Source organism: Anopheles coustani, chromosome 2 (genome assembly GCF_943734705.1).
Source record: "Anopheles coustani chromosome 2, idAnoCousDA_361_x.2, whole genome shotgun sequence".
In the NCBI taxonomy this organism is placed as follows: Eukaryota; Metazoa; Arthropoda; class Insecta; order Diptera; family Culicidae; genus Anopheles; species Anopheles coustani.
Genome location: NC_071289.1, coordinates 89,556,736 through 89,697,027, shown reverse-complemented (window position 1 = coordinate 89,697,027; position 140,292 = coordinate 89,556,736). Strand labels below are relative to the sequence as shown.

Below are 140,292 nucleotides of genomic sequence, written 5' to 3'. Positions count from 1 at the left end.
ACCGGAATGGGCGTTTCAAGAGTCGTTGGCCATAAAGCACGGATTGGTGTGTGTGCTTGTATTTTACTTCCTTTCATCGATTCGATGATGTTGAGTTTTGCGATTACAACTTCAACAATCGAGTAGGCTATAGTCATGTAGTAGACTATGATGAATGTGAAGCAAGATATTATTCTGTGTCTGTCTGTTAGTCTCGTCGGATGTAATCTGTGATTCTGTTCAGTACGTGTAATAAAAGAAGAGTAGAGCAGTGGAAGCGAATCAAATAACCAACAGGTTATGGGCCCAGAATCTTGAGCGTGAAAATGGTGGATACGAATTTCTCGATACAAAAGTTGAACGATTTCAATTATGAAATCTGGCGTTTTCGGCTGGAGTTGTTGCTGACCAAGGAAGGATTGATCGACGTAGTGAAAAATGAGAAGCCTGATACGCCTGATACTACCTGGATTGTTAAAGATGGTAGGGCTAGAGCTTTCATTGGTTTGTCCATCGACGACAACCAAGCGTGTCACGTCATCCGTTCCGCAACTGCAAGAGAAATGTGGGAAGCTCTGCGGAAACATCATGCACGAGCCACGCTATCCTCCAAAATCCATGTTCTGAGGAAACTGGTTCGTCTACAATTGCCCGAAAATGGCAACATGGCAGAACATCTTGCTGAAATAACGCAATTGTCGAACCGACTCGCAAGTATGGGAGATGCTCTGAAAGAATATTGGCTAGTTGCTATTATTTTATCCAGCCTGCATGCATCGTATGATACTTTGATAAGCGCCCTAGAAAGCCGACCAGAAGAAGATTTGAATTTACAATTCGTGAAAGGAAAGCTTCTAGATGAATGGCGGAAAAGAGTCGAGCGTGATGGCCATGGAAATGGAGAGCATTCTTGCAAGGTTGTAAAAACAAAGCAACCTATGCAGAAGAAAAGGCTCTGCCATTATTGTAATAAAGAAGGGCATATTAGGCGCTACTGCAGGAAGCTAGAACAGGATCGATTACTGAAAAAGACGGAGGACCAAGCTGTGAACAGATCGTTTAAACAGAAGGCGCATTTGGTGGATGGAAATGCAGAAGTAGAAGTGTGTTTGGGAGCTAGATCTGAAAAGGAGAATTGCTCTGCGTCATGGATCTTCGATTCAGGAGCAACTTCTCATATGACTAGCAACGCATCGCTACTAGATGATATACGTGCGAACACCACAAATGTGAGCTTGGCTGATGGAAGGGAAACATCTGCAGCAGGGTTTGGATCTGCTAAGTTTCGATCTATTAATGGAAATGAAAAGGACATCCTTGTGAGGCTGAAACATGTGTATCATGTGCCGTCACTGTCAGGAAGTCTGCTGTCTGTAAGCAAGTTGTGTGATGAAAACTGCACAGTAAACTTTTCCAAAAATGGCTGCGTTGTGAAGAAAGACGGCAAAGTGTTGATGAAAGGACAACGCAATGGAAATCTTTATCAGCTCAATACCGATGTACAGCGTACGTTGTTGGCAACGGCCGGACATAATGCTAACTGCATTGACATGTGGCATCGTCGCCTGGGTCACAGAGACCATAGTACTGTGAAAATCATCATGTAGAAGAAATTAGGAGTTGTGTGAAAACGGAATGTTGCAACTCACTTATTGTCCCACAGAACACATGGTGGCTGTCATCTTTACCAAGCCACTAGGAACAACAAAGTTCAAGAAGTTATCTAGGTTGTTAGGTTTGACCTAAGGGAATTGTTGAAGCGGTTGTAATTGAGGAGGAGTGTTGAGTTTTGCGATTACAACTTCAACAATCGAGTAGGCTATAGTCATGTAGTAGACTATGATGAATGTGAAGCAAGATATTATTCTGTGTCTGTCTGTTAGTCTCGTCGGATGTAATCTGTGATTCTGTTCAGTACGTGTAATAAAAGAAGAGTAGCGCAGTGGAAGCGAATCAAATAACCAACAGATGAGGCTTTATTGTGTCACGATGGGTAAGAGCAAATAAAGTTTAACAAATTTCGAGCGCTGTTCAAAAATTGTTGCAATCCACTCGGCAAAAAATTGTTCAACCACGAAGAGTAGCATCCTGAAGCTGAAGGTGAGGTATTTTTCGCTGGTAAAAAAATGTGGTATTCAAGCGCTTAAAAAGGCCACGACCTTCTTTGTTGGAAAAGGGGCAATAACGACGGAAACTGATCATAGTTATGATGGAAAATAATAATTTGTCGTTCCAGATTGCACGAGCAACTTTGCTTGATAATAAGGGTGGTAGATTACTTGACACTTTTTCTGTTGCGTTTTTCTTTGCTATCGTTCTACTTGCATCACATCAACTATCATACTCTGACTGCAGCTGATACGGTTGTACAGCAAACAGTGGAAGCCACTTTAAAGTATATTTTCGACTCGTCAAAACTATTTTCAGAGCATCAAAAAGTATGCCAACGTAAACTCGTGCCCAGAAAAAGGGGAATGAACAAAAATGTTCATCCCGAGCTGAATGATGACACCTGTGGGAAATACATTTATGCGTCGCTGTAGTGACGTTGGAGCATAAATTAAAATCGTTCCATCACCAGTTTCGCCAATCTTTCTCCGCTCCGCTCGCCAACGCGCTGTCCATCATGGTTGCGAGCGTGAAATTGAATTCACAACATCCAGCATGGAAATGCATTCGCTTGGTGTGCTACTCTGTCCTGGGATCGTGGAAAGTGGTTGAAAAACAAATCGAGACTCGAAAGCGATCGAATGGCGGAAGGAGGTATTAGGGGGCGGGATGGTTGGTTGCTCGATGACGGATGTGGTGACATTCCCCTAGATACGGAACGTTGGCTACATAAATGATAGGATGGTGACATCGTCGTTCATCGGACTAACCCCCATGGGTAGTGGTGGCGTTTTCGAAATCACTATTATGGAAAACGGTTTGCCTGGGTTTTGAACTATTAGCTTTTTTCCTGCCAAGATCCTCGAAGCCTTGCCTACACTGACGGGATGTGTGCATGGACTTCTCTAGTTGGCAAGTTGATTTGGAAAGTTAATTCCTAACATCTGATTAATGGAATTTAAAATACCAAACTAAAATTTCTTAAAATCACGAATCGTGTAAACTATCTTCAAAACTGTCGCAAAAAAAAACTTCAGAACTGTTACACAGTGTGAAAACTAATTTAATAAAAGAAACAAGCATTATACTTTTTAAACAGGGATTTAGGGATGTTTCCGTAAAAGGAATAAAACGAGTGTATCATCATCTAGGAGCGTTTTAGTGATATTTTGAATGCTTTCTGGTGCGATAGATCAATAAAATCAATCAATCGTTCATAGAGTAAGTTCAGTTATGTATAAAAGGGTTATTTGGTGATGGCTATGACAACGGGGAAATGATGCTTCCCACAACGAACAATAAGCGAACACCGGAAAACGATATAAAGGACGTTAATGTCCTTTTTACAGAATGGATTCTACCAATCATCCACCATTGAGACGAACACTCTAGGATCTTTAAAAGAAGGATACTCCCAAGGAAGAGACGAAATGTATCACCACTAAACCTTTCTATTTCATCGTCATCCGTTTCTTGCTGCGTAACTTTGAGAGTGGCGAAGAACGCTTATCAGAGATTGAATCGCGCACCATCGTCGTGTGTGCTTTTAACACGACGATGAAATTAGTGTGACGGTTATGCTCCTATTTCAACACCATCTCGGGTCCGTATCGGAAGGACCGAATGCTACCCTTATAAATTCCAATTATAATGGCTTGGAATGGGTAGTATACGTAGGGCGAGTAGGAAAATTAAAATAACATCCAGCCGATCCGATGCGAGGTAAAAGAACAAAACCCTGCCATAGGCATAGGGGGTATGAAGATTTCCCTTCGCCGGAGCAAGCAATGGAAATTGGGGTAAGATTTACGTAGTGTAAAGGCTACTTCTTTCGGGTGCGCCGGCATCCCAACATATGAGGATTGTACGGCCACTAATGATATCTTTGCTAAGGGTCTACGGGCACGTGATAAACGAAGCCCGCTTAAGGATGCGCCTAAGGACAGCTACTTTGCGTCGTAAATTGGGTCACTTACCTTTTCACCTCCTTTCAACCCAAAAAACAAGAAAAAACGAAAGCTTGTAAACTACCACCTGTCCCACCGGGACGAGTCTATTTTAGAGAAGTAGACCTTTCCACGACACGGGACACCATAGCACGGGATGGTAACGATATTGGCTTACATGGGATGCTCAGTCTCTTCGAAGCGGGACGCAAAGAAAAACTTCTATCCCAAACCAAATGCATATCAAATTTATGCCTCACCCAAAACTTCGGATGGAACATAAAACTTTTTTTTCCGAGAGGGCCTATCGTCGGTGCGTGATCAAAGCGAAACGGGCTGGAATTCGTTATCGAAGTATTACTGAAGAATTGAGTTTTCGACAAATCCGCTTTCCACGAAAAAATGTACGTAACCGGAGTAGGAAGTTTCTGAATTGGAGCTGAACGAGTCTGAAGGATTTCGTTGCGAAATAATCATTTCCACGGAAGTTTACTTATGCTTCTAATGGTTGACAGAGGAAATATTTGACTGAGACAATCCTATCCTTACGAAGCCGAAAGACTACTCCTCCATAGGAGAAAAAGAAAATTGTTCCGTGTGTCGGTAGAATCAAGAACCATATGTTATTGAATGTTTCACCAATTCGGTAAGGTTTTGCAATGTAAATACATGGTATCAACTTATTTGATTGAGTTTCCGTGTTAGCCATTTTGCAAATTTAAATTACATCTTTCACGAACTAATTTTAAAGCCAAGTAAACAACCAAATACACATCCATTGAGCGAGTTGCCAACCGACCGAAGAAAATCTTCCGAATCATCATCTGGATTGTACAGTGTGTCCTTTTCCTCTTTTTGCCTCGTTCACCCAATACCGAACCCAATCTTCCCATTTTTCCACATTTTTAATTATTCGGAGAGCTGCAGGTTAATATTTCTGTTTGGCAAACACACTAGAATTCGCATTTAATACCGTCAGTCAGTCCGACTGTCTGCTGCCGCTCTGCCAACGTCGGTGACATTCCGTGTACGTGCTGTGTACCCGCACGTCACCCTTCCCCTGATACCGGTGACACATCCAGTACCGTCGTTGTATGGGTAATTTTCATCATGAAACCATTTTGCCTGCAGTCAATGTTTAATTTACGATCACCCAAAATACTTCCTCCTCCATTCCAGTGGAAATCGTAAATCCGAAAGCGGTGGAACGCTGTTGCAAGTAATGGTGTGGGGTGGGAAAGGCAAGACAGCCTGGGACAGGGGTGAGGAATCGGTTCGGTGTAATTTTCCGTTTGCTGTTTACAGTTGAATTTCGAAAGTTTATTAAATCGCATGACAAAGTCGTACGGCGTCGCTCCTTGTCCGTAGAAGTGCTTACGTTTCTCTTAAGCATTTTATTGAGCTTTTAACCTTCACCATCTCGGCGAGCGTCGGGGTTCGTTAAAATAAAAAAAGAACAGCTCCTCATTTGCTCCGGTGTGGCTAGTTCATTTACGATCCTTCTTCAAAGAATAATAAATTGAATGAAACACTGCGTGGAGTGATCACACTTTCCGCTTTTCTTCCGGCAGGCACACCCCTATTCTATTCGTTGGACACAACAGCACATTCATAGCTCTGGGAAAAAGCACCGTTGGGAAAACTCGAGGACATAGCACCGTTAAATAGACTTAACAAGCTTGCTCGCTGGATTAACTCCGGGGAGGTACACCCTCCTTTTTCCCACCGTGCACATACAGCGGGTTCCTTGTTTTCCCGGCGTCGACGACGTGAAAAAAGGGGTGATCATTCTTGGCACCTACATCTTCGCGGAATGTGCGACGGCTCTCGGTGCTCCCCGATAAGCAGGGAGACTCGAGTAGGGAAAGCTTTTCTGCAGTTGGAAAAAAAAAATAAAAGGTAGGATGGGAGAGTTTTTCTTTCCACTAATTCCTGCAAATTTCACCCGTGAACTAACGATGGGGGGACACTTACCAGTGGGGTCGCCCGCTAAGGAGGGTTAATAGCGTAAACTTTGTAGTTTTCCCGGAGTAAGTATTTTCCCCCCTGCTTGTGTTTTTTTCTTCATAGCTTTACCGCTTTTCTCCCACCCAATGTTCGTTTCAGATTTTTTCCCCCCGCTTGCTGGGGACGTGTTTGTATGGAGCAAACAGTTTAAACCCGTTCGTTGCGAGCGCGTAAACAACACCCCTATCCAGCCGGTTCCAGCACTTTCCCGCAGCAGCATCTGTCACACGCGTTTTTAGATCAACTTTCCAACCGGCTTATATAGGGGGCGAAACACTTGAACAATGGGCCGCGAAGTTTGCACTTCCCTTTGCGTTTTCCCTGCCGTATCCTTTATTAATTTCTCACACGGTGCTCGCTTTTGTTGTGCAAGACAAGCAACAAACAAGGGGCAAAAGCTTTTTCGTAATCAAACGGACCGGAAGTTCACGGGGATACACCGTCGTCGCGTTGAGTAACAGGAAGAGTTTTTCTTCGTCGCTTCTAACGATGTTTGAATAAAGTCTCCTTAAAATACACACACACGAAGGCTACAAGCGGATTTATTTGCATCTTGTGGAAAGGCCATGTATTTCAGTTTTCTTATAACTAAAGAGTGCGTTGGGCAGTTTTTTTGTTTACAATGTATTGTGATTTCTTCTTTTCGTTAGTGTCTAAATTTGTCGTGATCGTTGTCCTTTGACGATAAGATGTATTTTATTCTACTTTTCATTGTTGTCCCAAAGCGTTCATTCGTCTGTTAAAAACTGCTAAAACTAAAATACTTCTGCACGAGCTGAATCCACCCGGGAATGTCGAACCCGTGCCGCTGGAGTCTCCAGAGCAGTATCCGTAGCTGTTGCGATGACTGAAGCGGCGGACAAATGGGGACCAGAAATGGGAAGAAAAATATGAACAAAAAAAAGAAGAAATACAATAAAACGGTATCAACCATTTACCACCAATTCCGATTATCCGGATCGGCGGGTAGAAAAAAAAGGAAGGTAGCTGTTGAACGAAAACTTTTCCGGGAATCAATTTCGTAACCGAATTCGGGCACAAATTGCGTGCCTTTTGGGGCTTTGCGTGGAAAGGAAAACTATCGCCTCTGGAGTGGAAGGAATAAATTTCGTTGATTGAATGGGAAATGTTGCTCCCACACACACCCACACACCTCGGCTGGTGTTACGAAGGATACATACCTGCAGCATGTTGAGCACATTCTCGAACTCGCCGCTACCGATCTGCTCGAAGAAGAAGGAGAAATCGTTGCTCGTTTCCAGCTTGTCGAAGAAAAGAAGGATTATTTCGTCCTGCGGCAGCAGCGCCAATATGTCATCGACTAATCCGCTCAATCCTCTGGTGGTGAGATTTACTGCAATCGATGCGGCAAGCGGAAACGACGAAAAAAAAGAAGGGAAACACACAACACGGTTCTCATGAGACGTCGCAAATGACTTCTTCCACAGGGGAACACGATAAAACGGACGCTCTCTCAGCCTCCGGTATTTTTGATTTTTACTGCAACTTGCCTCCAACCTGCGGTTCACCTTCGGGCTCGTTTATCGATATCGATACGGAAGGACCTCTCGTTACCGGTGCGGGCAAAAAGCCACCCCACCCGGCCCTCAACCCACTCTAGAGCAAACAGTAATTGATTAATAATTTAATTTGCTACATTCGTATCTGCCCTGACGTACTCTCCCGGGTTGACCAATTCGTTAGAGCCTCCCCCGAAACATTGGCTATGAACGACCGATTTGACAAACGTACGGATTACGTACGGCGACTTACTGGATCAACTTCGGCGCCCGCTTTCATGGGAGAGAAGTTGATGGGAAAAGCTTCATTAGCTTTTGCCTCCCCGGGGGGGGCTTTGCGGGACTAAAGTCCCGGCATTTCACCGTACGCCAACCCTGGGATCCTGTTTTTCTCCGCTTCCCATCCACGCGCAAAATGCAATCGTCACAACTTTCATCAGCGTCGCCAAATACAATCAACCAAATTGTCAGTGCTGGCCGGAGGATGGCGGTGCCGCTCTGTGTGTGGCCAGGTGGATCGTTTGCGGTTTTATGCTTATGACAATCAACTGCACCGAGCAACGGTCCGAGGCTCCGGCGTGTGGCCTGGTCTCGTGAGAGTAGCAACGATTTTGCTTAGCTCAAAGAGGATTGTGTTTCAATGTTACCTACAATATGTTTATATGAAACCAATCGTAGAAATGGGTTAACTTATTATTTGTAGCACATCCCAACACAATGTGCAGATTATTTGGAGCTGGAGCAACATATGCCACGACGAATGGAAGCACATTTTAGGCAAATGTCGTGTGCATGACTGTCCGCAGATGACGTTATCGTGTGATGCAGCAATGGGTTTCCAGGGGCAACGCGGCCCGATTGTGCTCAAGAACGCACCGACCGCTGCCGGCCAGAACTGCTGAATTGGAAAGATGCGAACGTATTGCGGTTTTGCGGTGCAGCCCTCAACGCTCAACAGCTACGGCCATTACATGCACACGGTGCGTCAGGGCGGGATGCAATCACATGCAAGTGCCGGATTAAATCGTAAATAATTTAATTGAATATTATTCCATCTCGCACGAAGGTTCCGACGCCAGGTTCCGAGGCCTCGACTTTGACCATTTCCGGTCCCTTTGATTCGATTTCCTCCGGACCCCCTTTCGGCTAGCAATCAGCCCGACTTCGGACGGAAGTGACAAATGAAGACGCCTTTGGCAGGGCGGCTTTTGATCGAATCGACCGAAGATGTGTGTGTGTGGGTATTACAGCCGTCTTCGCGCTCAACACTTTACGCCGATACCAAATCGGATTAGCACTGGAGCAAGGGCGCGTTAGGCTGGTCGCTGCTTGGCGATGCAATTTTGTATGCACTTCCGGTCGGGCGCTGGGTAGTTCGTGGGGCTGGGAGGAGGAACTGGCCGCGGAGACAAATTCCAATTTGAATTGAAATCCTGCCCGGCCTGCCCGGTGAAATGCCACCGGCGGCACCAAATGGCACTTTCACGGGTGATTGAATAATGAAGTTACTTCCGCTGACTGGTACACAATCGGTCAAAACATGACCATCGGACGAACCGATGTCCGAACGACAAGCGTTGGACGAGCGAAGAAAGTTGTTCGCTTTCGAAAGCTTTTTCAGTTTCTACGGTCTTTTCCGTGTGGAGGAAATAAACGGTTGATTTAATAAAATTCTTCGGCTCTAGTTTCAACACAAGATATAAGGAGAGTAGATTGAATTATTTGTATTGAACAATAAATAAGCTTTGAATATGTTCCCTTTGAGGCAAGACTGATTCACTAAATGACGTTACTATGTAACAGGTTGAGCTATCCTGTGACGTTGAGATTAGGGAGGACAAAACTGTAATTTGTTCATATACCTAATTTATTATCCTCATTCCTTAGAAGCTTCCATAACTTAGTAAACTCTGCAGGTCTATTATACTATTGAGTGCATAATTGTTCTGATAACGTCATGGATTAAAATCATATTTTTGTTTGATTTTAGAGACTTTGACCTTCTTGGTCATTCGTCTCTAAATTGAAATCATTTTCCTTTTCAAATAGAAGCTAAAGTTAACGAGTTTAAAGTACATTTAAATTCAAAACGTATGTTTTGTATAAAAAAAAAGGAAGCTTTGATGCAATCAGTTCAATTTCGGGAGTTTAAATCAGCTTTTTCTCTATTATTGTTTGGTCGGGCTAAAATATTGAGTGCAGATTAGTTCTGATATCGTCAAGGATTGAAATCATTTTCCTTTCAAAATAGAAGTTAGAGTTAAACAGTTTAAGCTACATTTAAATTCAAAACGTATGTTTTGTATTTAAAAAGAAAGCTTTGATGCTATTAGTTCTATTTCGGGAGTTTAAATTAGCTTTTTCTCTGTTATTGTTTGATCGGGTTAAAAATATTGAGTGAGTGTTTGCAATAAAAATAACTTATTAAGTGATACACACTTAGAATATTGCCACACATTTAACACTTACACATACGCAGCTCCTCGTCGGGCTCGAGGAAAATATCGTCCGCATCGAAGCGCTTGTTCAGCTCGGCCCAGGTGTTTTCCACGCTGAAGCCGATGCTGTCCAGGTACTTGCGGAAGCTGCGCACCTCGCTCAGGTTGACAATTTCCAGCCGTATCTGCGTGTAGTCCTCGGTCGAGACGTAATCGAAGGCACTCTCCACCTCCACGTCGTAGTGGTAGTAGTACTGCATCAGCCGCTGCACGTCCTCGAACGGCACCAGATCGATGAAGTCCATCAGGTCCTGCTGCAGCTGGTGGTTCGATTCCTCCTGGACATGGCGGATGTGGTAGCCAAATATTTGCTCGAATTTAGCCGTTGAGACGAGCGCTAGCAGCACGAGCTGCCAGGAGCGAGTTAATGGCCACCACTTTTGGGACTTCGGTAGTGTCCGCCTGAGCAGCTCCCCGGCAACCGATGCCATTGTACGTTTATACACTATCCGGTTTAGATGTAGTCCCGCTTCAAACCACGAGTCTCGAAGCGAAGCGTTATCTTAGCGCAGTGATTAGAAGTACAAACCCAAAGAAAGAAATCCGACGAAATATACACGCTCGTTCACAACCATTCACTAAACTGCAGAATCGATGAGTATCAACTGAACAGTGTGCCTAATCTTTTATCTTCCCTTTTCACTGCACTAACGATGCGCTTATTAAAAGACAAGCGAAACGAAGCTCCCAAATGGAGAAGTTTCGCCAGATTTTCAGCCTGTCTGTGTGTTTGTTTTGCCAGCATAAACACCAATTAAAAGCGGCAACGGGTATGACATTGTCCACTTCTCGGGGACGCTTTCCGGTCCTTCGGTGCGCACGATAGGCGAAACCGATCCATTTTCACGCGCTTCCTGTCTTCATTACCTGTGGGCCCGATAATGACTATTCCTTTGGAATCCTTCGCTCGAAACGTGGCGGTTCGTTGTTTGAATTCAATTTTGTTTGGTTCTTGTTTGATCTCTGCTGTACGTGTGTGTGTGTGTGTTTGTGTGTATGCCAGGTTTTTCCTGCTCACTGATGCCCGGAAGCATCAATACCTTTTTCCACTCGGATGCTGTAGGAGAAACCCGCGCTGCTTCACGACTCGCGAAGCGAAGCGAACTAACGCGACTGATGATAACGTGATTTGATAGTGGCCACGTTTTTTACCCAACAGCGCCCGCTTCTGCTTCTTGACCGATCTCCCGTCACCGGGTGTTCGCTACGGGCGTCGTCATCATTACCGTCTGGGATGAAAGTGTCTGCGTCAAGTGCGTCCGCTGATTGGCTCTAAATTGAATCAACTGGCCGTTTTGGGTGATTTGGGTAAATAAGTCGCTCGAACACGGTGGAGCTCTACCGGGAGGTGGTTCGGTGGGTTAGGTCACGCAGCAGCGGGGATATGAGGCCATGATATTGCGCTATGCCGATCGCCGACGTTCCAGCCGCCCGGCCGCTTTGTTTGATTCGATTATCCAATTTACGATAAGAAGCGCGCGGAGCAGCTTAAAGGAGGCTTTGGGTAGTACCTTCTTCGCGGCAATGAAGCCGATGGGTTCACGCGATTTCGTTGAAGGCCGTTGAATGGTGCACGGTTTTTCATTATCTTTGCCTTTTCCATTATAATTATCTATACCCCACGATAAAGTTTTGAAAAAAGTCGTAAAAATAACATAACAGGATATTGTGATGCTACTTACGGGCGAAAGGAGACCATTTAAAGGAAAGTGATGTCTTAAAGCAAAGCACTGGTATGAAGTACTTTAATAAATGGAATTCCCTATGTAGAAAGAACTTTATACTATTTAAAATAGTTATTGTCGGTAATTTAGAAACGTTTGTATCAACATGAATATATTTGCATGGTAACAATTAGAAGAAAAAAATTATTTAAAAATATACTTAGAACATAGTACAGTTATTACCAATTCTTCTGTTCTTTTTTAAGAACAAAGGTAAAGTAGGTAAGGTGAGGTTTATTTTGAACATTTAATTGTTGATTGATTTTTTTTTTTGAATCCAACTCAGAGGATTTTTGTGTCTTCAGATTGGGCCGATTAAATAAAGCCGTCCAAATAAGATACTTCATATCTGTTATAAAAGAAAACTCGATTGTAAAAGGAGGACTTTGTCCATAATAACACAAATGAAAAAAACAATTTTGGTTCCTGTTGAATTCTTTACAAATATTTTAGGTCAAAATAACGCTACGTAGCTATTTTTCAATTCCACCGGACGGTTTGCTTCGTGACAAAACATTTCATTCGATATGACATAATAAAATCAAATGTTCTGTAAATTAAACTCCATTAGTGCGTATCCATTTCAAGACGACCATCCAACCCTGTTGCAAGTCGATCGGGTCATCCTGGTGTTTCCTTCATGCTCTATCTATTCTATTAATTAATTCAATTCCCATACCACGGCACACCGAGCATATCGGTCGGTGTTGCTTCAGCAACAAATGACATTAGACAACATTTGGACTCCGACTTCATCGGGGCCCGTATATTGGAAGGAAATTGAATTTTCTCCCAATGCAACCGCAATAATCATAACGCAATAATTGAGTATCATCAGCAGCACTACCACCCGAGTGTCCAAAAGGGAAACCTGCCCTGGTATCCGGTTGGGGGTTGGGTTTTTGAATGACAACGGCGCGTCCGTCCTTTTTATCCATCCCGCAACGCTTTTGTGCCGATGAGGGTATTCAAAACTGTGAAATGATTTTAATCTTTGGCATAGGGATTGGCTGTTGCGGACGGTCCCCGCCCAGGCCTCGTTTGTAGTTTTAAGGAATGCCCAAAGACCCTTCCTGGGAGCTGGAGGATTACGCCTTTCCAGCACACGAGCCTATTTTCGATGTCATGTTCGACATGTTCCGGAAGGCAGCGCGTGTGGGTGTGCGGTTTTCCGTTAGGTTCCTTTTTTGCGTTTTAGGTGGGAAAAGGTTTTTACGAAAAACTTCCCCACACAAAAACCTTGTCAGAGCTCAACATCAGCTGCCCGGTGGGCTTGATTGTGCCGGGCGATGAACACAGATAAACCCCTTCTGTATCTCCCGGGGTAGGCGTTGTTTTTCCGAGCATAAAAACCATATGCAGCGCTCGGTTTCTTCGCCTTCTCCGTGCCGGAAAAGCGCTCTCGAGTTGGTCCTCCTCTTTATTATTATTGCTATTAATAATTTCTGCCTACTTGTTTCGTATCCAGGAGAATTTCTGGCAACGGCTAATTTTTTTTTTGCTTCTTCCTTTTCGGTGTTCGATCCGAAAAACCTCAGCAGTATGCATACTTTCCGGTAGTCAAAAGACAGCCTGTTAGCAAAAGTTCATTAAAAATCCCTTTTTAGGCGATGATTTTGCCTTTTTCGAGTATCGTCGAGCCATGTGTGTGAGGCCGCTTCCGTTTGCTGGGGCAAGGGAGAAACTTTTGAGCACTTTGGATTTGAGACCAGCAGGAACGAGCAGTCCCATGCACCTTCCGAGCAGAGAGGAAGAGAGCAGGTCACAAGCAGACATTTTCAACTAGGTCGCCCACGTCCTCGAACACTTCCTGGTAGCGACAAGCAGATTGAGAAAAAAAATGAAAGGAAAACTGTCTTTCGAACCGGGAATGAAAGTTCTTGTTAGCATATCGCTTTGGCAACCAGATCCTTTGTTGGTGGGCAAAACTTTGGAAAATGAAATTTTCCACCTAGCTCCTCTTCCGGATGCGGCGCAATAAGCAACGATATAGGGAAGGAAAAACATTATGGAAGCGTAAACTGAAATCCAACCCAGGTTCCTCCCTGCGCCCGAATTCAGAAAGTTCGAAGGCTTCACCGCTTGTTCCTCATTAGCCAGCGGACGACCGTTTTCCCCCTGCCGGAGGAAGAAGCTTCAGTTCCATTTTTCCACCTTCGAATCGCTTAAAACGAGAACGAGTCTAATAATCGGATTTTTGGCGATAATATTTCGAAGCGACATTGGCGGAATGAATTGCGTCTCGGATGTGCTCATTTTATATTCAGATGTTTGTGGCATCGTATCCTTTGCTGAAGTTCCTGGTTTTGTTTGTGTTTCGCAACGAAGGGGCTGAATCGAAGGCACCTTTTGCGGGCCGTTTGGCAGTTAGCACGGTTCAGAATTTGTTTTGAAAACTTTGCTAACTGTATCAACAACCCTTTTGGTAAACTAAACTTTCATATAGAATGAAATTGTCATTTAAAGTTTTGTTTAATTTAAGAAATTTCCAAGTGCGATAAGTTTCGTTTTTGATAGCGTTAGAGTTTATATAAAACGGTCGTGTTTAATACGCCAAAGAAACTAGTATAGATTAAACAACATCTATTGATTGAGTAGCTAGTTTGTTGTTCTTTTCCCAACGAAAGGATACCTATTTTGTGACGTAATTGATTCGTTCAACTACGTATCGTATAATGTGGAAATATGTATTACTGCAACTTTTTTTTCTGCTGAACCCTCCGTTGTTTTTCCGATGGCTTATTTCCACGCAACTTCGTAATGGAAATGAAATCGTAAAAAATGTCGTGTTCCGAAAAAGGCATTCAAATCGTTCACCTATCCGAGAGAGCACCCCGAGGCGCAACAAGCCGTGAAGTGTGCGTGAAAGCCCGAAGAGTGGCTTTCAGGATTCGTACATTGTTTTCTCCTTACTTACTTTGCTGTGATTTTTTGTTTTTCGTGACGTTGCTCGAAGCCGACAAAACCGTGAGTACCGTGAAAGTGCGTAGATGGTGGAGGCGCATAAAATAAACCCACCCCGTGTAACGACTTTCCCCATTTTCTAGCAGCGTAAAGTGAGTTAGGCCTTCAAAGGCCCGGACGAGGCGTTGCCATAAAACACACCGAAAGTGAAAGCAATAACAAAAATATGATTTCATTTTGGGCATTTTTCCCGCGTGTTTCATAGCTGTTCGGGGACGGAGGGGGGGAAAACAAAAGTTACAAATCCATGATGCCATGATGCCAGTTTGGTGCTCGACGAGGGAACGATAGAGACACGAAGAGGAAATCAAAGGGCCATGAAGCAAACATACCGTTTTGGGATGCGGAATAAAAGCCAACCAATAAACATTGTGTGGCTCTTGATGGGTGCATTTGCACGGTGAGATTGGATATGTTTGAAGTTTGTCGCACCTTATGGTTTTATTGGTTTATGCAGGCGGTAAGTGCAAAGTTTTCAAGCACTTTTTCGTGAGGTATAAGTAGCGGAAGGTTGTTTATTAAACGAAAAAAACCACCTAATCAATGTTCTTTGTGGAGCCCCTTTGAAATACGCATGACTTACTCTTCTTTGACAATAAACTTATTCTTCAACCTAGAAATTAATTTGAAGTTTGAAATAATACGAAAACGTAATAGAAAAACGGGCGAGTTGTGCCCAAATCTGCCTAATCCTTCCGTTTTGCAATCTCATTTGCGCCGACGGTTCTTAGGGATGCAAAGTGGGACCAAGTTTATTTTTGGGCTTTCATTTCCGACCGTTGTTGGTCGGTCTGCGCCTTTGCTTGATAGCCCGGCTGTCCAACGAGACATTCGCATTTCACTAAAGGGTCGTACACAATTTGAATATTGTCGAGAAAATTGTTTTTGTTGTTATTAACCCCTCGCAAGTCTTCGCCACTTCGGCAGCACTTTGACGAGCTTGTTCGATGCTTCCGTAGAGGATGGGCTCTGTTGTACAATTGTTTGTCGCCAAACACGAAGGCAAGCCCAGTACTGGAGCTTGCAACTTTTCCAAGCAGCTCAAAGCTGTGGAAAATTGTGTTCCTTTGAGTTCCGTCGCCTCCTCCGAATAAAGAAACAAGAGCTCAAGAAGAAATAATCAACCCGGTCCGAGGAAGGAGCGCTTAATGCTCATTCAAATGGAGATAATTTCGTTCCCTGACAACAGCTGTGCTGACGAAGGACCTGAAATAAGTAAGATAAAATGTGTATGCATGTGGGTACTGATCGTTTTATTTATTTTTCCACTGCTTATGCTCAGTTTTTATTCTTCTCGCACAACGTCACGGATTTAAATGGTTGTTTATGTTCTTCAGCAAATTATCACCAACAGGATGAACGGTATGGGTGAAATCCATTAGCAGACCTCGTCATTCCTTTTGCCAGAAAAATGTTAAATTCAATATGAATATTTGATTGAATGCATCCTAGGCATGGATGTTCCGGTTTTTCCTGATTTTTAACCGAACCATCTTCCCTTGTCAGAGCACGCCCGCGTACCCATTTCATTTCATTATCAATAACGATTATGAAATCCGCTGACGCTACGCAGCTTCTGACGGCGCAATCATAGATTTCCCGGTCGAAGGTGATGGAACTATCCAAACAAACAGCAACGATCGTTCTACGGGCTCCTGGGATGGCCGGGGAAAGGTGCATGAAACAAGATGACTGGCGGGAGATTTATGATTATTCAACTGCCATTTTGCTGCCGAACTGGCCGCCGGCCTTCGTTCGTCGTTATCGCGCAGTGTATTTGATTTAAATAAATAATTAAAATTTAGTGTAAGTACAGGGAAGCAGTGCGATGGAGCGCTGGCCAATCGAGGGGTTGGTATCTGCAGTGCAGCCCATACACCTTGATGTTTGTTTCAGGCTTTTCTCATTTCGTTTTTCCAACCACCAGGCAGGTCACCGTCGGTGGGATGCATAATTTCCATCGACCCATTTTGTGGGGCTGTTGTTTCGTTGGCAATCGGAAAACGGTACTGACGGTAACCGGATGGAAGAGGATGAAAATGAGTCAAACTGGACATGAACGTCAGCAATGGAAGTGATGCATTATGGTTAGCGGGGGGAAAAAATAACATAAAACAACTGGAACGGCACGCGGGAAGCAAAAGGGAAAATGAACCAGTGTAGCATTTCCCATTACCATTGATTATCGCTACCACTTTACCTGCCTCCCTCCCAACTCGTTCACGTTTCCGGTCGAAATATGTGAATGTCATTAAAATGTCATCAACTACCCTCGAAATTACTGATCATCCTTTTCCTGGCGTACCGCTCCATCCCAGGCGTGTCTCATTGCACCGAACCCGGCGATGAAATTAAACGAAATGTTTTAATGCGTTATATTTCTGTCGGACTTGAAGAGCGGTACAAAAAATACCTTCAACATACAAATGTTTGATAGTAAAAATAACAATGCATGGTGAAGCGGGAGACCCAGGGTGCCGCTCCCGTGCGTAGGTAATTATTTTATGCAGACGAAACCACACACATTCGAGTACGGGATGTTCCATTTTGATTTGCACATCCGTACCTGGTAAACGGATGAACCTTTTCCCTTTTTTCAGCGCCTCGAAATGAATTGCGAGCCGCGCGATTGTAATAGTTTTCGCTCTAGTGCATGATTATTGCAGATTTATCGTCGTAATGATGTGTTGGGCGGATGCAAATGGGCATCATTAAAATTATTTGATAGATTTAATCTGTGGGGTTCCCACACCCGGGCGGGTACGAAATTAATGGTCCAGATGAGCTCGAGCTTGTGCTTCTATGGGGCAATTCCGAGTAATTTTTAGAAGTATTCCATGACGGCTCAAGTATTCAGTAGTTTAGTAAAGAAATTCTTGTTTAATTTAATGTAAACAATTTTCATAGTTGAAAAACTCAAAGAAACAGCGAGTCTACAAATAAAACCTGCCGCTGTGTGACTACTTATTGATCAACTTTACAAGGCGATACGGAGCGAAATGGCTGTAAAATCCAACCGAATGCAACCACCAAGGAATACATTGAAGGAAAATTCCAAAAAGGAACGCGACGCTTGTTCTCCAACCCCATAGGGGAACCTCACCAGGGATGGAAAAGCTAAGCCGCTGAATGCCAAAATGAAGAAAGCTTGCCACATTTCGTTACGCATCCGATTTATGGGCACGGTATACAGCGAAATGCTTTTCCTGTTGGAGGCCATTTTGTTGTAGCAACCCGTGTGCACATGTGTGTAACGGAACCTGGTGGAAACCGTAAACTAAGCGTGTCTGAACCCCCGGCGGGAGATGGCGCGCGCAGTATAAAGGGAAGTAATGAGAGCAAATTACATTCGCTAATTGTGTTATGTGCTTTAGGCCCCGGTGTAAATGCCCCATGGGAACAGGGGGGTGGTGGTCTTGGGAGCGGAGGGTCTCACTTAGCCTTACATGCATTCAAACCCGTACGCATGTCACATTTTGAAAAGCGCCTTCGGAGCGAGCACCGAAAGCAAGCGAAACCGACGCAAAGGGCAGAGGCAGTCTGTGGCTAAAAGTTTTCGTTAGCCTGTCTGTCCGTTTTTGGGGGTTTTTCCCATCTACGCCGAGGCGAAGGATTGGTAGGAGCGGTCTACTTGGAGGAACGCTACGTTGGATCTCATCGGGAGTCGTTTAGACGAAGCCGTCGTTTTTTTTTTGCTTTCAGAGTTTAGAAAGCATAGCACAATAAGAGAACTTCACGTATGGTGCATGAAACTCCGCTACAACAACCACAAGGGTAACCCTCGGGTTCCTCGTTCCGGTGCCACCGTGCTACCTGTCAGTTTTAATTATTCAAATCTGCTTCTATTTTCATACGGGATTAAATTTGAAACACAGTTAGCTTCGCTATTCCGCATATTCCATGGATTGTGCATGCAATGGTAGCACTGCGTACGTCATTCCCAAGTATCTCGAGCCACCTTCAACCATCATCTTCACCGTAACCACTTAACGGTGGGGGTTTTTGCTTTCAGATTAGCAGCACCAGAGCGAGTGTATCCGTCGAGCATTCGAACGATGGGAGGTGGCGAAAAGTTTGTGCAATAACAAACGGAAGCATGCACTTTTCTGGTGCTTGGATTAATTATGAATTTGACAGAGGGTTTTTCAGAGACCTGCGTTTCGCTTTGTTCACAACTCCCTCCGTGTGGTTCTGGCAATGCAATTGTTGTGACAAGTTGACACATGCTAATCGAATTTGGTACGATGCAGTCGACTGAGGGAACCAACTTGAAGCTTTCCCATGCTGTCAAAAAGTGTTGTTTGGCTTTAATATGTTGTAGAAATAAACTTAATTTAACCTGTTAAAAGTAGCCTGTAAACAATCGGATGCAGGGCTATGTATCGTCGCCTTTTATATCAGGTGATTAATTGATAAAGGGTCAAGAAATACCCCTCAACACACTGTGGGTTGGTTTCGATGTGAAATGATTTTTCAACTGACAGCTTCTTACCCTTGCCACCTTGGTGATAAAGGTATGAAAAGGGTCACGGTTGTGATAAAGACAGGTTTCGTTAAATGATTTTCAACTAGCCGACCGATACAAGCTGTGCAGAAATTAAATTTCAATAGTTTCCATCACTTCCGGGTGGCGATGGAAGTAATTTCGAAAGTAATTTGCCTCGCAAAGCTTCCATTAAATCGAAAGCAATTCCAAATAATCAAATGGATCCGGAACAAAATCACCAAATTGAACTTTCAGCGAGCAATTGGGAAATGTAAAAAAATCATTAGGAATGCAGAAACAACTGGGCGCATCTGGATGGTTTCGGTAAGGTGGAACACAAAATCCTTTCGGTAATCAGTTTGAATGCACTTGTGTTTAATTTTTGTTTACTGCAGCAAAGTTTCTTTGCAATTCGCAGCTGCATAAACTCGAACAATCGGTGCATAATTGATTACGAATTAGCGAAAAGCATTGCAACACTTTTCTTCTCGCTGGTGGATCAATTCATTGGACAGTCTTGTTTCGCCTATCGCTAAAACGGTTCCGCAATAAGCTGGGATTTGTACAGGAGAGTTCAGAATAAATGGCGCTTTACAGGATTTCCTTGGGATTGAGCTGGAACTCAATGCTTTTAATCAACGGACATATTTAATTAATTTTAAAAGCAAATTTAATTGATTTCGAGTGAACATTGTGGACTAATTTCCGTGGTTCCAAAAGGGGATCCACATCGTCTATCAAAAAGGGAAATACAATATGCTAGATTATTTGATATCATTATTTCTATGAAGCATCTTGACTTTTCATTTATTTTCTTATTTCTCATATGATATCTCTACAACTGGTACGTTTTCACAAACCTAAGACGTGGAGAGTTGTGGCGTGTTGTGGCCAGCATATTACACCACCGGTGCAACACAAAAGCCGAATGGAATCCAATGATTCAAACGCTTCTCTCTCTCCAATCCCAACAGTGGCTTTGGTGAACGCAAGGATACTGCAAGTAGGAAGCTTAGATTATCGTACTGCGTCCAGTTATGGTTTCCGTTTCAAGTGCAATCGACTTCCCGCCGGTTCCCCTCGGCCGGCCACTAAAGGACGACGATGATGAAAGCCGCCTTTCGCTGCTCCGGTTTGACGTGCGGCTTCGAACGTACGCGTGGCAACTCGGTGGTTCAAACGAAATGAATATTAATTATAACTTTGTTGGCTTTCGGGTGTATGGGTGATGGGCCAGCGAGGCCGAGGGAACTGTTAGATGCCTACACTGGACCGACCTTGTGTTTCCTACTCCGTTTGATTTGATTCGGTTTGCTGGACGCTGGCCCAGTTTCCGCTATTCCAAATGATTTCCCGAAAAGGACGGCGAACGGCTGCTTGTTGTACGCGGCTCGTACTCTCGATGTTTCGACGGCGAAGATGGTGGCGAACGTGTCGGGTGTGCTGCAAATTGAATCGATGTTTGGTTTGGCAAGAATTGAATTTCAAAAGATTACTCACCAAGGATCAGACGGATCGAGCTCGATGCAGCGTTCGAGTGTGGCGAATGGTTTTGGAATGCGAGGTCGTCGAAAGGAATCCTTCCGATGCCGTTTTGCTTTGATCAACTCAATCAGCAATCGATGCCAACCAACAACCCTTCGAAAGCGTACGGCTGAAGCTATTCATCTTACCGGGTCTTGCCGACCTGGTGGACGAGGTAGTGACGATTGGCCAGTTTTCAGCTGGTACGTCAGCGTTTATTAATAAATGTAGGCAAGCCACTCGGATTTCGAGGGGCTGTTTTCCAATGCTTGAGCCTCAAGTTTCATTGACATGGAAAGTTCCTCCAATATGGGAGCCTGCCAGCTTACAATCGAAGGCTCTTTTACGATAATTTCAATCTTGCATGTTTTGCAATCTATAGTGCTTTGTGAATATCCTAGCTTCATTTGACCATTATCATAAATGAAATACTTTCCACTCCTTCATTTCAAATTTGTTGAGACTCAAGCATGTTTCAAAGAGTTTGTTTATGGTTTTTCGACTGAAAGATCTAAAGCGGTACATTTGAAAGATCAAAGATTATTCAACCGGTTCGCTAGAAAAGAAAATAAATAAGTATTCACAGCGACATGTTCTTTGGTCATTTGATTATCACTTTTGCAAACTTCTATCTCATTCTCATACTTTTTGTTTTTCATTTGCATTTGTTCTTTGGTCATTTGATTATCAGTTTTGCAAACTTCTATCTTATTCCCATACTTTTTGTGTTTTATTTTCTTTGATCTTTCCTTCGATCCTATTTAGTTATTCTTTTTGAAGAATCCCGATCGAACTACCTTTTGAAATGAAATCAGGAAAAGTGTCTCACGTTGCATCTGAAAAATTCCAACGTTTCCCAACATCACGCGATGGCTGAGATACGAAAGTGCTACCTTTTCCATAATTTATAGCACAGGTTGACACTTCGATTGGGATTATTGCCCATAATTAACCCCTTTCGACGGAAATGTTTATTCTCCAAGAAACGGTTCGACGACAACCGCTGGTGGAATTGCTTAAGGACAGAGGATGTGGATTCTCTTAGGGGCGAGTTTGGCTATTCCTGTGGGGCCCTGGAAATGGAAATAAAAATCTAAAAAATCGGAAAGTTGGTCAATGCATCGAAACACAAGTTTTTGCAGTTCACGCGAGAAAGGAACTGGAAAAAACACATTATGGTAATCCGGTGAAGTTGCCAGCGCTTTTTCTGGAGCCGATCGTGGGCCGACATGAAGGATTCTGTTTAATTTTCGTTAGTCTCCATCGCGTACCGGAGCGTACGACAGGCCAGTTCCGGTAGTTTTCGTTTCGATTTTCTTCTCACCCGTCCGGAAATCGGCGTCCCTAGAGTGTCCTCCGTGGGAAGGTGAAAAAAATGCTTGGTAGGTTCACCGCTTCGGGCCGGCGGGACCATAAATCCTCCTAAGCAAATAAATTACTTTGTTTCGACAGTGTTGAAATAAAAATTTCCTCCAGTTCGGCCGGGTCGCAATGTACGCGGGCAGGGCCAATGTAGAGTGGGTCTTGTTTTTTTTTTCTATCTGCTCTCGTTCGGAATGGACTCAGAGGGCACTCGAAGCTGACGATGGCAACAAACATCGTTCGATGTAGAAGCGAATGTTTCCTCTCGGAAAACAGATCCCACAAAACATTCATCTCCAATCTGGAGCACCTCCTACTGGCATCGCGGGGTCAATTTCTGGTCAGCTTGAGATGGTGTGGAAAGATTGACCGAATGTGAACGTGGGGCCAGCGCACAACCCCTTGCCACGAAAGGGTCGTTAGATGAATGTTTCCTCGATGTATATTTGGATTTACGTTTTTATAAAGTTTTTCTTCGTTGCACAGTTTTACCAGATCGGCCAGATCGCAATGGGTAGCAAGCGGGAATGTTTGCAGGGTGTGGAGGAACACACCGAAGCGTCGAAGTTCAAACCATTGTCATCGTATATTTTTTCCTCCTATCCGTTGCGCGGTGAGTGGATCGGATCGCGATTGGACGTTTTTAATTTCCGTTGCAAACTCCGGGCAGTCCCGAAACCACCGATCACCGATGAAAGCAGACCTAGTTCGTCTCCATTTCACTTATTTGTTTTAATGATGTTTCCTTTGAAATGTCAGCGATAGGACATATAAGTTATTTGCATTATTTTGAAAGTGTGATTGAGTCTCTATGAAGAGATGTTTAACGTAGTTTATTTTATGCTTCAACTGAACAAAAGAGGTAATTATCAAAGAAATAGTTTACAAACTAAAACTAAACTTCTATCTTTTTTAAACTCACAAACAAATGTTGGAAGTATAATGTTTTCTTATTCGATACAATGCTAGAAATCATTTTCAAGATTTTAAGCTTTTTGTTATTTTTTAAATTTGTAAATATATTAAATTCATGTTCATTCGTGTACAATCAAGAGGCGTATATTTTAAAGTGTTTCATTAAAACAAAAACCTTTTTTTATGATTTTAATTTAATCAGTCCATTCTTCTTTAACATTTTTGCGAAGCAGGGCGACCACGTTGCACGTTTTGCGGTGGGGGTTTGAGATTGGTTATCGTTACCTAGGCTATTGCTGTTGTTATTACGCACCCTCGTTCACACGCACATCGTCAACCGTACCCACTCAAACTCTTGTGGTAAATAAAATATGGTTACATACAAAAAAACCCTCCGAAAAATAAAAAAGCAAATCTCCGGACTAAACCAGACATGATTAAACTTTAACGAAAATTGTCAAACACGCTTGACGTGGCGTAAACTGATAAGGGTAGAGATTGACTACCGCTGAACGTAGGTCCGTGTGTGTGTGTGTGATTGAGGGAAATCTTCTGATTCTGGCAGGCCCGGGGCCAGAAAGGGGTTCGAAGCCCGACCAGGGAAAGCCAAAGCCACCACCAACAATAACTTTCGCCCCTCGAGAACTTGGGTGAAAATTTCCTTCATCCGGTATCCCGTCGGTGTCGTTTCGGTCTGTGATCGATTGTTTGTAATTGTTTTAGGAGGAAGGACTTTCATCTCAGCCGTTATGGTGAGGGTCAATCTTACCCTCTACGCGGTGGGTGGTTTGTATTCCCTACCATTCCCTGTTTACCTTTCGTGGGTGGGTGGAAAATCGGATATCCATTAGACAGTCGGCTAGCAATCGGTTAAAACGTTGATTGGGCGGATTAAAAGTGAAACGGTGCGTGGAAAACAAATATTTACCTTCATCACGGCAGATTTCCGCCGAGGGGTTGTGACGTGCGTTTATTTTGCTTTTTTCTCCTTTTGATTTCCTTTCTTAAGCCCCACGATGTGCGTGTAGTTTTTTTGTTGCTGTTTTCATTTTTCATTCCTGCTTTTTTACTGTCAAAAGACCTCTCTCCAGTAAGGTTGGCGTCAGTGTTTGTCTATTCTGCTTTTCACTTGCACGGCTTATTCTTACTGTGCTGTAAATCCTTCCTCTGAGTTGACTGAAGTTTGCTATCGTTTTTTTTCCAACACTCCGGATGTTGGCTCAGTCTTTCGAAGCTACCAGTGAGCGCCCAGGTACTTTGAAGTATTGACTTTTTGTCACTGATTTGATATCGTTTTTGCTTGGGGGTAGATCTCAATCGTTCTTGAAACAATTGGCAACATAACGTTCGTGTGATTCGTTTTTCTTTTCGAACCGGTACATCCGATCGTGAGATTTTCATTTGAAATCAAACCAAATAGGGGTTGGCGGGGGTATTTTTCCAACCCAGTAACGTTTGTTGTGTTTCATTGATTTAATTTATCTTTTCTCTTTGATTTAACGCCGCATGAAAGGTAAAGATTACGATTGAAGATAAAATGCAATTTTACAATTCAATTTTGAAAAAAAAAAACAAACAAGACAAGGCAATTATTTAATGGAATCGGTATTGATAAGATGTTTGGAAAACTGTTGCCAACAAGTCACTAACCTTGTTTGGCAAATCTCATTGGAGCTTGTTGAATGTATAGCCCGGAAAGATAAAATTGGGTTATGTTTATGTTACCTCATAATATACTAAAACAGCAAATATCGGACCGACTAGAAAGCTCCATGTGAAGGGCTATTCAAGCGCCCTTTTCTCTTCCGGCAAAGTGAGCAACCGTTGTAGCAGGGGCTTCATTACTCCATCATTAGCGGCTTCATCGAACGACCATTGACCTTCGTCAAACTGTCCGAGGCTCGGGGTTCTAACAGTGTATCCATCGCAATCTGGTCCGCCGAGGGATTGACGGGGCCCGTGTTTGCGTTTGCCCGAGCGCCGGGTTCGATGTTTTGCGAGCCTCGAATGGCAGCAGCGGATGGAAAACCTGAACCACATGTGTGTACACTTCCGTCTCCCGTGGAGGCTCTGGATGCAAATGGATCGTTCGGGAATTTCACGCACATGCTCGACACCGGTCAGGACGGTGGAGTGGCCACGTCAGGCGGCCGAGATGGATCCGCTGGAAAAGTTGCCCGTACGGCAAATGAAAACACAGGATTTAGGACCGAGGAGCCGGTTCCGCTGTTGCCCCGTTGTTGGTGCTCGGTTGGGTTGGCATGTTGCGGGTGCGTAGTTTATCTGCAGATCATGCGTGAGTTGATGACACTCGTCGGCGTGTTGGGCGGGCAACAGGGGGGAGAGAGGGGATCGTGTTTGCGCAAATAGGAACACAAGCGAACCCTTAATTTGCATACTTACACGAGGGTAGACATTTATTTCGAGACCGACGAGACGAGGGCTACGGTAACGAATTCCTGATAGGAATTTACCGAAAGGCTCTATTCCGGACATCATCGGGGAAATAAGTAGCAAGCTGTTTAATCACGAATCCCTTCAAATGCATGTGTGTGAGGGTGGTTAGTTGTTCCAGGAAGAGGGTGCTTCATTCACTGGATCATCACGGAGGACATAGAAATCGATCATCGAAGGCTTTTGATTTTTCGAACGAATTTTAGAATGTGACCCTTTTTAACACAGGAAACTCCACCGGTGGCGGATTTGGGGAAAACCCCACAGTAGGAAGAGCCAGATTACACGGTTCGCCTGTTCCATTGTGTTGTGCCCAGCATAGCGCGTGAATATGTTCGATAAGTTCAAAAACATCAATTACGATAATTAACATATTATTAGCATTAGTATGGAAATTTTTGTGATCATTTATCGTCGGAAGGCTTCGCGTGAAATTTATGGGACCGTCTCCCACCGACCGCTTTTTCACCTTCCTTGTCCGGGTCCCGTTCGGTAATCACTTGCGTACATGCAGCAAGCTTTAGGTCGCCAGTACCCCCTTAGTCCCGTTTGACGGCAATTGGGAAATTTAATTAACCCATTACTGCAATATGTGCCCGTGGATCAAGTGGATAACTTTTCACTGGATTCCGTAGTGCCTGCTCGCTTCGTCGCGCAAGCGTCGTCCTGTTCGCTCCCGTGGAGGGTAAACTAAATTGGCGGCACAAGTGCAACAGTGTTTTTTCGTGTGTTTGTGGAAGGTAAAGCGTGCCGGAACTTACCCCGGGGCGGCCAACAGCCCCAGTCTTTACTCTCCTAGCTCTAAAGAACGACTCAGGGGAGGTAGAATGGTCGCCGGCTTTATGGCGCTTTAACGACATAACCTCAAAGAGTGACCGCACGACACGAGTTTGAGGTTGTGGGTCCGTTGCCGATGTCAATGCCATGGCCATTGTCCTCTATTTATCTTACCCCGCTGGTGGACAATGATTACTTTGTATGCCGGAGTGGAGTGGGTGACTGATTCCCAGGGTTGGTTTAAGTGTCCCTTAAAGAGTATCTGACCAACCCGGGTAGGCAGGAAGAATTATATGAGCCTTTTTCCATAAAGAATTTCATCGTTACAATGATGGAATTTATTTTGTAAAAAATATTGAATTCTCTATCTATCAAATTCAACTTATAACTAAACAATAAAAATTCTGTAAAGAAAATCGCTACCGAAAACAGATCAACCTGATGTTGTAGACAAAGCGTTTCGTCAGTCACGTCGTGCTTGGAGTAGTTACAAATCCAAACAATTACCGCCCGGGAAGCGGAAAGTGTCAGATTCCCGGCAGCTCGCCCGGAACAAGTCGGCAGACAAAGTGGAACTAGCTCGGTGCGGAGCAATAAAATGGAACGTCCAACATGGCAGCCGTCCGTCGCAAAGAAATCATACACCCGATGTCGATGTCACACTCGAGGCCGATCATTGAGGCTAATGGAATATGAGCCGTACTTTACGGCACCCCTTTTGCGTCAAATGTCGTCCATTTCCGTCTTCGTTTTGTCCCTTTCCCACGCGGCTAGTGGTTCCATGAAACTGATGGGACGAAAGGACGAAAACCGACTCATCGTTGCACGACTTCACCGAAGGGCACTCTGGCGGCCAGCGGGCGCGTAATGGATGCTGGGCCACACAGCTCATTGTTATTCAGCGTACGCAACGCGGCGGCATGATAATTTTGCACCACTCATGTACAGTTAGCATTATCCTTTTTTCGGTCCTTCCGTTTACTTTCGTGCTTTGGCGCACCCTTAGAAAGCGAAAGGTGTCTTGGTGAAGCGTTTCGCACTTTGAAACACTTTTTCTCTGCGCCCGGAAAAGGGTGGATGGAAAAACTTATTACATACTTAGGCCGCGTCGCCAAACCGTGGAGCGAACGAAGGGTTGGGTGTTTTTTTTTTCTGCATGTCGGTGGAAAAGTATGGTGAAAAGTCCACCCGATCTGCCGTCGTGCCCTACCCCCCCAGCTCGTAAACGATGGGAGCGACACGTTGGGTGCAATTAGCCGATCTTATCTTCACTCTGGCGCTGAGTAAGCAATTGAATTAAGTCGCCTCTAATGGACTTGCTCCAACCCGGCTCAGTCCGGTTTTCGGGACGGTTTTGTATGCATCGCATCGGAAGTTCGGTGGTATTTTAATATTTTCATCTAATTGCAGCGGACTTGCGATGGTGAGAGTTGTGCAATGCCTTTTGATGTGGGTAGATGAATTAATTTGAAGGTAAGTGAAGCGGGCTGTAGCAGATTCAATTACATATGCTCCTTTTCCTATTGTGTCACAGAATATGTTGGAAAGTTAATTTATTTTATTCAATAAGTTAGTAAGTTGATAGTGGATATTTTCGGACGATCGCGAAGACGTCTCACCCAAAACTCAAATTCTTTCCAAAAGATATGTCATTTGTGTTTAACCTTTATGTTCAACCCTAACAGCACGCCAACGTTTGCGTCTTTGTCTTTTATTTTCCGGCGCAGATAATCCCATCAACGAAGCGTAAAGCATACGAGCCGTATCGCCCTTCGGTGGGGAAAAGCAAAATTTGTTCCCAGCCATCCGCCGGCTCCGGGTTGGCAACATATGCACGTAACTATTTACGGTCCCGAAATAAAAGCTCCTCTGGGAAATGGTACATTAATAAGCACCGCCAAGACACCGAGAACGTTTCTCCTCACATCGCGTTCTGGTGCGTTGTTTCGAAATAAAGTCGACCCAAGGGTGGGTGGGTGCGGGACGGGGTCGGAACAATGAAAATTGTCTTCCAAAATAAGAACGTACAAAGGTTTCCGCAAATGAAGACCCTGTAGCAGCACGGGGGAAAACCTTACGTACGTTCATTCGATGCCAAGGAAGAAGGAAATGTTGCATAAATTTTTATCATTATTACTTCTAATCACTGCTCTTTCCTTAGCGATGGCTGCCTTTTAGGTGTCTCGTTGAGGACGAGGAACGCTGTTTTGATACGAATTCTTTATGCCAAAACGATGCGTTTGAAAGGGAATGTGTGTTTCATGTGAAGGAACAAACTTTGTTTATCCATGGGTGAATCTTTTTAACGTTTTTTTCCCCTTCTTAAGAACGAGCCTTGTACACTCCGGTGACAAACAAGATAATCAACCTACCGTGCATAATTTAACGAAACAAGGAAGGATAATCAGGCCAGATGTTAAATCATCTGTTGCTATATTCGATGGTATAGTCGTGTATTTTATTAATGTTACAAGTTATATCACTTGTTTTAAATCAAATCATTTAAAACATAGAATGTGCATACAGAATAATTTGATTTTTTTTTTAGTGTAAATTGGAAACATAAGACAGATAACAAAATTAACAAAAACAAACTTATGAAACGGAGATATGTGTAGGTTGAAAAAATAACGTAATTTAATGATTATGTATCTACTAACTTTCCACAAATATAATGAAAGTTGAACCGTGAAGAAGGTCAAACGAAGTGTATTTCATTCTTGACATGATTAAAGGACCGTAGCATGTAACATAAGAATAAATATTAGCTAAGAGGACTGCGACATCGAGCCTCTTGCTAAATAAAGTCAAATATTCGCCATATTTTTCAGTACCCCTTATTTTCTTTTGCAAACTTTCAAAGCTTCGGCTTACACATCGGGTACTTTTCTGAAGCTTGTTAGTAAATATATGTTTTAGCAGGACCCCGTAGCCAAGGGATGGAAACAATCGGTTTGTGCGGACATGTGGAGAATGTCCCCTGCCAACTTCATGCACCGTAATGCCTTTCGAAGATGTTGTGTGCCGCAAACAACATGGGTGTTGGTTCGAAATTAGCTCCTTTCGAGTAAAAGTTATCCCAACAGCAAATAAATGTTCGTAGGCAAAAGTGTGCCTTGTTGGGCGCCCTCAACGCCCTTAATCGTGAATATGTGTGTGTGTGTGTGTCAACAAGCGTGTTGGGGTTTTTGTGAATTGGAAACAATTTAACCTAGCGTCATCTTGCCAACGAAAACCAGCGAGCGTTACGGTTCCCGGCCAAAGGTTCGCTTCGGTTGCTAGTGGTGCACCTGGGAGATAAACAACTACACAAACATGTTCTCCTGATTACACTCGGACCCTCCCGCCGGTGCGCCGTGTTGGCGTGAATCGTTTTGCCACTGGCCGAAATGCATTCGGTTTGGCTGTAAATCCCCCACGGTTTCCGCCAGCACAACACAACACAAGCTCGGAGGCGATCGTGTCTAAAATCTTTCGCCAGTTCACGTGCACGTTTCATTCCACGTTCGTACGTTTGTCGTTCGTGCCGATACACGGGGCACGTTTGCGTTTGCATCCCCGGGTGCAGTCATGATGGCGGCCTACACGGTCTGAACTTGCGTTTGCTACCAAAGCGTCGTGGCAAACAATGAGGCACGAAGCAGGCGATGCCTGCGAAACCATTGCCTCGATATAGCGACCTGCTGGCAAGGACTTGACTATAGCATCCGAGTGACCTCTTCGTGCCGGATCAGAAGATACGCCGGGTGCCTCATCCGCAGTGGGACATTTATCGCAGTTTATTCATAATTCCGTTGATAATAATGCGACAAGTGCGATGCGTACCGTACGCAAAATCGAGCCTTGTTTGGGATTGGGGCAGGAGATAGTTTGCATGTGGGAGTGTGGGCGCTCATCGGAAAAACACAACGAACGAACGGTGCCGTCTCCCCAACGGGGACTTTTGACTTCGTGTTCCGTCGGAGATGTGCATTCATCACAAGACAGCAACCGTGTTGATGGTGGTGGCTTTTCGATAGTGATCTCCGTAAGTGATGGACACCGGACAGAACTGCCGATGGCTTAGTGGTGATGGTCGAGGAATGAACGCTAAAGACGAACTGGTGAGGTGCCCATACGTATTTCTCTTCAAGCAGACCATGTAGCTTTTTTAGCATGGGCTAACAAAACTCTATGTGTTAGTTCCTGGGATATGGAAAATAAATTATGAATACCTATTATCCCTTATAAGATATTTTAAGAGATGTTCTAAATATACGATGACAACAAGGGCACCCTCGCGATGGAAGGCTGTCTACCGTAATCTGATTGTACAACATCGGCATTTAGCTGAGTTACCTGATATTTCTGGCACTTTTGAGGTATCGTCAACAAGAAATGCCTTCCTCTGCACGAATGTACACCCTCCAGGACCCTCGGAGTAACACTTTGATGAACGTAGTCGACGAGATAGAGCCACTGACCGTCGTTGTTTGAAATGCTGCCAACAGGCCGCTTGCAGATATGTTGCGAATCGAACACACCGATGGTGTGGGTATTTCTGGCCAAGCCGCATGCCTGGGGATGCTTAGGTGGGTGGGAGTTGCATTTTGCGAAACTCCGTGTTCATCGTGCATGTCGTTTCGGACAATGCGGGACCTGATCCCACCACTCCAGCGCCCAGGTTGCCATTCTTGAAGCGCACTGGCTCCTTGTGCTGGCCAGATTTTGTCCGGATGCTGGCCCGAAGGAAGATAATAATGATGTCAGACGGCGATGAAGCAGAACTTCTGGAAACCCGGCCACCGGACAAACGGTGGTGCGTCATATTGGGCCGGCTCGGGCTGCTTGTCTTTGTGGCCCGGGTATACGCCGTTGACCACCCGTTGGCATTTTGCGAAAACGGGCCAATTTTCGATAAGCCCAACCCATCGAACGCTCCGTCGACCCGAAGATGCTAGATTTCCCCGGTCAGGTGCCGACGGTGCGCACACACACGCGGCGCAGGACGCCTAACAAACCGAACATGCATTCTACCCGGGGTGTGTTCCGAATGCATCTCGTACGAGTGCAGCCCGGTTTGTGTGCGGTGCCGTGGATGGTTGCGTTCAAACAAAGGGGAGAAAGGTCGACCGCCCGCCTTTGGGCTTCGCTGTCCCGAGGGGACGATAATAATTATTGACAGATATTGCTCAGGTCAAACAGGGGTATCAATTTATAATTCAATAACGTGTTTTTGGGGGCCCGGTAAACACATGTTCCCTCTTTGTTGGTGACCGGTCCTTTGTCTCCCTATCATCCATTTAACATCTGCGGAAATTAAGAGGAAGCTAGGCAACCCTAAGTCTTTAAGATAGTTTTAGGGAGAAATGGTGAAAGTTATTCTTACAATTAAGAGCACAGTAGACTTTTGAACGTAACCAATGCCCTTCAATGAGTATTTTATCCTTCTCTGAATTTCTTAGTCATAGTCATCAAAACCATCAAGTTAGATATAATACTGTGATAAGAAATTATCCTATCTGACATTCTTATCTTGTAAGCACAGAACGAGGATAGAATTTCTTGGTACATAATACATAATCTTGGTACTGAAACTATTTTATTTTGCATAGAATACAAATGCTTGGAAATAAACGAACCTTAGACAGTATTTTTTGTTGAGTATTTTGGCAAAGTTGTTTGCAAGAACTTCAAAAGTTCTTTTTAGAATTTGTATAAATCATTTAGTGCATGAATATTAAAATCAATACAATCAACACACATGCACCTCCTCTGGTGGAGCGACAACATGGATTGGCGGTCGATAAGAAACAATTGGTAGAATAAATATAATCCAAGTTTGCATGATTGTTTCCCGACAACTTTGAGCAACCTCAAGACAAAGCAAAGGTCTTTCCCGAGTGCTAGAGGGTTTGCAAATCGAATCGAAATGAACTGCGCAAACAAAATGGTGCTGATTAGAAACACAGCAACCTGGATATCGAGCAATGGTTGGTTGCATTTTCTCGTCCCCGGAACCTACCCGGTGCCCGCCGGGAGTTGGACAGCTTTTGTTCGGTGTTGATTGTTTCTGGCCGATGGTCCGGCCGTGATCCTTAGTCCGACCGAGAACCGGTGACAGGACCGGCGTAGGCTTCGCTCCGGTGAGGCTGACCGAGAAGCTGGATGCTGTTGTCGTTGTTGGCTCCGGTTGGGAGTCAGGAGCCTTGGATGCCCCCGTGCTTCACCGCAACTATCGAGTGGAATTCTTGTCAAATATTCATCGACAGTCCCGGTCCTCGGTGCTCCTCTCATCAAGAGTCCAAACAAAAACAAGATTTCTGGGATTTCTGTTTTGTCGTTTTTGCGCTCAAACACTCGCCCTTCTCGACCCGAAAAGGTGACAAAAGGTTGGCGCACCGTGTTGTCAGCATGGGAGAGGTGAGTTCATACACTACCGGCTAGATGATACGGTCTGCTATGGAGGAGGCACTAGTTCAACCCTCGAGATCCCAGGCACATTTCTTGACGTGGTCCTCGTATCGGTGTTGTCACCTGCCGCTCGACGATGGGGCTCAGTATGCCGGCGAGACCAGTTGAGCGATTTTTGGTGGCAACATTTCGCCAGGCTGGCGTGCTGTGTTCGTACTAAACCAAATAAGTGTGTGTCTCCGGGCTGCCGGGGTTTGTCTGGTCCGACATTTCTCACCTGCGCCACACCGGGCGAGGGTGTATGTAAATATTTCATCAGGTTTTGAGATGATTGAGCATTCCCGCCTTCCCAACGTTCCTCCAGTGTTTCTCCTGCTCCAGCGTCCTCGACTATAGGCGGTGTAGTGGCCCCGGTTGTCTTCACGAGCCCGCAAAGCAAATATCCCATCCCCATCCCAAACTGTTTGGCCACACGCTTTTCCTGCACATTTTGCCTACTCGCCTGCTATCGGGCAACCCGAGTGGGTGGATTTCCTGAAGGCATACGGGGCACTTTCTTCTCGGATGCCTTGCGCAAGTGTTTGCATTTGCACACTCGGAACCACAAATTCTTCCGAAAGTGTTTATTTATTGGACCCCTATTGACTGTGGTGCCCGTGTCAACATGACGCACATTTCGATTGAATGGATTCCGAGGGCGGAATCTTCGAATTAACATTCTCCCTAATTAAGAACATTTCAAGGCGCTTGTCTTTTAAATTCGTTATGGTTGTGTTGGAGACAAAAAGGATAACATGTATTATCGTTAATAATCTATAACCAACTTTCCTAAGGCAAGTCAATATTTCCAGAATTCACTTCAAAAGGTGGCACACAGAATACTTGTATACTCGACTAGGCTCGACTTGCTGTGTATTTTGCGATGTAAACTCCTTGACGTTTCAAGTAGTCAATTGTCAATATTGAAGTATCGATACCATTCCTTCCTTCATGGAAATGTTTTTCAGTGAAAAATAAACACATCAACTGTAATAAATGATCAAGCCATTTGACGATTGAACGATTCCGTCAATGTGCTTAGCATCCGGGAGAAAGCGAACATCCGCTAGCTTCACGGCTTTGCTGACAATCGGTAAGGTTGATAGGAAAAAAAGCGGCCAATCAAAGACAAACTAGGACAGTACGGAAAGAAGCTTACGAGGAGCGTCGAGAGGTTCGACGGACGTTAAACCGTCTGACGAACCCGGTGCCATGTGTCGATAACGACCGTCCGGTGCTCAATATCTTGGCATTCCCGGATCGCACCGTTCATCCGTCGAGTCGTTGTTTTTTGTTTTGCTTAAGTGGACACCAGTGACGCCCTTGCAATGTCGCACGCATTGGTGGATGTCAGCGACAGATGTGCGTGCATGAGGCTGCACCCGTACGATGCACATGCCAGCGGCTGTGCGGAAAGCGATCGCTCGAAAGTGTCACTCGGTGATGTTGGGGTCGTTATCGGGGAAAATCGGTGCCATCAACCCGCGTATGGCACAACAATGTGAGCAGCGCATTGTCTTCATTGCGCGATAAAGGCCCTTTTCCGGTCGGCACAGGACGATATCTTGTCAGCCGCATCCCATCGGCCCAGAGGCCGAACCGGGACACACACACACACACACTGGGAGCCCGGCTGGTTGATCATGAGTGAAATGAAAATACAGGCCAGCGCTTATCGCGCCACATTTTGCTCGTCGGGTTGGAAGACGACCGATAAACGGTCTCGAGCTCGAATGTTTTCCTGTCGTGATGTCGCGACGGGGCGGGTCGGTGCGTTGGTAATGAAATCGTTGTGCTGATTAAACCGGCATGCTCTAAACTGACGCATCCAGGAGCAATTTATCCATCGATTTTCATCCGGACTTTTGCGCTGGCCTTGCGGTCTTCGGAGTGGTCTGGTATGGAAAATACTGGCCGAGCCATTGCTGAAAGCAATTGCAGTCTGTTGCAATAATTCTCTTAACAATTAGCTTTTCACCAATGGCATCCGATATCAACGGCCTTTTTATTCCACTTACTCTGGCGTTAAATTAATTCAAATTACGCTCGCATGACCACCCCATGGTGGGAGGATGATACAGTGTCAGCCGATAAAAACTGGACTCCTTTATAAGCGGTACGCGTTCCAATTTAATTTGATACAATTTTCGCCAAACGAGATGCAACGAGATCGATAAGCCTCGCGTGTTCCAAAAAGATCACCTCTCCGTGGTGACCTTCACTGAAATATGCAATGTTCATCGGTTGTCAGGAAAATTGGATTGACGACAATAAAATGCAATCCTTTGCTCTTCGATAGTACAGCTAATTCTTCGTGTTTCTACGACTTTGTTCTGAATCGCCCAGTTTGGCTCACGTAATGCAAACACTCTATTTTCAGACCATTTTTAAACATCAAAAGGAATATATTCATTTCGGTTTGAGCACTCACCGGCTGGTTTAATATAATTGATTAAGTGATAAAATGAAACACTGCGCAATTTGCCCCTTATCCGATCCATTAGAGGACATCCTTATTTAGTGTGAGCGAACGCATTGGTTTTTAATGAAGCGTATGCCACATCACACTAATCATTTTACTCATGAGCAAAAATGAGTACGAATAGACGTGAGAAATTTACTTCACTATACAACGTGACTTTGGTTTCTGATTGATTATCAAATCAATTTCACTCGATCAGATGCGCAATATCTGGGTATGGTATTGCTTAAAAAAAAGTTATTTTCATCAAAACGAACCATCTGGCCGTTAGCCGAAATTTGTGTTGCAACCTAGATTCCCCGAATTCGGTGTTTCCATTTACGTCGGAATGGCCCTCATCCGTTAAATATTGAAATTGATACCATTCCTTTTGAGATGGAACGCTTTCGGCCACGTTCGCGTAATGGTTCACGCAATGGGAAACAAATGTCCATCGTAATCCTAGCGAATGGAAAACGAGGTAATTTCATGCACCATTTTTTTCTCCATCCCTTTTAGTCGCCGTTTCTTCGATGCCGTTTTCGAATCAACCAGTGGAATGTTATGGTGATTTTCTGTTTTGAAAAAGATACGCTTTCTTTTTCTTGGTTATATTTTATTCGCTTTCTCTTATTTATTTTCAACCACCCAACCTCGTAAGAGGTTAGATTGTTTTCCATCATTTCCGCCGATGATTATCCCTTCCATCATCTCGGAGCATCGCTTCTGTTCCGAGGTACTTTCGCGTACGATATTCTCTTCGACACCTGAGTGAAATTCACAGATTTGGGCCGCACATTTCCTCTGTAACAGCGGATTCTAAGGTTTTCTCAAAAGCAACTTCGATTGCGGTTAGGTGCATCACATGGGATTGCCCATTATTTAGCTCAGTTTATGGTTATTCAGCTTACGTACGGTTCGCGTTCACCTTCCATCCTAGGAGGAAGGCAACAACCGTGTACCGCCGGCGGCCGGATAATGGAAAACCCGCATGAAAATACAACTGCTTCAGTTTATTGCGAAATTATTCCATCCCGCACTTCGCGGACGTGGATCGTACGCCGGTTGAGCTAGGTAGGAAAGTTTTTATTTTTCATTTTGGAGGGCTAAGCAGCGGAGATTTTTTATTCGTTACATGTACAAACCCCCGTGACCCGTGCGTTATAAATGGAGAGTGGTGCCATGTGCAGCCATCGGGTAAATTATGTCATTTTCCTACGAATAGAATCATCTCTATATGGACGTGATAAGCAAAAAAGTAACTCAAACCGGATCGTTTCGCAGCAGAAGACGAGTTTTCCTCTTTAGTCGTGCAGTGCAATGTTGGGAAAGTGGTTAGCCTTACCTCAGAATGTTTAAGTGATGGCTCTCGTTTGGTTTTGGACCGTTTTAATAATTTACTGGCACCATCACATACTATGAATGCATCATTAAATAAAACACGTTAGAATATGTGCCTTTGGTATGGTTTCGAAATAATCCTTGAAAGACTCAACGATAAAACTGGATATGCAGATGATCAGCGGACACAACGATAAAAAAAGTAGAGCAGTTAAAACTTAGAAAACAATTAAAATAATACATAGTTTGAGATAAATTAGTTAATACAAACTGCAGATTTAAATTTAATGTAAAGGTTGGGGAGGCTACTCATTGATTCACAGCAGATTTCACTTTCAATTGTCTCTATTTTACTGATAGGATTCGATGAAGCTGGTACACTTGGCCCATGAATTGTACGCACTTAACAAGCGGTCTTGGTCTGAGGGCCGATGCAGTTTGTAATTATGAAAATCATATTCACCATTGCTGAGCGCCAACATTCGATTGTGTTCTCCCTTAAGCGAAGCCCTCGATTACAGCACCGTTCGTTGATTATGGAAGCTGAATGAGTGTCCAAGCAGAAATTAATATATAATAGCAACAAAACCACAGGTAAACACAGGTTCTGAAGGTAGTTCGTCCACCGTTAACGACTGTGCAGGACTGGATAGATATGTATAACAAATATATATGTATATTTGTATATGCGTAACAAGCCTTTTTCTGATTTATTTTCGTACTTCATGGCATTTTACCTTTTATACCGTTTTTGTGATGCACTTGAAATGAGCGACCGATTATTCATTTCTGTTTCAAATGTTTATCTGCTCGACGCTTCGACATGTTTCGGTGTATTGTTGCCTTTTTTTTACGCAGCACGCCAGCGCTTCCCCAACATGGTACGCAGAATAAAACCGAAACCTGTGAAGTTGACAGAGCTTTGCAAATAATTATCAGTGTATAAGCGCCCGTTCGCCGAAGGACAAAAACGGTGCAGAGGGTAACTGGTAAAAAATAAATTATTTGATAGTTGTCAAGAGCACACATTTCATTTTCCATTCCATTGCCCGTCACACTTTCTCGGCTCATGTATGTTTGCATTTGCCCAGCTGGTGGCATCCACCTTTCATCATTTTCAATCGGATCCTGCTAGGTGCAATTATCGAAACATTTAACTTAGTACTCTGTGAGCTCCAGTAATGAAAGGCAAATTAAATTTGCCCATTCAGTCCTAAAAATAAGCGCATTACGGGTGTACTAGCATGCGATCAGTTTGTTAACTGCCAATTAGTACCCGATGTATATGGACGGAAATAAATATAAAACAGGTTAAACAATTCAAACTGCTAACAACTTTCAATGTGGAAAGATCAAAACTATCACATTGCAAACAAAAACTAAAGTTTCAAATATTTAATAGGTATTACCTCATTGAAATCAATTCAATTTTTATCTACTTTAGCTTGTTTTTATTAGGTTCAATCTATAACATTAACATCATTTGGTGGTTTAATGTTACAACCAAACAGTTTTGTTCAGCAAGATAATGATGAATTCTGCAAAAAGTGTTACTGTATTTTAGTTTTGTAGAATTTAATCATTTCTTCAGCGAAAATATTTGTCTATGTTGTGAAGACTATCTATTACTTTGTCTTTCGTGGAGTATGATTCAAACGTGCGTCATAAATCGTTGCTTATCCAATAAATTCTCCTGCTTCTGGTTTCCGCGTAGCGTAACGGCCCTCGACAGAAATTCAATTCCATCGGATCGATTAGTCCGACTCGTTCGCCCGTCCCTTCAACGGCAAACGGTAGAGTCATCACGCAAGCGGATGATAAAACGCAATCGCCTTGCCCATAGATAGCACAAGTTAGGTTCATCCCGGCTTTCCGTACTCAAGAGCAATTGAAGAAGTAGTCGAACCGACATTGTGGTGGAGTTTTCTTTTTTATCCCATTTTCCTTTTTATCAATCGAACACGGCCCGTGTGAAGCGCTACCCCCGAAGCTGGCCAGTCATTTCATGTGGCAAACAGTGAGAATGAAAAATTGCTCCATCCGAACCGGTGTGGGGCTCCGTAGTTTTGGCTCCGGATTCGCGTGAGGTAATAAGTCAAACATACGCGCGTGCATCAACGTTTTGCCCGCGGAAGCCGGGGGAAGGGCAGGGACTGGTTGGGGAGAATCAAATTGCGATATTGCCAATCGTGAATCATCTCTATCTCGCTTCGGGGGTAGCGTATGTGTTCGGGAAAAATTTACTTTCTTCGCCCGCGCGTCGTCATCCGTGGAATACGGAATGAACGCGCAAACCGGGGCAACCGGCTGTGCGCCCGGAAAAGCGTGCCCGGAAAATGGTACCATTTTTTCAAGTGGGGTTTTCCGGGCATATGGGCAGCAAAAACAGAAGCGCCGTACGGAAGTGCAACGTAATGATACCGCAGACACGCTAGATGATACATTTCCCCGATGGATGCTGGCCCTTTTAAGTGTGAGATTCATGCATTGGGTGGGAGGTGGGTTTGGGGGGGGATTCCACCGTTGCTCAACGTCATGGCGGACGAGTTAAATGATTTATTAGAATCATCCTTTTCAATTGGCTTTTAACGAAATCAGCCATGTCGAAGTCGAACGCAGCCGTCGGCAAAAACGGAGCAATCAAGCAGCCAGAAGTGCACCGTCTAGAGAGGCGTTTTTCCATATCTCATTTTCATTTTCTCATTTAGCTGCCCGCAATATGATTGGATTGGAATGCAATCGCTCCCAGAGCGATACTTTCCGTAGTCATCTGACACTTCACCGCTTTCCTTAGGGCAAAGAGTACGGAAGTATGTACTCTTTGTCCCCCGTTTCGCTTTGTGTTATTTTGTCTATTAAGTAGATCAAACTCGTATTTCACACATTGCACATTAATTTTCTCCATTCCCCTGATTCATTAACTACATCAATAGTACCCGCGGCATGATTCTGATTTGGTTTTACGATAGGCCATCGGTTTTACCGACTTCTGAGAGGGAGAAAAAAGAATGATCGAACAATATCGCAGCCGGAAGCAGTGGTACCAGCTGATCTACTGTAATTAGAAGCCAGAAAACGGAAGCATACCGGGCAGGAATAAAAAACCCAGAACGAGAAAAGCGAAATGTAGCAGCAAAGCAAATCAAACTGGACCCAAAAGGAAACTCGTTAACCAAACTCAATCAATCACGAAACGAACGAGCGCTGGCAACTCCACGGAAACGGAGCGTCCTTGTGGAGGTGCGGAGCTGGGCAATCACGCAATATTCGCTTTCCTGTCTGGAGAAATAAAAAAAAACAAAACAAGTGAAAGTAGCGGGCGGGGGCTGGCGCTATCCGAGTGAAGATTGGAATTAGGTCAAGCATTGATTAGATCAGCGTCTTCGCTTTCGCCCTCAAGCAGATCTCGAAAGACACTTCCCCGGCAATCGATGACATAATGAACTCCGCTTCAAAGCATCATCTTTCCGTCGGGCTTTGGTTTTGCAAGTTCATAAAACACGAATAGAATGTTTGAATGCGCAACAATAAAATAACATTTCGGTCGGCCATGATGAAGTTCTATGCTACCATTTTATTCTTAACCATGTGGTAAGAAAATTAAATAGTTTTGTTAAATATCAACACATCTGCTGATTCTTTTGCCACAAATATCCCTTTTTTACCAAAAAATTACTTTAAAAAAAACAAATCAACTCATCCTAGCTACAAACAAATCCCTCCAATGACACGTTCACCACGGGAAAATTTCGATTGCATCTTTTAATATAACTTCTATAATAGAAACGAAGGCGTAGGAAAAAAGTGGTTGAAACGAAATCTAGCAAAAAAACTAAACTGACGCCCGTACGGCAAAAGATTTTGTTCCAAAAGCTCGCCTTCCTAGTTATAACGGCAGACTGCGTTCGATTGAGCGGAAAAACTGTGTGACCACAAAGAGGAAAACAGCGCAAACCAGGCGAGCATCCTAGAGATTAAAAGCACACTTTGCTGGGGCACCCTATTGGATCTCCTTGCAGGAGTTTTTGGACAAACAATATCTCACTTGCCACCCGTCAGCCGAGAACAGTTCCAGTTCGGTTGATTTCAATTCCCTTCCGCTGTCATCATGGTCTGGCGGGCGGTAAGATCGGGAAAAGTTGGCCCGGAGGTTGGCGCTCGCGAGACCGCGGATCGGCCTTCGAGCATCGGTGCTCGCGAAAATCGCGAAGGAAGAAAAACGTATTATTGGCGGAGACATAAATTTATATTAAAAAAGTTTGATCATTCCGCGTCCGCGATTGTGCATAATTTTCCGTGTTTTTCCGTAGGCGCACCCGCACGCGCGCAAAATGCGACTGCAATGTGGTGCAGCCCAGCAAAGGATCAGAGACGCTTCCCGGCAGAATGCAGCCTGGTTAACAGGTTTCCTCTTTGCCGGACGGGACGTTTTATCATTTTATTAAATCTCGGATGGCGGAAAAGGGACGAGCAGGAGCCGGGTGAATGTCGATAAATTAAAATGTTTGATACCGGTTATGCCGCGATGTGCTTAACATGTTGGATTCGAGGATTGTTTTTCCACGTTATCGTTTGTTGTTTACTTGTTAAAAAGAAAAAAATGCCCATGATTGAAAAAGAAATCGATACAAATGGTGCTGATATTAGTTAGGAATAGTTTATTGTAAAACAGTGTCTGCTTATTGTGAAAATGCGTTTTTAAACCAGGTCCAAAGTTCATTTTCAAAACCACCATAATTAATTCACCTGGGATGATGTAGGTATGCCGTAAAAACATCCCTTAACTTTTGAAGTGATATAATTTATGTTCCCTTCTGCGTTCGTCATTAAAACATGAGTATTAAGTCGTATAAACACTGTCTACCGCATCTGTTGACTTGGCTTAAAACTTCTTCACCATAGCGTGGCAAAGATTTCTTCGAAAATTTTCTTTTTCTTACCATTAAACCCAAGCGGCAATAAATCCTACCTTCGGATGATTAAATCAAGGGGAAACATTTGGCCGGGATGAAACACTTTTAAACGCATGTAACATACGGATGTTTGTTTTTCCTACCGAGCCATTTGCGAGGGAGGTTTTGTTCCGCACTGAGTTTTACTACTGCCAGTCTCGTTGTTTTACTCGTGCCAGCTGCCGGCGAGTTTTAATCCCCTCAGCACGTGTTCCTTACCAAGGGGATGTGTAATCCTTCACGGTTATCGGTTAGTGAAAGGAATTTTTAATATATCATGCTAATCACGACAACATAAATAACGATTCCCCTTCGCCGAGCTGACCGATGCGTTTCGCTGACCATCGGGAAACGGCAGTATTATGTGACAAAGGGTTGAAGCAATATTTAATTTGCAAACTCACGCGTCCTTGAATGGGGAAAAAATTACCGTTTAGATTTGTACTGCATACGTGTAAGGGAAGTTAAATCAAGATAATGCTGACCACGTGCATAAATGTGAAATTCTTTGCATTCTGAACAAACCATAGTATTTAATACCTCAATGTTTTTTCAAGATGTTTCATATTAAAAATTTTAACATGGGGCGTAGGAAATTAGAATCATTATGTTCAGATTTTCAACTATGGCGTAAGTTTATTCCAGATTACAAGCATTAAAATCCCAGCGGTTGGATAACTTGAAAGATATAAAAAAAGGAATAAAATAACTCTATAACTGCATAAACCAAGTATAAATGCATTAATTATTTCCACAAACATATCATATTCGCATTACGGTGTCCTGCGTTTTGAGAAAACCCTCATTTTGTCGTTTAAAATTGCGGTTCTGCCCATTGAATGGCTTGATTGTAAAGATAAACTCTAACTTTGCGAAAACCCTTCTGAAGTTCGCATTTCATACCGATCAAATGTCACGCGATATCGAGATACGAAGAATTCATCTAAACAAAAAGAATAGGCAGTCAGAGGGATTCATCCCTCCATCAGATACATCACGCAGTTGGGGTACTTTTTTTTCTCCTTCTATACCTGCGCCTCCATTGCCCCAGCGGAGGACATTTTGCGCATTCCAGATATCAATAATTCACATCATCAACCAACGTGCGCCGGCGAGAACCTCCAGTTCTATTTATTCTGCCAGTGAGGCATTTCGTTTCGTTTCCATTCACTCAATTACAATCCTATCGCCCCTACACACAGACCGCACGCTGCCATTAGTTTGGCCTGGGGAAACATGGGCTTCTTTTGGGAGACGATACATCCGATAGCTGAAAATAGGGGATTTTTATTCATCGTTGCATTTTTAATTAAAAGTAAATATTATTTCAAAGACTAGACTAACCTGCTGCTGGTGGTGGTTCCCCCCTCCTAATGGTATCCGAAAGGGAACGTCTTTCCACGGGCGACAGCGACTGTTGATGATGATGGTGGTGATGACGATGATGCCGAGGGAAGATTTGTTCTTCATGTATTTGCGCAACAGATTTCGGTACCAAATCCCAAACCAAACCAATTCAACCTCTTTCCTGGTTGGATATCGTCTTCTTCTGGTGCATAAAACGGGTTCATTGGTAGACTCGGCACGAATCAATCCTCGAACTCCCGGTTACCGTATGCTTCTCCCCCCGGAATGAAAAACTTTACCGAGAAGTAATGGCCAATAATTCGTAGCCAATTTTTAATATTTAATCAACTCCACTGGGAGCGGCGAATTGGAACTCGCCCTGTAGGAGGGGAAGATGAAGGAAGAAAAAGCCGTTTATTAATCACGTCGGTTTTGCCGGTTTGACGCGGCTGCCTCACAATGTGTATTGCTCGAGATGAACCGGCTTGCATCGGGGAATGAGCTGCTTTACCGCAAGAAAACGCATTTCCGACGTTTCCCGCCTTGTCTCAACGATTGCCTTTCGTGGCACCGTTCGTGAGATGGATGCTTTACGAAATTCAAATTCATCATCCGTTCCAAGCGGGACCCAGGGTGGGAAGTCGTCGGCTGGAGTGGAGGGTTGGTTGCCGAAACGCAACTGTAATGCGTCCCTTTGGGGGTTGATTCACAAAAGTTCAAAAAGCAGGCAAAGGATTGCGGGTGTTTTGTAAAGTAGCAATCTTAAATGAAAATTGTCCCTACCTGCCCACACCGCTTTTCCAAGACATGCCAGAAACTTTTAGAATCCCCCCCGAAGGGAGTAAATCATAGATGAGGTTGAAAGAACTCGGGCGAGTTTATTAAAAGATCTAACAGCGGTCTTTATGAAGAAAACGAACGTCTTTCAAGATGGTGTATAGGGAGGAAAGTCTGAGGAACCAACGTTTCCGGAACGGCTGTCGTCCGGATTTTCAGCGTATGGACAGAAACCATACCTACAGGTTGAGGACTATTTTTCAGAATGAAAGAACTATCGGCGGTATGCTAAAGGATCAAGTAGAAGGCTTGAAAATGAAAACGTCAAGAGGATGCTAGCTTTTTACGTAACTGATCCACAAAAAACGGCCGCTATAGGTGATACCAACAATTTTCCCCTGAATGCTAAATTTCCAGACGAAAATTTTGCAAATAATTTTCCCTATTCTGTGAGTGTTATAATTTAAATAACTACGAAGAATTGACCTTCTGAAAAACATTAAAATGTTAAAAGAAGCAAAAGGTTTGTAGCACATTTCCATTAGGCAGTTGTGTTTGAAGGAAGCATCTCACGCACCTTTAACCTTTTTTTCTACAGAATCCGCGAAAATGCAGAATCACCAGATTTCAACCAGTCCATCAGCAGTTTTCTGAATTGAACCAAAATCGAATCTTTAGGTTGAACTAACGTTTGATGGCACAAAGTACTTTGAAGGCAATGTCCCGTTGTGTGAATTGTTCAATACTGTTTTCTACTTCACATGTTGGTTCTTCCATGATTACAATTGCTTCATCGCATAAGGAGCGGAAGTATCATCGACCGTCTTTCAGTTAAAGGGTGCCTCGCCAGGTCTGTACCCAAAATAGTGAGCAAGCTTCAGCATCAATCTGTTGATTGTCAGAACGCAGAATGTACGACCCCATGAAGTCGACGTCACAACAATGATCCGTCTCCATAGCTTCCTTGCTACAGGAGTGTCGAAGAGCAAAGGAAAAGAAAAAGTGGAGCACAAAACATGAGTCCGGAGAGAGGAAAAAACAAAAAAACCGAAAAACACAGACCAGGGACTTTTGTTTACGGTCCATCACTTTCCCATCGAGATTTCACGGGATGCTGCGGTCCATTGGAATCCGGTACCATAATGGGCTTTTGAGCTCGAGCTGTCCCAGGACGTGTTCTCGGCCGGCACGAAAGGGTTGTGCTGCAGTGCACATGACCACTATTTCTTCCTTCCTTTCCGATTCCGGCCCAAGACCCCTCGTAGGGGGCCGAGGACATTAACGAAATGATGTTGTGGCCGTAACATAATACCGGTGTGTTTTTTTTCTCTTGTTGTTTCCACTCCACTTTTTCTTCTGTTTGTTTTTCGGCCGTTGCATCGTGTCCATCTTCTCACTTGGGGTTGGATTTTAAGTTCCTCATCCTCTCATTACCATCCGGCGAAGCTGGAGCTGACACTCTCTGTGTTCCTTCATCTGACCGCCCGGTGGCCCCTTTGATGCTGTGGATGTGGTGTTGCGGTGTAGGTTCTTTCGGAACGTTTGAGGAGGGCACCGAACACATGTCTGTCGGACGGTCAGGGCTCACGACACTCCGGGAGGCACTTTACAGCGCTCGGTCATGTTATTCTCGAGCCCTTTTGCACAACTTCAAAGAGCAACAGCTTGTGGGTTTTGCTTGTCGTTGCGTTTTGTTTTTCTTTTGAAGGCGTCTCCCGGTGGCCTCAGGCACCGGGGCCCCACTCTCGTCGCTAAGTAATAATGATAGTAATGTTGATACCAGGATTAACGGGCAGGATTGGTGGAAAATGTGTCCATTGCGACCCGGTTGAGGCCCTGCGGTCCGTGTAATGGTGTTGCACGCTAGCGCCCAAAATAAAAAGCCAAAACTAATGAAGTGACACTAAATCTAGAACGGTGCCTTTTTCGTTGGGCCTTGTTTTAACAACCCTGCCAAACAGGAGCCCGCAAAATTGAGATCAAGCAAACGAGGTCACCGGTAGTTGGTTCGCTTGTGCTGCGGTTTATTTTCGTTTACAACCCTCTGATGAATTTGCGTTTGAACCCATCGGTTTCGGCCCATTGGGTGGACTTTTGAATAGTTTTTCTAACCTAGTGGTGAAGTTAGAGGAGGTATAATATGGCTTAATATGAATTTAGGTCCCACAGAATAGTGAGGCGTTTTTGGAACGAGGCAGATTAATCAAACCTTCGGACATGCTTCGAAAGGCGTTCAGTGTGATGTTACACATCGCCTTCTTTTTGTTTTCCTTCCAGTGCCTTTGACGTGTCGGTTTGTTCTCGACATGCCGCTCACGCCTGCCCGACTCCTAACATTTTGCACACTTTGATGGCTTCGTTCTCGGGAAACGGTTCGACACGATTAAGGATTGGTTTCATCCTCACCCGTCCCGTTCACATGAGCTGGTGGTCTCCATTCTCCCTATCCCACTCTCCCCCTAGTTGGATATATCCATCCTTTGCTGTATTACGACTAGTTCTACTTCCCGCCCAAACGACTCGCTCGGATTCCGTTCGTAGAAAATTGGTAGTCGGCTGCATGTCATGCAATGCAAAATCACCTTTTGTCGAACCAGCGCAGGAAGGAACCGAAAACAACATTTCCCAGAACGAAAACCAGGCAGGACAAAGAAATGGGAACCGTAAGGAAGGGTGCGAACGGTTTGAAGTTGGGGGTTTTTTTTTTGAGTTTGTGTGAAGTGTCGGTCTGCCGTCCGGAAGGAGCTGCCATGTTTTGACAACGCTGTCCTGCGGTGACAGTATGTTGTCACGTCATAATAGACGGGCGACTGCAAATCGCCGAAGAGAAATAAAAACCCGATTGAAAGAAGGTAAGCGGATAGGCTATTTGTGAGGTGTAAATGATATCTCGTAGTGGTGTTATAATAAATGTCAACAAGGAATCGCTCAGGCATGGGGGGGAATGGGAAAGAACGGGGAATATAGCAAGAAAGGATTGCGAACGTTTACTGGAAGTGTTAAACGTATGCAGAAATTCGACTCGGTATTGATAGAGAAAAAAAATGGAATCCTTCCGAGAAATTCTCATAGCAAAGATACGTCATACATCTGTTGGCGTTGGTCCACAGAGTTCGGAAAACTTCTTATTTTCGATGGGATGTTTATACCGAAAATACCATATGAAAGTTTGAATGATTATAAACATAATCTGCACGATATTTTAAATTCCATACAGTACCATATTCAGAATCTATCTTATCATGTAAAAGGGTTTAGAGTTTCAATTTCTCTAGAAATGTTGTTTGCCTCTTCTCACTCCTCTTTCATTACAGTGAACCGAGACCGAGGGGTTCATAAAAGGTGTAATTTTTCACACCTTCCCATCGTTCGTAGGCAACCGAGGCTCCGATTACAGTTGTGCTTATTCTTAACACCTTAATGGCTCTTTTATCTACCGTTTTCATTCATTACACCGCGGTTGCAGGGTTTGACTTGATCCGCTGGATGTGTCACCCTTAGACCTTTGCCTGCACCCGACAGACACGACCAGGCACGGTTGTGGGACATTGAAACGGTTTCTATTTTTATCATTGCTCGAGAAACCCAGCGACAGACGGCGAAATGCATCGCTGGTGTACGGAAAATTTCTGTTTCACGGCAGGCCATGCATGTCGAATCACAACACATCACAATGGTGATGAAAATGAGTCAGGCGTGAGGAAACCCGATGAGAACATTCGAGCAAAGATGTTACAGCCAGTAATCAGCAAAGTAGTTATTATATTTTTTGTTCACCCTTCGTTCTTCATCAGGGGTCTGGAAAATCAAGAGAGTTGGCCTGGAAAATTATGGAGTAATTCGGCATAATTACGCGGATCTTGCTTTTATGACAATTTTTGCTAATTTTCTACGTTTTTTCAACTTTAGTATTATTTGCACTACTTGCCAAATGCATTTCTCACTGAAACAATAACAGAACATAGCTTTATTCGAGGTAAGAAATATTATATCAAAATAAATGTTATGTTGTTATGTATTTATCTTCAGGACTGTTATTTTGCAGAGGTGTAGACTGTTGCACTTTTTTGTCCTTCGGCCATCCAAACTTAACCATTCCTATTTTCCATGGTGATCTTCATTAATGTACGACGAAAATTATTTATTGTTCTCCCGGAGGCTTAGTTGATCAACGTTGCTGTTTTCTTCTCTCTTGCTCTTTTCGTCTGATTTGAATCTTCGACGGTCTTAGTACGGACCATCAATTTCAACAGCTTTACGACTCATTTATCCCGATCGATTAATCCCCCTCGGTCGAACCCGGCCTGCCCAAAATGTCTGTCCAGTCAAATGCCTTATTTAGCCTTGTCTCGACCCAGGCTGCTTGTCATTGACGGAAGGCAATGTCCTTGGATGGATAAAATAGAAAAAAAGCATGCAAAAAATCCCCACCGGCATCGCTGTGTTCTGATGCATGAATTACGGCTTCACAAGATTAAGTGCGAACCGAGTCCTATAAACCTCACGCTATTAAACATCTTTTCTATTAGGAAGCCCGATATAGGATCCGGTTCGGTGCCGGTCAGGTACGTCAGGTGCCGGCTAGGTGTGTTGCGACTCCATCCAGTGGAGGCCACTGTTTCGCCGTTCGTCCACTAACCGAGATGGTTTCGTCTCATGATTCGCTCTAGTTTTTGTCCCTGAAATGTATTTTTAGGCCATTTCAACTTCATAACCATAACAATAATCGTAAAAATAAAAGACACATAAAACGCATAGCCTCCAAATGCGTGTGATATTCTCACCTTCATGGAGGTGCGAATCTTTTTCGGCTTTAGTTTTCTTTCCCTTTTTTCTGTCATCCTCAGCCTCAAGTAACACGTCTCGGAAGACCCGACGGATGACCAAAGACCTGCTAGATTCTGTTCACGCCAACGTAATGGTATTAGTAGGACCCGGAAGAAATATTCTTCGTGTTTTATGCTCTTTGATGTGCATGGGTTGTTTGAAGTAGGAAAATCGATTATCATTCGACATTTTCATAGATATGTGAACCAAACAATATCTGTTCCGATGAACAAGAACAAGTTTCTGTGAAACGCTTATTGCAAAATTGTATCAAGCTTAGACATCTTTTTTTTTTGATGAACGAAAATTTGTCGAAAGGAGGATCAAGAAATCAGAGTACAACGTGAAATAAAGCGTTGTTTATGAGTCGACATTCGCATATGTGTTAGATTCAGTCAGTCCGTTCTATCGTTTAAAAAATGGTTCCATCTGTGCACAGAGCCCGGCACGACAGGATGTCGTTAGCGAACGAGTCCAGCGTGTGTCTGCCAACCAAGTGGACGAATCTTTTCTGCGTCCGTTGGAGCAAAATTCAATAAGTCCCAATCCTAATCGAATTAGCGTTCCAATTAGCCGCCAACCTGCGGGAAATATGCTAATGAAACAACGCCAGCTTTCGATTCCGTCTAGTGCATCCACCATGCCGCTTTGGCTAGCACCCGGGATAGGGTCCTCTCGGTTCTGTCTTTCGCGTACGATTATTTAAGTCCGCTGTTTGCCATCGGAAGGGATGTGACGACCCCCGGTGGGATTTCGTTGCCCGACGGCTACAAAAGAACGGGGTCGGGGTGAGCGCGCGTGCGGGCGAGGATTCGGCAATTGGCGCTAACATTCTGACCGGCGATCATGGCGAACGGCGGAATCCAGACGTTTCCGTGGTCACCAGCGACAACATGGGCGCAAGCGACAACATAAAATGCACCCTCCACCAGGCACCGAATGGTCGGTTTTTCGCTGCCGGCGCGCCATAAGCGGTAGCATAAATTTTTATTTACCACTTGTACGTGTCTTCACTAGGGTCCGGTCCGATGCGTTTTCGGAATGGGACGTCCCAGAGCGATCCGATTGTCCATCCAGCTTGTCCTGCCCAAGTGTTGTTCCAAACGAGGTGAGGGTGTAGCAATTTTGAAGTTTTTCTGATTTAAAAGATTAGAAGTGGAAAATAATCTGTAAAGTGAATTGGAGTGGTTATTGATAGTGGGTTTATGTGAAAGCTACTTTTCACACAGTAGTTCGACACATGTTTTATGGTTTTAAAGGACTTATTTACGTTATTATTTGAGCTAATAATTTAAGTAAGTTGTTGTCAAAATCTATTCACATTCAAAGGACTTTACAAAATTTCTATTATTTGAGGAAAACATTAAAAATAAATAAATAGGGTTTCGGAAGTTAGTTCTTAGAGAATGAAAAAAGAGGAGAATGAGAAAAAAGGATATAAAAAACGGGGTAACTACAGCTTTTGAACTGATTATCCTTTCTGCTTATCATCTATTTGTCCTAGCTGTGTAATATTTTATGGAAAGTGAAAAAAAAATTATTAAAACGTTATCAGCGTTACGGAGCCAGCGTTACGCTGCTCGAATGTATCTTTTGCGCGTGCTCCTTATTCGCAAGAAAAGACTGAAATGTCTCCTTTTTGACAGTGCGTTCATCGATACACACCTCGTTTTGTTCTGTTCATTCCTCCACCATTTTAGGTCACTTTCACTGTGGATGGGGAAATCCAGGAACCGGTGAACTACGCCGGCCCTTTTTCCGCTGACGAGGGAAAATCTTCTCACTGAACAGCGAGACGTGGTGTGCGAATTTTCTCACTGGCGTTGCGTTCATTTCGAAAGTCCTTTGAGAGCCGAACCGGATGAAACTGATCCGGGACCGGGGCGTAGTATGTTCGGTTTTGCTGAATTGGGAAGCGTGCGTGCCGTGCCCGCCGAACTTGCTCGGCCCCGGTGTGTGTTCAAAGCCGTCGCGGCATCGCGTCGCGGCGAATGCGCCTTCGACGGACTCGTCAGTCTGTTTGGAAACTCGGTCGGTGTCGGACGTCTTTTCCGTGTGCTCGAGCGCGAGTAGGTTCGCTGCAGAAGGGGTAGTCAGCATTTCCCAACAACCGGAAAACAACAGTCGCCAGGGTGCAAGTGCGTAATCGAGTGTGGGTAGGCTACAGCATTTTCCTTTCGTTGGGAAAACCATACGCTACTACGGGCAAAGATGCTCTAGTGCTACATTAAGGTTCACTAGCGGTTTTCCCGCAAAGGTGATTCGTTAAAAGCGTGGTTTCGTCACGACAGTGGCAAAGAAAAACGAAACAAATACACGTTGATTCGTGGTGCCGCCTACAGACAAACGAAACCGAAGTCTTGTAAAATGTCTTGCGGCTCGAAGAAGTGAACATAGCTGGTACACCGTCTTTCCCGATTTGCTTCCGAGTTGCTCAATATTGTCGATGTGTTCGGCCAAATTTTCCTCAATTCTTTGCCCTAAGAAACCGATGAGTTGGATTAATGTTTTTCTTATTTAGTGGCTTGGCTCATTTTAACACCTTGGAAAGGTGTTGTACTTTTTTTTTTGTTTCCACTTTTTTTGGCAGTGAATTTTTGTTTGACATTTCGTAAAATAAGTCTACCGAACTGCGTGATTGGGTGGACCGGTTCTCAAGCGATGCAATGCTGAAAAGGATTTCGAGTGAAAAATGTTCGTAAAACGAAAAAATACATAGCATCCGGTACATCGAGTCCGGTTGTATATGGCAGCGCGTGTGTTTTCAAGAAGCTGAATTTGTTTTGAATATCCACAGAACTGTTTGCCAACTCTAGGAAAATTGTATCGATTGATTGCGAGTTGAAATGATTGCGATTGATTTAGAGATGGATGTTCGCGTTGCTTAAATTTGTTGTCTAAACGACTAGAAAGGAATGAATTACAATATAAGCACGTACATGCTATTATAACCTTTCATTTTCAGAGTACCTAATTGTGTTCTTGTGCGGTCTGATCGAAAAGGACGTTTTACATTGAAATCGATTCGTTAGCCAACGATCTTAAAGTCTGCATAGGTGGTGCATTTCCCGACCGGGCGGGTCGCAAACATAACTGCAGCCCGCTGTAAGTGTGGTGTGCACGATGCGGCAACTGTTACAATGACCGTACCCTGGTAGCCCGTACGAGCCCGTTTACACGCTATTTAATTTCCAACGTTCCCCCCCCGCCGGAACCGTATTGATCGGCCAGTGAAGTGGGCAGCCGTAGTGAACTCCGTAACCACTCAAATCTGTAGCATCCGTTAGTAGTGGCCTCGAACCGGGGTTTGCGGAAAGCACGCCAGTGCACCCAGGCTTATCGCCGGGATAAAAAAGAGGCCCCACAGAGGGTGTGTGTGTGTGTGTGTGTGTATGTGTGTGGGTGAGTTGGTGCGGTTGGGTGGGCGTGGGAGGGTGAGAAGTGTGCCGGAACGAGCTGGTGCAATGGCGGTGGTTAGAAATCCGAGAAACATTACCACAATGTTACCAACATCGTCAGCATCGTCGACGAGGTCCGGTAGCTCGGGACGGCAACCAGCCGGTTCGTTTATACAGCCGGGGCGGCTGCTGCTGCCGGTGCTACCGGTGGTCTGCCTGCTCCTGCTGCTCCTCCCCGCGGACGTCCGGGGAGATTATGAAAATACATGGAACTCGTACTACGAGCAGCCGTGCTGCGGGGGCACCGCCAACGGGCCCTTCCACCTGCGCCACCACGGAGGTAGGTATTTTCAATTTGCTGATTTTCGCCCGCAGAGGCCGTCCGTGGGGATTTGGGTTTCCTTGTTTTATAATAATTTATACCGATATGAATATTTCTCCTCCCTCCCACGCTCGTGCCATTCCGTGCATTTTATGGTACGGCGGGGGGAAAAAAAAGCTAGAAAAGAAACACAACAAAAAAAAACCCTCCGAACGGTAAACCTAAACGAGCCACTTCGCCGTGGGACGAGAAAAAGAAATGATGCGAAGTGGAGAACAATAAAAAAAAAAACACGAACGAATCCTTCCGGGGTGTGGCTTACTCGCCCGGTGGCGGGGTTTTAGGGTGGGTTTTAGGGCCGTTTTGTTAAAATAATATCCCTCTGCATGTTGAGTCCGCCCTTTTGCTCGAGCCTCTCTCCACCCCACCCCGAAGGCTACCCTGCCATAGGGTGAAGGCTTCTTTTGTGCCCCTCCTCGGGGTGACAGGCTCGCACGTGAGTCCCCCTTTTTGTGTGTGCACCGAAGGACGAAGTGGATGGTAAAATTGGAAAACTGCAACCTTCATGCACTCACACAGCAGCGTGACGCGGGCGGAGCGTTCGCGAGCGCTTGAAGACCCTCCAAGAGACACACGGGCTGACGGCGTGTGTGCATTCGGTGAGGATTTTCGCGCGCGCCATCGAAACACAACCCTCTCCCCCGGTGAAAAGTGTAATGGTCGCTGACGGAGATGGCGTCGAAAGAAAAATGGGTCCCCGCGGTTCATTGGAACTGATTCAGCAATCGGTTCGGTGAAGTGGGAACCGCTTCGCCACTTGAGACGAAAGAGGTGGCCAGTCCATCGGCGAAGGAAAGCCCTCGCCCGGGGTGGTGTTTTCATTGTTTAAGCGCCGTGTAGTGCGCTTATATCTCTCCCTCGCTCGCTGTAACCGTCAAGAGGGTTTCCATTTCGCTCGCTTCCTTCCAATGCAACCCGCCAGCAGCACGTGTCCTGTGTTCTCCCGAGCACATATTCACCGGAACCGGTATTCAATTACCATCTGCAGGTCGGCAGGACCCTGCCTGCTAGGGGCAGCGCTGAATAAGGCCGAAAGAGTAGCAAGCAAAATAAGTATGGCCCGTGGAATAAAGAACAAAGCGTGTAAAGTGTGAAGCGGCAATTGGTCGGTACGTTTTGAGGTCGCTTCCGTGGGTTCAATCTCCATTAGTGCGGCTAACGAGTAGAAGGGGTTTCCCGGTTCCACTTTTTGCGTGCTGTTCGCTCTTCGTACTGTAGCCATTTTTGACTGCGTCGTCCTGTGCAACGTAATGGCTTCCACTTGTTAGACCCTCCCACTGATTGCTACGGCATTACGGAAATTATTTTCAAACTAGTCGAGGGCTCGGAAAATTTAACAAAAAAGGATTTTTTTAAATTAATCTCGTCGAAGCTTTCATAAAGCAAACAAAAATGTGCAAATCCTGCTAAAATCTCAATGCCATCTAGATGTTTGTTATTACCGTATAAAACGACTCATGGTAGGATAGGCAAGTGCAAAAGAGAAAATGTAACTTATTCTCGAATAATACTTGAAAACATGCAAAAGTAAATTTCATTTCATTTTAAATCCTAACTGGATCCTACATGAAATGGAATATAATTATTTCAAACTAGGAATTGATCGAAGAAAGTGATAGTAAAAGTAAAAACATTTCCTATCGAATCACAAAAGGTGTTGAACACAGTCGCAGTAGCAGCAAACAAAACAAATAAAAATCGAAAAAAGTTAAGTAAAACTTACAATCAAATTACTAATGAATGTGAATAAACTCACGACACTGCAATTGTAATCACTAAACATCAACGCATAGGAAGGTAGCTACAATGTACGTATGACCTACAAAGAGACATTTCTAACAGGATTAAAGGCCTAGAAAATGCATTGCTGCCGACATGTAAAGCGAAAACAACTCGAAACGTACACAAAAAGGCATCCATAATCCCTTATGGTCAGGGATAATTAATCCATACAGTGGAATTTATGACGCCTTGGGAACCAACACCAGGGAAGAAAGCATTTATCGATTTCACGGATGATTTTTAAGACCCTTCTCCAGTGGCAGAAATTACGAGCTTCATAGGAACTCCACTGCCCCTCCATCAGGGCTGGGATTCATAATTGATTCCGGCAGGAATTCGAAAGCCCACCCAGAGATGGCATTCGGTGGGCTGCAAAATGTAGCATTCTTCGAGCGGTATTTATAATTCTTTGCTGCCCGTTGGCCGAGTGAAAGGAAATCCTGCTGGAAAAAGGGGCTGCAAAAAGAGCTACCGTATTGCTCCTCCTGAATCACGGTCCTGTTTCCCGAGGGCGTGCATTCGGTGAATCATTGCCTCGGCACGCAGCCCAATGCATCTTACCCAACGCCCGAGCCCGAGCCAACCTGGACGAGCCTCTTTACGGCCTTCATTCTGCTCACATTCTGTCAGCTTTTCGCATTCCTTCCGCCATTCGGCCCCAATGCCCCGTTCCGCCGGACCAACGGCCGAATGCAATATCCGATTACAGTGTGCGGCAGTGTATCGGTGCTAAATGGTACGAATGGCCTCCCATTTGGTTCAGCCCACAGTGCCAGTGCAACTTGAGGCAGCTATAAAACTAATTGCACCAACTAGAATGTGCAAAACGTTTTATGCCCTTTTCTCTTCGGCCCCGGTCAGTGGCTTGCACCTTGCCTTCCGGCCTAGGTGTAGGAAAATGTCCATTGCTGCCACCCGCCCGACGCTGGCCGTCCATCGACACGACCCGGTCCGGCTCCGTCCGGCCCTGCTAAGCGACTTTTCGCAGAATTATGGAGAAACGGCCGTTTTTCCCCCCGTTTCCCGCTCTCTCGTTCACCCTCGCAGGCCAGCGGGCACGAAACGAAGATAAGTCACTTAAAAAGGATTACGTTGGCCTGCAGTCGGCAAGCGGCGGCCCCATTTCCCATCTCCCTCCGCTACTCCTCCCGGTTGGGCCGATGCGGTGTTTCGGTTGCGCCCGTACACTCACCTGGCGATGGACCTGCGGAACTGGAACAAAACGGTTACAAAACTGCCGGTGGGGTGGGTTTCGGCTGGAAAAACAAAAGACGAAAATGGATTCGTCCCGAAGCGAAGCATCAAGTGCAACGTGTGAAGTCCAGCTGTCCTCTGGCTCCGGGTGTAAGCTGCAATGTTACGACCTGAAACCTTGCCTAGGTCGGGTAGGGCTTTTTACTCGGGTTCCCGGGTTTTCCAGGTTTTCCCCCCTACATGTTCAACCCGTAAAGGCCGGCAAGGGGCTTCGGACCTACAAAACGAAGAAAAAGGACAAAACGAAAAGGTTATCACGGCCGGGAGCTGCCGTTTCGCTTGGACCTGGGTTTCGTGAACCAGGTCATTGTTTGGAAACGGCAACGTGCCAACAGCGAGGGGGGGTCCGGTTTCCTATCGAGTGCGAAGTGAGAAAGCAGTTTTGTAACGTTTAACAGCCTTAACTGTTAAGCTGGGTGCAGAAGGCAGAAGCAAGGGGGCAACGTAGAGCATTACAAGGCTTGGTGAAATATTTTCAAGAAATTGCAGAAAAGAATCTTGAACAAATGTTTCATACGAGAGAAACATGGCATAACGTACGGAAAAGATTAGCAGATTGGTTCGAGTAGAATCTTTCCAGGATTTTGATTTCCTCATTCAAGGTAGTGGTGATCCGAGGGGAGGATTAATTTACAGTTCTTCGGATTAGTTTTCAGAGGAACAAAGTAAAGCTTTCCCAAGCGTTCATCCGCAAACTGGCTTAGGTATCATATACTGGCGTTTAGGATAGCTTGAAACTCGTAAGGGGTATTTCTAGAACATGATCACTCTAATTACTAAAGTCTACGGACTTGATTGAGCTTTTTCAACTTGGTAGAGCTGCTCACTTTGCAATAAAATTACTGGTTCCAAAAGATTATTCAGACATATGTAAGCATTACTTTGGATGAAAACATGATCTTAAACGAGTACGGACTAGAGTTGTATGATTCAGAATCAGATTCATGAATCAGAATGATTTTTGTATTTTAGAGATTCATGAATCTTTTAATGAGAGATTCATGAATCCCAAAGAGCAATCAACTTGTGAATTGTGAAGAGCAAAAACTGGGAAAGGGACCCACTGTTTTTTTGTAATATGATCTACGCCAATAAAAGAATCATGAAGATTCATGATAGATCCATGAAAGATTCATAAAGATCCATTATGGTTTCGAAAGTTTGATTTCGAATTTTGACGTTCGAAAGTTTCATACACGTTTGAAGATTCGAATCTGCAAAGATTCATGATTCGATATGAATGAATGTTAGGTGAAAGATTTTTATAAATTAATCTTGCCAAAAGATTCACAAGGAATGACACTAGTATCGACTTAGACCGTTGATAAATATGTTTCTATAACTCTCATCGGAGTCTTACTAGAGATATTATGTCGCATAACAAAGAGTTTCCATTTGTAGATCTACCTAACAACCTCTCAGTTTCTTCAAATATCTTCAATCTCTTCCTTCCCCAAATTTTTCATTTTGGAAATGAAATCTCTGGTTTCCAAGCAATGACAAGCTTCCAGCGAGATGCGTTTTGTATTCATAGTCTTTTGGTTCATCATCGAGAAAGGATGTAGTTTTTGCTGCTTTCGCTGAAGTATGTGTGCGAATGACTACCAGGTACCAGGTAGACGAAATCACGGCTATCGCGCACGAAGTGACACGCAGTGTTCATAAACGATGATTCGATAGCAACTCCTTCGGCCACGCGCTCAATTCGAGTTGGCGGTTAATTGGGCTACCGATTCGGCACACTTTTCGGTCACGAACGCCGTGAACGAACGCTTCGGCGAATGAATCGCACGCATACGATTGATCTACAACAGCACAGTGGTTTTGTGCTGAACTGTTTGCTGCGGGAAAACACGGCCAGTCACGGTTCGGTTGGCAAGTAATGGCTGCACTATCGCAAGCCGCGAGCGATGGAGCCGCCCGGTGGCTGACGGTGTCTGTCGGTGGGCTGTGTTGAGCTTCAATCAATCAAAGGCGAGTGGATCTACAAAACCCGAGCGATATGGCATGCACGAGCACGTTGAGCGGCGAAGAAGATTTTGCGTCCTTTCGAGGCAGAATTTTGACGATTCACCACATGAAATTCGATGCGAACCGAGCGATAACCGACGGCGATGTGCTTCAAATTCTACCCGTTTTTAGTCGAAAAAAGAAAACACTCCTCCCAATCGGTTGCAATCTTAATGTGCACCCAATTTGTGCTCATATGCGTTTCATAGACTTCGGCCTTGTCTATTTGTATTTCCTCTGGTCGGGGCACATCGTTAGCGACGTCGCATCCGACCGTAGAAGAGTCACCGAAGTGATGGAGAAATGTCAGTATAATGTTTTTTCTCTTCATCTTGGGTCACTCAAGTGATGTCTGAGAATGACAAACAGTTGAACGACGCTATTTTGATTAGCATCACAAACCGAACGGAATGAAGAATCGTACACATTCCCGTACCATCTGTGATTTTCCACATTCCTTTGCGTACTCCAAGCTCGAGTACGCTCCAGGTCCGGTCGTGGTCGTGCTTTAGCCGGTTCGAGCACGAGTCGTCGGATTAAGTACGTGCAACATAAAATTAAAATACTTCACATTCAACGACGCTGCAGCAGGAGTCGAATGTCGGGTGCAATGCTCTCATCTCAGCTCATTCTCGGAACTTGGTTGTAAAATTCCAAAACTAGTTAAATCAGCGTGGATGGCGTGGAATAGTTTAGACGCTCACAAGAATCAGCACGCTCTACCATTCCGTCGTAGTTCAGGACGATTGGTTTAATGTAGGTCGAGCTTAACGGCAACTGGAACAAACCGAAAGAAGTTTATTATGATTTGACTTGCGCATTCTAAAAACATAGCTAAGGAAGATGCTTTGATTTTGAAGCCCTTTCAATATTGATCGAATTTTTCCAAGTTTATCACTTTACTAATTTATCATGTCAAAAATACACTTTGAAACAAAGTTGTATAAATTTTGTTTTAAAAGTTATGTATTTTGCTACGCAAATCAATAACCATTGAACATAAGCTTCACATTTCAACGAGCGTGTGTATCAGCAACGCTTGAAATCGTGCTTCGGCTTAATGTCTCGACAAAGTATCTGTTTAGAAAGTTTTCTCAATTTCCACATACTTATCTAACACACGCATTCAATCAAAAACGTCAACACTAGATCTCCAAAAGAGCGGATCGTGAAGCTGCACGAGTGCGGAAGGTTGTGATATTCAATTAAATGTTCAAAACTTTATTAAAGATGATCCCAAACGACAAGATCCTCAAGCCGGCAACGAACTCCCATTCAGATAGGAGCAACATAGTTTTGTCACCCCCCGTTAGTCCCGTCTCCCGTCCCACAGTTCCTACCGTGCAGGGTGACCGATGACAAGCAACCACCGAGCCGCCATCGCTTCTATGGTGCTGGTGGAGAACACACCCAGGATAAGACGTGTGCACGGTACTCGGAACCGGCGGCTTTTATGGTGAAAGATTTGTTTAGATAGGAAAGTTTGCGCGACACTCGAGTGTTTGGAGTGGCTGGTGGATTTCATGGTGTTAAAATGCCGCCTTCGAATTTCCTCCACGGACAGACACTTGTTTTCTTTTAGCACCTGCACTTTAGCGAGTATAATAAAAGCGAGCGAGAAGTGGAAGCTGGTAACGAAACGGAAACCTGCGGCTGTGAGACCGGGATGGTTCTTAAAGAATGCTCTTTAAATCTGAAATGGGTACGAGATGAAATTTGCACACGAGGACATTACATTCTCGGGTCATCAGGGTTGTACAACCTAACAAGATAAGAAAACATGCCCACCTTGTGTGTCACCCTTGTATAGCCGTAGCGATCTCGTTAATGTACAAGTGGAGCGAGGGTGGGTGTCTTTGTATGGAAACGCTGTACCGTTGTGCATGTGAGCATGAATTTGTTTAATTAAATTTCACTCCATTTTGCGGCAAGCAGCTCTGCAGCGGGCTCGTTCTCTTAGCAAATGCCCCGCAGAAGGGCTGTAAATTTGTGCGGCAAATGGCTTGGAAAATCTTCGGCTCCCGTTCGACGGCCGGCTGGTGGGTGGTGGCAGGGAAATGTGCGGCCGCTGCACCCCCGCCGTGGTGCTTTCTTCTTCGAGACAGTCGGGGGGTTTTCCACACGCATGACTGCAGCAGGGTAGTAATTAACTTCTGATATCTTCTCCGTTCCGACCGAGTGGATTCGTTCGGGTGGAGAAAGAAATGGAGAGTTTTTCCATCGCCTTTTTGAGGAACGATCAAACGGTTTCGACCGACCGGAGAGGCAACGGAATGGGCCGGGTGGGAAAAGTCAAATCTGAAACATCGCACCAGTGCGCTCGCCATTCGCTTTCAGCTTTCCACTAACGGGTCTTCGGGGAACGATGAAGCGCAGGATAAGAGTGTCGGTCGGATTTGCAAGATTTTTGGATGAACCTTCATGGTTTGTTTTTTTCGTGTAGCCATTCTTTTTCCCTCTCCCAGACGAGAGTGATGACTGGGAGGGAAAAGCGTTTGGAGGATGGACGTTGGTTTCAAGAATAACACCACTCACATCCGAATGACTCCGGACGGTAATGCCGGTTTTTCTCGAACGCAAATAAATGGATCCCTTGCCACCGATAGTACGTGGTCGATGATTGAACACTATGTTTTCAATTTGGCACACCGTCTTGCGCAAAATGTGTCAATCTAACGTGGGAAGACTTCATCGAATGAAGAATGATTCCTTTTGATGTATTACGTTTACATGTTGAAGTGTTGCCTTTGCTGAATACGACAGAATAAGAAAATGATTTCTGATAATTTGCTCTGTTTCAGCAACATTAAATATAGTTTTCTTGAATGCCTGATTCGCTTACTTGAGGAGATTCTGTTTCCCCTTCTGCGATGTCAAAGCTTTTCCTTTTTCCTTTCCACGCATCTTGAAAAACATCTTTCCTCGTTTAAGCTCCCTCGTCAACAGCGGTATTCGGCAGTTTTCAGCACCTTTGAAGGTTGCGCAGATTAAATTAATTAGAATAATGTTCCATTCTCACCGTACTCGGCGACGGTAAGTTCGAAGGGATCCTGCCAGTTTGCGATCGCTTGCCACCGTACCGTCGGCAAGTGGTACCGGTTGACTTGGGTACATGGAAAAAGGAGCATATGTTGCCGCTTATAGCAATGCTAATAGTTTTTCATGCACCATTGATGCATCAGCTTTAGCAGCTTCACGAAGCGGTTCTCCAAAGGCTCCGAAGGATGTAGTTTTGCCAACGCTACTCCCTAGTGACTCCAAACCCGGTCTCGGCTCGCGTGTCGTCGCGGTGGATCGACATTGCCGTACCGATGGAGACGCCTGGTGCTCCATATGCCTCTGCGTGGTTGTACTTCGCAACACGACGACACAACAAGAAACCACAACATGACAGTGCCCTCGGTTTCTGACGTCTTTCTTGCCACCACCCGACGCTTGCTAGCAAAGTACTCGGCGAGCATAAATCCTCTTTTGAAACAATAAATATTCATGTTGGTTTAGCATCTAATTCAATTTCGGGTTACGTAGCATCCGGTTTTTGCGTTTTCCGGGGTGAACGTTGCGACGCTCGTCTGTTCGTTGCATATTGTTTAGCTCGAAAAATTATCCCACAATCCCAGCGTAGCAATCACACCAGCCCGCGATGTTCGTAATCACTCTTTGAATTAATGCTTCCACCGAGTGCTCTAAATCCTTCCCGAAATGAAACAAAATAATGCATTGCAGGGATTGAGCGGAAACGTAATTTAGAATTAGGATAATTCCAAATGCGTTAGAAATATTGTAGAAAGAGTGAAAAGAACTGTGACAGTAAAACGCTGACGTAGGTTCCGACTTTACGCATGATTTGTTTGTACACGTCTGAAAATGAACATATTGTCAAGACTATTCTCCACTGCAGAGTGGGTTCGCAATCATGACGTGCCACTCGTCTAAGCAATGCTTCCGAAAACTTTTCACACATCACGTCAAGGGGTATATTTAAATAGCTTCCACTACTTAGCGTTAGGAGGCATTAGAGAGTCCAATTTTCACACGAACTCTTCCCGGTTGGGGAGGGATGAACCGCACTTGACACGGGAAAACTTTCACACAGTTTTCCCCCCCGTTCCGTCAGTCAATTGAAATGGGTCTGCGTGCCCACACTCGGATGGCAGATTAGTCGGGTGAAAACCACGATTTCACGTTTACGCAAATGTTATGAACTATGAACACGCCCATCGGCGGAACCATCGGACGTGAGGGAGTGTTATAGTTAGTCGGCATCCCGGTGTAAATCCGACCCGTCGCAGCTGGGAGCAGCATTTCGGCGGACAAACGTCAACCCCGCCGAGGGGGGGGGGGGGTGGGTTTGGAATCTGCGAGTGGAGGAATGAAATTAAACAAATCGTTCCAGGATCGCTCGACGGTCGCGCTGAACACGCTTTCCACTCGGTCTCGGGCGATAAAATCAATGACAATGACGGAGCACAGAGGGCTCTTGGCATTCGGGTTGAGCTCGCCCAACTCTGGGCCTCCCCCCTTCGATGCGGTGTGCATTCTCCGGAAGTCCTTGAAGGGACAATTTGCACATTGTCCTGGCCCTGTAGGACCTGCTGACCGATGGTGGAAGATCGCTGCCGTTGACAGCGCCGAGAGCGGGTGTGGCGTTGGGAAAAATTCGGGCTCCAACACTTCATTTCTTCCATTGTTCAGCGGCTGACAGCGGCATTTTCGGCACCGTCCTGTGCGTCCTGTAATCCGGTGTCATTGCAGAAGGGCCAACTTTAAATGGTTGCCAGCTGGAGCTGGAACAACTAATCAAAATTCAAGTGCCTCGTGCTGTTCGGGCTGAGATTTCATAAACAAGTGATTCCGATTCCGAGCCATCGTGGCTTGCGGAGTTCGCGCCTGCTGGCAAATGTTTTAACGTCCACCCCCCGATGGAAGGGCGCGAATGGAGGTGGTCGTTAGCCGAGACGGTGTTTGGGAGGTGGAAAACGAAACCAAACGAAGTGAACCGAACCGGACGAAACGAACAGCGTCGGAACGTGCGAAAGTGCCGTGAACAAATTCACGGTTGATGCGCATTCGATGGCGTAACGCTGAGGGGTCGGTTAGCGATAGAATGGGGGAGTTAAAATTAAACCAACACTGATCGATTTTTACCACCACGTCGGTTCTTTTCCTACGACCCCCTTCTGTTGGTCAGCAGCGCATCCCCAAACGTTTTCGCAGGCATCGGAGCGTAAAACGCGAACTCCATCAAATGTGGTTGACGACACAGGGTCGGTGGGAGGAACGAGGGGACGAGAATAATGGAGGAGCTAGCGAAACTTTACGCTCCTGATCCTGATTCGGACAGTCGTCGTCACCTTCAGCTGTCACTAATTCGCTGCGGGTTTTACTCTCCCATCTCTTTCGGGTGCCCTGTTTTTCCTTCCTCCACACGGATGGACGAAGCACAATTATTGCAGTACGACCTTCCGGGGGGGAAATTATGAAACACTCGGAACCCTCTCTCGCTGAGAAACACTGAGAAATGGTTTAATGGAAGGACTTTTCTTATTCCTATCTTTCAATACTTTTCACATCCCTTCTTGTAGCGGAGAATATTTTCCATCGGAAGGACAGGGAAATGGGTAGGGAAAAGTCGCCTTGGTGGACACCAAACCCCGGTCGGAGATGCTAATGACGTTACGTGATTTAGTGGGTACAAGCGGAGCTGGTCGGCTGATGACGACCGGCACATCAATCCCGGAAGCAGACGCGCACGCCGGAAGATAGACGAACGAAACCGTGAAGCGAATGACAATGGCGAGCAGCGAGAAAAGTGCCCAGCAAAAAGGATGCACGAAGGAGTGAAGGTGCGAAGAGAGAGAGAGTGAATTCAAAATCCCAACAGCGGAAGAAAAAACTTTCTTCATTTTCTGCTTCATTGACGAGACAATATCACAGCCTTTGTGGAAAGCGATGGTTTAAGAAACTCCTCGCCGCCATCCACGGTCGAGGCAACAAAAAGGCGAAGAAGAAACCCGCGCACCACTTCACAAGCTACACACCATCTTAGCTGGACCAGTGGGAAGCAAAGGGGAGCACCAAATGTATAAAGTGTGCGAGCGTGATGAATGGAAAATCGGGGGGTGAAAAAGCGAACGAAGGCAGCAAAAACCGATCACAAAATGTTTTCACTCAAACAGCCAAAGAAAGTGGTCAACGCAAGGGAAGGAGAAGCAAAATAAAAAGAAGAAAACTTGCGATGGAACTTTTTCCTGGCGTGCAGGACATAACTTTGGCCCCGACGCCCGAACGATTGAGCCGAAGGATCAGCGTCGTGATGGGAATGCCGAAAAACGGAAAATATACACGATAGAAAATCAAAATAAATAACTAAAGTTCCAAAAGCAAAAAAAAAATAAAAAATAAAAACAACTACTAGAAAAAGGCCAAGACACTGGGACGCAGGTGTTGGCATTTTGTTTTTTCCACGTGCCGAAAAGGACACGCAAGAGAACAAAAAGGCATTAAACCTGCTGATGGACTATCGAACGCACCCGGACGCCGCAGTTTGGGACGGTGGTTTAATAGGCAACGGGGGACAGGGGGTGCCGGGGGGAAAGCGATGGAAAAAGTTTTGATCTGTCAATTTCTAACAATTTCCGCCGCACACGAAAAAAATGGTTCGGGTAGTTTGTGCGACGGACAAAAATCCACCGGAAGAGCGAAGAACGTCAGTGGGGAGGGAGGGGGGGTGTGTGCGGCGACAAATGATCTCCGAGTTGGGTGACGGCACCCTCCATTTGGGGGAAGCCATTTGACATATCGATAGCCCGGGGGTGCCAAAAGCGGTGCGAACTCGAACTCCATCCGGGAAACCGGAAGCCGGAGACCCCAGGAGAAGTAGGGGGGGAATCGGTGAAAGATTGGCTCGCACTCTTGAAATGATTGGTTATTTATGCAAGGTGTTGACATCGGGAACATCGATCCGGCGATTGTTTATCGAAAAAGTCCACCAATTGGACGTGTATTATGACAAATGATTGAGACGATAACTGATGGACTTTGCCGAGGGAAAGTTTAGTCTGTGTTTTTCACCGTCCCTTGGTTTTTTCTTTTCGATCCAGGGTCCAACGAGAGAAATTTATCATCCTTATACAACGACCGCAAAGTGTTGACTCGGGTGCGGTTGAGGTCGGGGGTAGGGGGTTGGGATTTGTGCGAAGCTGTGTTCTGCCAGCGAGTGATTCACTTTGCCTTTATGATGCGGTTTAAATCAGTGTCCTAGCTTTGCGTTAGTTTTTTCCCCATGTCAAACAAAGGTTTTGTGGTTTTCATCGCTTTTGGTTTGACAAATTGATAGCGTCACGTTAAGTTACTTGAAGTTAATCGTAGGTTTTACTCTAAGTTTTTTATTTGCTTATACAGGTCTCAGGATAGACAAGAAGGTTTAAGAGAAGTTGGTGTGTCATTTGTTTTACAACGATCATCAAAGCAATGGTCACTGTTTAGTTATTAACCATTACTCAATATATATCTGTTGCTTCCAAACATAACAGTCGCGTTTAATGAGAGTTCATGTATTTTAGTATGAATCATTTTGAGCAATCAAGAAAAAACGTCATTCATTTCAACAACACCAACATTTCTTGAAGTCAATATCTTCGATTCGAAAATCTTTATCGATATATTTTGATTTTTCCTGATAGAACTTTTCAAACATAATATGACGCTTAATGTTTGTATTGTAGTACTCTATATTATGTTGTATTTAGGCAGATTCGAGCTCTTAAAAACTTCTTGGAAATATCTCTTTTGAAAATATTCCCATTATAGAAAATGAAATACAGAAGTTCTTTTCCGGTTCCCGAAACATCCACAAAGCAATGTTTCCGTTTATGAATGGCTGTGGATTGTTTAAGGTTGTCCCGTGTGAAGTTGCGTGAGCTTTACTTCCGCCAGCATGCCCCTCTGAAATCCACAAAAAAAGGAAATTCGGTAGGATTTTCCGTTGCAACAAACTTATGCATAATGTCAGTGTCAGGAACTCACCATGGAGTGGAATGAGGCTTTTCGATTCTCATTGCTGCCTCTGTCAGGCGGTGTTACGAGTGAGGACATCACAACACGCCACCACGACTGCACAAACATAGGCATATCCACACACACACACACACACGCTGACACTAGCATACTTGGATAAGCGTTGCCACATGGTCGCCGAGGCGCATCCTGTTTTGACAACTAGCTTACTGCCAGCCGCCTATTGAAGTTCGTTTTTGGCTTTCCTCCGCCGGAAAAACTTTTCCACCCTTCGCCCCTCTGCGGTTCCCCCTTTTTCAAGTGCTTCCGGAGACGGAGTTGGATGCATCCCCTTTTTCCATCCGTCCGTCGCGATCATCCACGGAACTGGGCAGCTCGTACTATTATCATCTTGTTCGCTCTTGCGCTGCCTTTTATCCCCATCTCTTTTCTATCCACCGTTTTTCCCAAACATCGTACCGTTGTCCTTCCCCCCCCCCCCTCCTCGGTTCTTCTCACTTTGAGCTTTTCCACTTGGAAGCCTGCGCCCCCTTTTTCCTAAAAACTACAGACCAAATCCTGCCAAGCAACCTTCCGGTCGAAGCCCGGGCGAATGAATGGTACACTTCCTGCTTGTCTGCCAGTTGACCGACCCTCCCCTCTTTTCCCACCCCCCCTTCGTGTGGCTTTCGATGAAGTGCGCACCGCACTGCATTACTGCTGCAAACGTGCCAGTGCCGGGAGTGACATTTCTTCCTCCCTTCGCACAGCCCGTTCTCACCCTCCCGCATACAGTGAATGTTTATCCTTCCGTCGGATGTTGTTGTCGTGTTGTTTTTTCCGTTTTTCTTTTTTTTCCGAACGTTGAGCGTTTCCTCGCAAGCTGATGTGCGACCACTCCGAGCGGGTTGGAGGGTTCCTACCGAAACGGCTGACCAACGTTGCGCACCGCGCGTTTGACCACTACCCCCCCTTGCCCCACCACCCTTCTGGTGCATTTTCCCCTTCGCCAAGTCCGGCACACTGTACACAGGTTCGTACGATTACGGTAAGTAAACAGAGCGAAACACTTGAAAAACAATTACACTCTTACTCTCGACGATGGATGGCCGTCGTCCGACCCGACGGAGAGGGGGGTTGGGGGATTGTATTTTGGGACCAGTATTTGTATTCCCTTCCCCTCTCGAAAGGTGGGTCCGGAGGAAACTGGGCCCGGTTTGAAGGATAAATTGGCTGTCAGCTGTCAATGGGTGGTCAGTGCCAACAAAGTGGAACGGAGTATTCAAACAATGTTGCTCGTCGGAGCGGGTTGAGTAAAGAAAGGAGAAACAAAATAAAAAAAAACCAACCCACCTTACCGCCCCCATTGTGAGATTGCAGCACACATGCACCAACACCAGAATGTTTCATTACCGATGCAGCACGCTGTATGCACGCTACGCCGAACGAACAACATGGGGGAAGGTTGGACAAACCTTACCGATGTCAAGTCGAGTTGATGTTGATTGTCCAGTAATTCTGCTCACCAAGGGGCCATTCTTGGACCCATTTTCCTCCGTTAGCAATACGCTTTCGTACAGGAAAATGAAAACCAGAGTAGACAGACGGAGAACCCCTCACCCCGACGCGTCGTCTTGAGCGTTCCTCCGGCGTTTCGATGCATGAAAACTTAGTTTGAAAAGTATAAACAGTGTAACGGTAGGCCTGCCGCTTGCCCAAGGCTATAGAAGAGTGCACAGAGAATCACACATCCACACACACACGGGAGAATCCCCCATGGTGGCCAATCAAGACCGAGACGAAATGAATCATAAGTCTGGCAGTTCACTTGTTGTTTTTTTTTATGTCCGTAAGCTCTTTTTCTGTCCGAGCCATTTAACAGTTGACATTACGACAAACAAATCCGGTTGCAGGTAGGATGGGACAACCACCGACACTCGCAATCACGAGCCGAGGACTCAAGGTGAGCTGAAGCGAACCCTCATGCATCCTTAATCGAATGCAAATAAATCCATTTATTACCTCGTGGTCGTTATTATTTATGGAAGATTATGGCTAGTGGATTTATAGATTCCAGTGCAAAAGGACCAAGTGGGCGCCGGAAGTGGAAACCTTAGGAAAGAATAAGTTCATTCCTAGATAGGGGGCTCTTGGACGGGCTCTTCTGCTATTCGCCGTTTTTCTTGTAATAATAAAATGTAGCAAAAGAAAACAGAACTACTAGCGCTCACAGTGACGGAGCAGTAAGTCTTCGCTTCGTGTTGTTAATGCAGACCGTCTAGAGCGTTGGAACCTTGCATAGGCCAATCACTAACATAGACACACATACGAGACTATCAATTCTCAGATGGTTTCTTCCGGCGGGGCAAGAAGAGTAGATCAGTGGAAGAGTGACAGGCGAAACACTGCCGTTGGGTAGAAGTACCCCTTGGCTAAGCGACTTCACTGTTTTCCAGCAACGTCCGTTACTACCAGCGGACCAAGCCAAGCCTGGGATGCATTTTTCCTGGCCGTAAATAACTTCCGGAAAAGCAGAATACACTTCCAGCTCCAGTGAGCATGTGCTCGTGTGGAATGGGTGGCATCATAAGAGATATAGTGGAAAATGAAAGCACGCAAGAGTTGTATGGAGAGTACACCCCGAACGGAATGGATAAGGGCGCCAAACGGTCAGCGATTAAAAGGAGTACTGAAAAGAATGTGCTTTTGCACGCCATTCGTGGCGGTGAAGCGAGTTTAATCATTCTTCCTTCTCTTTTCGAGCAAAACATATATTTTGTGAAAGGATGCTCGATTCTGAAGGTATTGTAAAGTCCTTATCATACTTAACAGATTGTCTATTATTCTTATAGTGGTATGAGCAGTAATTCTCGGCAATTGCGAAACGCCGGGGCATAAATGGAGTTTCCATGAGTCCAGTTTTCAAAGGCCTATTTCCTGTAGTTTAAGCCCCTGTCTAAGCAGGAAACTGTTCACTCATTCTTGCTACCACTTACTTACTGTAAGTGTGTGTGCGCAATCAAAACTTTCGACCGACACAAGGCGGTGAATAAAGACGAATTGAAGGTAAATATGTATTAGTTGCACGTGAGAACGGTTGCAATTTCCATGACCCAGTTCGAAGGCACTGTGCATTCTACGCCACAATGTTGCTCTTGCGTAGGCAGAACTTTCGAACGTGCAAGAATGTGTTTCGTTTGGGAGGAAAAACCAAACTTTTTTCAAATATTAATCGTGTGACATATCAATTATTAGTTTGACAACAGAAATGACAAAACTTGTACATACATCGAATAAGTTCATTTGTTCGTTCGGTTCGTTCAGCCACTTGCAGAAACTTATGAAGCCAGCTCGGTACTGCAAAGGAAAACTTTATACATGCTTACTATGCAGACAGTGTGACGAAAAACCGTGGGAAACAAATTTCATTGGAAAGAATTAGGTGAATTGCAATTAACTGGTAACAGTTTTGTCGCTAAGTTTACATTGATCAAATTTTTTTTAACGTAATTGGTAGTTCAAAACTAACATACTGTTCAAACAAATATCAGATTAAGAAGGGTCATAATACTGAGACTTTAACTCCGATCTGAAATCGCTTTAAGTAAATTAATTCAAAGGATTATCATTTGCATAAGAGGGAGGAGTTTAGCTGCTTTTTAAGCCAATGAATGAAAACCTGAAGTGTTTGTTCACTCGTGAGCATTTCATCAAATGAGCTTGCGATGAGGATCCTTCAATTCGGCAAGTCGATTCTGTGGAAAACTACTGAAGAGATAGCACTTATGCATTCCTTTGCAGCACAAAAGCGAAGTTTATGCCACGTTACAAAATCAAATCGATGAAATTTTCATAAATTGAGTGCCCACTCCAGCAAGCATTTAGCGAACTCGGCAGCCTACCCTTCAAGGCCGAGCAGAAAGCTACGAATCATCGCGGAACGCGAAAACGGGACCAGGCCACAAAAGCCCGAAGCTTTACACCCTGTGCTGCCGGAAAATGGTTGGCTGGTTGCATGGGAACCGAAACGAATCACACCTCCTACAAAATGCACCCGGACACTTGGCTGCCTACTCGGAAAGGATGCTCCATTTTAGATACCGGTTCTGCAATGGAAACGGCATAAATAAGGCAAACACACCCCAAAACGACACATGCATGCGCTCGAGCGGCTTGCTTTTCCGGCTCGCGGAAGGAAGGTCACTTTTGCCAAGAGCCACCGCCATCCGCAGTACAGCTCGTTGGTCCTTTTTCACCATTTCACCAGTCTTTCTTTCTCACGATGCCGATCCTTTGCTAGCCGGGCGGGTGCTTCCCGTCCGGTAGGTTTAGGTTTCGCTTTTTCCGCTTCCGGTGCACGGACGATTCAATTTCCATTCAATGGGAAATTGATGTAAACACCTGATATTCCCATTTCGGGCCGTGTTTCCCGATGCCTTAGCGTGACTTACCATAGTCGTTAGCTCGAAACAGGCAGGCACATCGTTTTCGTCGGTCGTTCATCGTATTTCCAGTTGCTCTCTACTTTTATCGGCCTTTCTTTCTCTTGCTTTAGTTTTTGGTGAGACTGAAACTTTTTCTTGTTATAAAAACATACACCTGAAACCTTTTTTGTTAAAATAGCGGTTTTTAACAACGATTTATAATTTCATGAAATTTTGTTTTGTATTCATTCCTTACGTTTGTTTCTATTAACTTTCTATTAAACTCTACACACATGCAAGAAACAAACTCACCGTGCCTCTAATGTGACAACAAAATCCATACAAATCAAACCAAACGTCCCATGATCGGGCGGAAAGAGCCTCTTATCGTCTATTGAAGCCTTTTCTGTCTTTCGCGTGCAACCCGAAAATAGCACCGAAAAGCGAGGGGGGATTTTGTTTTGCTCCACCAAATCTGTTCGAGAGTAAACAAAACTGTAGATTGAAAATCAACACACACACACACCAAAAACAAAAAAAAAAGTTCGGTTTCTATCTGCATAGTCGACGAAGCAAGGAAGGAAATGTTGGTACGGCAGCGAATGAACGAAGAATTGGCAACAAGAAATTTCGCACTTTGTAAATGTTTATGTACACACATGTTTTCCCACTTGCCAGCCACCTGTCTTCCTTTCACTCCGGTTTCGATTGTACGGGACCATATCCATCCCGGGCACGGATCCGATATTTGGTTTGAATTGAAGGATTTTCTCATTTCCACCCAGCATTACCATCCTCCCGCCAACCCTGTTCCGTTATCACACGGAGTGACATTGAGTTTAAAGACGTGTTTTGGATGTTGTTGTTTACTTATTTTCCTTCCTACTCATCCATGCTGATTGTTGCTGGTCGTCCTCCGTTCACATTCGTCGCCCGTTACTTTCCATTCACACTCGTACGGCACTTTCGACGGTCGGTGATTTCCATTCCCAGTTGGGTGTCAGCCCGCAAACAACCGCCCTCCGCTGTGCCGAGCGAGCGGCGTGCTGGGAAATCCTTTTTTAGTATACCGTGTTTTTTGTTTTCTTCCACTCTATCGCTTTCCCTGGTTCTGAACGCTCCTTCAACGTGCATCCAAATCCATCCCAGTTTTTGCCCGCCGAGTAGCGTCAATCGGGATGGTGGCGGGCGAGAAAGGTGCTTCCGTTTTCGATGAGATTTTCCACTCGAACAGTTAGCGAGAATAAAAAAAAAAACAGAACAAGAAACCGAATGGAGGTTTTACAAATTGATTCGAGATGCTCCGGAAAAATCTTCGCTGGGTGTGAGTGCGGGTGTGTGATGTTTGGATAAGGACTTGAGTGAAACCTCGCCACACACCGAGGCCATCGTGATTGGGAGCCCTGCCTTGGTGGCAGGGATGACGCACTGCCCGCTAAGGACGCCGGGAGGATGAAATACCGATGAAAACGATACTGCATTATACATTTGTTTTGCAAACCGACTCGCCTTCCCCGGTCGTTGTCGATGGGATGCGATCTTTTCGCAATTCGCTGACGCGCGAGGTTAGATTCCGCCCCATGGAAAGGGATAACCCTTAATGGAAAAATCATCGATTTTGAAGGAGATGAATTATGCAAATGAAAAACTGTTTGCACTTCCGACTGGTTTAACGATTAAGTTTCGCCACCCGGAACAGGATGGTGACACATCCACGCGATGGTGGAACCCTGGAACGTGTCCAAAGTGTAGGAAATGCATTCGAATTTTTTTTTGTATTTATCCTCCGCTCGTGTTGGAGAGTGCTGGCGAATGGGAATTGGATGAAGATTAAATTTCATTGAATGCCATTTCGTGTAGCGGAATCAATTTAACTAATGCTTGAAATCTTCTTTTCGAATCTCGCTAATGGATACGACACACGTACCATGGAGTTGGTATGGCTTTGGAGAAAAACATCCAAGCAATCATCACATCGGTGGGTTGAAAAAACTGTAAAAATGGGTATTTAATAACCTTCGGATACGCCCAACCGGTGCTTTATTGTGCCCGTAAATCATTTACACAAAAATCATCCCTTTGCGATGCACTATGCACACTCGCAACGAAAATCCTAACGGGTAGCTTATATTCCCCACCCTTTATCGCGGCATCTGGAACAAAGCTCCTTTAAAAACACGAAGGCCAATTGTGTTCGCATGGATGCAGAACCGTGAACGAAGCTGTTTGCCAAACAATCGAAAAACTCCCCATCGAGGGACGAGAGTTTGTGCAGCGAACTGCAAGCGACCTCAAACCCGAGCTCTCCCCACCCCATTTATCCACTTCACTGTCCCCGCAACGTGAAAGGCCGGAAGTTGGCCCATAATGTGTCCTCCGCGTGTGCACTGTCACGAGCGATCGAATCCTTTTGCCCCAGGAATTCTTCGGGTGGGCAGCGCGCCAAATCGAAAACCCATTCACCCTGGCGGACGCGCTTTTAGAACCGGTTTAGGAAAAAAGGGCATAAAAGGACCAGGGCGAAGTTCCTTTTTCCCGGTTTCCGCTCGCTAGGATAAAAGAAATATTGGAAAGTACTTCAACGTTGCTTTCGTTGGGTGGGATTTTACCTCCGATCCGGATCAGATCCTTGCCGGTTTGATTCTCTTTCTTTGTACGGTTGGAAAATCGCTACCAGCACCGTACCATATGATGGGCTGCAATGTGCGTTTTTCCAATCGCATCCACCTCGTTATCTTTCTCTCCCTCTCTCCCTCTCTATGTTTATTCGCTTCGAAATCGTTGAGTGCGCTTCGACGAAGCTTTCTTTTTTTTACTATCCGTTTCAATGGATCACAGACGAGAGATCTGCACAAAAAGGAACGAAAAGTACTCCCCGAAGAAAAGTCGCGTCCTCGCACACACACACACACACACACACACAAAGTACCATACGCGCGGTGAAGTGTAGTTAGTTTTTGCTCTCGCAACTATTACGGCTTCTTCGGTGGCCATTTTATTCGTTCTCGTTCGATTCCCGCAACACGAACGAAATGGAAACGAAATTTGTCTTCTTCCAGAATAAATGGTAGTTTGGGTGGTGGAGCAAAAAAGGACAAGATGCACAGAGTACCATTCCACTTCCGGTACGCATATTCTTTCGATTTTCTTTCGGAGAACTGGACATTAAAGCGAAACCGACTTCCTCGCAACATCCGTTTGCTGAAGCGCAAATGTTCGGGTAATATCATTGATTATGCTTTCTTTGCTTTAAGGAGGCTGCATCTCCGGAATGTCTTGTGGATCGACGTTGAAGAGAAGAAAGAGCACAAGCGGATCGTGAAAAACCATTGCACATTCACATTTTCTTCGACCGGGTTTTTGCGTCTTAATGGTAGAGCAGTTAGTTTTTCTGGAAATGGTTAGAACCTCGAGCTTTTCGATGGAAAACCCGAGCACTGGTTTTTGCCGTCACTTTCCCCATTCATACTTTATCATAACGTCGACGATGGACTCGTAACCGTCCCAGACTTGGATACCATTTCCCACCGGCTTTCCCCGCCCTCTCGGAAGCGCGGTGAAACAGTGACCAACTTAACCACCTCAAGTCCTTTGGAAATGGTGGCAAAAAGCGGAGCACAAGCGGCATAAGAAATTATAACTCCTATTATGTCTCCCCCAGCGCCTTTACCATCTGCTCCCCCGAGCTCCCGGAGATCCCTGCGATAATGCCAACCCGGTTACCAGGCCGATGGGAGACCCTTTGGGAGACCTTTAGATCCGGCGGTGTGGGGGATCGGTCAAACTACTTTTCTCCATTATCTAATTAAGCCGGATTTTATTGGATTAGGAATATACCCCTTCGATGAGTATATATTTTTTTCCTATCTGCCCCTTCGCGCGTTCGTTCAAATCCGATTTTCTTGACCCAAGCTTGCGCACGGAAGCTGCAGCAAGGGGTTCTTCGCTCGATAGGCAAAAGTTGCAGCTCTGACAGCCATTGACAGACGCTGGTTCGCAAAAAAGTAAAACACTGCGGTCTGGAGTCGTTCGTTGCCATGCTCCGACTGGAAGCTCCCTCGGGGAAGCTAGCTATCCCGGTGGTTTTTACCGAGTCAGCTTATTCCGGGCGAAGATGATAAAGTTTTCGTCAGGCCTTGCCGTCCGGGATGGGCTGACTGGAGTCTTCCCTTTTGTTTCTTTTTGTTTTGTGTGTGGCCCGTCCAGTGAATGATGGGCACGACTCATGGTGGCCGTGGTGCTATCGAACGTGTCATAGTGGTATTGGTTAATGAGTGGGAAAACTGTTTCTAAATTATCGAACCACTGGGATCTGCTGACGTTGGCCAAAGAACTGGGACTCACAACAGTAGGGTCGTATTGCAAAACTTTTCTCCGGAAACCAACCAACTTCGGTCTCGGGCCCTGGCAGTAATTAATTCGAGCCTGCGTGCGCCGTGTCGAAAATGATAGAACGGAGATCGGAGTGGAGATGATGGAAAAGCCAATACCGATTTGGGATTTACTGGAATAAACGATTAGGAAAACTAAGAAAGCAAATATTTCGGGAGCGATACATAAAGAAATGAAACATGAAAACAAACTTTTTCGTGGTTTGAGAAGTTTGTTTGGAAAGATATTACTCACTGTTTCACAATGAATACTTCAATTTTATTTCAATTTACATTGGTGTGGGATCCTCGATATGAGTGAGAGCGCGTAGCGACAGTCAGTATGAATTGGATCATGAATAAAGAAGGTTATGGAAGGCTTGTTGAACTGTGAACTGTGAGTATATGTGTGAAAGTAGAGGATATCACAATTGGTATCACCAATCTGAAAGAATTTGCTTCGCTTTATTGAGTTGAAGTTCTCTCCACACTAGAGTTGTGTAAATCTGATTCAGATTTATAAATCTGAATGAATCTCTGCCTTATAAGGGATTCGTGAATCTCTTTTTTTTTTGAGAGATTAATGAAGCCTGAAGACACACCAACAGATGAAAAGTCACCAGCCAAAATTGGGTTGAAGGACCTCTTTTTTTATTGGTTGCATTATCCAAGCCACTATAGTGTTGTGCTTAATGAATCCTTTGGCGAGATTCATTCATATGAATCTTTCACCTAAAATTCATTCCGATGGATTCATGAATCTTATCGAATTCGAATCTTCTAAGCTTAATGAATCTTTTGAAGTCTTAATGAATCTTCATGAATCTTTCATGGATTTGTCATGAATCTCCCCGATTCTTTCATAGGCGTGAACAATGAGACCAAGAAAAACAAGAGGTCCCTCAACCTATTTTTGGCTTGTGACATTTCATCAGTAGTGTGTCTTTGGGATTCATGAATCTCTCGACGAAAGATTCATGAATCCCTTATAAGACAGAGATTCATTCCGATTCATGAATCTGCATCAGATTTACACAACTCTAGTCCACACGCATTATATGTAATAGCTGTCTGTTACTCGTTGTATCATCATTTTCTTCTCAGAAGAAAGAGGACAATTTTTTGATGAGCTCCAGGAATTCATTGCTCTCGGCTCTAATCGTGGTTATAGTGGAGACTTGCAAACAACTAATTCCCCGCTATATTCAGGCATTGATACGGTTCATCGTTATGTTCATGGGCTCTGTCTGGAGAAATAAAAAAGGGTATCATTCTCTCTTAGTGACACAATAAAGCTCTTAATGTTCGCAGTCCGGAAAATGGCGGACTCCGTATGGTTAGTTGCCGCACCCCACCCCCTCGTGATGACGTTTAAATCTCAACATGATCTCCAGACGTGCGCTAACGCGTTGAATAAAAATCCAATCAAAACCGAGCACTGCCGAACCGCCCGGGGCTCGATTCCTTCGGCTCCAAGGCCGCGTAGATTCGATACAGTCATACTTTCCACATTTGATTGAATTTACTCTCGGGGCCCAAGTAATCTCGCTCGCTTTCCGGATCAAATTTTGTAGTTTACCTCCATGTTAGCTGTTTTTCTTCTGCTTCCTTTCTCCAGCCATTATTCTTCGGCTAGTTGGCCAGTTGGCACTTTTCGCCAGCTTCCTTCCGAGAGGCTTTCGCTAAGCCCAAGAAAACGGGGCCCCATCCTTTTTTACAAAGCATGTGCGCTGTCTGTCGACCCGGGAGGTGTCGTGGCAACCCCGGGAGGAGACGACCGGAAGCGCAATCCGAAATAAACTCGTACGACACATTTCGAATGGGTAACAATACAACAAAAATCATAATAAAATTAGGCGAAATTGGATTTCAAGGGTCATTTTCAGGGGCTTTCTGGTCCGCTGTCCAATGTGTCGCTGTCCGGGGGCATCAGCGTGTTCTCGTGTATGTTCATCCGTGCCATTGGCTTTATTCGACCGGCCCCGCCCCGCTTCCTCCCCTCCGGCGGGGCAAAACTCGTTGCCAAAGTCGTTGCCGGTATTATGACATTTTTCTCGCCCGCTTCATCTTCCATCCCGGGGTCGGCAGCGGAAGCTGGTCGCAGTAGCTTGCGCAACAATCAAATCGAGAGTACCCGGATGTGTCACGGCAAAGCCCGGAAAGCGAATCAACTTGGTTCAATTGGAAAGGCAGCTGGAAAAGTCCAATTCTTTCGCTCAGGAGTTTTTTTTGTTCCGTCGGATGGGCTTCCTTTTTGGCGACCAATTCTTGTTTCCCTTCCTTGAAACGTTGTGAACAATTGGGCGCTCGGCTGACCCGGGGCTTTGCTCGAATCGGAAAATTTGCTATCAAATACCCTTGGAAGGCTTCCAGCGTTCGGCCGTGTACCATCTTCAGCATGTGAGAGAGCCTGTGGATGGTGAAAGATGAGGTGAAGGCTTAAAAAAAGGAGGACGTTGAAATTGAATAAACAAAACAAAACAAAATATTTATTGATTCCGGGACCGAGGGCTCATGGTAGTGCTTTTTTCAATTCTATTCTTCTTCCCTGAACTCCTCCCAGAAAGGTCTCAATGTATCGTTTTTCCCATTTATTTCAAATGAGACGAAATTGGAAAGGTTTTTCTTTTTTGCAAAAGGGAGCTACCAAAGTTTTTCCTTTCGTCCTCGCTGTTTGTTTTGTTGCTATCATTTTCCTCGTCAAAGGTCAAAGCATTTCATGCTAATGAAGCTGATAAAGAAAATATACTTTCCTACGATCTGAGCTGAACCTTTTCCTTCCGCTCGCTCCCTCTTCCCCGTTTTGCGCAACATTCAACAAGCCGTTCTCCGTTTTAAATGGGCAAAAAAGTAGTCGAAAGGGTTTTAAACTCTGTCGAGATGGTTTGCCTCAGCCGTCTCAAATTTCAACTCATTTGCGCGTAATTGCACACTGCCAGCAATCAGCAAGTTTCCACGGAGGCCTTTTTCCACCATCGCCGGCCAGTGAAATTTAAGGCGCGCGGTGGCCAAATTGTGCCAGCTCATTACGCGCGTTCGCGTTTAGCGAAAATGAATCATTATGGTGGTGGGAGTGGTCGATTTTTCCCCCCACGACTCGCCGTTTCGCCAACCGATCGATATGAGGGCCCGTCTTTTGAAGTGAAAATTGATGCCTCCTTAAGTGTAATCGGCAACACGGGTGTTAGGCGAAGCGAGGCACTTTGTCGGGCATCAGCATTGAAAAAGAAAAGAACACCAGAAATTAAAAACAACGCCCAAATAGCCCGCAGACGCCAGCGGTGGTAAGTTTGACGATAAACGCTCGCAGATTAATGAAATTAGCCTGCAAGTGTGTGCGCTTTTCTTACGCCCTTCTGCTTTTGGGGGGAAAACCTTCAACGATCGAAACACTAATTTCGGGCTTCGTCCTTCGCTTCGCAATCGATTCCCGATTTTGCGTGGCATTTTCTTGGCATGCACGCGAAAACTTTTTCCGCTCCCCCCCCTCGGGGGATGGATCGATCGATGGAACATCTTATTCCGCCACCACTGAACTCCTCGGAACGGGGCGTATGTTTTTTTTTTTGCCTTGATTGGAAGCTAATTTGAAAAGTTTGTTTTCCTAGCATGCGCTGCACGGCAACCGCGAGCCAGCAATAACGAACAGCGTGCCGGGGTGGTTGAGTAACTTTCTGGTTCGTTGACGATTCTCCTTTGAGGTGGTTGGGAAATTTCTGGGTAATTATTTATCTCCTGACTTTTTTCTTCTCCGTATCAAGTTGTTGTTTGTATATTGCCAGGGCTAGTAATTTGTATAAAAGTTATGGAAAACTGTTTCACAGAAATCTCACACAAAGAATTCTTAGCTACGAATTCGGGGATTATCAAGAAACTGGAGAACTATCACTATCTGAAATTTATCTGAGTTTGAGTAAAACTTTCAATTTGACATTTGTTTGTAAATTTATTGCAGCAAATACATTCTATCATTGGATGTGATTTAACCCCTTTCAGGACCATAAGCTATTCAAGACTAAAATTGGCAATACAACACCAAATTTTCGCTATTTGGGGTCTAAAATAAAAGAATATCACCAGAAAAACCTAGCTGTCTGGGTAGGTTTTATATAACTTCATGGGAAAAAATTTTCCCTTTGAACAAAAAAATAAATAAATGACGAGTATAGTTATGATATCGGAATTTCTTTTATTTGCTTTCCAACACAAATTCCATATTTAAAATTCTAGAAATAAAAGATCTTAGCCATTTATAATAAAAAAAATAAATTCATCAAGTGTAATAAACTTTTCAAATACTAAGTTTTTGTTGTTGGTTGACCGCACGAATGGTTTGGTTTTGGAGCAATTAATTTTGATAGTTCTTTATTGTTTATTCGTTCATGAAAGACATTTACCGCCTTTGACATAATGTTTTCTTTGATGTTTCGTTTCAAAAGTATCGTTTTGCTAATAGTTGAACAAACAGTAACGAGTTTTGCAGTTGGAAAAAATATTTCCCTTGGTTGTGACAGGGTTAATTTTACATATTCTCTTCAGTCCTTACAGTAATTAGATATATCGTTGTGTCGTTTAGCATGTTTAACATGTTTAAATTAATAAGCACTCCGATAAGATACTGTCACACAAGTTTCCGCAGCAGTGTGTTACACACGATCGCTAGGTGTTTTTCCTCCACCTCCTCCCTTAGTACTGCTAAAATCATGCCATCGAGTTATTTACAACTCCAACCGAACCGGGTTACTGTCGTCTTAATTCTCCTTGTTTAGCTCTTGCACCGTGGCCGACAAACGTGAGGGGGTTTTATTTCTGGCATCTCATTAGGTTTTGCTGGTGCCAGCCGTCCTTTTGCACATTTTCGTTGGAACCCTACGCGGCCCTGCTCCTTCTCGTTAACTACAAGAACCGAATGCGTTTGTAGATGCCGAATGCAATTAGTAGATAAGTTTGAAAGCGATCCACACAGCGGGGCGCACCGAAAGCCATAAACTTACAATCGCAGTAAACCCCTTTTCCAAACGCATGGCTGGCAAGTGGTAAGGGTCGTGGGTTTTTTTGTTCTTCTCTTTTGCATAAAACATCGCCCCGTTTGCCACTTGGTTGGTGGTGCCTCTTCGTGCCCTATATTCCTGTTTGTGCCCTTCCCACAATCCGCTTGCTTGCTCCAGCGTTCGATGGCTTAAAGTCATCCAATAAAAGCGAAATCTCAAACCTCCTAGATACCGTTGATTAATCCTGGGTTACGTGCTAACGTGCTCGGTTCTGGATTTTCCCCGCCCGCCCCCCCACTCTTACTTTCCCATTGAAAATGGGCCAACGTATGTACGGGACGATAATACAACGCAGCAATTAGTTGCAATAAAAAGGCGAGCACTAACGTTACGCTGGAACCATTTGCCTTCACAGTGGGCTGAATTACGGTGCACTTCCCGTTCCGTGTGTGTCTTTCCGTTTATTTCCGTGCGTGTGGGTGAGTGCAACCTCCCAGGCCACCATGCGCTTCGGCACTGCATTTTGCTTTGTATGCACACACACCGACCGATCCACCAAAGGATCTACAGAAGCGATGGTGTGGAGCTGTTTTCGTTTACTTTGCACAAAGTATGGAGGACACCGGTGCGCCTTTCTAGTCCCGAACTCATCGCAGAAGGGCATTGTAAAATCGCTCGCTCGCAAATTTTTCCAATCACGGGTCCGTTAGAACATTTTGCGTGACACTCACTCCATAAAGCGAGCAAAAGAAGGGCAAGAAATGGAGGGAACTTTATTGGGCGGAGAAGATCGTGAACGTCCGAGAAAAAGCAGACACTTTCTAATGAACGGTTAGTGAGACGTATTATTTGAATTGTGAATCACGTTGGGTAAAAGTTGTACCAGTTGTTGAAATTTATTTAACACTTATTTGTTCGATTTTCTGAAGAGTCCGAGATGAAAAATTTAACATTCACTTTCAACATATTTTTTTCAATAACATAGCCTTCAAAAGCATTACCGAAAATTACAATCGATTTGAAAACAATTTTTATCACTATCAAAAACAACCGAGGAAACTGTTGCCCGGAACTTGTCGAACGATTGCACGAATACAATTTCCACTACCTTTTGTTTTCCACTCCCTCGACAAACCTCCCCTAGCACTGGCGCTGTGCTTGTTAGAAAACAAAATTATGGTGCAAAACACGGCTTGCCGGGCAACAAATTGTACATCAAACAGCGACAAAATAACAATGGAACAACACCGGCGGTAGACGCGAAGCGCTCAAAAATGCATAGTCTATCATTTTGTAGCTATTTGCCCGCCCGACGCCGCTGTTCCCTTCCCCAACCCAGCCCGAAAGCCACTTGTCGTCCAACGTTGAGCCTCGCGGATAAGTTTCAACTTTCGACATGACAGCTCAACTAATCCCGACCGCAGGTCCGGAGTCGAAGGCGGTGGCAGAGGGTGGTGGTGGTGGTGGGGAAATTGTAAAGCTGGTGAGAGTTTGAATTATTAATCCAACTACTAAACAGGTCGAGCGCGCGACATCGCGTGGCCCGCCGGTGGTTCGAGTCGTAGTACTATTACTTGTAAATGCCATTCGCAGGACAAGCTCCCGGGTGGAGGTTTCTTTTTCTTGATTCTTCTTTTTCTTCCTTTACTCGTTTCTCCTTTGCCATCAACTTTTGCGCCTTGTTCGCCGTTTTAAAGCGATTATTTATTCAGCAGACAATTAACGGACAGAAACGATCAACAATTTAATTAACGGGTTGCTGTCACCTCTCTGTTTTTCCCTTCCAAACCTCCGGGAAGGTGGATGTTAGTGTTGGGTGGTGGGAAAATGGCGACCATAGGAAGGAATTTTAATTTTCCTAATGACGCAGTGACCCGTAGTGGCCCGGCCCGTGGGTCCCAGCAGCAGCATAATGCACCCAGCAGTCGGTCCACCCGGGATCTTAGAGCTTATCTCCTAGCGGTGGGAAGTATTTTTAAAATTTATTTTGCTTACCACTGCTTCGTCGTGCTTTGAGAACGACGATGTAAAGAGACGCCACCGAGTTCCGACTGCCGGAAAAGAAGTTTGCGTGTCAAGCATTCATTCGTTTTGGCCGTCCACCGCCAGAGTGGAGCTGTTATTTCCATTGCCAAGAGTGGCGCCCGTCTTATGCTTTCTCCTGCCCCGGCGCTTCGGGGCTCGGTTCACAGCCAGCGTGACAGCCTGCGGTCGGAAGTCGGAACCGTTGTCAGAACATATCCTGAGCGGTGTACACTGTTTCCTTAAACACCACCACCAACCGGGTTTCCCCTAGTGCGCTCCCAGCCCAAACTGCAGCAGCTGACGGGAACCGTGGAGATGCAGTTTCCAACGGTGTCTTCCGCGGTTTAGGTTACGCTACGGTTTAGCAAGAACTGGAGATCGTTTCACGATGTATATGATTACACTACAATTACTAGCTGCAAACCAAGAAACGTCGCTGCAACTCCGAGTAATAATAGAAACGAAACCTTTCTTTATTTTCCTTCAGTATGAGATGGGCGTGGGGACTTTCTGTTGAAGAAGTTAAAACGTGAGGGTCTAACGACGGCATGAGTTTTTTTTTATTGTTGTATTTTTCCTTCCTAGTTTGTTCTGTTTGTGCCGGTTCATCTTGTTTTGCTACTTTTCCAACAGATGTTTCCATTTTCCATGACCGTTGGTTTTTAATCCCTCCAAATGTTTCCTTCGCACGGGATGTGTAAATAAAAGGAAGTGGGAAAAGAAAACCGCATTCCTTCTGGTGCTTAGGAAAGCCATGTGGAAGGTGGGGGAAAAATGTTGGGAAAACTTAAAACACAACCGGTTTTGCCTTATCGTGCAGGTCCGGCCATCCGTGTGCAATGCTATAGTACATTGTGGGAATTTAGTTGCTTCCAGTGACAGGCGGTAGTTTGCAACTGTCATTCAGTGGAATTGCTTCCTGTATAAAGTGTATAGTATTTCCGGCAAGCACCAGGCTCGTCAAGTAACGGTATACATTTAATTTGAAAATAACTGCCGCAAAAGCTTCCACAACGTAGAGCACATTAATACAACATCAATATCGAAGAGAACTTCTAATGTTCATACCCGGCAGGAGATAGAGGTTCTAGTGTTTGTGCTTCGTTCCACGTGTGTGCGCGCGTGGTAATGGTTGAACATTTTCCGGTACCAAGGCCATCCCGTCCGCAGCGTGACCGAGCACTAACCACACATTGTTCCAATTCCATGAAGGCCCGGAAAATGTGAGGCTAACTGGGTGGCAAGCACCAACAAAGGGGGCCAATAAAGGTGGGGGAAAAAAAGGCTGCCCATACTAGTCGTGTTGCTGCATTGGTTTGTTAGTGTTTGTGTATTAGTGTGTGTGTGTCGGATTCTGTTCGACACCTCCACCGCCCCAGGCGACCATTTGGAGCGGAAAAACAACATAACCTTGCAATAATGATGCCCTCACGGAAGGCGTGGGAGGGGGAGGCGGTGCTAAACGGCAGGGCGGTTAATAGAGTTATTGCACCGGGAGGTGATTTATGCGTTTGCGCTGCGTCGGCTGTCGAAGATGACCGGTACAGCGTGCCTCCTCCGCTGGAGGAAACTGTTTGCGTTGTTTGGTGAAGCAAAAATCGTTTCGTTTTTTTTTTCTAGACTTTCATACATTGTGCAGAACTCCAACCGTGGGTCCGTGTAGTCAGTCGCTTCCCACGCAATAAGCTTCGACAGACTGGCCGCGCCATTACGTGCAAATCACCCGCTCAGACTTTCTGCACTCCGACACCTCGTTCGGAGCCGAGCAGCTAATCATTGAAGGAACTAATTTCGCATGATTAGCGTCGTCGATCACAAATCTTTTTCCCGATCTCCATTTCGCACGCACCAGCTTTCTGCATCCTCCATAATCAGTCCACCCCACCACCAACACCGGTGACCGCAGGTGACCGGCTTCAAATGAGCCGACTCGCGGCGGGAGGTGTCGGCATTCGCGCTCGAACTTTCTTCCAGCGCAATAAAGGTGAGTAATGGATATTGGTTTTGCCGGTTTGGGGCGGGGGAGGTGGGGGGGGGGGGGGGGTGTTGGCTGCGCTTCTGGCCACATGGCGAGAAAGATTTATCACACCGTCGATCGATCGCCAAACCATTTCTAACGGGGGGGGCTAACGAACAAGTGATGTCTTATTCATTACCGTACCTCCGTGTACAACAGTTCGTTCGCTGGAAAAATGGCCATGACTAAGAAATGACCGACCTGCCCGGTGGGAAACACTCTCTCCTTCGAAATCATTTTCTTTACCGAAAACAACGGAAGTCTCATCGTTCATTTCCTTCCATCCCGTTCGCCTGGCGCACCGAATGGATTGCAAATGGGTGTTTTTCCGAACACGTCGCGGATCATTTCAGCTAGTGTTTTATGTTTATCGACATGGTTTCGGCAAGTTCCTCTGATCCATAACGCACCCCTTTTCACGGCTGTCTTCCCTGGGCGAATGTTTGCTTTCACAAAAAGAAACGATTGTATTGATTTGTCTCACTGATACTCGTAGCTCGTTTTTATTACTGCTCCCCATTTACGAACGAATCTGATTAAGTATTCGAGGGTGCATAGATTGTGCGAGTGTGTTGGAACGAAAGTTTTTATCCGCCCGAGATGTTTATCTGCAAGAATGATGTTCTGTATTTTTCAAACAGCAACTAGATATTCCACAACTTCCCTTAAACCACAGGGAAGGACAAAAACAATACCAGCGATCTCGAGGCAGTCAACCGGGTCGCCTTTAAATTTATCGCAATAGTTTTCCCTCTTCACGCACAGTAAAATTTCATTCCCCGTCACCTATTCACCAGATCCACCCGCATAGACTCCCATACTCCTCGGTCCGAGACCAGCTTTAATGGGGCTACTTTAGACAGTTGGGATGAAGGATAAAGATTTAAGGGTACTTATAAAAGTCTGAAAAAGGTCCTCTGGGATTCGCAGTGAAGTTGAGTAAGTGTACAGTGATTTTCCATTTGAAATCATGCAGGTGTTTTTCGATAATGGTGGGCAATAAATAGATGAGCCAAAATGTTTAACTACTAAGTTAATCCATTTGCTAGTTTTTTGTTAAAAAATGTAAGAAATATAAAACGCAACTTTATTTTCTAATGTCCATTGGAGTCAACATTATGTCCCTAGAAAACTTCCTCCTAGGCGTGGTTTCGGAAGTCAAACAAACCCGTTGTCTAGGTTTGCCGGAAACTAGTCTCGTCTGCTTGTCAGACTCACCTACCTTTTTAAAGACAACATTTCGTAGGATAAGCCTCTCCGTTTTTCATTGGCAGCTTCCTTCTGGCCCGTGTTCTTCACGCTACATGTGTAACATAATGTTGAACCGAATCGGCTCCAGCTACTTCAAACCGGAGGGGAAGGTAAAACTCCATGTCTCGATTCGGTCTGAGTGAGACCATTTGTGAACTGCCAATAAGATTTATGCGTCTTCGGTTGCGTTCGCTTTGGCATAAGGCCGAATGGGGGGAGAAAAATACCCGCCAACCATTACGGGCATGCAGAAAGAGGGTTGAAAAAGATGTATGTCCTCTTTTGCAGTGGATGTTACTTTTTTCCGGCTTCATTTCTCGGGCCTCAACTCCACCGTTTGCCCGGAAATGGTTTCGATTGGGAAGAAAATTGTACAATCTACCAGGCGCCTCCACCCGCTTGATTGGTTTTAAATATGGCACCACCATATAAAGTGATGGTAAATGGAAGGTTTTTTTTTCCCCGCATCATAATACCTCTGATAAAATCGTTTACTTTAAATAAAACGATTGCGGCCATCGAAGACAACGTAATGCACACACATTTAAAAAAAAAACGCTCTATCTATTGCTGGCGCCTATAATTAGACACCGAATGCGTGATTTATTCAACGCCATTTATTTTATCTCTATCAAGCATAAAAATGTGACATGGAATCGATTCGCACATCCAGCCATTGTTCCGGTTCCGCACAAACACACGTTCGGTCCCTGGTGCACGCAAATGCCTGGAAGCTTTTTCCTCGATGGGGCGCCGTGCGCTTGTAGCTGTAGGTGTTTTGTTAACAGATTTCAGTCACGATCTCTCCCTCTCGCTTCCCTTCCTTCGCTCCATCCTCGGCGTATCACCTCGCACACGAAGTTGGCCGTCGTTGGCCAACCGCAATTGGAAAATGATTAATGGGGAATCTATTGAAATGGAGTTGATTTATGCGCCGCTTCAGCACGCTGGGTGCTCCCGCTTCGACCGAGCTAGCTGCGGGTGAAGTGAAGCAGAAGGGAACCAGTAACATCGACTCCTCTTGATTGGGTTGGCGAACCGGGGGAAACTGTAGCAAACTCCTGGGCCCGAGAAACGACACGGCACGGTTGACTAGTTTTGGCCCGGGCCTGCTCCTGACACATGGCAGCTGGCTGGGAAAATGGCGAGCAGCCGGAAACCGGGTCACGCTGGAAACAGTTTATAGGTCCTCAGGTGTGACAGGCGCAGTCAAAATGATCCATCCGTTTTCTCTGTGTGTCTTCGGGTTAAATTGGTGCCCCGAGTCGTGACCCAAGCCCCGGGAGGCCAAGGGCAGCGGCAGGAAGCGAAGCGAACGTTGGATGATGTTGAACGATAAATGTTGTACGGTGCATGTTGAACATCGATAAACATCATCCCCATCGAAGGCGACACGCTCCGGCGCAGGGAGGGTGCATTTCTTGAGCATTTTTGTGACACAATTGAGACAAATGATTATAAGCTTGTGGTGGATGTTGAAAAGGTAGCTTTTTTATTATAGTACTACTCTAAATTGTCTTATGACAACTTTAAGAGAAAAATATGGAGAAGAGTTTTGTCTAGAAAATACAAAGACAGTTAATTAAAGTCGAAATGTGTCTGGATTACGTAAATTTCATATCGGTCAAAAGTAAACCGTATACGAATTAAAAATAATTTTAAATAGGATGTTATATGGTGAATGTTGGAAAGGTAGCTTTTTTATTATAGTACTACTCTAAATTGTCTACTAACAACTTTAAGAGAAAGATATGAAGAAGATTTTGGTCTAAAAAATACACAAATAGCTAATTAAAGCCGAAATGTGTCTGGATTACGTAAATTTCATATCGGTCCACAGTAAACCGTGTACTAATTTAAAACAATATTAAAAAGAATGTTAGATGGTGGATGTTGGAAAGGTAGCTTTTTTATTATAGTACTACTCTAAATTGTCTCATAACAAGATGTCTAAAAAAGACAAAGACAGTCAATTAAAGTCGAAATGTGTCAATATAGTCATAACAATATTAAATAGAAATATAATTAATTTATTTCAAGTCAATCACATCAAACATAATGTCAAAAATCTTCAGAAAACAGAAAATCTAGCCTCATATCCCTTAATCTGAATTACAAAACTCAAGAACCCACATATTTTGATGGTATTATCAACTTGTTTGGTCTGTTTTTGCCAAGCTGAAAGCAAAGTCGGAATGAAAGTAAATAAATACCGAATTAGATCGCCTCACCTTCCACTTCAATCGGTTCGTTGACGTATGAAAACGTAACGAAAGTTAACAACTCTCTTAATTCCCAGAGCGTGAAATATTTCCGACGCGCCTATTTTTGGTTCACTCTTTGGCGTCCTTTATCGATCTTTTTGAGAGAGGGAGAGAGAGAAAAAAGACCTCATGCCATTCATATCGTTGGCATCGTGTTCTTCTTTGCTTCGTTCACCATCTTCCAAGCGGCATAACACCCGAGCGGATCCCGCAGAATGTTAGATATTTCCAGCGGTGGCCATTCGACGCAAAAGTTCCGCACGAGCTTCAAACCGGATCAGGGGCACCGTTGAGATCCATATGTGCGAAAGCAAATTTGCCAGCTTGCCTGCTCGTGGGATGGGGATGGCTGAAAGGGGCTCGAATTTTCGATTGAAACATGAACTCTCCACATGCCGAAAGGATTTGGCGAGGCTTCTTAGGTGCTTTGGGGATTTGGCCGCAACGTTCGGCATAAAAAAGGGCAGCACATATTATCCGGAGGGGAAGTTCCGGAGTTCCGCAGTTCGCGGGCAGCCTTTTTGGTACAATAAATTTCTGACGAAGCGCCCGCAACGAACCCTTTTGAAGGTTCCGAACTCCGTTCCGGAAACCCGAGAATCGTTCGATCCTTGAATCGGTTGGGGTTTGATTTTTTAGAGTAAATAATTTTACAAAAAAATCTGAAAGCCACCGCGGAAAAGGCAACGTTGCGTAAACAACACGATATCGCAAGCATCGATCAACTATTGCACTTTGTGCGTTGGCCCACTTTTGGCCATTAAGCAATGCGTTCTTGTTTGATCCCATCTAAATATTCTACATTTCAATACGAATGACAATAGGTTAGACGCCGTAATCCATAAATATGATTCGTTGCTTGCAAATCAAATCTACAGATCATCGTTCAATTCACAAGCACACCATTCACTAAACCTTCAATCATATTCCCTTAATTATCTTCTACGGTGAATGTACAATTGAAAAACATCCATCACTCAAGCGCATAATATAAAGCGTTTTCCGATTGGCCAGGATCGTTCAAAATCCCATCGACGCAGAACAGTGTCCCGAATCCGTCGAGGCAAACAGAATAAACGTTCCCAAACATCCATCCATCAGGCCGTTTTACGGTACGCATTTTGCATAATGTTTTACCTCCGCGGTTCTATTTGCACTTTCACTTCGGCCGGTTTTGTGGGCATGCTTGGTTATTCGTTTTGTTCCCATTTTTTTTTCTTTTTTCTTTTCTTTTTTTTTGCTTTCTCCGACCGCCTTTGCGCTCGAGACTCGTCGCATATCGATCATTTAGATAAACTCAATATATTCATTGGGTCACAAAGTGGTCGGAAAACGAGCGCAAACTGAAACGGCAAAGAAGGAAAACTCCCCCCTCCTCCCACCACGGGTGAAACGCGAGCGCACGAGGCCAATCTAGTTGAATGCTAAGGGTCGGTCAGGTTGAGCATAAAAATGCGTTCGAGCAATCGAATCAAAAATAGCTTCACTTTCGCTCACGTTCCATTTGGCGGGCTTTTATCAAATCGACCGATTTTCCATTTCGCCCTGGGGGTGTTAGGGGGGGTTGGTAGGAAGGCGGGTTGGCCTACCCGACTCTCTGCGTCTTTCTTTTTCACGTCTGAAAAAGCATCGCCAGTGCAGTACGCGCGGAATATGCTTCGAGCGAGGTCCATGCAGACAGAATGTAAACACTCAACCATTACCGCACACCGCTAGGCAGGGAAAGCGGTTTTCCCGGGGCCGGGGCACGCAAGATGCTGTGCTGCAGCAAGGATGTGCACTCTTCCACCCATCATCATCCTCCCCCTTGTCCAGGCAGACGGCATAAAACTGCTGGAAGAATGAATACATTTGCATGGAAAATCAAATATTTCGCCGCTTTCACTAGCTATTCCTTTTTTCTCTCCTATGTGCCTTCTTTGTTGGTCCATTTTGGCTCTGCCGTCTCTGACCGGTTCGCTCTGGATATGCCGTTTTATTTATTTTTTCAGTTTTTGTAAAGCTTTTCGGGAGGATTTGGACACGTCCGTTGGATTGTGAAAAAAAAATCTCTTATCCTCTCTCCATCGCCCGGTGCTTGCTCCTCGTAGTGCACGTACGAAAGCTACAGTCGCACTCATGCTGCAAATGGATCCTCGAATAACCGTAGTGCCTCTCGGAGCACCCCCTCCCATCAAAGTCAGAAAGACAGAAAGAGACAAAAATGAGTCTTCTTAAAACACAAACCCAAAACAAAGCGATGCTAAATCCCAAACAAAGCCAGTTGCGGAGTTATTTTTCCCTTTTTTGGCGCTACATTAGTCTCTACCGTTCGTGTTTTATTTGTTGTGTGTGTATGTATGTTTTTTTCTCCTTTTTTCGAGCTCTACAACCCCGCGGGTCCCCTTCGTAACCCCCTTCTAGGCGGTAACGTTCGCATTATTTTCAGAGTCAGTAAAAAACAATCGATTCCCTTCCGTCCTTCCACGTTATCTAAACAGTGTTTCTTACTCGGTTCTTCTTTTTCCTCCCCACAAACTTTGCTTGCAGATCACGTACGCGAGTTCCAGTGCGGAAAATTCTACTACCGCACGTTCTACATGGACGAGGACCGGGACGCCCTGTACGTCGGTGCCATGTAAGTACAGCAACAGTTGAGTGTTTCTTCGGCTGCGGGCCAACTGTCTCCCCCTTCCCATCGCCCCCCTCCGGTTCGGTTGATTATTGTTTGATTTTTATCGCAGGATTAGCTGGGAATAAATCGAATCCAGGGCAATCGACGAATGCGAATTTGGCAGCAGAGACGGTGAACCATCGCTGGGGCAACAGCATACAGCGACAAGCGGACCATTTGCTTGATTTCGGCGAAACGAATCTGACGTGATCTGTGATAAATGGCTTCGGTTGTTAATTTGTTGCAAATGACTTACGGTGCCATTCAGATCGGTTTTGTGTATCGAATACTCCTTTACGAATAAGCAGAAAGCGTTTGGTATTTAATTTGGGAGGAATCATTTTCTATCGTCGCGAGAAACGGTTTCATTGAACTATGCGCTGACGAAACATTCACGTTTGACAATTTGTTTTTTCATCATCAAACACAGAAGTAAAAAGCTTAACAATGCCTTTTATGAGACCGTCTTGTCAGCATTTTTCAATAGAATGGTAAATTGTACTATTTTTATCATTTTATCAACTAAGTATCCGAGTGAAAAAGAAACGATTGTTTTCATACTTGAATTAAAGCTTCTAAACGCACTCTTAGCGAATGGTAAGCAAAACGAATTTGTAAACTGTAGGGATTGAGCCGAGCTAGATGAATAATTAGAAAAATAGTAATAATGAACGAATTGATAAACGAATGAATTTTGAATGCGAGGCAACGAAAAATTAAAAATGAATTTAATCGCTAGATAGTTGGCAACAAAAATTAGAAGAGCGATGGCCTACTACTGAACCGAGATAGATCTGCAGATGGAAAAAGATGGAACTAAGTAGACATTGAAAAACGGAACGGGTTGAACCATCAGTCTTGTGATTGAATTTGACGAGAGTGGATAGTGAAAATGAAACAAGTAGTTGAATTTGGAAGTTGAAATATATTGAAATGGAGAAATAATCCGTGAGATCACGACACATACTGACGAAGATTGTATTAGATAAACTTATCGTAAATGAACTTGCATTGAATGAATGTGTAAAACATTCTGTAGTTTCTGAATACAAATTGCAAGCAAAGCAAAAAAGCAAAGTGATAGCACAGCTGTTAACTAAATTTAAATACATATTTACAAATTTTCATTTTTAAATTAGTCTCAGTCCAAAACCCTACGTAGATTTAATTTAACCTTTAGTATAGCTCGGAAATATCAGAACAAACTCTTCGTCAGAGCATTACTCAAATGCAAAGTGCATCCTATATTCAGCACATTAATTGCAAACATTGAAGCTAGATTAACACGGACAACAAACCTTTGCATTATCTTTGCCCTAACATAATGACACCGGACGATCCCGGCGCGATAAGGATCTCACGAGAAGGGGTCTCTGATATCAGGCCATCAGCGAGAGTACGACCTTGCCTTCAGTCGCGTTCACTCCACTGTGTGCACAAAATTTACCCATCAAAATTAACCCATTTTATGCACTCGCAGAGAGCGGTATCGCATCGCAGCAGGCATCCGAAGCATTTCCCGAATGTTTGCCCCTCCAAAACCGTGCGCCATCCCCGCATTAAATGACAAAGCAAGCGATTATGCGATAATCCGATAATAATTTTCCCCGTGGTGGCGCTACCCTTGCGCCGCATTATCATCTTCCTCATCATCATCAGTGTCATGATCATCATCGTTGTGATGTGCATCATCGTCAACGGCGCGGACGTCGTCGTCGTCGTCGTCGGTATTGTCGCACCGGGAATGGCGCTTCCGAAGGCCGAAGCACTTAAACATAATAATTCCCCGACCCGTCAGAACATCGAGGGATACATTGGTGCTGTACACGGTGCGGTCCTGACCGGAGTGCACTGGAAAGTTCGCTCGCAACGGGTTCCCTGTGGGGCATTTTTCGAACGCTCCATAATTCGATTGTCATCAGGGAATGCTGGTGCGGTCCATACCGGTGCCACAACCGAAGTGCGTCTTTATAGGTTTTTGGAGGGCGAAAATGCGAGTGCCCATCCCGCGTTCGATGCATGCGTGGGGCGTTCATAATGGATGAGGATCAAAGCAGCATCCCCAAAATGGGGATGCGATAACGGGGATCGGGTTTACTTAGGCTCACCGGGCGAGTTAGCGACCCGGTTCGAGAACGCAAAGTTTCACCAACCAGCGATGATTAAAATTGATCGCGAAACGGTATGTCGGATGAACTAAAATCAGGACGAGAAGCGAAAGCCTTCAGAGCAGAGCTGCCAGTAAATTGAAAGTGAAAGACAACTCACTTCGCCCGTTAAAGTTCCCGTTCCCCCCCTCGGAAGCTGTGTGCGGTGAAACCTGGAACATGAAAGCTTTCGGCCGCAGGTGTTCGTTGCGTTCCGTTTGCGATAACGATGTAAAACGAATCCATGCCAGTCCGCAGCCGGGGCAAGGGAAGGTTATCCGACCCCCTTAAGGAGGTGTTTCCGGGACGGCGCAAAACAAACAGTGATGAAGATTTAATGGGATGCGTCACGTGCAGGGCACGTGTGAAGACAAACTCTCAGCCAATCTCTCAGAACCCGGTCGGTACCGACTCCTCGGTGTCGGCAAGAAGTTGCACCGGTTTGCTGGGATTAGGCCAGCAACGGCTTAAGCAGGTATCGCTTTTCCATCCACCCGCTCGAAGCAAACCCGGTACTACAAGATGATGGGGCGTTTTCCTCGAATTGATGAGGATCAGACCCGAGTGTTTCGGTATGCTTCGGTTTTCGGGATTTCGGTAAATATTTTACCACCTGAAACACTGTCCACCGCCGCAGCCTTGCCGTCACCCTTCCATCCCGACAGAGTTAGAGGGAGCAAAGTTTGTACGAAAATAATCATCACATCATACTTATTATGTGAGGTGATACTGCGGTACCACTTATGTGCTGCGGTAACGATGGTGACGATGGCTTTTACTCACGTCTGATGATGCTCCCCTGCCCTTGTGTGTGTTGTACCTGTAGCCATTCTCCGGGCCGAGTAACACTCATCCGGCGGCGGATAGATTTCGACGGGTGAGGTTTCACACTAACGAAGCCAATTTTAATTACTTGTACCCAAAGGGCGGCCCGCCTTTCCAAAAGCGGAGCGGGGACCTGTCGGTGAATAATGAGAACCGGTGTCACATTGCCGCATTATCAGTAACTTGGCGCTCGGTTCTCGGACCAGTTTTAAGGGTTCAGCATCCCCAAGATGAAGTAGGTGGTAGAAGGAAGTCCCTTCCCTTTTGGCAAACGAAAAACGATGTCTGTACAGTCACCATGGTGTAACGAACGGATGTTGGATTTTGCTAGCTCCAACCCACCCAACCGAACGACTCATCAATATAGGATTATTGCAACCTCAACTCGGTTTGAGAAGCGATACGCCTTTGACGTGCCGTCGTTCGGAAGATGGCTTGAGGAAGGACCTAAGCGGCCGCGATAGTATGGATTATTTAATTGATTGTAAAATTTGTCTTTAATGAACATGCCGTCGCTAGAACCGAAGGATGTGTACTCACGACGTGATCCTAGGATAATGAAGTCTTTTTGAGTGTTTTTGTTTTGATAGTTTCCGTTCCATGTCACAGCGGACTCCATTCGGGAACACGTTTGCTTTCGTAATGGGTTCTTTACAAACATTTAAAATCACTCATTAAATACGAATATTAAACATTACGGAAGTAACGTCTCTACAGCATCCTTTGATTGCGGAATCAATTAAGATTGATGACATTTTAAAAGGATTATTTTAAACATACTTTTAATGAGATTTGTGGGTCAAAAAACTAAACGCTCGTCCAAGAAGTCAATGTTTGTAAGCCCTGCTTAAGTGCAATCCTGCTAGTGCTTCCTCAGTTCGGTTTGTTTATCAGTCGAAAAGATACGTAATACTCCAATTAATCTTACTCCCGCCGGCGGAAGTAGCCTACGACAGAATCTTTAAATAATTTGTCAAAACTGTCAGACTCTCCTCACCGTAACTCAATTAGACGAAGACGACGGCCTGGACGGTCGACGTCCGACGGAGGCCAATTCATCCGCACGGAGCGGATCAACAGTTAGCTCATCCTCAAACCTCTAAGTGCCCTAGGTGGTTCATGGGTGGGGAGATTTTTCTCTCACTCTCCCCCTCGCTCGCACAACCTCCCGCTGGGCGAGTTTCCCCCGTGGCAAATCTTGAACAGTTTTCGGGGTGGAATTTTTCTGCTCGATTTCCACCCCGGCCTGAAAAAGATCTTCCGGCAGGCAAAAACAAAACAAAACATCCCAAGTCAGCATTGTGCGCCAATCAGCCGACATGGGGCGCGATTTCGCGATAGAGCAAAAATATGTTAATGTCACTCGTTAATGAATTGGGTATTTTTCTTCATTTTCCTTCCATTCTATTTTTTTCCCGTGTTTTCCCACCCCAAGTGCATCTCCACTCCATGCAGCGGCGTTAAAGTAGATCCCTTAAAATAGGAAAATTTTCATTGAGAAGGTCACACGCAGTCGAGCGGAAGTTTCACACTCGGCACACTTGGTGAAGGAACGAGTGAGGCGTAGAAAAACTGAAGCGCAGTGTTGGACGAAACTGGAAATAAAACAAAAACGGCTAGACGAAGGAAAAGGCAAAGGCAACCTGCAAGGATCTGACAGTGATAAGATAAGAGAGTGCGAGCAGCTGAACACACGGAAGCAAATTGAAATAAATTTTTCACGGCGTCATTTTACCCCACCCCTACGCCCCTCTACCAGCGTCAGGAAAAGTCAGTCTTCCCCTTCGTACTCCCACCGGGCGGCGTCGTAGCGGTGGAGGTTTTCCTTAATTCATTTCACTCCGAACTTGTGCCTGCCAGTTCCGTGCGAAGTGGATGAAATGTGAAAAAAAGAAATGTTCCCATCCTCCTTGCCTTGGTGGATATCAAACGGGAGGGAAGGTAAATAAAAAAAAAAACACATCGACCTGAAGTTCATCCGTCGGGTGGGATGATTTTTATCTCGGGCTCGCATCCAAAATACCGGTGACGCACGGAATATCCACGCCAGGAACCGTTCGACTCTTGAAGTCGTTTAAGTCGTAGCAGATGATAAGGATACGGAGGATGGAGGAGTTGACGGTGATGATGGAGGTTGACTTTTTCTTTTTCCTTTTTTTTTTTTTTGGTTGTTTGATGCAGCTAGCCGTTGCCTGTCTGGGATGCTGGCACAGCTTAGACCTATCCGGGCCAAACACTTACCTTGCTCTTTCAACCCGTCGTTCGCTCAGCTGACGTTTTCTCGCGAACAATCGAGATAGACGGAATACTTTCACGGGCGGCCAGGCGGGAACACCCGAGAGGAGTAATTCCTTTTTACCTTTATTTCGTGGAAAATTTGTCATAAATTCCAATTAGGATTTCGCTTGCTTATTTCTTCCTTCCTTTCCGCTCGGTAAGGCTGACAGGAAAAACTGGCTCGAGAAAGTGTCCTCGTTGTCATCGGCTGAGCCCACTGGACTCGGCCTGGACGAGGCCTGGGTTTAAAGATTTTCTTGAAGGATCTCTTCACCTCAAAACTTCGGGTGTCATTTCATCCCGCGGACGTTGGGAAGTTTTTTTCTTTTCCGTTCCACTAAGCTCCCATCAGACTTTGTGGAGCGATTCACGCTGCCTGAGAACACCTTGAGAATTTCGTTCGTCGGACCAACATTGCCAACTGTTTGTGTAGTAAGAACTTGGAAAACGGAGCCATGAGGGCACGACAAAGATACGTGGAAAAGGTCACCAAAAAGCTTCATCAGAAAACGTCCTCACGTAAGCAGACGTTCATCAGATAAGCATTCATCAACATTCGACGAGCTGACCAGCAAAAAACTTGATTAAGGAGAAGACTTTCGCGAATGAATGTTGGTCAATCATTAAACTGGTGAGGAAAAGAAAATCATCCTCAAACCATGCGCTGATGATAAAAATGAGCATAGCAAGTTTTTGTACGTGCGTTACGTTGCCTGGTCTTCCTTAGGAACGTCGTCTGTAAACGAAGAAATAGTGTCACAAATTTCCACACCGGAAAACTGAAGAAAAGTAAAGCGATAAATGGCTTAGAGAGGCTCCCTTTAAGACGTTTCCTTAGCGCAATATGGACCACATGGAAAGTAGGGTTTCCAACTGGACAGAAAATAAAGGAGAAAGAAAACGCCACAAAACGAGCACCATGCAAAAGCTACGGAAAGCATATGACCACGGGAGGAAATAAATCAAGCCACCAACGTCAGCAAGCAACCGCACCCGGGCCACATCGGCCGGGGCCAAAGCGTAGAGTGAAAAATAATGAATGCGTGAGCTTGGGAAAATGTGCCGCCGGTGGATGGCCTCAGCGAAACAGATGGCATCAGGCGCAGAGACAATCTTCTCCGGGCAAGGTGGCCAAGTTCACCTGAGTGGAAAGCGGAGAAACAAAAAGATATCGCCACCTGATACGGGATCGGGGACCGTCGAGGAAGGGGGGTTGCCAAAACTTTGCCCAAAGCTTCCCGAGTGGTGTTTGAAGTCACGATGTAATTTATTTTTCACCTCACCAGCATCCATGAAGGTATTACGCGGGGTTTTTCACGGCCAACGGATATTTGCGCCACGAAATAAGCCTATTTACCGTTCGCGCGTTGTACGCAGGCCTGGCAAAACACAACCCCGGGAAGGTTGAAATTTGATTCCGAGTCGGGGGGGGGGAAAAAGAAAGCAGAAAATTGGCGGATGAAGATGGCCCCGGCCGGTCGTCTTCCCTCGTCATCGCCGGTGACGACCAAGTTTGCGTTTGATCGCACCGAAGAAGGCGAATCGAGCGAAGACACTAATTTCCCTCAAGAGTTTGAAGTGAGCTTCGCCGGAATCGTTTCCGCAAGGCCGGGCCGGGATAAAATTGCGTTAAAAACGAGTTCCGGGGTGAGCGTCGAGCACTGTTGAAGGACTTCGGGCGAAGCGTTCGAGCTGCCGTTCCGCGAATGATCGGAGAGCCCACTTTAAAACTTTGGCGTTGAAGTACGCGCAAAGTTATTGTAAGAGGTGATCGATTTCAAGGTGGATGAAAAAAAATCCTGAAGGTGCTAGAACAATTATCCGATATTAGAATTTTTTATTTTATGGGATGTTGGTACACTTTTATACAGTTTCATTAATACTGGCTTCCAACCGTAGGTATGAAAAAATCCGTTTCTTCCACGAAAAGGTGATGAAAATGAGGGTCGTAATTGGCACCCTGGTGGTGTTTTCCTCGCCGTTTCTTTTCCGCCTCGCCAAAGGTAGCACCACTTTAATTGCTGCCACATTAAGATACCCTAGCACCGGCCTCCCAAAGGTATCCATTACGGTCGGAAAAAGGAAGCACCCGAAAAACACACACACACACCGCCCAAACGATTCCGATCGACACGCTGTGGGCCAAAAGTGGGCCGTTAGAGTAATTTAGATTGACTTCCACACGCCGCATCGAATACAGCCGACTCAACACAAATAACTCCTTCCGGTGACCGAAAACAGAGCACCAAAGCCCACTATCGTCCCACGAGGCCCGCCGGACGGTACGGCTAACAGCTGTCAGATTTTATCGAAGAAGCACCCGAACCCCGAAGAAGAGTGCCCAAGGTGGAAGGATGGGGTGCGCGTTCGGGCAGGGGTTTCGGCCCACGCAATGTGCGAACGTGCCCTGCTGGCACGTTTCTCCCAGGACTTCGGCTCCTGCTCGGGTTCGAGCTCGGGCCCGCGGCGCACTCCCGGGCACTCCCGGGCAAGAAATGGCAGCCTATTACGCTGGATAAATATTTAATATGTTTCCGACCGAAAGGTGTTTTATTTCGGATTCTCAATTGATGGATTGACGGCCGAAAGGGGGCGGATGTAAGGGCCGGATTTTGTTTTCCTCCCGGTAGTGTGCGTTGTGCCACAATTGCTAATGAAGCAGAATCCTCGACGGTTTGCCGAAAGGTTCGGGGCTCTGACGTAATGACGAAACCGCGGAAAGTGTGGCCGGCAGCTACTCTTCCCAAGCCCAAGGCGGGCGAGCGATAAATAATTCATAAAGTGTACGAATCAGTCTGCCGGTGGTGCGGTTTTTCGCGGTCCTGATGAGCTGCCTTTTGCGTTGCCCGTTTTTTTTTTTCTGATTGCCCCGGAAAATTCCACCGTCGGAATGTTTTCCCCCACCCGAGGGCCCCGGGGACGGCGGGTTGGGCTGGGCAGAAAAATAATTTACGAAAAACCATCGTTTTGGAAGAGGGGCCCGTGAAGTTAGGACCGGTCGAGATGAGTATGTCGGGTTTGGAATGTTGATGCTGTGGAGCCTCTCAATCTTTCTGGGCATGTTTTCGTAGAAATAAAAACCTTGAACCTTGAACTTGAATATTTTTTACCGATTGTGTATTATTCATTCCTAATTCTTATTCCATCTCATACGTATTTTTCCTAGAGCAATCACTAACGAAATATTTAATTTCTTTTATTTGCAGGAATCGGGTGTACAAACTTAATTTGAAAAACATAAGCATGACGTCGTGTGAGGTAAGTAATGTTCTCATTTTCACAAACACCACACAATAGTCCCACCCGTCCGAATTAGACCCGTGTTCCAATGCGTGGACCCAATTTTGAAACAGCATTCACCTGCAATTTACGATCAAACGGTTCGAACGGACTGCCGATGCACCATTTGAAAGCAATTCGCAAAATGTTGTTTTAGTTTTTTTCGATCAGGTACTTCAGGCATTTTTTTGTGCGTTTCGCTCACCCTCCCTAAACCACCATCTCATGATGCCGTACCGCTTTGCATCCGCAAAACCACATCAAAAAGGATAGTTTTCCATTTGCCCGTGCCGGTGGAAATGTGTGGGAGCGCTTGTGGGCTACGGGCAACGAGAAGCTATTTCTGCGGTTGTTTATTTGCCGCTCCGGAGTGTGTTTGGAAATGAAACAAAAACAGATCAACACACACACACACTCACCTGCAAGGCTCCCACGGTGATGAAGCTCAAACTGTACGGTTCGAATCAATTGATCTTTCCACCTGCATATCTCGACCGGGTGGTTTTGCGAGAACCGAAACTGCTTCCGCACACGGCAACAAAGGGGAGTTGGGGAACTAGAAAACGCCCCACCCCCGTGCTGGAGTCATTTCCGAAGCGTTTTTGAGCAATGGAAATTGTTTTGACCCCTCCCGTGCTCCCCTCGGTGCAATCGCTTTTTCCTCCGGTTTTTTGACAAAAACCGGTGCCTTTTCGGCCTGGTCCGGGACGATAACCGAATCAAAAGCCAATCGCTTACCATGTTTTCGGGCGCTTTGACGTTGTTGCAGCCCGGCTATATATCTTTTCCGCAATAACCGGGGTATCCGATATCCGGGAGATGAGGAATTTGCATCCTTTTGCATTTCTTTTTCGGTACTTCTCAGTGTATATAGCGAGGAGGATACCAGGTGACATCTTGTGAACAGCATGTCTTATTCCCAGTGTTTTCCACTAGTGAGTCTATTCGATGATGAAGTATACTGTTTCTAACGTGACTTTTTGTGCACGGATCAATTATTGCGAAACTGTTAACAGAATGTCTGGAATCCTACAAACTGGTTTAAAAAGTGGTTCACGGATAGTTTTAATGAAACGTAAACACATCAAGCAAAAATGGAATTATTGAACCCTTTCAGGGCCATAAGCTATTCACGACTAAAATTGACAATACAACACAATATTTTGGCTATTTGGGGTGTAAAATAAGAGAATATCACCAGAAAAACCTAGCAGTCTGTGTAGGTTTTTTTTTATAATTTCATGGGAAATATTTTTCCCTATGGACCATAACAGTAAATAAACGATCAGTATTGTTGTGATATCTTTTATTTGCTTTCGAATACAAATTGCATATTAAAAAAAATCCATGAAAAAGATCTTAGCCGTTTGTGCCATCAAATCTAATAAACTTTCCAAATATTGTTGGGTGAACGCACGAATGGTTTGGTTATGGAGCAATTAATATTGATAACTCTTTTTTGTTTATTCGTTCAGAAAGACATTTGCCGCCTTTGACATAATGTTTTCTTTGATGTTTCGTTTCAAAAGTATCGTTTTTATAATAGTTGAACAACCAGTAACGAGTTTTGTAGATGGGAAAAATATTTACCTTGGTCGTGAAAGGGTCAAGTAATATTTAACACTTTGAATGATGAGTCGATGAAAGTATTGCATTTGAAAAAAGGTTCACTGTTAAGTACATTTTACAAGCAGCTCACACTGTCCCCGCAAATAAAGAAACGGGACGTCCGCAATCACTAAAGGGCATCGATTTTATTACAGTTTTTCTTCTCTTACACTTTTTACCGTACACTTTTTTCCATCGTGGAAACTACTTTCCCCCTGTAAACCCGGGGAAAAAAGTGTGAATGTGTCCAGGTTCGGACCTTGCGCGAAAATGGACCAACGGCAGCGTAGAAACAGGACAAGTACTCTAGAAACAAAATGGCAAAAATAAAACCTCCTCCCTAGCTTCCTCCCCTCACGGGTATTTCCCGTTAGCTAGGAGGTAAGCTCTTTCGGCGACCACAGTTTCCTTTATTTTTCCCCCGAACCAGTTTCCCGTCTTTATATCCCTTGCGGAAAATTCACGGATTTGCGCCGCTTCCCACATGTGGTTTTCTCATGTGCTCTCGCTACGGCAACTAAATTAATTACTGCCGGAGTTAAAATGCAGCTGGTGTCGTTTTTTATTCCCGTCTGGGCGCTTTTTTTTCCCCCGTTTGTGCTGACGCTGGACTTGCGTCTTTTTGCTTCTTCTACTCCACCAAGCGCCATGTTTTGTTCGAGGGTTGGGAGAGTTTTTATTAGTTGTAAAACTGTTCCGCTCCGTCCGCGCGGTGACGCCATTAAGCAGTATGAAAAGGAGACTTTTTCCGTAGCCTCGAGTTTAGAAAATAACAGCCCGACCAGTTATTTTAACATCTATTATTCGTGTATTACTATCTCTTTCGAATGTAATGAGTGAAAATGGTTCTTTGACGACTTTCCATTGATAAAAAAGACGACCGTTTTACATGGAATGAAACATTTTCAAAAAGCACGTTTATATAAATCAAAGCTTTATTCATGAAACACAATAGCAATTTGATATTGTAAACATAAAAGAAATAAGTCTTTCTTCCTGCGGACAGGATGATTTTCACCAACTTGACGATCATCCGACAATCGTGATGCCACGGTGACCGTTCTTATTAGATTAGGAGCCAGCTTCCCGGAGGCGTCTTTGCGTCTCCGAGCCCGGCGAAGGACCGGTACCAGAAAAATCCCGAAATGTCAAACACGAACGCGTGTCCCTCGGGGTCCATTCCTTTCTCCATCGTCCGGGTTCTCCTTGGGTGGCGTCCGGCGTGCTTGCCGGTTGTTCATTCGTCGGTCCGTCCGAGAAGCACCAAATCCGCGTGCGAAAGGAAAAGAAAAGCGAAAACGTCCTAAGGAATGACCAGCGTTCGGAAGCAGCGCCGGGACCCATTCTTAAGCCAGCTGCGGCAGTAACCGTATCCCGGGCTCGGACGATGGTTTCGAAAAATGTCGGACGTGGATGGCCCCGAAAAGATTCCGAAAATTGGGCACCCGGAGCGAAAGCACCATGGCACATGGCCGGAAATAGGTAGCTACCGTGGCACACAGGATAGGCCGGGGCATTTTAAGAATGCCGCTCACAAAATCCTCCGCACGTATTCGAGATGGGCTGGCCCGGATAAGCACCGGTGAGTGGGTGGGTGGGAGGTGGTTATGTTGGCTTAATGGCCTTGGGCCATATCATCGCTTCCTAGTGTATCGTGTAGCAAAGAAGTTTACGGCTATCGCAGCCCCGGATCACCGTGTCACCTTTTGACGTTCGTCCGTGAGTCTTTGCATCCGTACCATCTTCCCTTCCCCCTTAGCACGGGATTTTTTATCTGTAGATTTCGGGCTCTCCGTAGCCGCCGGAAGTATGGCACCATTCGGGAGTGCCATCAACTGTGCCATTCCTAGCGAAAAGATGATCTGCGGAATCGTTATCGGCTGCCCAGGTCTTCACCTCGCACCTAGTGGATTTCCACATCCCCTCGGCGATGGGAGAACGCAGTCAGTTGTTGCACCTCGACCTGCGGGAGGTATCATTTGGTGGTGAATTTAATTTTACTGCTAATCGATTGACGCCTAACGATACGAGGTATCGAACATTTATCCTGCCTGCTTTATTAGATTATTTTCAAACGCAAAAAAAAACTCCCAAAGTGTGGGATTACCTTAATTTCCGAAAGCAATAAGGTAGGAGTTAGAAGCAAGTATGTTTTTTCTTTTTGGGGGAATTAAAGCTCACACAAACATAAGTATCTAGAGAAGTGCTTTAAAGAAATTCTTCTTGCAGTTATCGAGCACAGAATAAAAAAGGTTCGATAAAACGATAGTGTTTCGGCAAATATGTGAGGAAATGAAACGAAAGCTACAGACTGGGGGAAAACAACACTTCCAGCCGCAACGGAAATGAAACTGCCACCGATACTGACAAAACGGGCAGACCGTTAAGATTCTTTTTAAAAGGGCACACAATCAGAAAGGAAGCATCAACCGGCGGCGAACCGATCGAACGATGAACCGCATCCTAATATCACTCAACTGAGGTCAAACTTTGTCACCGGGATTTTTTTTTGTCGAAGATCGGTTCGCTTTTCGTTCGCCAACGTTAGCCATTTAACGAAATAAACGCCCTTCCTGCGCCGGGGCGGGCTGTTTGGTTCCGGAACTCCGGCCGGCCAAAGACGACGATGACAAGGCTTCGGTTGCAGTTTTTCCGTTTCTTCCCGTTTCGATCGCTCGAAGCCTACGGAAAATAATCTTTCCCCGTCGACAAAAACGGCCGAAAACACGCCCCGCGGGGAGGGGGGCGTCAGCATCCCATAAACATGCTCCAGCCTCGGGCGGTGGATTAGTTAAACGAGGGGACGACGACAGCAGATAAGCCATAAATGATATGTGAACGATTAACATTTATGAGCTACGGAGCTACCGCCGTGCAGTGGCCGATCGGTTTTTCCACGGTACGGGCACGTCGGAAAACGGGATAATCGATTGGCCCCGAAAGGGGATGGCGTGGGGGAGGGAGGGGGCGAGTGGGGTGGTAGCATTTCGGTAAACAAACTGTCATGCCGACGTCCCGATGGCTCGACAGATAGGCTAGTCGTCGGGCTGACATTCGATTTCCGGTTCAATGATTTGTAGTCAGGATTGGGGGGGAGAAAAGTTAACCAAAAAAAGGACCTACACCCCCCCCCCCCCTCCTCCTACCACCCGGAAAAGCCTTTTATTCTATCAAAAGGTAGCTGAAATGACGAAAACGTGGGCATGAGTTACCGACCGAATCATTTGGTGAATGTGCGTTTGTATGTGTGCACGTGTGTGGTGGCATATGGAATGGTCCTTTTCATCGATTATGAATGTTTCACACCGTTTCCTCTTTTACACTTTTCGTCCATTCATTTCTACCAAAATGAAGCTGCGAAATCTGGGAGTTTTCTTCCCCCTCTTCTTTAAGCGCCACCTTTTATGCGTTATGCGTGACAGATTTTTCGCTGAATGGCCCACGATGATGATCCAACTGCCATGCTTAAGTTTTTCGTACGCGGACCGGCTAAGCATGGATTACGGAACATTTGCGGTGCGATTTGTCGCTTCCGGCCACCTGACCTGACCGCGGGCTCCAGGCGATTAGTGAGAATTTATTACGCTCCAATGGCATAACTCATCATTTAACGAGAAATAAATTTCAAGAATGAAAATTGACCACAATACACGCGAAGGGCGAAGAAAATTTATGATAGATTATGTGTTAAACCGCAAACAGGTTTTTTGAGCTTCTTGGTGAGAAACCAATGATATTAAACATCGTTCATCTTGGATATTTTAAGTATGCAAAATGCCCAAAGATCGCTTTATAGAATTGGTGTAAAAAATAAACGCTAAAGCATGTCTTTGAGGCATAAATTCATGATAACCACCAATTAGATAAAATGGTCAGTTAAATAACTTAACACATAGCGGTTATTACCTACAACCAAGCCTTCGATTATGACTTTAAATCTGAAATAACCATAGCTCTTTTCATCCGAAAGTAATTTCAATCAAAAGCTCAAAAGCATATGCTTTTCAACAGTATTTTGATGCGTTCATGAAATGAACTTAAGATTTTACATGCAAATAAGACGTGAATTTATGATTGATTTGCAACACATTCTAATGATTGATATGTACTCGATTGTTTACTAAATAAAACAAATTATTATGAAGATATAGCTAGTAGGAACGCAATACATTTTTAAATCGAAAGATTTTGCTACGAATGTCGAAACATTTTCGTGCTGATTGAACAACTACTGTTTTCTATTGAAACGTATATCGAACTAGAAAAGATGCACTTCAATAACTTGCATCGCTAAACAGAAATAAAAATACCAGCCCCACGATTGAAATGGTTAACCAATGTTGCGATTCATCGCGTTTTACCGACCACGGTTTTGAACCATACAATTTTTCCGCTCAACCGCATACCGACGTGCCCGATTAGCACCATGATTAGATGCAAACATGCTCTTCCGGTGGAAAGCCGATGCACATACACCGGTTTTTATTCAATTCTATTTCTAACCACTTCAACCACTGGTCAAGCCCTTTCGTTCGGTGCGTATCAATTAAAAACTGCTAAATTTACAAAATCCACACACACACACACACACAGTAAGCAGCCTTTCCACGCGTCGCTCGGAATCCGTAGACATTGGGCGCCATCGTTGCTGGCACGTCATAAATAACAAAAGTAATGAAATAAAATTTTATGAAAATATAAATTGCAACCCCTGACTCCTACCTTCACCATTCCGTTCTGAAATCCAGCCACCTTCGATCGCTGACTAAGCTGACGAGAGCCGACGACGAGTGGCAATAGATGGGGCCGGTGGGGAAGTGAAAGCGGGCGCTTTGAAATCGGTTTCCTTCCACGGGCCGTTTGCCGCCCGTTGAGTGGGATTTAATTTAATTTTGAGAAATTAAATATTTTTCCCATTTTCCGCACCGTTGCGCCAACTATTTCTATACGAATGCTATTTTGCAACACACTCACACACACACTGCATGCCATTACCGCTGGGCTGCATTGATCGTCGGCGTAGCATAAACACCCCCCCAACCCAACCCTTGCGTCCCGCTCGGCTAGTTCCAGGAGTTCGCGTGGATTGCCCATTCCAAAACAGAGCGAACAAAAACGCCGCGTGCCATACAGCCCTTCCGGCGTGCGGGATGCGTATATGCAGCCACATAACCCGCCCCAGCACACGCATATGCATATGCGTACACGTTTGCGTGATAATTTTCGCACCCCCCCGGACGCCGCGAGGGGCGTACCGTTTTTCGTGTCACGTGGAAATCCGCCACGGCCACGGACGATTCCCGACCCATCGTGGCCACTAATGCGCGTTGCCGTTTTTCGTGCGTTTTCATCCGTACATTGCGTGCGGTTTTGCCGAAGCCACATTTTTACACATCCTAAATGGTTAACCATTGAGATCCGGTTAATGTTCGCGTCCACCCACAACTCTCGGAAGGGCGGGGAGGTGGATGGAATGTGCGCGAAAAAGACACATTACGCTGGCTGTATAAATTAAATTTATTTGCAAATGCCAGCGCGTAAATGGAATGAATCCGGGCGCTTAGGAAACGATTGCATCGGCATATTTCATTCCTGGTGAAGCGGAAAACTGGGGAAAACCTTTGCCCTTGCGCCCTCGCCAAAGGGAGGAGCACAGCCAAACGGAAATCAGAAAAATAGTTCCGAATACCGGAATTGACCGGAATGGAATTGTCAAATTAATTTTTCCTCTACTACTAATCAACCACCAAAGACGAAATGTAGCTTACACTAGTGTTCGTACTGAAAACTGATGTTTATCAAACACGGTGTAAAAAAGAGTCGCTCAAATTGTACCCTACAGATCACCGAACGGTCCGGACTCGCTGCTGATCAAATGTTGCGGTTTTGAATGTTTTGAAAAGGGCGCGTCCGATCGACTGTCGCCACTCGGTATGGCCGTGGGCATGATTGACGGTTCGGCTAATGGGAAACGGTGGTTTGCGGTGCCGTTTTCGGTGCTGCCAGTGTGACAATGGCGTCCGCACAAAAAAACCAACGTCTGCAATCGACGGGGTGCATCCTTGCGGTGCAAACAACGGCCTAGGCGATTTAAATACACCCAAATCATTCAACAACTAGTTGGACTGCCTTTTGGTGAATTTTCCGCCAGTATCCAAGGCGATAGACAACCTTCCATTTTTTTCCCCCACTTCGCTTTCAGTGCGGTTTGATTTTTACCACCCCACGAAAGTGGCCTGCGTTTCGAAGCAGGCAGGGGATTTGTAAATTGGTATTTCACAGTTTCAAAGGAGTTAGGGTTGAGTGAAAATCTGTTACTGCTGCGGTTGTGTTCGAAATAATTTTCCATTGTGTTCTCCTGCGGCGATGTGTTCTTTACCCCGTTTGGAAAACCATATAGGAAAGAAATGCTTCATCTCTCCGACTCTCCGAAACTCAAAAACAAATTTCCCAAAGTCGGCACCACAATGGACGCCACCTTGGGATGGGCAAAAGGGAGGAATTAAAATTCCCAAAGCGAAACTTCCTTTTTACACTGATAGGAAACGGCTATCGCTGGGAACCTCCACTTTGGAAACCGAACCTATTCTTCTTCGTTCGGTTTTTTATTCCCGTCCCGAATTAAATTGAATAAAACACCTTGAGAATAACTTTCATATTCGCCTCGATGCTCCTTCCACCTTCGTAGACGGAATAGTGAGCAACACAATTAAAAGGAAAATTGGATTAATTTCCTTTTCAGTGGTTCGGTTCAGCGCCCAATTTTCTCCTTCCTTCTCGGTATGGGTGCTTTGCTAGCACTCCCTAGCAATCCCTTCCCCCCTGTTTGTGGCCTTTATTCCGCTCATTGTTATCGAAAACTCCCTGCAGTTCCGCAACGCAACACATGCACCCCCAGGTCGAGTTTCTGGTTGTGAGCTGATTGAATTGCGAGCAGGTTCCTTTTGGAGCCGAAGTCGAACCACGACAAAGTATGTTTGCCAGTGGAATGGCTTAGGTTTGGGTGAAAAACAAAAATGTGCAATCCTCGAGCAACACCACAATCCGAAAACATATCAGTGCAGTCCGCACCGGAGCACATGGATAGTTGTTGGTTCCACCATCCTTCGTCGAGTATCTTTTCCCTACCCGGTTTAAATATTATTCCAAACGGAATCTGATTGGTTACCGCTGCCCGCACATTTCCTCAGCGAGATGGTTCGGAAAAGTCCCGAGGCGAAAGTGGGACTAATTAAATCAAATTAAATAATACCAACTTTGCGGTTGTCATGGAAGACAAAATTACAGCAATAGCAATCATGACGGGTTCGAAGACAATGGTGGGAGAGGGAAGGAGTTGTGGGGAAACTCGAGCCCATTCGGAAGTTTTCGTCGCCATGGAATCGACCAGCTTCGAGTGGTGCGTCTTATTGAAGATGGCAAAACATTTTCCGGTAACGATCTATAATTTGATAAAGGACTGTTAAAAAATACGAGTGGTCTAGCATTGAGTATTAATGGGCAATTATCCATGTTTTGTGACTAGAAAATTTGTCCAATTTCATTACGTATCTACAAAAAAACTATTCAAGATGGATATCACATGGCCTTTGATATAACGAAATTAAATTAAAGGTGTAGACAACGCTTCGAGTGAACTTCATTAATCACTCATCGAACAAAACCAATCGCATGCCCAACACAAGTATGTAACACTGTCACAAAATAGCGCCCACGGTCGTTTGGGTGTAAAATCTCCCATTTTCTTAACGCTTTTTCCGTAACTTAATCTTTATCAATTCGTTCGGGCAGCTTCTTGTGGGAAATTGCTTTCGTTTTGCACTCCAAAGTCGCTGATCCGATCGCCGTTCGAGCCGAGAGTAGGTTTTATTAGTTATATAATCCATCGGGCCGGAAACGAACTCGACCGGAAGTGGCAAGACGCTTGACACTCCTGAACTGTGTGAACATTCCGTAGAAAATGGCATACTTTCCGAACACTCAAGAGCAGCAAAACTGATCAATTTTTAATTCCTTTCATTTCACCGGCACGGCTCTTATTGCCAGCTGACCGTAAGGAAAAGCGACCAGGGTGCAGCAGCTTTCCAATTTTCCCATCGTTACCAATCGGCTTGGGCTCAGGCTTCCGGTCGGTTCGTGTGGTTTTGTGTCATTTCTTTTCTCCATCCCCTCGGTCCCCACCCTTTTGGGTGGTGCGCCCTGAAGCAAACTATAATTCCCAATAATCCAATAAAATCGTTATGAAATCTTATCAGAGAGTTGATGGCGGAGTCGGGCCCCATCTTTGGCCTGGTGTCTCGTGTTTCTTCTGCCACATTTTAGCTGGAGTACCAGAAATTCGATATTTTCTCGTACCTGGCATCACAAAGCCAACCTATTGTGATGCAGGGTTCCTTCTCCTTTTGAACTTTTCTATGCTTTGCTGGCATCTTTAGTATATTTTTATAATTTGAAAACTGAACGTTGAGGCGAAATTGAACGTTTCATCATGACTCGAGTCATCCGTTCCTGGTAGTGTTCATTACATTACATTACATTAGTGAACGAAAGCGTATTTCCTTTCTGCTTCTGTTAGCTGATTGTTTTACAATCGAAGTGGTTTTAACAATTCATGATTAATCAATACAAGCTCACATGATTCAACCCCTATTAATACGTTTCAACCAGCTTTTCTTGCTGTTCTCGAACTTGTTCCTTGTGATGTAATGAAACGAGTAATGAATAAGCCTTCGGGTGTTTTTTCCATTCCACAAAGATCGATAATGGCAATAGTTTCCAGCAGCGTCACGATAGGTTTCTAATCGAAAATCAATCAGCATGTGTGCTTCTCGTTTGACGTATGGTGACGACTCGGGACTTTTCAACTTGGTCTCATCGTTCCTTCCATGCCTTGCTGCTTCTCGGTCTTCCGCAAGCAAACAAACAATTCATTGCTCCACACTTCAAATGAATGGCAAACTTTCAGCACGTGCTGTTGTGCACTCGTCAAGCTAGCGTTTGGCGAAAAGGAAAACTTTGTTCCAACCAATCAAAAATGTATGAATCGAGAAGTCTTTTTCTCGTTCTGTTTTTGCTACCTTACGTAATAGCGGTTTCTATCACTAGCTCCCTCTACCAATGGAGTGAACGAAGAAGAGCTTTCTCGACTTCATTGGCCATTAGGAACATTTTTTATAGTATTACCCTTCCTTCCCGCCTACTGCTGTGTTCACAAACATTTTCCCGAACAAGAACAACACTCAAACGCACATGTTTAGCGCAAAGCACGAGAAGACACAATTTCATTTTTGTCGCCTGTTCCTAAAATTTCTGGACCGCCGCGGGAAAACGGAGTTCTGATAGAATCGTTCCAAACGAGCCTCCGCTGGCAATAGAGATTTCGATTTAATTATTTCAATTTTCCACGCTAAGCCCGCCCGTGGTTTGGAAAATACTTTCCCGATGGAAAACCACCTTAGGGCTGCTTGCTGGCACAATGTTTTTGGCAATGCAAACCGGGCCAAACCATGCGCAAAATGGTACATTCACAAACACACAGGGACTTAACTTTCCATTTTGTTACGCTGATCTTCGTGAGCCGTGTGAATCTTGGGTGACCTTGCAAAAGCCACTCACTCTCTGTTGTAGAGCGTAAGCAGACGGGAAAAAGGAAAGAAAAACGCCCTCCCCGTTCGTAACCGACTTAATTGTGCTCGGGTCGATAAGGTACAAAGGGCTTCGAGAGTGAAATAAAATCAGTGGAAGGGGTCAAATTAAGTCATTAGACGATGGCATCTCTGGACCAGCGACTCAGCAAAATCCTTGTGATATTAAAACCAACAAGTAAAAATATTTGCAAACACATTTAGTTCGACCCCCCCTTCGTTCGTACTTCGAGGTTTGATTGTTGCTGTGTTGCCGTATCGGAAAGCTTCGGGGGAAGCTTATGGATCAATTAGGGCTTATTAGGGGTCCGTTTGGGGCAGGACGGGCCATATTCCTAATACAACCCATTAGCACAATGAAAATAGATATTTACTGTGGGATGCTTGTTTGTCCGATGCAAGCTGCCGCAATCTGATTGCAAAGAGGGCTTTGTTTGACAGTTGTATCATAATCGGATTGTATTCCGCCTTTACCCGGAAGCTTTCTACTGTGCTTTCTTTTCTTTGAAAGCAAGAATTCTGTTAAATCAATTGTTTGCAAAATCTGAAAAAATAGTAGCATTGTACAAATGATCAAGATTGAATCTAAGATTAGAAATCTAATCAAATATTGCTGCTAATCACCAAATTGAGCTACGGTACACCGAAGCTGTTCCTACGTTCTGTACGGTCTAATTGAATCTTCCTTTATTGTATTCTCCTTTTTTTACTTACAGAAGGACTCAATGCTGCTGGATCCCACCGGTACCGACATTCGAAACTGTGTCTCACGCGGAAAAAGCGAGGTAAGGTTTGACTCGTATACGGCATCAGATAAGCCTCCCCCCCCCCCTCCCTTTCCCCGCTTCCTCCTCCATCAACTTCATGATAGGCACTGAAATGACAATTTTTGAAAAAGCATTTTAAGGGAAGCTTTTCCCAACTCCGCCGGGGGTGGTTTTTTTTTGTTCCCATCACCCGAAAAGGGCGAAGGTGGTTGTAGCAATTTGAATAGATAGTACGATTAAAGAAGGAGCATTCACTCGGTTCGAAAGCGTTACCTTCCTTTGGTAGCTTCGGGAGCGCTTGGAAAGTTGTCACACAAAAGCTTCACCGACGGTCGTTGCGTTTGACGAAAATGCATTTTCCAACCATCAAATTGCATCACGTTTCAAGCGGGAGGGGGGATCCGTAATTTCTAACCGTCGTCGTAAGCCGCCGCTTCGTTTTGCTCAGGAATAAGCTACTGCCAAAGCTTCGGTTCCCAGCAAAAAACGGCACGTTAAATGTACGATCAATGCAGCACGTTCGGGTTGGCACCGATCGGATGGTCGATGCAAATGTGGATCCGGTTTCCCAGCATGGTAGCGCTACGTCGCCTTTTTTGTTTTCTCTTTCCAGTTTTGGCCGTTTTTGGACGCTTTTGCGAATTGCCCGCCATCGATGGAGGCGCCTGGTGCTCGGTGCGAAAAGTGGTCCCTGTGGCTGGCTTTCGGGGTCGGTTCTACTTATAACAATATTTTCAGCGCGATCTGCAATGGAATCTTCCGAAACGGAACACTCCGCAGAGCGGGGGGGGATGCCAACAAACGACCGACCGATTGACGATGACGATGTATGGCGTTTACCAAGCTCCCATGTATCACCGTGGGGTTTAATGTGTTTTGCATTTTATATCGACATCAAAATGCTGATGGCATCGCATGGCCGGCCCACCGTGTTGCTGACCAGAAACCGCAGAAGTGGTTGGCTGGCGGGGTGGTGGGATGGTGCGTTGGTCACCACACCGATGTTGCAGTTTCGATGGAACCGAGAGTTGTTCGCTGGAGTTTGCCTTCGAGCGCTGGCATATTTCCTTACAAGTTTGATTTTCCATGAAGCGGAATGATGCTTGTCACAATAGAGATGGTTGCTACGTGTGAAGTGTTATCCATGATAATATAGCAATAACATTATTCTTCTATAAAATTTAACTCAAAGCTCCTTATTACGGATTTTTAAGAATACGCATTATATTGTTTTCCAGCTTCAGGAAGGTTTTTCAATAAAAAAAAAAATCATAAAACATAACTTAAATTTGCCATCGACCCTCGGACATGATCTCACTGTGCGATCGTTCCATTCCTCGTGCCGGACTGATGCGGCCTTGTGTTACGTGTGCATTAAAGGTAGTCAAAAATGTTAATACCATCTGCGTGTGCACACGTGCACAAAAGGGTCTCGGTCTCGTTCGTGCACTCGAGCAGATGTCCGGCAGCATGCTCGGCTGTACGCTTCCCCGAGCGCACGACCCGAATGACGTATGCAGATCGTTACATCGTCCTCCGCAAACACAGTTGTCGAGCAAATGGTCGTCAACGATTGGGTTGTAGGGACATTTGTAGCACTTTAGCTGGCAAAGGGCCAGCAGCGGGTCCGCCCGTGCCGGAACACGTTATCTCCCACCCTCCCGACGAAGGACGCGTGTAGCTTCGCTTCACTCACTGGTCGAAATTATTCACGTTTTATTTTAAATGCATCACGTACGGTGCTGCAACTGTTTCATGCTTGATGGGTCGTTCGCTTTTAAGGGTCACAAAATAGGGGAAGAAGAGCGTGAACGCACCGCGTAACGGACGGTAGGCTCGTTCGATTGTGGCATGATTTTAGTTTTAGAAGGATCCCATTAAATGGAATGTCGTTTTTATTCCGAACCGCAGCAGGTACGAGCTGGAGTTATATATATTCCCCAAAGACAACAGATAGCTTTCAATATAACGCACTCTGGGCGGATCTGTTTCAATGGGCTCAACTCGAGCATCCTACCTGCTGAAGTTTTTATGGTTATGTTTTCCACATGGATTTTGAAACACCTGACTATGTTTCGCTTTAAAAAGATATCATACTCAGAAATTTTTTTTTGCTTTAGTTTTGAATTTCATTTTAAAAGATACATAGCCTCGGAAAAGAAACACTTACAGCGTCGTCGGCCGAAACTCCCCATACTCTTGCACGTCATATTTCATCGCCAATGTTTACGAAATCATTGCCGGGCCGATCGTAAACCATCCTCAATGGCCATCAAGCTTCCTCGTGGGCTTCCTTTTCGGTCCGTTCAAATCTTCACCGAAGGGTAACCGTATTACATTTGCTTCGGAAATCCATTAACCTTCCCGGGCGAGAATCCGAAGGCACCAAAGGCATTGTCACACGAAGCCAATGGCGCTTTTCCATCAAAATTCGTTTTTGTTTCCCCGTCGCATAAAACATGAAAATCGTTACATTACAATCCACCTCGCCGCTCGGCTTCCCCAGCCCACGGCTGTTTTGTGTCGTAAAAACATTATGATTGGTCGAATAAAAGCAAACAATATCACCGGATTGAGTGGATGAAGAGCTGAGCTGTCACCTTCTTACGAAACGGCAAGTAAAGAGATTTTGTTTTATTTTCGAACCGAACAGATTTCATTATTTTAAAAATGTGCCAGTTTCGAGAAAAAAATTAAAATTCAATTTTATTTTATGAAAATGTGTTGACATTCTCAGTTCCCTTGCTCCTTATTTTATAACAAATGTATTGTTTTCATTTTTTTTTTTTTTTTGCCACGATTTACGGCTCTGATCGGGATCTATCATATCGTAAAAAATAAATATAGCAAGACACACAATACTGGACAATGTATTTATGGTTCCATTTCAATCCTACAGGGGTCCTTGTAGGATAACGCATCTTAAATTGACCTGAAGAAGCATTTCTGTTTCCACTTGCATGTTATTTAAAAATAATTTAAATTGGCTCTCATTTGTTTGGATGGAAAACTGCGTTATTTCAACTAAGCACTCAAACAAGATTATGCACGCGCTTCACATTTTCCAGCAAAATGCTTCAGCGATGGGCACAACCTGTAGAGATGTTCCGCTCGTGGATCCAAAGATTTGGGTATGCTCTATGGTGGGGTTTATTGTATTTCATTCATATTTTCTTTCTACTTTGTTCGCCATCGTTGAAATCTCACTCACTCAACCAGAGAATGGCGGCCCCGAGGAAGCGGGTCTGTTTTGTCATCTTTACCATGAAAGTCTTCAATTATCGCAAACCGTGAACGAAATGAATGTTTCGCTGGAAACGGTTTTGATGGAAGAAAAATGTAGCCCCACGGTTAACCCGCTGTGACAAGCACTAAGAGGGTCGTTTTCTATGTCTACGTGTATGTGTGGGTGTTATGTTTTAAGTTTCTTTGTTCATGTTGTTCTGGTGCTCGTAAAAACGACATGCCATCTTGATTTTTGTGATTTTCCTTTCAATTTCTCACCGACTATTTTCCAACCACCGGCGTTCGGGACTACGCTCTTTGTCGCGCGGTCCTCGCTTGTGAATCTTTTGATTCATCTTTGTGGTGTTTTGAAGAGTTTTCCTTTCCTCACCCAACCGTTACAAGCTGGGGTGTGCTTTCATATATTTTTATTTTCGCTCCTTCTCTTAGACCGACTGTTAACAATTTACTACAACACGATCCACGTGGCATAAGGTGAAGGTGAAAGGCACCGGCTCGCCTTCTAAGACCACGAAAAATGTGAGGCAATCCGGATGTGTGTGAGAGCGAAAGAATCATACTTATTCTATTGGCTTCACCCCATCGTTAAAGTGCTTGCAGTGTAATTATATTAAAATTTAATTACATGGAAATTAAACCGAAATGAGAGTCCACGTGGTGAAAGACGATGCACGGTCGGTCCGTAGCCAAAGACCAAGCGAAGACCGTAACCAAGACGTTGAAGTAATTTCTTTCACGTTTTCTTCCACGCTCTTACGATTCGCGATCCGACGGAGTTCAGTCGATTTTTATAAAAAAGCAGGTCCGCCATCTTAAAAGAGCTTCTATTAATTTTCCCACCAGACTAAGATCTCAGCTAAGCTCATCTACCAGTCATTTGCAAAAAGAGAATGAAAGATCTATGTACCTATTTCAATTAAAGTGAAGGAAAAACCCTCCAACTCAACCAAAAGAAAAAAAACCAAACCCAGCTATGATCGCTAAGACTCGCGTGGAAAAATCGTTTGCGACGCTGAATGCAGCACCACAAAACGGTGCCATTTTAGCGGCCCCTTTGCAGAGTGTTGCTTCATGGCGCCTTCAAGTGGCATCGTAGCCGGCGCCAGAAGAGTGCATGCAATTGCATCCACTCGACAAACGCAAACGCCCTTGAGAGCCCGGCATGGGTATAGTATGTCCCTGTAAGGCCGGGAGTGCTAGCGGAAGAGTTTCCTTTTTTTAATTGCGAGCGACGCGTCGATGAAGCACTACGGATTATGACAGTCGGTTTCGGTTGTTTGATATGGTCGCACTATGTTAGAGGTAGGCACATTGCGTTAACCATGGTTTTCCTCGTGGACTAGACCACGTGGGGCTTTTACCGGACAAACCTGACACTGTATAACAATCAGTGGTACCGATCTAAGGCCAAAGTACCGTTTCTACATAACTGAAAATAGTATACAACCGCAACTGCCAATCCTGTCGAACATGTCGACAAAGCAGGAGCTTTTGCATGGAAGTGAAATGGGTAGAAAAGAATGAACTGAGTCCCTTTCCTCAGGTTTCATGCCATCTCGTAAGCCAATCTCTTGAAATCGTTGGGAAATTAATGCTCATTTGCGGATAACAACCGCACACTCGGCGTAGACGATTACTAATAACAGCTGTAATTTAGTGAACCGCCACTTTTTCTCCAGTGCCTGCACGAGTTTCATTTTATTGCGCTTGTGTGTGTGTGTGTGTGGGGGGTTTGTGCTTGCCGTTTTTCCTTTTTTTTCGTACCACCAAACAAGGGCATTTGCAGAAAAGAAGAAACCTCACGCTTTCGTGCTTAAGAATTCGCCTTTCATTTCAAGGAAATTGATTTGACATTCAGACCGACTGGCGACGGTTTTTCCGGTTTGTAGTCCGTGTCGCAGTGCAATGCCATTTTTTTCTCTCTCTGTTCCACTCAACATCACAGCTTTCCGATCACGGTTGCAATTTGTTCGGAATGCATCCTTTTGCCGTCGGAGGTACTTATTTTTTTCCCCTTCGCTCCATGTTACTAACTGTTCTAAAACCCCCCCCCGGTATTCGTAGCAATTTCTATAAATTATACAGCGCAGTTTAAATTGTTTCATTTCTTGTGTACTCGCGGTCCTTCGTCGAACTAGCAGACCTTTTTCTTTTCATTTGAAGTACTCGCCTTTTGCAAATGCCGTCCCCGTACCAATTAATTACTGGAAAAGCATTTCGTTCCGATTGCGCATATTTCGCGTAATTCTACGCAATTCCTTCTGCTTTTTTATGGACACGCAGGTTTAATGCAATGTTTCCATCCTTTTATGATATTTCTTTCAGATGTTCGACTGTAAAAATCACATTCGAGTGATTCAACCGATGGACAACGGGACGAGGCTTTACATCTGCGGTACCAACGCGCACAGTCCGAAGGATATTGTCATTTTTGTAAGTTAGAGTTTCAACTACTTTACTTTCACGTTTTTCATTCTTTATTGAACCGAGTGTAGAGAAGTGTTTCTTGATGATTTTAAATATTGAAGCAATGTTACCTTAATATCGACTCATGCTTCATTGGTTCTCAAGTATATTTAATTCTCGATTCCAAAGAATTAACTTTCACATTCCTCCTTGCTTCCATTTCGATGTTTTGGTACACAAATTGAGTTTTTCAAACTATCGTAACGTGAAACTATTTTTCCCAACAAAAAAAAAAACAGTAGCTCACATCTACCAATACTTTTTCTTACATTCAAGAACCTTACCCGGACGGTTTCTCATTTTTCTGTGCGCGAAATAGAGCAACGCCGGTAACGGTGTGCTTCAAAATCAATTACGTGATAATTCAAGCCGAAAGCAAAAGATAAGAGCCGAGTTTCGGTCGCGAAGGATGCGTTCGTCACCTCAAACGAAATCAGGGGTTGTGTCTGTGTGTGTGTGTGTGTGCGATAGAAATTGTGCCACATTCTAGGTAGAAGAACATTATTCAAACGACGGAAGGATGTTGTGGAGGTCCGGTTGTTTTTCTTTTCGTGCTGTTATCTTCAAGTTGGCTTACATTTTCTATTACGAACATGACAAGAAACGGAAATTACTTCCCTAACCGTTCGGAAAGAAACAATGAGAAAACAATGTAAAGACGTCATTCTTTGAAATCATTTCAATTGTGATTTCTTGACTGCTTCAGTAACGACCGTTGTGAGTTTTTACACCGTACTGAACGTTGAATAAAGTTGATAACTGCCTTTTTTCAACGATGCTGATGAACACACAGAACATTTGATATGTTTATTACTTGTTTTGTTGGTCGATTTCTACCTTACATTTCTTCAACTAAGTAGATTCATGTTAACCTATTTCTTGTTACGCTTTCTGATCCTTTTTGTAGCGAAATTTAACACATCTTCCTCGGTCGGAATACGTCCCCGGAGTGGGTCTCGGTGTCGCAAAGTGCCCGTACGATCCCATCGATAACTCGACCGCCATCTTCGTCCACGAGGGCAACCCAGGAGACCTGCCCGCCCTGGTAAGTACTGGTAGTTCCACCGGCATAGGGACTCAACCGGCAGAAGCAATCGTTGTTGCAAAACCCAAATATTAATTGTTCATTTTTCCTTGTTTAATCCGGTTGCCCTGGTACCGCCCTTCCTCACTCTCACTCTTCCAGTACTCCGGGACGAATGCCGAGTTCACCAAAGCGGATACAGTCATATTCCGGGCGGATCTGTACGAGATGTCCACCGGGAAGAAGATGTACAACTTCAAGCGTACGCTCAAGTACGACTCCAAGTGGCTGGATAGTGAGTATAATTTATTATACTTAATTTTCTCCCCCACTCCCCCCATCCACAGGCCCGATCTCCTGCCAGAAGTCAGCACCTCCGTTTGCAGCTGCTGGCTCTCATAATCATCATTCTTTCGAAACTTCGCCCCCTAGCTTACCCCCTACCTCCGTTCCCTTGCGTTTGCAAAATGGGGTAAACTAATGTAACGTAATGTTTTAGAGCCACTCTACATGCAGCACCACAACATCATACGGCATTTGCTGCTGACCACCACTAGCAATTTATCAATTTGCGCACTGGATTGTGACAGGCCTCCTTATGCATCCACCACCCCCGTACCGAACCACCCCCGGAAAAGGCCGAGGCTCCGCTGGTGATTACAGCGAAATGGGCCGTTTTTCAGACCATCAAAACCCGTGCACAAGGCACTCGAGATGCAAATGCCGGGCCCGTTCCGCAAACAGTTTGCCGGAGCGCAAACCGCAATGCACACACCGCTCGGTTCGCAAAACTTAATCCACCGGGGCGGGCACCTTTTTTTTCCTCCTCAGTCTCGAGCCATGATCTCGTGCCATTCCGTGGCCGTGTTTATCTTTCGTTCGGATGTAATTAACTGCGCTTCGGAAGGATGTGTTGCAAGGTGGTGTAGAACATACCCCGTGCACTGGAATTGGACGCCGGGCTTTTCTTGCACCCGGGCACTTGACGAAATCGCATGCCAATGGTTTACGGGGCTCTCGGGCCTCCCACAAACCGCGAAAGCTGTCAAGAATGTACCGTGCACCGGAGTTACATCCGCATCGAAATTCGGCGCGCTTCTGGTGAGTTATGGTGCGATCGGGTGGACGGAGCGCGGCAACAATCGAAAAACCACAAACAATCCGTTCCACCCGGGCCATGACCGAACCGGCTACTCCCTAACCACCTCTCCTTCGCCAAGCGGACGAGGGAGAACGAGCGAACGGGAGCCGAACAGGCAAACAATCTCCTAATTGGCCAATGCCGCCCGACTCGAAGGTTGGTAGGATGATGATCTTAATCCTTGGGCTTCGTGAAAACGCCGGGGGATTTATGAACGCTCGGCCAAACACATCCTGTACGAATCTTCCAGTGCACGGGAGATGACTTATGATTTCCTGTCCATTACGGCGGGGGTAAATTACATAAGCTGGCTTCTCACGAATGGACTGATGATGCCAACGGCTTAGGCAATACAGTGTTCCATGCCGATGGTCAAACGTAGAGCGCTTCGGTTGAGTCCATTGTTCACTTTGTACCATCCATTCCGTTCTTCGAATAAGAGTTTTAGTAGGAAAGTCTCTAAGACTTTTAAATAATCTTTAAACAAATCTTCTTATAACAGTTATGGCCACAAAATTAACAATGAATTTTAAATTCCTCGATAAGCAAACGGAAATGAACATCCGCCACTAAATAAAGTGATATAAAACATATTTTCTTCCTTTCTTATCCATTCATTCATGCATCCTTTTTATTTTAATATCATACTGTGGTTATGATTTGATAATAATTTTAATATCATTGAATATTTCAATGAAGAAACCTTGTTCACCCTGATTTCACTTTTTTTTTATAAAACTAATCTAAAGACAAGCATTTTTAATGTTAAATACTTTGTCACCGAGACACTTTAATCTGTAACCTTGCACTATGTTTTCTTTCAGAGCCAAATTTCGTCGGTTCGTTCGACATCGGCGAGTACGTGTACTTCTTCTTCCGCGAGATAGCGGTCGAGTACATCAACTGCGGCAAGGCGGTCTACTCGCGGGTAGCGCGCGTCTGCAAGAAGGACACCGGTGGCAAGAACATCCTCAACCAGAACTGGGCGACGTACCTGAAGGCACGGCTCAACTGCAGCATCTCGGGCGAGTTTCCGTTCTACTTCAACGAGATCCAGGACGTGTACCAGATGCCGTCGGATAAGACCAAGTTCTACGCCACGTTCACCACCAGCACGAACGGGCTGGTCGGGTCGGCCGTCTGCAGTTTCAGCTTGGGCGAAATACACTCCTCATTCGCGGGTAAGTAAAGTTTCGAATTAGCGACGGCCGATTTGTGCGGGATTTATCAAACGTTTGTCCACTGTGCCGTTTCTACTTCGCAGGTAAATTCAAAGAGCAAGCAACATCCAACTCCGCCTGGTTGCCAGTGATGAGCTCGAAAATCCCCGAACCACGTCCAGGAACGTGCGTGGAGGATACGACCGCCCTACCCGATGCGGTACTGAACTTTATCCGCTCCCACCCGCTGATGGATCGCGCGATCAGCCACGACTACGGTAATCCAGTGTTCTACAAGCGTGATCTCATCCTCACCAAGCTGGTCGTGGACAAGTAAGTACCGACGCGCACCTCCAGTCCAACCAACGCCTCGGTTAACGCTCGGCTCGTTTCAGAATCAGCATCGACATCCTGAACCAGGAGTATCTGGTGTACTATCTGGCCACGAACGAGGGTCGCATCTACAAGGTGGTCCAGTACTTCCACGACGGACAGTCGAGGGCGAAACTGTTGGACATCTTCGACGTTGCACCGAACGAACCGATCCAGGTGATGCGACTCAGCCAGCGCTACAAATCGCTCTACATCGGCACGGACTCGCGCATCAAGCAGATCGATCTGGTCATGTGCAACCGACGGTATGACAGCTGCTACCGCTGCGTGCAGGATCCGTACTGTGGATGGGACCGGGACAGTGCCAGCTGTCGACCGTACCAACTCGGTTTCTTGCAGGTATTGTAGCTCACAAATTGTGTTCAGAATTCAAAAATGTATCTCCCTTATACATTGCTCTCTTCAAAGGGTTTGACAAATTTATTGATATAGAAATGAATACCACAAAAGTGTCATAAGGTCTATCACACAGCGTCAGTGTTTCCCCCAGGTTGGCAAAGCGAATCGGTGACGCTAATAAATCAATCAGATCGATTTCAAATGAATCACATTTTCGAAATTATTAGACCACACTCTCCATGGACCTGGGAGAGTTTGAACCGGGGGAGGAAAAAAATAATTGAACTCATTCGTTAGGTCGTGGGAGCAAACCTTTTCCAAAATCCCGTGCCTGTGGCACGTACAGCCCGGCACCGATTTGATGGCCATTCGATTCCATTAGTACGCAATCAGACCGCACGCACGAACGCACCTGAAACTCTCGCTCACATATTTATTAGTATCGATTTCAATTTTATTGCCCCCTTTGGTCCACAGAGGGGTCAGTGCGAAATTCACGTGTGCCTCCCGGGCGATGATCGGGGATCCCCTGGGAGCGGGGAGTCCGAGCAGAAGGTGTAATGATTAGAATAATTACTCCCCCAGCTCGATACATTAGTCCCCGGCACCGGGGAGGAAAACCCGAGGGCCGAGCAAAAAATAATCCAATCTTCCAACCCGACACCGGTGCGCTATCGAGGCGCTGGGAGTTCAATCCATTGCGATGAAATTGATTTTTAGAATTGGGTCATAACCATGATCGTCAACCACTCTCGGGTCGGGGAAGGCGCCACATCGCCGGGGACGACGAAGCATAATGTATTGTTAATTGAAAGGGACGAAAGGGTGATAAGCTCTCCTGGGATGGTAACGGCTCCCACAACCGGGCCAAAGGGTGCCGAAGAGGGTGCGGACTTAAATTAGAGAGTGCTGATTATCTAGCGTTTTAATCGCATTAAAAAGCGATACTAAATTTAATCGCGATTTCGAAAACCGACGATTTGACGAAATCGAATCCCACGGTGGGTGATTCACCGCATGGGGATGATGGGATTTATAATGGGATCGGGTTTTTGGGACACAGTTTGGGCACCGATTTCATCAAACCACCCCCCGTCGTGCTCTTGTTCTCTATCCACTGCAGGATGTTGGCAACCGGACGTCCGACATTTGCGACACGAACGTGATGCGGAAGAAAATCATTGTCACGTTTGGGCAGAGCGTCCATCTCGGGTGCTTCGCGCGTGTGCCGGAGATACTGAAGTACCAGCCCGTCACCTGGTACCACCATTCGAAGGAGCGGGGCCGCTACGAGGTGCGCTACAGCGTCACCAAGCACATCGAGACGTCCGAGGGCGGCCTGGTGGTGATTGCGATCAACGAGTCGGACGGTGGCCGGTACGATTGCTATCTCGGCGGGTCGCTGCTGTGCAGCTTCAGCCTGATTGTCGATGCCCATCGGTAAGTTGAAGGCTTCGGGCAAGCTGAATACCTTCCCTTCTAACCTCTCATTCGAACACAAAACCAACAGCTGTACGGCGCCCAGCAAAGGGAACGACTATCAGAAAATCTACTCCGACTGGTGCCACGAGTTTGAGCGTTACAAATCCGCCTTGAAGCGCTGGGAAGCGAAGCAATCGGTACGTCGCAAGCGCACAACCTTTCACGATTAACAAACAAGTTGAAAGATTTGGTTCTAAACATTCCTTTTTTCCAATCCACAGCAATGCTCGACGAATCCGAAGGACAACGAGCTGGACGTTTATCAGAGCAACTCCAACGTTTGATGATAAGGTAAGAACTCGAGTCAAACATTTCACCACGTTGGGGTACTTTCATTAAACTCTTGTTTCATCCCTTGCAGGACCAAAACACGTTAAATTACACCCCGCTAGCTTCAGCGTCACGGCCAAAATCCGCACCGGCAAGCAATCGGACCGTTTGGGGGTGAGGACGAGAGAAAAGTGGATAGGAAGTTATATTTTAACATGAACAACAACAACAACAACAATGTCTGTGATAAGTGGAGTAAATCCTATGACAATGCACAAACAAAACAAAATAAACATGACAAATGAGTTAGAAACAAAAAGGTGGAAAAAAGGATGGAAAAAAAGGTTGGAAAGCGAAGAGAAATGTAGGAGTGAAATAGAATGAGCAACGTGTAAAACAAAAACTAATAAAATATAGCGAGCTAAACGAGAGTAGAGGATGGCAGTAAAAGCAAACCAATCCCGTTGTGAGTAGCATACGTCGAAAGTTGATTAGCAAAAATATTAGCAGACATGAGGAAACATTCAAGCAGCGGTAGTAAGAAACGAAAACTTACACATTACACTCTCACACACACGAACACACAAACACACACAACCATAAACCCAACTCTAGGACAAATTAAACACAAAAAAAACAGATGAACTAACAAAGAATTTTAAGAGAATTGTAGAGTGGCGTGAACAAACACTCACCTTAACCGAAACAATCCATCTCAGACGATCGGCGCAGAGTGGAGAACCGAAGTAGCGTAGTAGTAAACCCGTAGTAGAGTGATAGAGGAGCACTTCGTGGAGGAAACAAAATAGATGCTTAATAGTAAGAAATTAGCCAGCGGGTTTTGGGGCACGCCTGCATGTGAAGGAGGCTTGTACATCGAATGCAGCAGTTCAGTACATGGAGAAAACAGGGTTGGAAATTAGAAACATCATAGCCACGCGACGCTTGCTAGAGGACGCCTGCAAACATGAACAACCGAAAGCGTGCGAATCAACGAGACACAACAGTTAAATAAGGTGAGAATTTGATAAAATATGTCTATGAAATGCATTTAAAAATGTCTAATTTGTCATTTTCACAGAATCGTGTAGAAGTAAATGGCTCAGTTTTAAGCAATCCTCGATCGGTAGACTGTCAAGGAGCAACGAACGAAAGGGATCGACCTTCACGATCCCATGAAGTGTAAGTTATCGATAACAAAATTGATTTACTAAACTAAACTATAACACTAACATTGTTTTCATCTTTTCCTTTTAGACGAGTGTCATAAACAAATGATTTCTACATCTTCCTTCCATCGCCCCGCGAACCGTTCAGGCAGAACGCTAACTATCGTTCTACACACGATCACCAGAGACACAAAAAAAACAGGGACCGCAACCACGAATCCCTGACAGAGTCACTCGTAGAGAAATGAACGCTCATTCTTTATATTCACACAATCCATACGCCACATCTGAGGCTTCTAAATCCACCCGCTAAAAACGACTGCGTCCGATCTTTTTTACCGACAAAATCAAATCATTAACAAATACAAATGAAGCAAAGAGTAAACGAAAAACGAAACGAAATAACGACGATCGATCGAAACAAATTTCGCTAAGTCTGTGATATTTTAGTGTTTAAGTGCTCAATGGAATGAATTTTGGTTCCCGAACGAAAAAAAGAGAACGAAAAAGAGATAGCCGAACGTAAAAAGGTGGGCAATGATTGGCAAATTGGGGTCTCGTCGACCTGATAATGTTGGAATGCAAAGAATGCGGAATGTGACGTTAGGAGCGGCCGAATGGCGAAAAGAATAATATTGTAATAACGCCGTAAGGATGAGGTTGGGTTTTACGTTCTTCTAACTTTCGAAGGGAATGAATTAAACCGAAAAAAACGTGTGTACTAATATAACTATAATAATAAAATTAATGATAGAGATTGGTCGAATCAAAATGAGCAATGTAGACCGTAGAAAAGTTACCGAAAGAAAGTATTCAACCGCTTGACACCTGAACGATGTGAACTATTTCGTAACATTTCCTAAGATTTCATTCAACCCTATATCACAGCCGAAAGCGGAGATTCACAAGCATTTCGTTTGCATGCAGTTTTTCCTGCCTCCGAATTTCAACAGTCATCTTATGCCATGAAGGTCATTGAAACTGTTTATTCCATCTGGTCGCGGTTTATCTTTATTCGTTTCTATTTAAACTACCGTATGGTTCATAAATCTCCGCCCGACGCCCAAAGCCAAGGGTCGTGTACAAACCCGCCCGCACCGGTAGGTTGATGATAAGGCATGAGATAAATAGATTGTCTTACCAAGAATTAAAAAGAAAACGCTAAGAAACCCGTTTTTGGTAAGCGCACCATGTTTGTGGTTGTTCCTTTGGCAAAGAGCGCGCCTTCTAGATCACTCCGTTCTTCTATCGGACTGCGTCGGTCGTTCCTTTTCCTTGCTCACCAATGCAACCATCTCCTTCTCCACCAGCGGACCATCGGGCAACGGCGTGTCTCCGGGTGCATCGTCGAAAATTTTGAAGTTCTTTGAGTAGTACCACGTGCCCATGTCGAAGCACGTTCCGATCAGCACGAACACCGCCGCGGTATAGTTCATGGATGCACGCAGGGCTTCACCGTCGTACAGCCAGCAGTTGCCCTGTTTGGCACAGGTTCGGCCCCAAAGAACGCACGTTCGGTCGATAATCGCACCGAAGAAGATCGGAGCCGGAAGGAATGAGAACAGCGTGTTGATTGCCATCGAGAAACCCATTGAGATTGCCTTATCGCGTGGTTCGACACACCTGAGAACGAAAAAAAGGTTGAACGTAAAGCAAGCCGTAGACGTTACATATTAATCTGCACAGATGTTTGACGTCTACAGCCTTTCCTTAGCTCTTTCCAACATCCTTCGAGATATTCGGGATATCTGGAGGGATGTTTGACAGACGATGGGTACGAGAGAACAAAGGAAATCTGTAGACGTCAAAGATCTGCACAGATTAATATGTGACGTCTACAGCCAGCTTAACACTCGAAATTAGACTCTCCTGGCCTCCTTAGACCTTACCTCAACCCGATCAGGAAGTTGGCGGCGGATTCGGTTCCTCCGATGAACTTATTTATACACATCACGATCAAGAATAGGTAGAACGGACTCCAGCAGTCAACAGGGCAGCTTCCGGGGGAGGCAAAACCGAAGGATGAGGTAAAGTTCTCGCCATCCACCACCGGTCCAGGAATGCATGAGCAATTAGAGTACATCTGAAAACGGACGATGTCGAGTTGTAATTTCTAATCAGAAACCAACTTCACCTACACTAACAACTTACCATAGTTCCATTGATTGTTTTGAATTGATCCTGGCAACCGGCATGGCAAGGCGAAAGGTAAGTCTGGCCATCACTGCCACAGATGGGAGCGTACTTCACGAAGTCACAGTTGCAGTTCAAACTGCACGAAGCATTCTGCGAACTGCGAACATAAACAAATCAATGTAGAGGCAAGTTAGTGTAGAGTGCGTTTCAAGCATACTCACTTCGCCACGATATCAGCATTGTTGAGGGCGGAACATCCAAACCAGGCATATCCGACGATCCCCGCCGCCGATAGAATGCTCGTAATGACGTTCCAGCCTGCCAGCTGTCGCGAGGTGACCCGCAATCGCTGGATGACGAAACCGGCAATCAGGATCCCGAGGGCAGAAAATACCAACGAAACCGAACCCGTGACCATGCTGGTGAATGAAGGCGATAGAAGCGGAGGATTAATGTCTACCCCAAAGACCATTGAGGAGTTCGTCAGATATTACTCACTTTGCCTGCGATGGCGTTAGTCGGTACTGAATCTCGATGTACTTCGCCTGGAAGAGGAAGAACGGCATGTAGCCGAAAAAGTAGAAGATGCTGGCGGAGTTGTTGAACACGTACGCCTTGTTGGTGACCAGCCGGCGTATCGTCACCAGCATGTCGCTAAAGGACACCTTCTTGTCGAGATCGTCCTCCTCCGGTACCATGTAGTCCGGGCCGCCATTTCCGGCGGTGGAGTTGGCCTGACTTGCTCGGCTTGCCTGGCGTGAAAGGGTAACTCTTTCCGCCGTTCGGGGAAGGACCTTCGGGAAACTGGCTGTAGGGGAAACCGGTTTGGGATTAATATCCTGCACCCCGTTAAAACTGAAATAAGTTCCACATTCCTAATACTTGGTAATGTCCGAGAGTCTTCTTGATTGGCCAACATTTTAATAATTTCATTGGTTTTAATAATAAAATATGCAATAAACGGCATGCTCTACCAGCATTGTACAGCGTGACTACTCCGAGCTGCAACTAGAACAAACACAATTCAACTGCCTGTTGCTATCACTTGCGTTTACGGTGAGTTAGTGCAAAACGTGTGTACCATGTTATCTCTGGACAGGTAAACATACGATGCGTTGCCACCGAGCTCTTCGTTTAAAATACATCACTAGAACGAGGAAGATCCTCTGACGAGGCACTTTTGAATCTATTTTCACCATCAATGACGTTGAAGCGAAACTAATCCCAAAATCAAGTAGCATAATACTTACCAAAGAACGGGGAAATGAAGAGCAGAGTGGAACCGAGCACCAGCCAACCCATCCACCAAGCTCCAACCCAACGGGGATCGCTCGAACTGTAGCCTGGATCAACGCCAGGATACACGAAGTATCGCAGGCACAACGACGCCAGCGAAAACCCAACCAGTGGACCCAACCTTCGCCCAAAGGCTGCCAAACTGGACAGGAACGGTACCTTCTCCTTGCGCACGTTATCGTCCAGGTAGGTAAGCCCGAGGGTGAAGTACAGTGACATGCCAATCCCGGAGAGGAAGCTGGCGAAGAACAGCACCATCTGGGGCTTCATGTTAGCCAGATCGAGCGAGCAATCGGGTGGCGTACGGTCCTCGCGGCACAGGTTGTCGGTGGCCTTCCTCTGCGTCCAGTTGCCGAGGGTCTGCTCGAGTTCGTCGCGATCCGGCGCAAACAGGAAGTGCGGAAGTGCGTTGACGAAACAGGACAGCGCCATGCTGACGATACCCATGGCGATCCACAGAGGCTTGCGCCGGTTGGAGGCATAGTAGGTCAGGAAGAGTGAAGCCAGCACGAACGACAGATCCGAGCCGGCTGTGATGAAGCCCACCGTTTTGGACGAGATCTGGATGCTCTTCTCGATCGTCGTCAGCGTGCCGTAGAAGTACGATGTGGTCGACTGGAAGACGCACCCGATCACTCCGAACAGCAGCACGAACAGCTTCTTGCTGGCCAACCGTTGCCAGAGCGGTCCCCGGAACACCCAGAACCCGCACTGCACATCCCGCTCGCTGTACGCGGACTCGCTGCGATCGAAGGCGATCTTCTTCGGGGGCGCATTCAGGTCCTCGTTCAGTCCGTTCGCCAGGCTGCCGTTCATGTTGCGCGCGCGATTCGTCGGAGTCAACTGGTCGGAGGCAGCATCCGGCGCCTCGGTTGGAGACCGTGCAGAGTTAAACGGTGGCCCCGGTTATCAGGCAAGCTGCTGGTCGTTTATGACCATGAGATAGCAGCAGATGGGTGTTGATTCGCACGCATTTGTACACGACCATAAAGGTGGTCTTCCCACCAGTAAGAACTTGATAAATGTGAAGCTGGAGTTGACCGAACGCTGGACTATGTTTTCGTTGAACGGTTGATGTCATCAAAGAAATTCAGGAAGCAATGAAGTGGATAGTAAAGAGGAAATAGCTAGCTTCAATCTTGCCATTTGTATTTTAAAACTATTGGAAAGATAAAAATCAGAATGGCTAAAAAAGTCAGACAAATAAGAAAAACTATTGTATTCATATAAGATGCAACTACATTATCATTATCTCTCCATTTGAATAATTATTGTAAAACATCATAAAACATGAAAAAAAAGCGTTTTCATACAAATCATACTTTTATGTTCTTTTATGTTATTCCTCATCGCGAAACCGTTATTTGAATCAAGAGTTTATCATTTATCCCGCTAGGTGGCGTAGCTGACTTCCTACCAAGATGCTTAAGACAAAGATGTTTGTAATTGTCCACCCCTGTGGCTTTAGTAACCTTGGGCTCAAAGGCTCTCTAGCGGACTTGGTTTGCACTATGTTGGTTGATTTTGAAATTCAACGACCGCATCGGTTTTTTGCTTTGTCGTTAAAAGAAAATTCATGATTTCCAAATTGTCGATGACAAAGGAAAATTGATCACAGATTCTCGATTAATTGCTTCAAATGCGGAAATCATAACATAGAAAGTAGATGTAAATAGATAAATGTTCTAATAAAGGATTATGCAAATGCCTATCTATGATACTGCATGTAATACGGATATACATATTACATTTAGTCTTACTTCAACTAGTTGAATGGCTTTAGTCTCTTGCAATTTAGTGTGATATTTTTGAAATCTCTTTTACTTGAACACCAAGCAGTTTAAAAAGAAAAACATTCAAAACAACATTGTTTATTTCGCTTGGTTTGTAGCGCTGCAGCACTATATGGAATGTATTTACAAAAACAAATAGAAGAATAACAAAACCACGGATATGAGGTCAATTCTAGTTGTGATACTAGCTCCGGATTCTACGTTGGCCGATCCATGACGGCTTCCTCCTCTTTCTCAGCGAACTCTATCTCTTTGTCTTTCACCTCATCGTCGAAGATTTTCAGATCCTTGACATAATACCAAACGCCACAATCGAACAGGGTACCCACGATTACGAAGCCAGCCGCAATAAAATTCAGCAGATACCTGCAAAAAAAAACGAGGGAATTGTGTTGAGTCATGTTCCCGCTAGTGGTCTACAATCATCGGGAGGTGGGTGTCTCACCTGAGCGTTTCACCGTCGTACAGCCAACAGTTGCCTTTGCCGGAGCAAGTCTTGCCCCACACCAAGCATGTCTTGTCCAGTACCAGACCGAAGAAGATCGGGCTCGGGATGAAAGACATCAGACTCAGTACCATCATGCCGAAGCCCATCGAGACGGCCTTATCCCGTTCGTCGACGCACCGTACGGACACGAGGAAGTTGCTCGCCCGCCCGGTCGCGCCGGAGAACTTCAGGAAGCACATGACGATCAGGAACGTCACGAACTCCTTGTAGCAGTCCAGCGGACACGGTCCGGCAATCGCAGACCCTCCCAGGGTGAACTGTGTCGATAAATAGAAACATTCCCATGACTCCATGAATCAGATTGAAGACCCCGGAAGCGCAACCAATCATCAGTACCCACCGAACTCTCGTCCCGCGACCAGCTCGTCCGATTACCATCCGAAAGCAGCTGTTTGTACAGTGGGCTGGTGTAGTTGGCCACCGAAGAGATGCACGAGCACTCGCCGTAGATCTGAGCGGGAGGAAAGGAAAAAAGAAATTGCAGTGCGTTCGTTAGCGGCATGACAAACAACACACGAGAGCAGAACCGATAAGATAACGCGCCCAGCGCAGACTCTATCTGTTGGTGCTGGACCAGCTGGACCAACCCATACAGACTCTAGCCATCATCGAAAACCGTAGTCCGATGGCTGATGAATCCGGATCGAACAGCATGCGCTCGCCGACCGATGGCCGATTGCAGTCAATGTCAGCATCAACACTTACTTTCAGCTCGCCGTACTGGCTTTGACTCCGGCAGCCGGCGTGGCAGGCCGAGATGTACGTGTTGCCGTCTTCGCCACAGATCGGGGAGTACTTGACGTAATCACACTGGCAGGCCGAGTTGCAGGTTGGTGTGAGGTCAGTTCTGGAAAGAAGCAGAAGAGGGGATAACCGGTAAGAATGGGTTCATTTTAATGGCTCGTTTGTTTATAGTTTCCACTCCCAAGATAGAGGGATTAGTGACCAAGCTGGTTGCATCAAGCCATTGCTTTCTTATCACACCAAAGAACTTTTTCTCCCCTTCGTACGACATCTGCCAAGTCACGGTGAAGTAAGAATAAATTTAGGACAAATTGTCCGGAATACTTACTGCGATGGAATGTTCACAATGACCGAGTCCTCGCTGGCCGAACAACCGAGGAAGGCGTAGGCGATCATGCCCATCACCGAGAGTACACCGACGATCACGTTCCAAGCGGCCATGTAGCGTGCCCTAGGTTTGAACTTCGAGATGACCAGCCCGGACAGGAGGACACCGACGGCGGAGAACACCAGGGCCACGGTTCCGGTCACCAGGCTGGAGGTGGACGCCGACTGCTTGTACTGCGTCTCGATGTACTTCGGTGTGAAGATCCAGTACGGCATGTAGCCGAAGAAGTAAAACACCGAGGCGATGTTGTTCAGCATCAGGATCTTGTTGCGCAGTAGGCGCTTGAACGTTTTCATCATGTCCTTGAAAGAGGCGGGCAGCTCGTCCTCACGGTGACTCGAGTCCGCGCTCAGCTTCATGCCGAGCTTGCGCTTCTCATCCGCGATGCGCTTCCGGGCGGCCGCTCGGGGCAGCTGCTTCGGGAACATGGCCATAAAGATGGCAAAGAAGGCGAGCACGAACCCGAGTATCAGCCATCCCATCCACCAGGCACCGAGCCAGCGCGGGTCCTTTTTGGAGATGGTCGGCGTCATCGACGGCGAGATGTAGAGCTTGAGGAAGTAGGATGCCAGCGCGTACCCGATGGCCGGACCAAGCATTCGCAGGAAGTAGGACACGCTCACCAGGGCGGGCGTTTTCGATTTCTTGATATTGTCGTCCATGTACGACACGCCAAGGGTGTAGTACAGCGAGCTACCGATGCCGGAGATAAACTGCGCCAAAAACAGCACGATCTGTGGGGCCAGGTTGCCCTCTTCCTTCTCACACTCGGCACCACGAGTCGCTAAGGGAAAGAAGACCGACGCACTCGATCAGCTGATCACGGCACATTGGATAAACCGATGCTTACCATTCGTCCGACAAAGAGTCTTAGCCTTCTGTGCCTCGAGGACCTCCATCGTTTGATTGGCGTCATACGTTGCACCATATTCGGTGGTCAACGATAACGCAGCCTCACCGGGACCATACAGCAGATGGGGTAGCGCCGTCAACCAGCAGAATGCCGTGATCATGAGCAAACCCACCGCGATCCAGCGCGGCCGGTGGCCCTTACCGGCGTAATAACTCAGGATGGCCGAAAGCAGCAGCGCACTGATGTCGTTCCCCACCGAGATGATACCGGTGTTCTTACTCGGGATCTTGTAGCGCTTCTCGAGCGTCGTGATCGTACCGTTGAAGTACGCGTAGGTCGCGGAGAAAATGCACCCCACGACGCCATACATGAACACGTACACTTTCTTGTTGGCGAATCTAGAAACGAGAAGGTCAAAAGAGAGTTGCACTGGCACTTTCACGCGAACTGAGGTTCGGTCCTATGGCATAAGATATTCACCTCTGCAAAAGCGGACCTTTGAAAATCCACAAACCACAGGTTGTATCCTTTGTCTGTGGCATATCGCGGAACATCTCTTCCACGTCCTCCGGTAACATCTTTGCCATCTCCTCCGGTTCCGCTTCCGCCTTTTTCCCATTGTTGTACACTGTGTAACTTCCTTTGCGTTCACTAGCCGCATTGTGATCGGTTACATGATCCGGATGATCATGGGCGCGGTTTTGTTCTTCAGCTTCCACTTCACCGTGCTTTTCCCGGAGGTTCCCACCCTGGGGCATTTCATTTTCGGGGGTCATTTTGACACACTCTGTTCTCTGGGCTCTTCAGAAAACGTTAAACGTCACACACTGTAACACTTCACGAAACAATAACTTCTTTCAATTCTTTTACATCACGATCACTGTAACCTGCAAGATGAACTCCAGAATAGAACATAGACACAACTAGAGGCACACTCAAAGTTCCGATGCACTGTTCCGAACTGTCCAGCATCGATTCCGCCGGACTTCTGCTGGCGTTCAGAGCGCAGTCGGAGGGTTTTGTCTTACAGCACCGTGGCTCACTGCCGGAAATCTCCCGGCCCGTGTTAATCGCTCAGCTCAGACACGACTCACAGATGCATCCTCGGGCAGACTCCTGACAGCTCCCATCTTGCTGTGCCCGGCTAGACGGTTGGACGATTCCGGTGGATGCCGGCAAACAACGTACCATCGATGATATATGGATGATAAGGCGCCAGCGAGCTAAGCCTTCGCCCTGCAAAGGGAGTCTATGTACCGCTGATAAGCGGGCATAAAGGGAGGCAAATGGGAGTTTGAACAGAGATTAACCCCTCCATGATGGGCCTGCGACCGCGCACAGCCGTGTGGTGTTCCGAGGAGTGGATTAAGAGTGATATATGCTGCGCTCTTTGCCAATGAGATAAGCTCGCCGAAGAAGGTGTGGGAAGTTCACAAAGGAGGAAAAAATCGGACCTTGCGTGAAAATTCAAGCAAGTCATCAGTCCACCCAGGATTATATCTATCGAAAGTGGAAAATTTTACAAGTTGAACACATCAAAGCATGAAAGAGAAGCAGAGGGCCACCCACTTGAGCTAGTGTTCACCGAAATTGAAGCAATTTAAATATGTAGACCGCGCGATCCGTCCAAATTGACACAACGATCTAAAACTGGTCCACGCCACAAAAGATCCTTATACACCAACCATCATAACAGAAGCTTCTTGAGATCCAGACAGGTCGTCTTAGAGCAGATTCGACCATACCTTCACTACAGCACGATCGGGCCCGAGGCCAGCGCTGATCTGATAAGTGTGGGTTTTGTTATCTTCTCCATCGGTGTCATCATCCGATCGCCCGCTCACCAGATGTATCTTGGTCACAAACACGCGAGCACCGTCATGGCGCTGGCGTTTCACCGTAAATCACGCTAAACCCCTCGCGGACGGTCGGAAAACGAACGTGTTTGTGAGTAGAACGCGGTTCCTCCGTCCATTGTTCCTGAGGAGCGATTTTTCGCGAAGTAACACTGACGCAATGTGACGAAATATGTGGTCAGTTGTTTTCAGCAGAATCTGACTTCCGTGGACGTTGATCTTTCCGGTTTTGTACGAGGGCGAGAGGAATTTACTTGACCGTACTTGTTTTCACTTCAGTCTCGTTCTCTGAACCACCTGGCCTGAAATACACCTGTGTAAACAGCCTTAGCTTTTCCCACTCCCCCAACACACACCCACACACAACCTCGTTTGCCTACTCCACCCACAACCTTCACCTTCACCACCTGCAGCTGGAATCGTCCGGAACGGCTTACAACGGATGGAACACGACACTGACGGACATTTGTCTACCTTTCGCTCCGGCCGACCCACAGTTTGCGAATGCGGTGCCTTCTTTGGCCGCCGCCGTTGACCCGACTTGGCGTAATCCGTGCGCCGATTATCCGAACGCGCCGTAGCACGGTGTTGACGGTTGCGGCCCGGAGGGACGCGCGAAGATGTAGTGTATCGTTCTGTCTCTAATTCAATCAAAATCAATTTAAAAGTACCGGTGGTGCGTTAGTTTTGGTGGAATTCTCGGCACCGTCTGCCACGAGTTTCTTCGGCGACAGATCGCACGGGGGAAGGAACGGTAAATGATCCGTGCGCGAGGTTCGGGGGGGAAAGGAAGATGAACGGTGACTACTTTTGGCAAACGTGCTTTACGTAACAGGGACTGGTTTATTATCTCTTCAGGGAACGGAGTTGTAAACATGAGATACTGTCATAAGCTAACTATCGAATGTACGAACCGTTTATTTAAGTCTCATTTCATTTAACACGTTGAGTACCAAGCGGTTTTAGCACACTTTTTTAGTACAATCTGTTTTAATAAATTTTGTTTGTTACATTTGTTAAACCGATGGTTTTTGCAGGCCAAGCAAAGACTTAGCCTCCCAAATAACTTATTTTTAATATTACTATAGTTTAGAAGTTCATAACAACAGACAACTTAGGTATAGCAAGAACTTTGGATTATTCTTTTGTTTAATTGGTTTGGTAGTTACAATGTATGCAATTTATTCAAGTAATACATTTGTGTTCTTCAGTTACGATAATGATGATCACTTGTTGCTTGCCTTAATCACTGCACAATAATCTGTTCCTCCAAAATAAACTAAACAAACCTTAAGCCTCTGATACTGCTATACACTCTCCGTTCATATGACGCTCCACGAAAAAAAAAGAAAAGCGTGCACCCTCCCATCAATCGATTAGCAGTAATTCGCCCTTTCGCCGGAATCGATCGAAATCAATACCGAATATTGAAAACAACCGGCTCAGCGGCTATTATCGCCGCGGGACCGCTTCGGGATAAAAACATCATTAGCCTTATGCCCCTAATTGGAATCAATAAAATAGCGAATCTCGGGAAAACAGACCTACACCCACGATAAACGGTTGCCTGGTGCGTGTTGGGTTGGATTGAAAATTGACAAAACCGCCCTCTTCTCGCTAAACGAGGGGAATGTACATAAAAAATCGCAACCCCTGCCATTGGAAGGGATTTTTCCAAACAACTCACCCTAAGCGACACACGCGAGCGAGCGAAGGAATCAATCCGATGCCGTCGGTTCATTCTCCGGACTTCCAGCAAATACACACCCTACACACTTCCGATTGCGAAAGGATCATCGAATGTTCTCATCCCTTCGCGGGCATGTGACATCCGCCGGGGCAGGAGAAAGAAAGGCGGAAAAGTGGGGAAACGCGGTGCAAGGCAACCACTTGTTATGGGAATAACTTTGTTTCCTACGTCCGCCAGGGCGGAAAAGCGCAAAACCCTCTCGAAACCGGTCGAGGGTGGGAAACCAGAACAAACACACACACACACCCTTCCGGGGAACTGGCCCGGGAAAACACGGGCCAACTTTTGCCGAAAGTTTTCGCCGCAGGAAGAGCAACGTGTGAGCGGTCACTTTTTTGCAACTGCGAAAACTCCAATCACAACCGTTTGGCCACGGAAGGGAAACCCAAAATTTTCCCCGCCGCAAAAAAGAGTTCATAGGTGGAGGATGATTTTCTAAACTAATTAATAAGGATAAATGGATTTTCCGTGTGCAGCTCCACGATGCGAATGTTACGGTGATCGAAAAACAGGCCGGGGAAAAATTTGGCAGGAAGTCAACCAAAAGTCCCGGAGCGGATGTTTGGGAAAATGGTCAAAAAATAAACCGTTGCTCCATTTTTGGGTTTTTGAAGTTGGTTAATTGTTTGTTTAGCAAATTGATGGAAGGAAAATAAAAAAGAAGAAGCTTTACTAGGAAGACCCGAACTGTACGCCTAAATGGTATGCAATGTGGAGCTCGCCCAACGACACAGAAGCCTGATGTAGGATACGTACGTTTTGTTTACATTGTATTAGTCTTAGCCGTTTCCGGCGGGAATAGAGTGATGAAAGGAGCGGTTCAAAGATTTTCTTTTTTTATTTAGAAACATAGACAGCGCAAAGTTTTCTGTCAAGGATTGATTTTCGGAACTGCCATTCCGAAACTCTGTCAAACGGAAATAGATAACACCGAAAAAAGTAAGACATCCTCCATCATCGGGCTTAATGTCGGAAAGCATTTTTTGCTCGCCTTTTTCCATTCATTTGCTTCACGAGCCAAAACCTCAGCTTAGGAATAAAATTTCTTTTGAAACTCGCGACGTTGTTACCGCTTCACCGGGAACGCTTGCCGCGAAAAGCAAATATTGAATTAAAGAAAACCGATCGAGCATGAAGAAATAATTCCTTTTCTTTTTATGTTTTAATGCGAAACTTGCGACCCCACCCGTTGTTAGCGGGAAAAGCATTCTCGTTTTTTTTTTTAAATGTGTTCCGAAATCGGAAACATCTTCTTCCCAACTCCCGTTTTATGATGTCCCCGTCCATTTGCGCCAGCCCTTCGCCGAGACGCGATTTTATCTCGCAATCGTCTGATTTCTTTTTTTCCTTTTCGCTCTCCCTTCCGAGCTTGCATCCGATTGGAAAAGGTTTTCGCGGTTGCTGACTGACGTGCCGGTGAGATAATTGGGAGATTTTCCGATGTTCCGATTCTTTTTCATATAACAAATTCCCTTCCGAGCAGCGAGAAAGGAAATGACACGCAATACTAAAAAAACGGAATCGTCTACCAGGAAAAACCGAACCGAAATTCCGAGTCGAGATAAGAGGCGCGTAAACAAATGGCACAAGTCACGCTTTTGTGGTATTCATCGTTTCCGGAGTTGGGAAATATTTGCCTCTTCGCATGCAGGTCGATGATGCTCGGGTTTCGAGTTCAATAGGAAGGATGAGCGGAACGTTGGGAAAAGCCTTGTCGAAAGATTTAACGGCCATTGATGTCGTCAAAGCGTTTTAAAAATATTCATTTTCCACTAGCATTAAATGTTCTCGTGAAAATGTTTCATCAAAAATACTGCTTTTACTTTAAAGAAACAATTATGTATGGGAATGTAACCAAGTATTTCCCAAGTTCTCGGGCTAAAAGAAAACACCCCTACACGTGATTTACCCATTCATGCATACGGCCACCCAGAATGCGACATTGTTTGTCCTACAGCTCGACTGGTAACCGAGTTTTCCTGCACCGGCATCTGCCTCCATTCACAGACCGGGAACCAGAACTCCTTTTCTCACTCAACGCACCCGAGGAACAGAAAGGTCCCTCGAGGGGGGTTTGCAAAATCGGACCGGGGGTTTTTTGTTCACACGACTTGCTCATCAACCGCAATCAAATCACATTCGACATCAACGCATTCGACAACGAACCGTAACCGATTGAGTGAGGCGGCACTCAGCAGGCGTTGCGTTTCACCCAACCGAGCACGTTCGGTGCGTTGTTGTTCCCGTTCCATGTTCTGCGTGGGTGTGGGAAATCTTTTCCCTCCGGCGGGGACTTGCACGTGGAGGGATGTGAATAAATTGTAAACATATCGTCTCGAAATTGTATCGTCTGTTCTTCCTCGCTCCCGTGGAAACAAGTCGGTTTCGTCCCGAGGGCTGAGCTCCTTAGCAAAACCGCACCGAACCGCGCGAAGTGTCGGGCTTCCGTATGCTCCGATGGCCAGAGCGGAAGAACGGGCTGGGGGGAGGCGTCGTTTATACGCTTTTCCACACCTACCGAACCGCTTTTCCGACCGAACCGATGCCGGAGGGTGTTGATTTGAAGTGCTCCCATGTGTTTGTTTGCGGTTAATTGGGAAAATCGTGCCGCTTTTCCTCACGCCCGCTTAGCTAGGACAATTTTCTATTTTATTTGCGTGCTTCCACGCTTTCCCAGACGCACGCACGGGTGTGAGAGTTCTTTCGTTTTTTTCGCTACCTTATCAATGGACGCATTCGGTCTGATTTCGGGTGTGGCTGTGTTTATGTCTATTATTAGCATATTTTTTCCAAGATCCTGGGTTAACTGGCAGCTCGAGCTGGTTGTTATTTGGAAAACGATTTCCATTTTCGAACGCTTGAAGGATACTTTTTTCTTTGGGTTCTTGCTCTCCAACCTTCTATCGCTTCACATCGAAAGAAAAATGATTCAACCAGCACAAGACAGGACCATTCTCCGATACGTTCTTTCGAAAAGTTCGATCTCATCTAGCGAGCATCATAAATAACCCCAGTAATGCGTTTCGAGAGATCCTTAGCACCGCGGGGGGAAACTTGGATGGCGTTGTGGCAATATGGAAATGTTGCTACTGTTCATTACGAAGGGGAAGAAGGAGGAGCGATCGAAAAAAAAAGAATGAAAATCTCCACTGGTGTACAAGAAGGACATAAAGCCCCTCCACCATGGCAAGGCCTCCGTGGGTCATTGAGACATTCGAACTCGATGAACCGAGCGGGAAAAGCAACAATATCGGAGGGAATTAACATCGAAACCATCGAATCGAACACCACCAAAGAAGTTGTAAATAAAGAAGAAAAAAAAAACAGACAAAACCACATTCCGCCCACGGATGGGAAAAGATTCGAACCGAAATTTACACACTTTCGATTCGGTTCGGCAGACGGCGAATGCGTTTTTAAGCGAAATTTAATTGAACGGAAAACCGAAGAAAACGGGATGAGTTCGGCAGAGCTGGAAAGCGGTACCGGGTTTGTGCCCGGTTATGATTTGCCTCATTTGCACCACGACAAGAGAGGAGAAGAGACAAGTGGATGAGGAAGGAAACGGAATGTTTCACAGGCGAAATGAACCCCTTTGGTTACAGTTATTCCATCAACATCAGATAGCTGAAAAGTTCAAGCTCGCTCGCTGAAACAAAAAGGTATGCAGGTTAAAATGAAATACCAACATAAAATACCAGCTGAAAATTACACTGAAAGCTTTAAAATGATAAGGATACGGAAAAATGCCTCTACGGCGGTTTCAATTATAGAAAATAGTGTTCAAAACACGATAAATTTTAGAATGTGGAACATTGAACGAGCAACTAGTGAGATAAAAATATATTCAAACTGTGGTAAAACAATTTGCAATTTAAAGTAGCGATTGGATTATGTATGACGCCTCAAGCATAACCAGGTTATCTTAACACTAGTTTCGTGTTTAACAATAGTTGGCTAAACTTTCCGTTCAGAGCACAAAGTTTCCCTTCTCCAAATCTGCCAACAGAAGAGTTTGGAAACCGTAAAACCATCGTCTTACGTCTTAATAACCCCTTAAGCCTGCCATGAGAACCGCGACTGTCGAAATCATCTGCGTTGCTAATACAATGCCGTCCGCCACAACCACTTTCTTACCGGGTTATTACAAGGACCAAGAGCCCGTTCGGCGCTCTGAAGACCAAGTAAGTCCTCACCGAATCGAATTCGGCTCCGACTGGTTGACGGCACTAAGTGGGATATCGGTAAAAACCCCTTCCCGGTTATCGAGGTCACCCTTTTAGGGCGACAGAAAAGAACGGCTTCGGTGAAATCTTCCACCCGCCAGATTGCAGTGGTTGTGCGCGGAAATTATCATCATTTAATTATAAATTAATCCCATTTTATTTATCTCCTTCGCTCATCGTGCGTCCTGCATTATTACGCTGGTGTGAGAGTTTTCCCGCAGCCAACAGCTCCCCCATTAGAGTGGCCAAGCGACGTGACCGAGGACGACCGAGTCAATTTACGAGGAACAAGGACGAATAAAAGAAATGTGTCTTCCTTGATTGCCAGGGGACCAGCAGGGTTGCACCGACGGGGGGGGTTACGGCCAATCGAACCAAGCTGGGGATGGAAAACATGCGCCAACAGCGACGGCGACTTACACGCATTTTGCGTTTGTAATTGAGCGCGAAAGGATATCACTCCCGTCACGGTTGGGTCTTCTTCCGGGACGCGCTACGGCTAGCCGACAACCGGACGCACCGCACCACCGGATGCCTGGCGAACGGGGGAAAACATCTTCATCCTCATTACTATCGCGAGTCTTTCTCGCGGGAGGAATCCAGCCACACAATAAATACGTTTTAAGGAAACAGTAAGAAGTTGTCCAGCTTAACCCGTTTTCCGCTATTGAATCAGGTCATTCTGGTTTTCCGTGCGGGAATTTTATTTTCAGTTACTCATCTGGAAAATACTCGCCAAACTAAATTCACTTAAGCTGCCATCCGGTTTAATCACCGCGAAGAGGGAAAATTGGTGGGTAGCACAAAATTTCGATCGTAAAGAACGCAGAGTTCATAGCAATGGTGTTTAACTCCCACGAAGTAATGCATGACTTGTGGTATGATGAATATAGGAAGAGTATAAAAATAATAAAACTTTTGTAAATAAAAATTAGTTTTCAGCCATACTGAAAAGCATCAACGATTAAACAAAAAACCACATTAAGAAAATGTACGAACGAAATATTTTAAATTTCAAATGAAAAGTTCAAAATTTACCCCAGTTCCAAACTTTATTTTGAAACGTTGTCGATTCACTCAAATATAATGAAGCCCAACATTTCACTTGAAAAAACAACAGTTTCTACCCTTTTATGTTGAATCTGGAGCGTCATATCTAACATCATTGTTTTTTAACTCTCAATCCATTTCATACTATTCTAATTACTCAGAAAACTTATTACGTTTTGCAGACTTTTCTATTTTGCAAACTACGGATTCCAATAGTTCTTTTTTTCGAAAGTAGATGTAAAGTAAATTTTTTCTTGTTTGAATCTACATCTTCATGTTTTATGTTGCTTTTGTTGCTGTGTTTGGATAAAATTGTAATGCAAAAGACAAAGTCAGCCACATCAAAACAAATGGAAGAAAAACTATTAACTTTTAATCCATGAAAATGCGACGGCGTATGAATGCTGATGGAAAATGCATTTGGCATTGTCGAGTGAAAAACAAATGAAACGCATTTTCTTACAGAAGCACATTTCCGGATCCAGTACCGTTTCCTTTTTAAGACGTTGGTTCATTTTAATGACGCTAAGATGCTTTCGATTCTCGCTTTGAACGGGGAGAAACAAACGAAACAAAGCGAACTGTTTTATCCTCTGCAAAGTTGAACAATGACAATGTCAGAAGAGTGATAGCAAGTTTTTCTCTCTCAACTGCGGTGGATGGTTTCTTCTAGAGATGATTAAAATGCATCTAAGGAGAGCTCTTAAAGTAAACTTAGGACGAGGATTTCTTTTCTACTCGGTTCTCATCGTTCAATTTTGGTAAGAATGTCTTCATAACAAAATATACCTTTTCTAAAAGACCTGCTTATGCTACCTATTGGAAACCCCGAAAAGCGACGCTCCGCCAACGACCAAAGCAAAACGGGAGGGCGCATTAGCAGGCTAAATTAAGTTAACCCCTTTTTTCGCCCAGCTTCCCTTTGAAGTGACGCCAACGCCTTTCGGGGTTGAAATTTGATTGAAACTCATAATTAACTTACACCCACCCAAAAGAAAGTGACATCCATCACTGTTGAATCGCTGTGGCAGCGTCTTAACTAAGTCGGAACTGCTGGTTCTGGGAATTATTATTACTTACTTCTATTATTTGCATACTCGGCAACCATTCGTCGAATTCGTTGTCCATAATCCAGTTTTTCTTTCGATATGAACCAACGATGCCTCCTCGGAACGTCGGTGAGCTGTGATTTGGTGACGTTTCACCTAATCCCACCAAGGACATCATCAAGAGC

At 45.3% G+C, this 140,292-nt stretch overlaps 4 protein-coding genes across 4 annotated transcripts; 1 reads left to right on the top strand and 3 right to left on the bottom strand.

The window, feature by feature from the left end:
* Window positions 1-6,641: 6,641 nt before the first annotated feature.
* LOC131261845 (protein G12-like) lies at window positions 6,642-10,935 on the bottom strand. The gene is made up of 3 exons (XM_058263687.1): window positions 10,031-10,935; window positions 7,223-7,395; window positions 6,642-6,888 (listed from the first exon to the last, which is right to left on the bottom strand). The coding sequence occupies exons 1-3, from the start codon at window positions 10,488-10,490 to the stop codon at window positions 6,781-6,783; spliced, it is 741 nt and encodes a 246-aa protein (XP_058119670.1). The 5' UTR covers window positions 10,491-10,935; the 3' UTR covers window positions 6,642-6,780.
* A 40,943-nt stretch (window positions 10,936-51,878) lies between these two features.
* Window positions 51,879-123,208, top strand: LOC131261841 (semaphorin-2A-like). The gene is made up of 16 exons (XM_058263682.1): window positions 51,879-52,140; window positions 89,098-89,185; window positions 97,677-97,728; window positions 109,718-109,786; window positions 115,340-115,447; window positions 116,388-116,525; window positions 116,667-116,799; window positions 118,470-118,826; window positions 118,910-119,138; window positions 119,201-119,537; window positions 120,661-120,977; window positions 121,048-121,156; window positions 121,241-121,310; window positions 121,381-122,305; window positions 122,371-122,471; window positions 122,547-123,208. The coding sequence occupies exons 1-13, from the start codon at window positions 51,903-51,905 to the stop codon at window positions 121,301-121,303; spliced, it is 2,238 nt and encodes a 745-aa protein (XP_058119665.1). The 5' UTR covers window positions 51,879-51,902; the 3' UTR covers window positions 121,304-121,310; window positions 121,381-122,305; window positions 122,371-122,471; window positions 122,547-123,208.
* Window positions 123,209-123,690: 482 nt separating this feature from the next.
* Window positions 123,691-126,706, bottom strand: LOC131265291 (solute carrier organic anion transporter family member 74D-like). Its single transcript, XM_058267551.1, has 6 exons — window positions 125,845-126,706; window positions 125,093-125,402; window positions 124,816-125,013; window positions 124,610-124,751; window positions 124,348-124,541; window positions 123,691-124,081 (listed from the first exon to the last, which is right to left on the bottom strand). The coding sequence occupies exons 1-6, from the start codon at window positions 126,704-126,706 to the stop codon at window positions 123,691-123,693; spliced, it is 2,097 nt and encodes a 698-aa protein (XP_058123534.1).
* Window positions 126,707-127,774: 1,068 nt separating this feature from the next.
* Window positions 127,775-130,952, bottom strand: LOC131265289 (solute carrier organic anion transporter family member 74D-like). Its single transcript, XM_058267550.1, has 7 exons — window positions 130,657-130,952; window positions 130,174-130,574; window positions 129,264-130,107; window positions 128,897-129,038; window positions 128,532-128,642; window positions 128,129-128,448; window positions 127,775-128,049 (listed from the first exon to the last, which is right to left on the bottom strand). The coding sequence occupies exons 1-7, from the start codon at window positions 130,950-130,952 to the stop codon at window positions 127,881-127,883; spliced, it is 2,283 nt and encodes a 760-aa protein (XP_058123533.1). The 3' UTR covers window positions 127,775-127,880.
* Between the last annotated feature and the right edge of the window lie 9,340 nt (window positions 130,953-140,292).

Bases quoted from the DNA above. Each gene is read 5' to 3' on its own strand.
- LOC131261845 (XM_058263687.1), bottom strand. From the start codon at position 10,490: ATGGCATCGGTTGCCGGGGAGCTGCTCAGGCGGACACTACCGAAGTCC. The intron at 7,396-10,030 runs GTAAGTGTTAAA...CATCGATTGCAG, and splicing joins CGACGAGGAGCTGCGTATGT to TAAATCTCACCACCAGAGGA. The intron at 6,889-7,222 runs GTATGTATCCTT...CCGCCGCTTCAG, and splicing joins ATGTGCTCAACATGCTGCAG to TCATCGCAACAGCTACGGAT.
- LOC131261841 (XM_058263682.1), top strand. From the start codon at position 51,903: ATGTTACCAACATCGTCAGCATCGTCGACGAGGTCCGGTAGCTCGGGA. The intron at 52,141-89,097 runs GTAGGTATTTTC...CTTTGCTTGCAG, and splicing joins CCACCTGCGCCACCACGGAG to ATCACGTACGCGAGTTCCAG. The intron at 121,157-121,240 runs GTACGTCGCAAG...TCCAATCCACAG, and splicing joins GCTGGGAAGCGAAGCAATCG to CAATGCTCGACGAATCCGAA.
- LOC131265291 (XM_058267551.1), bottom strand. From the start codon at position 126,706: ATGAACGGCAGCCTGGCGAACGGACTGAACGAGGACCTGAATGCGCCC. The intron at 125,014-125,092 runs GTGAGTAATATC...TTCATTCACCAG, and splicing joins CTAACGCCATCGCAGGCAAA to CATGGTCACGGGTTCGGTTT. The intron at 124,082-124,347 runs GTAAGGTCTAAG...TTTCGTTCTCAG, and splicing joins AACTTCCTGATCGGGTTGAG to GTGTGTCGAACCACGCGATA.
- LOC131265289 (XM_058267550.1), bottom strand. From the start codon at position 130,952: ATGACCCCCGAAAATGAAATGCCCCAGGGTGGGAACCTCCGGGAAAAG. The intron at 130,575-130,656 runs GTGAATATCTTA...TCTCGTTTCTAG, and splicing joins AAAGGTCCGCTTTTGCAGAG to ATTCGCCAACAAGAAAGTGT. The intron at 130,108-130,173 runs GTAAGCATCGGT...TCTTTCCCTTAG, and splicing joins GACTCTTTGTCGGACGAATG to CGACTCGTGGTGCCGAGTGT.